The 116,215-nt window shown below is 35.9% G+C and overlaps 4 protein-coding genes and 1 long non-coding RNA gene across 32 annotated transcripts in view; 2 read left to right on the top strand and 3 right to left on the bottom strand.

The window, feature by feature from the left end:
• Window positions 1–10,770: 10,770 nt before the first annotated feature.
• On the top strand, window positions 10,771–18,190 carry SHD (Chaperone protein htpG family protein). Its single transcript, XM_006851849.4, has 15 exons — window positions 10,771–10,870; window positions 11,441–11,567; window positions 11,940–12,093; window positions 12,316–12,396; window positions 12,543–12,654; window positions 12,767–12,893; window positions 13,021–13,159; window positions 14,301–14,418; window positions 14,591–14,793; window positions 14,943–15,155; window positions 15,365–15,530; window positions 15,636–15,768; window positions 15,856–16,006; window positions 16,412–16,816; window positions 17,642–18,190. The coding sequence occupies exons 1-15, from the start codon at window positions 10,804–10,806 to the stop codon at window positions 17,900–17,902; spliced, it is 2,457 nt and encodes an 818-aa protein (XP_006851911.2). The 5' UTR covers window positions 10,771–10,803; the 3' UTR covers window positions 17,903–18,190.
• Window positions 18,191–24,362: 6,172 nt separating this feature from the next.
• LOC110006506 (S-adenosyl-L-methionine-dependent methyltransferases superfamily protein) lies at window positions 24,363–58,291 on the top strand. 26 transcript variants are annotated; one of them, XM_088845862.1, is made up of 9 exons: window positions 24,363–24,828; window positions 26,293–26,488; window positions 27,082–27,164; window positions 27,327–27,387; window positions 27,854–27,994; window positions 53,782–53,906; window positions 56,641–57,205; window positions 57,288–57,396; window positions 57,514–58,291. In XM_088845862.1, exons 1-6 carry the CDS (start codon window positions 24,741–24,743, stop codon window positions 53,825–53,827), a joined length of 615 nt encoding a protein of 204 aa, XP_088701988.1. In that variant the 5' UTR covers window positions 24,363–24,740; the 3' UTR covers window positions 53,828–53,906; window positions 56,641–57,205; window positions 57,288–57,396; window positions 57,514–58,291. The 26 variants fall into 26 exon arrangements, with proteins under 26 accessions (XP_088701988.1, XP_088701987.1, XP_088702001.1 ...); XM_088845861.1 differs by having other exon boundaries at window positions 57,482–58,291; XM_088845877.1 differs by lacking the exon at window positions 27,854–27,994 and adding an exon at window positions 27,995–28,037 and having other exon boundaries at window positions 24,409–24,828; window positions 53,774–53,906; window positions 56,641–56,716; window positions 57,482–58,291.
• A 10,137-nt stretch (window positions 58,292–68,428) lies between these two features.
• On the bottom strand, window positions 68,429–70,774 carry LOC18441625 (thaumatin-like protein 1). 3 transcript variants are annotated; one of them, XM_006851851.4, is made up of 3 exons: window positions 70,354–70,774; window positions 69,501–70,179; window positions 68,429–69,209 (listed from the first exon to the last, which is right to left on the bottom strand). In XM_006851851.4, exons 1-3 carry the CDS (start codon window positions 70,403–70,405, stop codon window positions 68,981–68,983), a joined length of 960 nt encoding a protein of 319 aa, XP_006851913.2. In that variant the 5' UTR covers window positions 70,406–70,774; the 3' UTR covers window positions 68,429–68,980. The 3 variants fall into 3 exon arrangements, with proteins under 3 accessions (XP_006851913.2, XP_011626082.2, XP_088701977.1); XM_011627780.3 differs by having other exon boundaries at window positions 69,501–70,170; XM_088845851.1 differs by lacking the exon at window positions 68,429–69,209 and having other exon boundaries at window positions 69,497–70,179.
• A 12,462-nt stretch (window positions 70,775–83,236) lies between these two features.
• LOC148780645 (uncharacterized) lies at window positions 83,237–84,538 on the bottom strand. The gene is made up of 2 exons (XR_016041712.1): window positions 84,202–84,538; window positions 83,237–83,757 (listed from the first exon to the last, which is right to left on the bottom strand). It is a non-coding gene; the product is annotated as an uncharacterized LOC148780645 (long non-coding RNA).
• Window positions 84,539–115,074: 30,536 nt separating this feature from the next.
• LOC18441626 (thaumatin-like protein 1) overlaps window positions 115,075–116,215 on the bottom strand; it is a 4,042-nt gene continuing 2,901 nt past the window's right edge. Inside the window, exon 3 of the mRNA XM_006851852.4 lies at window positions 115,075–115,910. Within this exon, the coding sequence (XP_006851914.2) occupies window positions 115,733–115,910 (178 nt within the window). The 3' untranslated portion in view covers window positions 115,075–115,732. The remainder of the gene's footprint in view (window positions 115,911–116,215) is intronic.

Below are 116,215 nucleotides of genomic sequence, written 5' to 3'. Positions count from 1 at the left end.
TATATATACAGTCATACATGGATGCAGAGGAGAAGCATTTATATGTACCTCTACACGTAATTTATATAGGTTTCCGTTCAATCTTTATTAGACAGTTGGAAGTATGAAAAGTTATACAAAGAAACATGCGGTCCAGTGCCGGGGGCGTGAGAGAGGTCTTGAGGGGCCTTGAGAAAGGAATGGTGGTGAAAGAGCTGAGACTCAATAAGCAGACGCAAAAAAAAATGACAGAGCAAAACAATTTGAGTCCAAGTAAAATTTTTCACAACGTTGATTTTGCCATAAAATTGATGGGTTTTTTAATTATTGTCCCAAAACCTCAACGTATCCAAATGCATCCAGGCCTTTGGTAAGATTATATTCATTCATCATCCAAAAGAACAGCAGATTTGGATACATCCAAACTAGCCCTAAGATATAATTCATGGTCCAGCTATTAATAATGACATCAAGAATATTAAAGGAAGCATAGATGCTGCTCACATCTGAGATCCTATCAACTAGAAAGAAGGTTATAAGAAATCACTACCACACCTTTGGTTTTAACTTGTGATAAGTTTTCAGGCCAGTTAAAAAAATGTTCATCCATATAACAAAAAGGAGATATAAGGACAACAATCAAAACTAAGAGGAAGACAATTATGCCTAGATGCTTTATGGTCTCACTGACGGTATCACCCTTAATAGAGAAGAATGACAGATAAGACTCGTGTGGCCGACCCCAATTAATTGGAAAAAAGCTTTGACGATGATGATGAATTATGCCTACATGCATCAACAAAGCCCGTTCAAGCAAATAATAATAATTCATACTAGATGAATTAAGATTGTAACAAAAAAATCACTCTATGATGCTAGTAATGCTTGACATATCCCAAATTATCCTCGACGAGTATAATGATCGCCCGACACATGGTTTGCAGTGCCCTCTCTCAATATATTACTGTCAGCCATTGAGTGCCCTTGAAAATCTCCAATGAGGATTCAATATCTTCATACCCCGTTGTCGAGGGGTTCGATGTTATATTTCTCAAGAATCCAATCAATCATACATGTCTCAACTCAAATAAAATTGTACAAAGTGCATAATATAATGACTAATTTGCACATAGTATTCATATGATGACAAATTTTTCAATATGGAGAAGTTGATGTTTAAGAATGCCAAATACATGTTGAATGGATTTAGAATGCATTTAGAATTTCAAATAGTTGAGCAACCCTTTCACATCTTATGCATGTCCATGTGTAATTTCTTTTAGATGATGATGAACTCCATGATATGGTGTAGTGAAGTTTGATGTATTTGCATACCCTCACATCTACTAATCAGTATTTACCTCATGATCCGAAAAAATCTAGGTCTTTTGAAGTTGGATAGGCTTTTAAACCATTATTTTCTATCCTCAAGTACTTAGCGATAATTCTTCCACCATTAGATGAGATTTGAATAGTGAGACATTCTTCACTAATAAAATCAAACTCATCCCTTCCCAACCATCTACTGTCAATATAATGGGGGAGTTGAGCTTGATTTTTCATTCAAAGATTTTTCTTTTTAAATGCCCATACACTACTAGATGCAGAGCATCCTCCGAACCATCTAGCATTAGAGATGTACAGAAACCTTCTTGAGAGATAAGATTTGAGATTCTTCTTCAATCGGGGTTCGAGAGCAAGACACAACAATCTAGAACACCCCTTTGCCATTTTTGAGTGTGGGCAACTAAGACTTATGCGTCGTCCGATGTCATAGTATGTGTATCTTTCCTTTCATGAGTCCTTGTAAACCTAGATCAAGGGTGTTGTTTGTCTTAATATGAAGATTGAATATAAAAGAAACGAGTGACTTGAGGTGCCAAACAAAATAAAATAAAAGGAGCTCCCACTTTATATCCTCAAGGGCCCATTTGTGTCTCATTCATGCTCTGCACTTGCCTTTTTCATGATACACTTTTGATGCATTCATCCTATTTCTCTCTCTGAAAACTTATGAAATCAAAGTCTAGCTTATACTCCAATCACCCATTTTCCCTACAAATTCATCACCCATTTTCCCTACAAATTCATCACCCATTTCCTCTCTCTACACTGTGTAACTATATATGATATCCCAGCTTCTTTGACAACATGATCAACCCTATTCTCTAGATGTTTGTCACCCACTCAACAACTTTCGTTTTCTCTCTATTGAGACCTATACTTTTGCAAAAACATAGATGGATTGGAAGAAACCAATAATAACCACATTTTCAAAGACTCATTTGCCAAGATTAAAGAATAAAAAAAGGTGAAAGTGGAGATTGAAGAAGGACGAGTTCTACAAATTAGTGGAGAGAAAACAAAATAAATAAAGGACAAGAATGACAAGTGGCACATGGTAGAGAAGAGGCAAATCCCAAACTGATTTAGGTGGCTTGCAGATACAAAGGTTGATTAGGTGAGAATGGTGTTTTCACTATGATGTGCCTAAACAAGAGGTGAGGAAGCCAGAAAATAAGGCTAATGAAATTTGGAGGGTTTTTATGATGTTTCGTGCTTACGCTTTCAAGTTTTGTATTTGATGTGTTAAATTGATTTATTTTGGTGATTATTTTTGTACAAATGTTATTTTCAAATTTGGAAAAAATATATAAACAGGCCATTTATTCTTGCTACAAGGAAATCATAGTCATTCTTGTACGTCACACTTTAAATCGGGTGATAGTAAGAGTATCATTGATTAGACTCAAAGTTCAAAGAAAATTTCTCAAACTTTGTGATATAGCTTAAGCCAACCGATTTGTTATATAATGATTACAAGTAATTGTAACCTCCTTGTAACAAAGATAAATGGTCTCGTAGCATGCAATCCTTTATATTTGGGTCCTTAATATACATGTGATTTATCGTGGTTTTTGTATGATAATTCATGTATGGACTAGAGGTAGGTTACATAGGAGAGGGAATTGGGGGGTGGCAGAGTTTTGTGTGTGTGTACGAGAGAGAGCGGTGGGGTTTGATTTGTTTGAGAAGGGGCCACCAGTTGTTCCTGATTACCATGCATTTCTTGTAAAATTTGCTATGAAGCTCTGATCATCCATTTATATCCATAGATTCTATGTAAAAGAGGAGTTTGCTTTGAGAACATATTTCACCATAGTATAAGTTCTTAGGCTTGGTTGTAGCTTTGGTAAATCCCTTCACTTAAAATCTCATTAAACCATTTGCTAAACTCCTGTTATGATACATAATTATTAGCTTTGTTGGGTCACAGAAGATGCATTTAGTTGGTCCAAGATTCTATTTCTACGATATATTGTCACCTTTAATTGCCCATTGTGACATAAAACTTGCCCATCATTCAGATTGGACACAGTTTCTACGAGGCCATGTAGAAATGAGTCACCTCTTAAAATCTATTTTTGAGATGGATTTTTTAACCTAAATTTTAAGGACATGTAATCTCTAACATAGAGATCATGAATATGAAAAAAGAAATAAATTTTGAAAATTAAAAATAATACTTTTATTAAGAAAACTTTTGGACTGTAGTTTCGATCCAGCTCTCATGAAACAATTTTCCTTCAAATTTTTTGTGAAAGATCATCCTTATGGAAATATCAATGGGACTCCTTCAGCAAGCATTATTGATACTTCTGTGACTAACGAGTTTGATGAAATGATATAATAATATTCGACATCCAAATGCAACAACAAACCAAATAAGGCTACTAAATGAGACAAAGAGATGATGTCAAATACATAACAAAACAAGGCCCTAAACAATCAAATTAAATAACACCTGACCTTGTTTCGATGCTAAAAAACCCTCAATTCAACCATCTCACCCTCAAGATCGATGGACATGAGAAAAATAAATTTCAAGTCTTAGAAATAGTGCATATTGTAATGTGTTATCTAGACAATCAATTTTCAAGGTTTTCAAGAATTATAGATCTGCACGATGTACAATACTTTTTAATCTTTAAATTTTATAATGAAAAACGGAAATAAATTTTCAGGTCATCACGAAGATTTCTAATACTGAAACAATATGCATAGGCACTATTTAAAAGTATGCCTTACTTTGATTGTTTAGGAATTTTTTTGTATTGTAATTTCACCTTGGGAAACATGATTTAAAATGTTCATTTACAAAAAACAATCACTAATAATAGGGTTTCTCACTATAAACAAAAAACCAATGGATATTAAATTTTTTTAATGCAATGATATTAGTGAGGAGCTTCAAGACACACGAGAGAGAGAAGAGAGAATTTGCCCAACTTTAGTTCAATGTAGATCTGGGTATGTTAAAATGTGAAAGACTTATCTTAATTATGGACAAAACATCCCACTTATAAATGTATAAGATAGAAGATAGATACAAATAACTCTCAAACCCATGATTGAAGCGATGAGATAACAACAAAATAGCTATAATAATAACAAGATTGAATGGGTCTTCTAACTTTGAATTTGAATTCGGAATCGTCAATACTCCCCCTCAAGCTGATGCGTAAAGACACGTAACGCCCATCTTGGACAACAACAAGTGGAACTGTGCACATCCAAGGGGCTTAGTAAAGATATTTGCAAGTTGAAATCGTGATGGCACATAAGAAGTGGAGATGAGGCCAGATTGTATCTTTTCCCGAATAAGATGAGTCCAATTCTATGTGTTTGGTATGTTCATGGAAGACAGGATTGGCCGCAATGTAGAGAGCAGCATGGATATCACAATGGAGATGCGTAGGCCAAGAGTGAGAAACTCCAGGATCAGTAAGGAGAAACCATGTCAATTCGTAAGAAGAGGTGGCCATGGACTGATACTTAGCCTCATTCGAACTGCGTGCCACAATGTTTTCTTTCTTAGTGTGCCAAGATATTGGACTTGCATCTAAAAAAACAATATACCCAGTAGTAGAACAACGAGTCAAGGGACAACTTGCTCAATTTGAGTCAGAGTGGCCGTGATTGTTAAGTCACTTGCAGTTAGAAAAAAATAATAATTTTTATGGAATATCACATCCCTGCTAGTAAAAATTTTCTTAGAGCTAAGATCATACACCCGGTAACCTCGTTGTCCATATGGATAACCAACAAAAATGCAACGTTTTGCCCGAGGGTCAAACTTGTGTCTTTGAATGTCATTGTTATGGGCAGCACATACATCAAAAAACGCGAAGGTGGTCATATTTTGGCTTGCATCGAAGGAGCATTTCATGCAGAGTTTTTCCACAAAGAACACGAGTAGGCATTCGGTTTATTAAGTATGCAGTTGTTAAAACACATTCTCCCCAAAAAGCAATTAGTAAATTAGCTTGGAAATGCAATGCGCGTGCTACCTCCAAAAGGTGGCAGTGCTTGCATTCCGCAACGCCATTTTGTTGTGGGGTGTGCACACAAGTTCGTTGATGGAATATGCCTTGTTCATGAAAAAGAGTTTGCATGGAATTAGATAGGAATTTAGTGCCATTGCCTGTTCTAACTTGTTTGACAGGACAATGGAACTGAGTTCTTACCATGGCAAGAAAGTTTCTCATAAAAGAATACTAGAGAAGTCATCCACAATGGTAAGAAAATAATGACCACCTGAGTGTGAAGGAGTTGGATAACCTCCCCAAATGTTACAATGAATAAGTTCAAAAGGAGAAGAGTATTTATTCAAACTAGAAGTAAATGGGAAACGAGTCTGTTTAGCCAAAATACATACATTACAAGATGCAACAGAACATGGAAAATTATCTAAATGAGATGAAGGTAAACTAGCCAAAACATGTCGGGATGGATGTCCAAGTCTTTGATGCCAAAGTTCAGAGTTTGAACCACAATGTGCAGGAAGAACAACTTATTTATTTCTCGGTGGCTGAACATAGTTATACAATCCATCTCTCATCTCACCCAATCCAATTCGCTTCTTCATTTTCAGGTCCTAAAAGACACAAAATGTTGGAAAAAAAATGACAACACAATTCAATGAATGAGTTAACTTACTGATGGAAAGAAGATTAAAATCGAAAGATGGTATACAAAGAACGCCATCTAACGTAATAGTGGAAGAAAGAATGGACTTTTCAGTATGAGTAACAGACATGCTAGTACCATTTGGAAGACATACAGGTTTAACATTTGAACTTTCAGTAGCATGAGAAAGCAAGGATAAGTAGGGTGTAAAGTGGTTGGAAGCACCTGAATCAATGACCCAAGAAGTAGGTGGAGAGTGGACTGAAGAGTTACAGTGTTGTATACCTGCAAAGTTTGCTGCAAAGAATTATCCATCAATGTTCAAGAGTGACAATAATTGCTGATATTGACTGGTGGTGAGCCGTGGAAGTGGAGTTACAACCTCACTTGAAGAAGGAGCAGAATCAGTGGAAAGTGTTGTAACAATAGCTGCTTTTTGGATGCCATGCTGGGTACGCATGCAATTCAAAACATTTACTACAATCATGACCTATTCCACCACAGTGACCACATGTAGATTTTTGTTTTCCACGACCAGATGTTCGTGGGTTTTTAGGTGGACGAGCACACAAGGCTGTTAAAGCAGCATCTTCTCATATAGAAGCACTAGTAACTTGGAGATTTCTTTGCCTTTCTTCTTGTTGGACCAAAGAATAAACCTTATTGATGTTTAGTATGGGTTTAATGGTCAGAATCTAGGTCTTTAGAGTTCCAAAAGTCTCATTTAGCCCCATGAGAAATTTATGTACACGTTCAAATTGTTGATGGGCTTGCACTTCTTTCTTTGCTCCACATGAACAAGATGGCATCTTCGTATAAGAAGCCCATTCATCCCATAATGTCTTTAAGGACGTGTAGTAAGCACATACTGACAATTGATCGTGTCGAAATGTGGTTATAGACCTTTTCAATTTATAGATTCTCATACCATTTTCTTGAGAGAACATATCTTCAAGATCTAACCACACCTCACGGGCATAATTAATGCAACTCATGTTGTTGCATTGTCAATGGAAACATTGTTGAGCAGCCATGAAATCATCATGTTGCTACAACGTTTCCAAGTCATAACTATGGAAGGTGGAGAATTTGGTTTCTTCAAACTTCGATCAACAAAACATCTATTATTCTTGGCTGCAAGTGCCACTTTAATAGCACGATTCCAAGTAGGATAGTTATCACTAGTAAGTCATTGAGAGACTAAGACCATACGTAGATTATCCGAAGGATGCAGGTAGTATGGTGAGGAATAATCAATGGCAAAACTTCCTTCAATCATGTCAATTGTCAAGCCAGAGGTGGAGTCATTATCTTGTTGATTATTATTGGGGCTATCGGACGTCATGAGAGAAGCTCGAGCCTTTTCCGCTGCTGAAATTTGGTTTGTTACTCTTTCTCTCTCTAACTTTATGCTCCAAACTGTGCAGGGTTTGGAAGCACAAAAGCTTTTTGTTTTTGAAAGACGTGGGGTGTTTGCAAAGGCAAGCAAATAGGACAAAGTTGCAGCTAGATGCCAAGGTGCTAGTGATTTTAGTAGGGAGAGAAAGAACTCTGCAGAAGCAAGCTAGAGAGAGATAATATCTTCCATCACCTTCCAATCGACAATGTATCAATGGAAAAAAATGAGGTATTTTCCCTCACTGCCAAAACCACAAGAACCAGCCAAACTCTCTCTTGCATAAGCAAGACGAATCACAACTGATGCGATTATATTGTTGATGAACTTTTAATCTAAAAAAAATGCTATCATATCAAATATGCGCCTATACCATGTTAAAATATGGAGGACTTATCTTCATTATAGACAAAACGTCTCACTTATAAATGTACAAGATAGAAGATAGATACAAATAACTTTCAAACCCATGATTGAAGGGATGAGATAACAACAAAATATTTATAACAATAATAAGATTGAATGAGTCTGTTAACTTTGAATTTGAATTCGAAATCGTCAATAGGGTATGTTTAGGTATGGAGGGGGTGGGGAAGTGAGTGGGGGAATGGGCGACAGAGGAAGAGAGTGAGTTTTCGAGAAAGGGATACCCCAAGCAAGAAAAAGATGAAGAAAAGAAACATGATTGAGAGTGTTTTATGTGGGGATTTCATATCTTCATGATTCAAAGGCGAGTGTGAATATCCATTATTCGAATAGGGCCCTCATTAATCAAACAATTCTGTTACCTTTCAAATTCCTCTCAAAATCTTTCTTGACTGGCCAGGAGCTTCGAGATTCGACCCTGAAAAATATTAACTTCAGCTTTCATGATCCAAAGTTAAGTTTTGTTTACATGACTTTAGCCCTTTAAGACACTAAGTCAACAAAACTTGATTTGAGCCCATGAAGGTCTGAAGTCACATTAAGAAAACGTTTGAAACTTCGTTATGTTGTTACTTCAGACTTTGAAAGTCTGACTTATGAGTATTTTGGAAAAAAAAAAAAAGAGAAAAAAGAAATATTAACATAAATACAAAAAGTTGAAAGAAAGTAAGTTCACGAGACAAGATCATGAGTATCTCTAGATTATTAAATACAATCTCTTTCCAAGAAGTGAATCATGGCACTTGATATTGGGAGGCATTAATGTAGAGTCTTAGAGCACTGGTTTCTTGATGCATTTTACTTCAAGAAAGGAAAACTATTATCACGTAATACATTAAAAAACTACCAACGATTTAAAAAAAAAGTACGAGCTCATCATCCCCATTGAATTACCCAAAAATAAACAAACTACCTAATTCATTCATTGTTGAGGGCCCCCCAAATTATTGATTTAGGTTGTAATCATTTCTTTAAATAATTTTGGGCTCTTAAAGTTGCATATCTTATTGTCCGCAAATGGATGGTTTAGAGATATTGAGCGGGAGCATTGCCCAACAAAATGGACGATCTATGAGGGTTCTCTAATGTTGTCAGTTGGAGGGCAATCGGGCATAGTCGACCTATGGATCTGATAGGAAGGTTCGGATCTAGCTTAGGTCCTATCTGGTTGGATCGGGTCGGGCCCGGCCTGACTATATTAGTATAGATTACAAATAAACAAGGGCAAGCTTTCTATGCTTCCCCTCCAGCATAGAAGTTCTATCCTCCTCTTTATCCAACCGTCCATTCTGAATGGAGGGTTAATATTGCCCCAATCACAATGTCATGTCTCTACACTATTTTATTTTTAATTTTTTTTATAAACTATTTTGACACCAAATTTTGAACGTCTATTCCTCTATTAAACTCGTACTAGCGAAAAATGTAAAAAAAAATATTTTCAATAAAATAAAAAGGCCAAAATGCCTTTGAAATTTTCAAGGGGTATTTTGGTTATTATATTTTATCAAAAAAATATTTTTAATATTTTTTATAGGTGTGCCTCAATGAGACGAAGACACGTACCAAATTTCATATTCATACAATTTGTATAAAAAAACTAAAAATAAAATACTTTGAAACGTCAGATCTAAGATCAAACGATGAATGACTCCCTTGATCAAAATTAGACGGCGGATGGTAGGAGAGGATAGAACTTCTATGGACTGCAAGGGAAGCATATAAACATTTCCTTATAAATAATACTAAATATATTGTTTGAATTATGTAAATTAACTTTTTATATTTTTTATTTATAAACTTGGATCTGATCCAATCACGTAGATCGGGTCTTAATCTTATCCTTTGAACTTGATCCCCATTCCCACCCTAATTGAAAAAATTTACCATAAGAATGGAAACTATGATGAATAGTTTAGGGTCAGGTGGTGCTACTACCACGGCCTCAACCCCATAGCGCCTTCTTTTGCTAATTGTCAACCATCAGTCAACGGAAACAGACGGTGGATGGAGTCTTAAAGCACTAGACTACCATGTAGGCCTGTTCATTAGACTTCCTTAAACTTCAGACTAATTTAGAGGGAATAATATGTGAGAGCTACGGTAATGAGTGCAAAAAACTAAAGGCCATTTCGTTTTCAGTAATCGTCACGCAAAATCCATAGTCCATAGTACTTTCCAGAAACTTTCAAAACCAACAGACTTATGATCGCTTCGCCACGTCAAGGGGAAAAACGAAACCAATAAGACCGTGCCAACTGTCACAGATAACGAATGAGATCTCGTGTTGCCTGCTGGGCCATTTAAAGCCGTCCGATATCGCCTCACTGATGTGGACCGCGTTCCTACCGTGAGATTTCTCGACTAGGCCGGCCAATCCCGACCCAACCATTTTAAGAAAATGACCATACTACCCGCATAATTTTCTAAATGACCAGAGCACCTTCGATCCTCACACAATTACCAAAAAGAAAAGTTTATATAAAGTTGCAACTTTAAAATGTAAAACTACAAATGTATCTCAAAAACCAATAGGGAAATACTATTTTAGTTCTGAAAAATTATTTAATTGAGCATACCAACTTCAAGCTGTATGACTATGAAAGAAAAAATAATTTTAAATCTTAAAAATAGTGCATCTTACTACCCATCTATTTTTAAAATTTTCATATGTTTAAAATTTTATAATTAAATATAAAAATAAATTTGAAATAATCTTAAAAATATTTTACATAAAAATTATATATTATAATCAAATATAAATTGGATCGTTTAAAGTTACAACCTCATAGCAATCACAACGTTGCCCATATACCTCATAGACTCGAATGACTCACACTCGGTCACTCTTACCACAAAAGAAACGAAGACCATGGGATGTTTATGTCATTTCAGTATATGATCTGGTTTTAGGCAGAATGTAAAATGGGTAAAGTAGAATTCGTTCCTAAATATAGCGGGGGATAATATATAAGGGAGAAGTGCTCGTAATTCCTTTTAATTCCGATCCTTGTTTGCAAAAGAAAGTGAAGATGAGAAAGGGGGCGATGACCAGTGCCATCTTTCTAGTATTTCTTCTTGCTCTTCTTCCATATCAAGGTAATCTTCTTCTCCCTGAAATGCTAAATGAATTTACTGATTTATATACATTGCTCATTTGATCGAGCTATGTTTAGTGTGAAATGAATCATCTGAATCATCCTCACTGTGTCCATTTTCTTCTGATACTGGTTTCATGGAGCTCTGTTTTGGATGAAATGATCACTAATTCACTGTTATTTGTTTTGGATGAAATGATCACTTACTCACTCTTATTGCTCTCTTGATCGATCTCGCCTTAGTGTGATACTGTGAAATGAGGGAACTTGCTTGATTTTTTTTTGTGCCACTGTTTTGATCGAGCGCGGTATAGGATGAGACAAGCAATTTCTGTTTTTTTTTTTTTTTCACATTCTTAATCTAGTACTGGTTTGATCAACTTCTGAGCAAGATGAATGAGCGCTAATTGTGGTGTTCTCTTCAGCTATTAATGCTTTGATCTAGTTCGGTGTAGGATAAATTTTTCCCTCAGTGATTGAAGTAGAAGAATTTGCATTTGAGTTCACTGGTTGAAGGATCAGATGGCTTGAGCTTTGTGTTGTTTTTCTATGTGGAAATGGCGTGTTTCAGGTCGACATTTGCAAGCAAATGCTGAGGAAAATAATGGTGCAGAAGGCCTTGTGGATCCACCAAAAGTAGAGGAAAAGATTGGTGCCATACCTGATGCCTTATCAACTGATTCAGATGTTGCTAAGAGGTTATTTTTTTGTCCTCTTTTACCCTTTTCAAATTTGTGTGTTTGGATCCATCAATATTACACTCACTTTACGAGTTCCTTCATCTTTGGATGTGCTTGATAATGGAGTTATTTACTTTTTTTATCTGTTATAGTGAAGCTCTACAATTTGTGTGTTTGGATCCATCAATATTACACTCACTTTACGAGTTCCTTCATCTTTGGATGTGCTTGATAATGGAGTTATTTACTTTTTTTATCTGTTATAGTGAAGCTCTACGATAATCTGTTCAATTCATTGTTTTATAATCGATGTCAAATTTCCTTTTGTTTTTCTTTGGTGCTTTTATACTGTGGAAGAAGAGTGAGAAAGTGATTTTTCTTTGGTTTCAGGGAGGCGGAGTCCATGTCACGAAAATCTCTACGCGGTAATGCAGAGAAGTTCGAGTTCCAGGCCGAAGTTTCCAGGCTTATGGACATTATCATTAACTCTCTCTATAGTAACAAGGATATTTTCCTTAGGGAGCTCATCTCCAATGCTTCAGATGTAAATCTCCCTCTCTTTCTCTCTCTCTCTCTCTCTCACACACACACGCACACGCACACACGCACACGCACACGCACACATACATATATTCTGTTCTGTGTGTGCAGTAGTAGTGGTGGTAGTAGTAAACAGTATCATGGGGACCTTTTTTTATTGAAATAGTTGTATCAGGCTAACTTGAGCAATCTCTAATTCGTCATGTTTTCCATTGTTGATTTCTAGGCATTGGACAAGATCAGGTTCCTTTCCCTCACTGATAAGGAGATTTTGGGTGAAGGTGACAACACCAAGCTTGAAATCCTGGTCAGTATGATACTATTAATTCCTTAAATGTGATATCTGATCATATACTGTTGCACACTTAATTCAATAAATCTCGTGTACTGAATCTTGCCCTGGTTATATTCTGTTTGTCTTAGCTTTTGTTTTTTCCCATGGTATTTTTGCAGATCAAGTTGGATAAGGAGAAAAAAGTGTTGTCTATTCGAGACCGAGGTATTGGTATGACCAAAGAGGATCTCATAAAGAACCTTGGCACCATAGCAAAGTCAGGAACTTCAGGTCAGTCTTTTGGGTAGTACCTAAACTCTTATGTTCTCTCCATTGATAATGATAGGAAGACAAATATAGTGGAGAAGAAGGTAGGCCTAAAGTTGTTTTTCTCTTGATACAGCTTTTGTTGAGAAAATGCAAACTGGAGGTGATCTGAACTTGATTGGGCAATTTGGAGTTGGGTTTTACTCTGTGTATTTGGTAGCTGACTATGTCGAAGTCATTAGCAAGCACAATGATGATAAACAGTAAGTTGGAACCTTTGAGTCCAGCGCTTTTCTTTTGTTAACCAGTGACTGTTTGTATATTCCTGGAGCTAAAGCTTCTTGAATTTCCAATGCTGGGTGTCTAAGGTTTTATCATTTGTTGAATTAGATACATTTGGGAGTCAAAAGCAGATGGATTGTTTGCTGTTACGGAGGATACAGAGAATGAACCACTTGGCAGGGGCACAGAGATCAGGCTGCATCTCAGAGAAGAAGCTGGCGAGTATTTGCAAGAGGACAAACTTAAAGTGAGTACTTACATGATTTTGTTCTTGGCAGTTATGCTCCCTTCTTTAATGTCAGGGTCTGTTAGTAGTTGTATAGAGCTTTATTAAGTTGAATCTATTGAAAATTGTTTTAGCTATCTCTTGATAATAGGGATGGTTTGAATGTTGTGCTTTGCATTGATGAAATATATGTTTTCCTAAATCTTCTGCTGTGATGAATCATGATTATCCGAGTTGATACTTTCTGCTTTCACAACTATTCTTATTGCTTAATGTTTCTAGGGAAATTCTCTTCATTGGGATTTTTGGGTATTTATGAACTAGTACAAAAGGAGAAAACAAGAAAAAATTTTAAGAATTCAAATATTAGTTCTGTAAAATATTGAATGCTTGTAGATGAGATGCTATGCATGTCTAAAACTGCTTCAAAGCAAATGCTTGAGTGTACTATCTGTCAATTTCCATGAGATTAACGGACCAGCTGTATGGATTAAGGTGTGGAAAGGAAGTAAAAGTCCTTTTTCTGGTTTTATGCATTCACCAGTAATTCATGATTGTTGAATATTTTACAACTCTGCAAATAAAATAGAGGGACAATGTACTTTTTCAAATATTATTTTGATAAAATAATTAATGCTTGAAGGAAAATGTTCTGAATCATTGTTAAGTCTAAAATGCTTTCAAGTAAACTTAACAATGATTAATAAATTATTGTTAAGGCTAAAATTCTTCCAAGTACAGTTACCTGTTGATCCTTGACTTTGAAAGGACTAAAAGGAATGAAAAGGGACTAATAATCTATTATACGCATTTCACATATTTCTTAGTGCTTCAAATGTCTCTGTTTTATATTTGTTCTAGTCCAAGCTGTTTTAAGTCCTCAGAGTCTTAGTCCGAGTAAGAAACAATAGAAAAAGGTCTAAATGTTTTTTTTAATAAAGAAAAGGTCTAAATGTTGAAGAAGCCCAATTTTTTTAATGATATATACTGTTGAAATATTCTGTTTGGATCTTATTATCTGATTCTATGGCATTCCTTGAGCCCAGGCCCAACGTGTGATGTTTGTCAGAGTCCTTACCAGTTAATGAAAAAAAAAAAGGTTTTTCATTAGTCAAAATGTTTTCAGAGTTCTTTTGATTATAAATAATCCCTCTGATGACAGGATCTTGTGAAAAGATATTCGGAGTTCATCAATTTTCCAATATATCTTTGGGCAAGCAAAGAGGTAGATGTTGAGGTCCCGGCAGATGACGATGAATCTAGTGATGAGGAGGAAACAAGTAGGTTTTAATTATTATTTCCTGTTTTCTGTAGTATGAACAGTTGTTTTGTTTCTATCTGTGTGCATATTGCCTGTATATTATTTGCTACAACCATAGTAATATTTACTGAAAACGGATGGTTTCATACATTGTCCCTTTTTTTTGTTGTGTGCGTGCTACTTGCCAACAGCTGACAGCACCAAAGAGAAAGAGGAGTCTGAGGAAGAGGAATCAGAAGAAGAAGAAGAAACTGAGAAGAAACCAAAAACAAAGACAGTGAAGGAGACAACCTATGAATGGGAGCTATTGAATGATGTCAAGGCCATTTGGCTCCGAAGTCCAAAGGAGGTCACTGATGAAGAATATTCAAAATTCTATCACTCTATTGCAAAGGCAAGTACTCATGATCATGATCTTTATTTCTATGCTGTGACCATAATTTTTTTTTTGATATACTGAAGGTCATTTGTTGGGCTTATTGAGATATACTGGAACTATTTAGAAAAACTTTTAAACTCCGATACCATTTGCTTTATTAACAGGATTTCAGTGATGAGAAGCCATTGGCATGGAGCCACTTCAATGCTGAAGGTGATGTTGAGTTCAAGGCAGTCTTGTTTGTACCACCTAAGGCCCCTCATGACCTTTATGAGGGTTACTACAACAACAAATCAAACCTCAAACTCTATGTGAGGAGGGTCTTCATCTCAGACGAATTTGAAGAACTTCTTCCCAAGTATCTCAACTTCTTGAAGGTAATGAGAGGAAAAATTTAGCGAAAGTATCTGGGCAGTACCTGGATCGTGGAACATGGAACACCTGCATAAATCATGCAGGTGGCCAATAATCTTGAAACATAGGATCTGTTAATTTCTTGAAATGACTTTTTAACCTCAGGTCATTTCACCTTTTTACCCTTGATTGGTGTAAAGTCATGATCAATATGCCTTCTTTTCATTCACAGGGTCTTGTTGATTCAGACACTCTACCCCTTAATGTGTCAAGAGAAATGCTTCAGCAGCATAGCAGTTTGAAGACAATCAAGAAAAAGCTCATCCGTAAGGCGCTTGATATGATTCGCCGCATTGCTGATGAGGATCCTGATGAGGCTGAGGACAAAGAGAAGACAGGTATTATGATTGCTTGATTATATCTAAACACCATCACTAAAATTGTTTTATTACAATTCGGGTTTCTCGTAATTATGAGTTAGATGGCCATTTTTATACATCCAGATGGCAAATTGGACACTGAGAAGAAAGGACAGTATGCTAAGTTCTGGAATGAGTTTGGAAAGTCTATAAAGCTTGGTATAATCGAGGATGCTACTAACCGGAATAGGCTTGCAAAGCTTCTAAGATTTGAGAGGTATAATGTGAATTTCCTTTGCATATTAATGTCATTTGTGCTTATTACATTCTTCCATGGCTAAAATGTGACCTCATATCCTTTCAGCACAAAATCAGGGGGTAAGCTCGCATCATTAGATCAATACATTTCAAGAATGAAGCCTGGACAGAAGGATATATTTTATATTACGGGATCTAGCAAGGAGCAGCTTGAGAAATCCCCATTCCTTGAGAGACTTACTAAAAAGAACTATGAGGTATAGGAAATCCCCTATGATATCTCATTCTAGCTGTGTAGGGCTGGGATAATATACTATTGTCCATAGTCCAATAGACAATAAAACTGTTAGTCCACTGGGTTATCACCAATCATTGGAATGATGGATGGTGATGAAGAAAGTGGGATCCGCCAGAACATCACTTTGGCAAAGATGTTTGTTGCACTCTGCTACTCTATCCTACAAGTTCATTAGATATTGATGCCCCTCTATTGTACCATTTCCCCCTAGGCAAGTGGATTGTAGTATACTTGCCCTAAATCTAACTCTCCGCTTGTGCATTAGACTAGCAAGGAGTGGAATGTGCGAGACATGTCTTATTCTCTCTCCATCTCATGTTAATCTTATTGCTTGCATCTCTCTGTCTCTCTCTCTCTCTTGCAGGTTATCTTCTTCACTGATCCAGTAGATGAGTACCTGATGCAATACTTGATGGATTACGAGGACAAGAAATTCCAAAACATATCAAAGGAAGGTCTTAAAATGGGGAAGGATTCAAAGATCAAGGAGACTAAGGAATCGTTCAAGGAGCTCACAAACTGGTGGAAGGATGTCCTCCCAAGTGACAATGTAGACTCTGTGAAGATAAGCAACCGTTTGGACAACACCCCGTGTGTTGTGGTGACTTCAAAATATGGGTGGAGTGCCAACATGGAAAGGATTATGCAGTCTCAGACTCTCTCTGATGCTAATAAGCAAGCTTACATGCGTGGGAAGAGAGTGCTCGAGATCAACTCTAGGCATCCCATCATTAAGGAGCTCAGAGAGAGAGTTGCTGTTGATCCTCAGGTACTTAATTTTGGATTAAAATGATTGTTTATCCTAAAGCCATGGGTACAAATGTTAATATTTTCTAGTTTGAGTTGGACATATCTTTTAAAATATGATAAATTTTTTGAAAACAGATGGAAATTTCCTTTAATTTCATGGGGAACTTTAGATGGATCTTGGAAAGATATACTCCATTGATATCATCACTTTCCTATGATAGATGGATAGTGATGGCGAGACTATGGTTCCTGCATTGCAGTGATGTCTTCTTTCAGGGTCTCGTTTCAGTGTGTGCAAACTCTCTATGATTGCCCACCTTTCGATGAGTGTGATGTTCCCAATGGACGCAGTTTTCCATGGTGCATTCATTTCTAATATAGTCTCCTTATTTATGATTTCTTTTTTGTTGTTTCTCAGGGATCCTGTAAATTTCTTGGGAAAAAGTTATTCTACTAAATGCAAACTTAAAAAGTTATGTAAAGTGAGAATTCAGTAAATTCAAATTCAGGAAAAACAGGATTGCGATAATTTTATTTTTATTTTTGTTCCATTTCTGGTCTCTTATTTTCTGGACTTCTCATTTGTCCTTTTTAATGTTTCATTAATTTTCATCTGAATATTTTCATGGAATTCATTTTTAATGAGAAACCAAAATTTTGAAAGCTAAATTTGTCTCTCTATTGTTCGAATCTTCTTATGAGGCTGTACAATGTCAGCCTTGAATGATGATAGTAGTTTTATTTATTTGGCTATTGTCAAAACTTGTCAATATTTTATGAGGCTGTAAAATGTCAGCCTTGAATGATGATTCTAGTTTTTAATTTATTTGAATTCGAAATGCAGGATGAAAATGTTAAAGAAACTGCAAAGCTCATGTACCAAACTGCTCTAATGGAGAGCGGTTTCATGCTCAGTGAACCTAAAGAATTTGCATCCAGCATTTATAATTCAGTGAAATCCAGCCTTAAAATCAGTCCTGATGCAACGGTCGAAGAGGAAGATGATGCAGAGGAGGAAATTGAGACTCCTGAGGCCAGTACCAAAGAGGCCAACCCTGAAGCCGAAGAGGCTCCGAAATCAGTATACTCAAAGGATGAGTTGTAAACTAATATTAGAGAGAGAGGGAAACCCATAAAGCAAAATGTGGTTTTGGGACCTTCTGTGATGAAATATTTTGATTAGATCCCTTATGAGAGCCCATGAAGGCTCTCACGTTTTACCGCCTCTTGGTTTTAGACATATTTGGCGTAGGTTTTTTCTATGTTTCCTGTAATCATAGTGAAGTTTTGGTGTTCCATCAATTTCGTACCTGATATATTCTGAATATTGCTTTTGCTGCATTTCTATATGATGTCATGAGAATGATAATGCAGGCTATGAATTTAGGCTTCAGGATGTGACTACAGTATGTTCATTCATGGAAGCCCATAAATAGGAAAGGAATCATATAAACCAATAAATTAGATAAATCATTTTTGTTGAAATTCAGTGCTTCCTGCCTAATCTAGTTTGAGTTTCTCATGGAGTTTTGGCATTCATATATGAGCTTTTGGTTGGCCTATGCATTAATGCAGAACTTGTAAATCGTATCCAGCATTAATGCATGGCTTTTGAAAACGATGAGTCCTGGGAATTGTACTCGATGAACACTTGGTGGTAGTGAAGGTCACGGGAAAATTCAAGTGGTATTGGTATATGGTTAAAGGTCGTAAACAATCAAAGTAAAGCGCACCTTCAAATACTGTTGAAAGACGTTGTTTCAGCTCCAAGAATCTTTATGATAGCCTGAAAATATATTTTTATCTTTAATTATGAAATTTCAAGCTTCAAAAATAATATACATATCTATGAATATTTGAAAATCTTGAAAATTGACGGTATAAATAATACGATATAAGGTGTATTATTTGCAAGATATGATTTTTTTTTTTTCTTTCTTTTTTTTGATGTCCAGGTCAAAATGATGAATTTGAGGGTTTCTCAGCATTGAAACAACTTCTACTACTGAATTTTTAAGATGTGTTTTAATTTAATTGTTTAGAGCATCAAAGCCCTCGAGGGATTTTCCATATCTTTTAAAAAACGTTGATTTCATCTTATACGATCATGAAATGAAATATCATACGCTGATTTTATCGAGACCATCAAATTCCAACTCCCATATGGCAACATCCTCTCTAAAACTTGAGATAAAACAATTCTCTAAAACACTTTGCAATTCCAATTTCCTTCTATTGATCTAGTGAAAAGTTGAAAACGAATGGTTCAAAATTTGCCTAATTTGGATCGAGAATTGCCAATCAGGTTTAGGAATTGACTTGGAAAGGTTTAGGAATTGACTTGGAAAGGGTAGAGATTGACTTGGTTCACCTTGACCCTCATAGTTTACTTTTTTATTGTTTTTTATTTTTTTAAAATTAAAATTATTATTTAATTCTATTTTGGGCTGATTCTCCTACCAGAGAATCTACGAGAATTGGTTACGTATGTTGACTCGGATCGGTAATTCTGATTCTAACTAAATTTTCAGAAGGCCGTTTCTGGATTGGATTCTAGAAGGCCGATTCCCTCGAATAATCTGGCTTTTGAAATATTGATGAAAACTTCCATGACTATTCCTTGCAACAATTTTGGTGCTTACATGACTTGAATTTAATGGGTCACTTTGTTTATCGCAACAAACTACTAAACTACAGTACCCCAAAAATCATCTTGGAGATGGATAGAGGATCTAAGGATTTTTTGAAGTTATATCTATACCATCTATTAGTTGGATACGGGATCTAAGGATTTTTGGAAGTTATATCTATATCATTTATTAGTTAGATAGTGTAGATTTGATATGTCTTTTAAGACTATAAAAAACTAACATGTTTTTTAATATAATATGAAATCAACATCGTAAAAATAAAATAGACTATATAGATTTTTTTTCTTCAATATAAATGTCCTTCTCAAAAGTCAAATGTTAGCACCCGACAATCGGGAAGCATCATTCCTCGACTCAATGTCTAAAGTTTTTAATGGGTATTGTACGGAGAAATGATGCTCACCAACCATCCATTATTAAAACCGGACAGTCGTGCAAGCTATTTATATCCAATCAAGATGTAAACATGGATTGGAGTATACTTTGCCTAAGTTGCTTTGGTTCCATGAGTTAAAGGTAAACCTCATTATATCACTGGAAAGTATATGATCTTAAATATAGCTCCTTGTAATGAACGATGGTGATGTAAAAGGCAGGTCATGTCAAACACTGGCTATGCCACACGCTCACTCTTTCTTACTCTCTGTCCCCATGATCATTTTTAATACTTGTGAAACAGAGATCAGAGAGTGGGCCTCTTGGATTGGATATGGAGTTGATGATCTTCCAATGAAGTACTTGGGTTTGCCTTTGGTAGATGATAGATTAAACTTAGCTGCTTGGGACTTCCTTATTTTAAGAGATTCTGCTTGGAAGATCAGATACATGTCACTTGGAGGTAGAATTACGCTTCTTAAGGCCACTCTGTCAAATCTTGTAGTTTATTATTTCTCCCTAATCAAAACTACAATGCTGGTTATCTCTAAATTGAAGAAGTTAATGAGTAACCTTTTTCGAAGTGTAATTCCAGAAAAGAGGAAGTTCAATCTTGTTAAGTGGTCAGAAGTTTGCTTGCCCAAACAGGATGGAGGCTTAGGGTTAAGACATTGCAATGAGGCTCTAAATGGCCTAGTGGTGGTGGAGGCTCGCAACATGGAATCTTCATTTATGGAAAAAGTGCTTTTCAATTAATAGGGTACAGATGAATAAGGTTTCTTGACTAAGGTAAAGCAAAAGGGGATCTCAATGGTATAGAGGGACATTCAAAAAGTCAAACCAAAGCTCTTGTCAAAAATAGAAAAAAAGGGTCAAACTAAGGTTCATCGCTCATGTGAAAATGCTTGTTGGAGATGGAAGTAAGGCTTAAGTTCTGGTCCACTAAGAGGGTAGGTGAACACATTGAAGATCTCATATCCTTCTAATAAGAGTTGCCTTGTCGAAGAGGTGGTATCAGGTGAGGGACACCAAGTCGTGTGGGATGTGTTAGGGATCCAACATCATGCTGCTCTGCAATTTGCAGATTGCTTCAATTACTTTAGGGCCATTTCTAGATAGAATCATTTGGGATTTAGATCCAGGGGGAAATTTCATGGTGAAGTTCCTATATGCAATTATGAGCCATGATAGATACTTCCATAATAGGGGGAGATCTTTAAAAGTATTGGGTTTTTGACTCCTCATCTAGTTAAAGTTTTTTTGTGGTTGGCAAGTAGAGATTGAACAATTTCCATTGAGAAACTGTAAGAAAGGGGGATGATCTTGGTTAATGGATGTATTCTTTGCAGAGTGTCAGCTGAAACCAATGACCACCTCTACATTCATTGTGAATAAGCCCCCAAGTTGTGGAGGTGGGTTCTTGAGAAGACAGTGCACCTGGGCATCAGCTGCTTACTCAAATTTCTTATAGGCCCTTCTTTAAATTTGGTGTATGACCCTTTGGAAAATCATTATGGCAGCTATAATAAAGCATATATGGAAAGATAGGAACTCTAGAATATTTGAGCAGAAATTTATAGATGAGGGATCTATCAAACAGGCTATTTTCAAAGATATTGAACATTGGGTGCAAACACAAGTTAGTTTCAAGAATGTCCCTACAGAACAATTTGAGTTGAGCTTCCATCAATTGTTATTCTTGAAAAAGCACAAAGTAAGGAGACTGGCATTATGGAGACCCCCATGGATGAAACAAAGCTCTGATGGAAGTGTTAGGAATAATGCATAACGGTGGGGTATGGAAGGGTTCTAAGAGATGACAAGGGTGACATTATTTAGACTTTTAAATGGAATGTTGCACCTTGCCAAGCAATCGAGGCAGAGCTCCTTAGCCTTAAGTTTGGTGTTCTTAAACCTGAGAACTTTATCAAACAGGCTGCGATTGAAGGAGATTGCTTAAATGTGATTAAATGGTGCAATATTCCTTCTTCTATCCCTTGGAAATTGGCTGGTGCAATGGCAGAGATTCACACACATCTTAGGGGGAGACTTGTTTTTTTCGTCCATGTCAATAGAGAAAGGAATCGTCCATGTCAATAGAAAAAGGAATTCTTTAGCAGATAAAACAACCAAATTGTAATTCCTTTCTGTCTTTTTTCTTCGTTCTTCTTTCTCTTGAGGCCTTCTCAGCCTCTCGTCGTAACTCAGATACTAAATATCAAGAGGTGTTTTGGGTTGTCCTCACATCCTCCAAAATAGAATTTGGGCCGGCTTGTGTGGAATCTATCCCCAAAGATTCCATTCATTGCAGAGGAGATTCCGATTAAATTGTGTCATAGGAAACAAAAAATACCATGCCTTTATTGCATGAAATTCAATTCATGAAAAAAGAAAATAAAATAAAATTTGTCCATGCATATATAGAGAAGTGTAAGAAGCCAAAGTGCACCGAACAACACATTTACTAAAGGACACAGTCTCTATGAGTCCTAAGACTCGTATTTATAAAAATATATATTTTCGATTGATTATGGACCTTTAAGGAATACATAATCCCTAACATGGAGATCATGAATATGTAAAAAATAAATTTCAAAAAGTGAAAATGGTAATTTTATGGAGAAAAATATTTAGACCATTGGATTTAATTTTAATTGGAGGGCAACCCTTTCGATGCCAAAAATACGTTTTCTGTACAACAATTTTTTTTACTAAGGTCGTTTGGGTACACTTAATCATAAAGAAATGGAAAGAGATTACATGATATTTATCAGAAAAATGAGAAAATCCATTACGAGCGGTGATACGTGAAAAATCTATTACGAGCGTAAGGTGTAATTTTGGGAAATCTTTGACGTGCGTTTTTGTTTATTCTTGATTAAAAAAATCTTCTACGCCTTCTCTCTTTATAATAACTAGGTGATCCCTCCTTTTTTAAGGTTGTCCCCTTATTTGAAGGCATAAGTTGTTTTATATAAAAAAAAAAAATCAGTAATCAATGACACAATCCTAATAAAAAATGTAATCCCTCCCTTTTTAACCTTGTTCTCTTAATCAATGATAAATTACACATTACAATCATAATAAAAATTTTCACACAACATAATCCTCATAAGAAATCACTAAAATCTCAATTGAAATAACATACCTCTTTAGTCTCTTCCGATACTTCAAAATTTTATACTGTAATTACTAAACCTTCTACTTTACTAATCAAACTTCTGCCCATTTTTTAACTCCTACCCTACCGATTTTGAATTTAGTATCATAAATTTATTGTTTATTTGAAATTATATAGAGAGACAATTTGAAAGACTTCTATAAAAAATAAAGCTTCATAATAAAATCATGTTATTCCAATCATATTGTTCCAATGATTTATCATGCTGAAACCAATGTCGTATTAGAAAACATGTGATTGCATATAAGTGTCAAAGGCACTCAAAATAAGTAGGAAATAGTGTCATGACTGTAAAATGGTACAAGTTATTATTAGAAAATCTTTTTGGAATGATGATAATGTTATTATTAAAAATCTTTTTGGAATGGTGTGATGATGATTTTAATTCAGTATTTTAGTGGAATTTTGTAACAAAAAAGAAGGAAATGATAATTTTGCATTTTAGTAGAATTTTGTGACAAAAAGGAAAGAAATCATAGTTTATAGGAACGTGCTCGTAAAATATTGGTAATGCATTTCCTATATTTCTTCCAGACATAACCAAACAATAACAATGTATTCTCAAGGTTGCATCTAAATACTACCCAATCAGTGACAATACATTACCTGCAATTGAATTTACACTGTTTGAGTAGTCTTTAAATGCAACATGGGAAATACATTGTTTCTGTTTGGCTATGTCGCGAAGAAATATGGGAAATGCATTACCAACCTTTTTTTTTTTTTTTTTCTTTTTTTTGGCTTTATACCCAAAATATGGTTGAGCATACAATCCCTATTAATATGTAGATTAAACTTTATCCCTATTAGTATGTACTTTAAACTTTATAATTGCAACAGGCATAAGAATTAGCCACACTTTTTGTATGCCTTTGCATCTTGACTTGGAATCGCATGTTTTCAAGATGTTAACACTTTGGAATAACATACTTTTATTATGATAAGCCATATTTTTTATGTTTTCTTTTCTTGTGCTAAAGCTTTTCGATCATGTCTCTCCAAAAAACTTTCATGGGTAAATTTTAAAAGAAAAAAAAAGTTTGGAGAAATTTGGCTAGCAAGATAGAAAGCTTTATGACTAAATGAGACGTATTGGAGGACAAATTATGTTGGGGCATTAGAGGAGATTGAAGAGGTAAATTAATTTTAAAAAGTTCTGAACAAAAAAATTCAAGCACACTGATTTGATGATTATCTGTGAGTGAACTCAAGTTTTTCAAATTTATTCGCAAATAATAGCAAAAAAAAATAAAAAAAATAAAGCCCAAAAAAAAAACAAACTGATGTTAGCAAATAACCCAAAAAAATAAATTTGAAATATCTAGAAATAAACTATAGGTAAATTTTTTTTTAGAAGCGGCCATGTTTTAGCTACTAATAGAAGAAGATGGGGTTTTAGCTCTTAGTCGAAAAAGATGGATTAGTGTATAATTTTTGAAATTTAAATATATATACGATTTTGTTTGAAAAAGAGCGCTTTTGGTTGCAAAAGATAAGCTACAGTGTTTTAGCTACTTTTAAAGATTTTTTTTTGTAGTTTAGTAGGAGGTGAATCACTGAATTTTTGGGTAAAAAGAGTCGCCCAAAAGATTTTTCGATTACCCGTGAAGGGATTAATAAATTTTTCTGTATTCTACAAATCCAAGTTGTTTGGACCTCACGAACACCTGGTAAGGTTGGTGATCCCATGTAATCGGCGCTCTGAGAGATTTTTTTCCTTGTAAAAACCAGTGATTATGGAGAGTGCTTCCTCCTCCTCTTCTTCTAAGGTGGCTTCTCTGCGTTGGGCCATTCTACGACGGGCTTTTCTCTCTGCTTCCACAAGTTCGTCTCACCTCTCCCATTTTTTCTTTTTCTTTTTGCTTGATAATATATTTCTTTCCTGAATCTTTCTATACTGAAAGTTTCTGCAATCTTTAAGGGGCTTTGCTCTGAAACTTTGTTTGGTTTGGGGTATTTTACATGTGAATCTGATGCAGTTTTTCGCTGATGTTTCAATTGGCTCATAAATCACTTCTGTGGCAAAATTATGATTTCAGAGATAATAAAAGAGGATATGGAAAGAAGTTATGATTTAAGTGATAATAGAAGAGGATTGGATTTGGGTGAGGATTCAAAATTATAGTACCCATGATACTCCTTGTGAAATTTAAGTTAGGGTGTGGTTTGTATAAGGTGTCAACCTTGAACAAGTAAGTTACACCTCTAAATCTTGACAAATGATGCAGTTCGTATATCAAAAACCCTTAGATAACCTAAACGTTTATTTTAATACCCTAATTCTGAAATTTAAAGCTCCAATAATTGTGCCCATCAATCATATCTATAAGCACTTAACAATTTTGAAAATAGGTAGTCTAGATAATTTGTTACAAGATGCACTACTTTTAAGACTTGAAATACTTTTTTTGTCATTTCTATACATCTCGAGGTTCCGATGATTAAGGGCAAGGTTTTTCAAAATCGGGACAACTTTTTGGAGTGGATTTTTGAAGTCCATCATATTTCTACACTATCAGGTTGACACCTTATATAAACTTTTTTCTTAAGTTAATCTTATTATTTTTGGTGCCATGATTACTATCTAAAAAAAGTTTGTTATACCTAAAATAATTAATTTGGAAGCCAGCATAGATCATTGAGCTTATTAGCGGTCAATGCACAAATGATATTGTCTTCTTGTGAATGATCTTTGTGTCAAAATTACAAGGTCACCTCTTCGTGCAGAACTCAAAAGCGATATTATATATTTAACTTGATGAAAGAAGGTTCAACATGCACAGTTTTAGCTAAGGCTCATTTAAGACATCGTGGAATAAATCAGGAATCCTTTGTATAAGCAGCTGTTTTACAACCATTTTAGACCACTATTATTGTGGACTCAACTGTAATCTATACTGTAAAGAATTTTATATTCCTGCTGCTTAGCTAATCTGAGCACTGACAGTAATCATCTGAGGTGTATTACGCAAATGAATAACTATTTACAGTTACCTGTGAACAACAACTAGCCATATGAGCTTTGAGCAATATATGCTATAATTTTATTTTGGTGCATTATAATCTTTTATTAAAAGGTAAATTATGCTCTCTGCCAGCCTTAATAGATTCTTCTTTCTTTTTGGAAAGTTTCCATTGTTCTAGAAACTTTGTTATGGTTGTCAACTATATTTTAGTTGCTGTTGGTTATTCTCAAATTAGATACAATGACTTATTCTTTTAAGAAGTTGTTCAAAGCTAGTTACCAGTATCTTATGAAATACTTTAAAGTATTGTGGTGTATTGCAGATTTTCCATCAGAAGAGAGAATAAAATGTGTTTCTAGGAGGGCTGAACGCGGATTTAACTTAATTTTTTCCCATATCCTTGAGGGCCATACCTTTTGTTCAAATAATTTGGTTAATCTGAAAGAGTTGGATGAAAAGAGAGATGCTTATGTGTGCTACCACTTACCTGGAGGCAGAACACCAAGACTTGTTCTAATGTAAGCTTGGATTTCTGTCGTATGTTTCTATTCATTTCTATATATGTACACATTTATGTTTCTGGTGATTTGATCCATCTAGATTGTATATATGTGCAAAATAAAAGGTCAGGTATACCACAATCTAATGGCTCATTGAAATTTCTGGCCCATTGTCATCACCATCAATGATATTGGATGGGGATGGAGACGGAATGAGACCTATCATTGGAGTCACGTCCTGTTGTTGGTGGGTCCCTCTGTCTCTACATCACGTACATCATTTCAATTGGTGGTCATGATTCCGTAGACTTATGGTTAGATTCTAGAATACTGTACCGAAACAAAAAATACACAGGAATAAGCAAACTTAATGTATTGGAGGGATTGTTTTGGAAGTATGATTTGGCTTAGTTTAATATCCATTGCAAAAGTGCGGTATCTAAAAGAAGATATCATCAAAATTTATTGATGAATATGATGAAGTGTTATTGTGTTTTATTTCTTTTATCTTCTATATTTGTCAACTCTCTAAAAGTGCAAATTATAGGTTAATTAAGCATCTATGTTTGGGTATGTTTTGATCGCTGACTAATTGAGGGATCTGTACACAGCCAAAGGCTACAGAAGTTTTTGGACTTGAAGAATGACTTTGAGGTTTGTAAGACAAATGAAGTTGACAACACTGGACTAGTTTGTAAGTTTTTGTGATGCTTTATGAGGTTCTACATTGACAAGATCCCTTGTAATTTTCTTCTTTTTGCCATGGTGCTTATTCTATTATTAGTTTCTTTTCATAGCCTACTATGAGTAAGTTATGCAATATTCAAACTACTTATGGATTTATTCATATTTTCAGGTATTTGGCCTTCAGAGGATGTCCTTACATATTTTTGTTTGACTCATAGTGGCATGTTCAGGTATCTAGAATGCCTCCAATATTGGTATCTTGTGGCAATTTTCTTTCTTTTATGGAAATTTTTGTTCCCAATTTTCTATAGCCTAATAGTATTTTTGAGCCAATGTTTTGAAACCAAACAAGAGGTTGAACCAGAGAAGGAACGTCTGGTTTTAATTTAATCCAGTTAGACTGCTCCATTGATAAATGAAAATATGGAGAAATATGATCAGATAGCGAGTTCATACTTCAACCTGGTTCAGCACAATTCGACATCTTTTGATCTGATTTATGCATTTAATTAGTTTTAAAGGTTGGGCGCGACACGTGTTAGACCAATTCTGGTCCATTCTGATTGAACTGGTTGGTCTAATCTGTGGATTTGAAGGCATTCATCTGAAATCATTGTAGCTGTAGGTTTTGTGAGATGGCACTTTATGATTATGAATACCCATGCATTTTATTTTATTTATTCTTAATTCAACTAGGAACAAAAGGATTTTAGAGCTTGGGTCAGGCTATGGATTAGCTGGATTAGCAATTGCAGCAAATTCAGACCCCCAAGAAGTTGTCATATCCGATGGAAATCCTCAAGTCGTTAATTGTATCCTGATGTTTGCTGTTGTCAGGTACAAATATATCAATACAATTTTCTTTTGAGCAAGTTGAGTGGTATGTTTCGAACTTCAGATGTAGTATTGCAATCATCAATACACTCACCAGTCTAGCCGAAGCCTGAATTCAAATATATCGATATAACCTTTGTTCTTGTATTCGTTTTCGTGTAGTAATGGTTGGGAGCTCATTTTCTGTCGACTAAGTAACAAGAAATACAAGCCCTTTGGGGTGCTTTCTTTTTTTGGTTTTCCTTTTGTTTTGTACTTTTTATTCATTATCTTAATGAAGCTCGCACTTTCTCAAAAAAAAAAAGTAACAAGAAATACTAGCTTATGCGTGAATGTTGAGGAATTTGTTGTTTCTATCTATGGACTCTGAACTACGATTTTCTGGCTTTCTTAGAGAACTACCTTGATTGTTACTTCTAAAATCTATCTTGTATAAGAATTAGCCTATTTATTCTGGAAATGACATGATACCCCTGTTCTGATACATGCATGCACATTTCTTCAGTTTTGCATGTTTTTGAGTTTCTTAAGTTAATTGCTTTAGCTCACAGTATATCTTGATGTTAATATTGGCATCATGTCTGTTATGCATGTATGAATAAACATGGTAATCAGATAATTGCTTCCTATTAAAGCAGGAACCCCTACATCAATTAAGCCTTCTCCATAAAGAACTCCAATGGATGTTGAAATGTGTGTTTCTGTCAAGTAGTATGTTTCTGTGACTGGAAGAAACTATCATAAATTAATCTATTTATGAGATGAAAACGGTCCCGTCATAGGTTGATTCCTGAGAAGAATAATACCCACTAATTCCCACAAATCTATGGAATGGACACATGTAAGACATGGGAAATGATCTTACAGATTTTTGGAATTAGATATGCTTGGCTTTCAATGTTGTTTTGAACATGAATTCTCCATTGATGAATATCATCAATCTGCGAAATCTGATCTACATAGAAGTGGGTGCTCAGTTGTTTGCAGTGGGCATTTAGCATCATGTGATCCTGTTATGATTTACCTTGAGATTGTGGGAATTGAAGATTTCTGCTCTAGATTGGCCAGCCTATACAGTTATGCAAATTTAGAAGAATATATGATGCTAAGTATTCATCTAGTAATTCTTTATTGCAAGTTTTCTAAAATGGCATCCCTGAATTATGCAGCCTAGATGCAGACGGCAACTGAATTTCAGTATTACCTTCCTTGAAAATATTGTTTGCTTCCCATTGAAGCTTAAACTAGCACTAGTATGAAAAGATATAGCCTTTACATTACCCAGCAAGCCTTAATATTTTCATTTTTTCTTTCCTAGCTGAGTTAGGCCGCAACCTCATATTAACAAAATGAAGCAATATGCATATGTATAAGGTTCAGATCACCCTGAGGTGAGGTAATGTTTGGGGCAATAGATTTGTGCAAGTAGTTGCACCCTCAATCTCCACCCTGTTTGTCCAGGCGGATCACCAAATTTATTGCAAAATAAATACTAACAGGGTTTTGAGTTTTGACTAATCATTGATTTATTGCCCCAAGCTTCCATCACTAGATGAGAATTGGCATACACAGTGATATAGGTAGCCATTTTGTGCATGCATCTAGAGAAACCCACTTCAAAGGTTCCCTAGGATCTTAAGATATCTTAAGTCTACTTCTAGTTATTTGTTGGGGGGTGGGATTCTTCTCTCTTGGCATGGTCATATATGTAGATCAAACTTCTATTGTCCTAATTGGATTTGTTCACCTAGAAATGGGCGCTCATCAACTAGCTAGTGTCCTTTGTTGGGGGCAACATGATTATGTGGAAGAGTATGAAATGGTCCGTGGAGGCAACAGGCTGTGAAGATATAAGGCAATCTCTTGTGCTGTGTGCAAAATGGTGGTGCTCAAGATCTTTGTGATGGATGGATATGAGAGTTGGGGTCCATCTTCATATGGACATGAGCTTTCATACTAAATTGTTATCCACAGTCTCAGACCTAGTATTGCATGAGAAATCCAAATATGCTTTGTAAAAGAAAAGTATTTTGTAAGAAAACCAGGGAAGAAGTACCAAACAGATCTATCTTATACGTGGAGTTCTGAATGTCAACATGCAGATATGCTTAGGAAAGGGAAATTTACTAATATGCACTTAAAACCACCCAGGTTCCCAACTTAAGTTGTATGTTTAAATCAATAAATATCTGTTTCAATCATGGGATGTTGAGATTTAGATGCCACTTTTGCTTCCAAATCGTGTTCTTCTAAATAATCCATATTTCCCCTCCCCCCCAAAAAAGGTATGTGAGTTGCCCACCTACCTCCATGCAACTGAGTTGCCCACACGTTAATTGTTTTCCTTTTTAAGTTTTTATTTCATATTTGTATGGGGAAGTTCAAATGCTCTCTTTCCACAGGGCATTTGAGATGCTTAGAGGTCTTGTTTTCGAATCTCTTAAATCTTTTTGTTGGGGTTCAACTCACTCTTTAGCAATTTAGGCAAGACTCATAATCATTTGGTGCCGCCTTAGCATATCTCTCTGTTTTGGTGTAATTTGATAGAAAGTAACCCAAACTAAGCATTAGGCTAGTCCAGAAATTTATGAACTATGGACTGGATAAAGAGGCGTCATCTTCCTGACAACAAGGGTAGAAATCAGAACTCTTGGACATAGCCAACAAACCCCTAAATGAAAGGGGCTGTAGAGGGAACCGAGCATTGGTGGTCCACCATTTGTAGAATCAGGATCATCAACCAAACAGGTAACACAAGACAAGCTGCCTATCATATATAAAGGCCATTTAAATGGCCTTAGAATGGGATGAAATTTGAAGGGTATCAAGGATAAAAGTGTAGACACCCGATTCCCTGCTGAGGGAGTCTCAGGAAACATAAGACCTAGATACCCTAAGCCATCCCAGAAAATTAGACCTTAGTATCACCAAGTACCTCAAACATCAACCCATACGCAATTTCGACACCTAGAACCATGGAAACTGGCACCCTGAAGCTTGAGCTTCATGGACCCTTCAAAAATCAGTCTTTTGGGCCCAAATTTGACTCCAAATGAAAGTAGAGGTCACAAGCTTACCAACTGCTCAAGAATCGCTCGGATATGATGTACAGTTTGAGATTTATGGCTCGTGGGAATTTGTTCACAAATATGATCATTTAGTCCCCAGCGAGGCCATGGGTAACGCTAGAGAGGGTGGCATCAACACCATTGGAATTGGGGGTTCCAACACCAGCATGACCACCAACAATGCCTAGGAGCACAAAGTTGGGGTCTCCAATGCCCAAGATGGAGGTGGCAACACTGTCAGCAACAATGTCCGAAATGATTGTCTGAACCACTGGCCTGAAGACCCACCAGAAAACAAGGCCCGAAGCATCATGAGCGTAGTGTTGGGGGTGCCAACGCCACCCCCAGTCAAACTCCTACATATTGAATAGTAATTCTGCAGCACAAATAATTGAATTTGAATGATTAAAACCTAAGGTTGGTGGTGCCAACGACAACAATTCAAGAAGCAACGTTGCAAAAAGTCTTCTCCATACACCTCATGAATGGTATTTTCATTAAATTAGAAGGACAATTATTGAAAATGAAATCACTATGGTGAGCGTTGGCGATGCCCATGTCAACGTTGGAGCTGGCAACACTGGAGATAGAAAAGAACAACAACTCTGCCAGTGCCAATGCCCACGTTGGAGGCAGCAGTGCCCAAGGGGGCATGGCGTTGGCAGTGGCAGTGCCAGCGTTGGCGGTAGTGATGCTCTCAATCAATGAACCCAACCAACACTTGACCACTAGAACAGTGTTTGCATTAATGAAAAAAGATGTTTTGAACACGTCTAAGTGATTCACCAACAGTGATGGCACTGTAGACGTGAGTTTCAAATGGTTAATGGTGCAATCGTAGCAGCATTGCTGGCGCCAACGCTAGCATTGCCACCGGTGGTGTTCGGAATCGACAACCCGGATTGACTCGAAACTTTGTGATACTGTTTAAGGACTATTTTTTTATAAATAGTGGCCTTGGGTTCTGAATTTGGGGAACCTTAGAGACTTCGAACCTCAGCTGAAACTTTGCCTCACTCGAGACTCAAATCCCTAAACCTCGAGACCTAAGTTTGAGCCCTAATCCCAACATCCTAAAACCTAAATTCCGACACTACCATACACCAATCCATCTGATACAAATATCTTCTACCTGATGGACTCCAAAGGATTGGAAAACTCAGTGTACCAAGCACAATTCTGAACCGGCCGTCTACTCCGGGTGCTAGGCTTGGGGGCTTGGCTTAAGGTTTGTTTTTGTTCCTTTTCCCATTTATTTTCAGTCTATTTCAAACTTATTTTCTCCAAATCTCTCCCCTTCTTATCGAAAAACTCTTTTCAAGTATTCTAGCGGATTCTCAATTTCTTCGCCCTTAAAGCCGGTTTTACCGGTTCTGTATGAGAGCAGCGACTAAATCCTCGTCCGGGTTATAATTCGACGAGACCCTTATCCTCTACTCTTTCTATTGACGAGTTTGCATGCGAATACGAGGCGGAGGTTGTATTTCCTCTATCGAAATTTTCATGTATAAACAGTCTGGCACCTGCCGTGGTGCTTGTCGAGCTCGTGGGGCATCGAAAACGCAAACATACTCCTTGGACCTTAGGCCCGAGGGTAGAATAAGGCGAGAATCTGCTTTTTCTTTATTTCGAGAGTTTTCTGGATCTCGAGGAGGTCAGAGTAGGCAAATTTGTCGGGGGCAACGCCGGAGTTGGCAACAACAACGATTGTCTTGAGAACAAGACGCTGCTGGCAATGCTAGAATTGCTGGCCCCCACACTAGTTCTTTTTCTCTTTGGTTTTCTAGGGAGCCTAGCATGGGATTGACATCCGGCCTTGTTAGCGGCAACAACGCAGAATTATCTCAGCACTGCTGTCACGAACGCCAGAACCACTGGGACCAGATTGCATCCTCTGGCCTTGATACTTACCTGTTCCTTCTTTCTAAGCTTTGTTTCTACCTTTTTATTGTTTCTGCTACATGGGGGTCACGTCATCTTGGGAAGGATCTCGGATTTAGCTAAGCTTTGCAATTTCGAAATTGAATCATGGGAAACTTCACCCAAGATCAATTCTCACAGAAAAATGGAAAATAAGACTTAACGTTAATCAGCCCAACAGGATTCTCTAGATACCCATTTGGGGTAGTCTATTGTAAAATGGCAAAACACCATTGAGAGGAGGATTCAGCTGAGCTTTACAATTAAGAAATTTTGTTAAGATGAATTCTCCAAGAAAATACAATGATGTAGTAAAAGTCCCACAGTTCACCGAACAGGATTCTTGAGACACCTGTTCGAGGTAATCTATGGTAATATGCTAAAACACCATTCAGAGGAGGATTCACCTGAGCGTTACAAAGATGAATTCTTCTCCAAGGAAAATACAATGAAGCAGTCTAGTCCCTTAGTTCACCGCAATGGGATTCCCGCGATACCCATTCCGGGCAGTCTATTGTAATATGGTAAAACACCATTGAGAAGAGGATTCAGCTGAGCTTTACAAAGAAAAATTCTCCAAGAAAAATGCAATGATGAAATCATGACCTTCAATTCACCCCAACGGGATTCTCATAATATCCGTTCGGCAGTCCATTATAATATAACAAGCACCATTGAAGAAGGGATTCATCTGAGCTTTACAGTTCAAGAAAAACTTTATTTAAGATGAATTCTCCAAGAAAAATTGGATGATATAATCGTAGTTCTGACTAACCAACGTGATCACTGCCATACCTGCTCGTGTCAACCAAAAATCAAGTATGGTGGATTTTTCATGGATGACAAATCCCATGTAAATGGAAATTTTGATGTCCATTACTGCATGACAAAAAATTGTTTAGTTGGCTCCATGGTTACACGAGCTAAAACTTTTAACTAAATTCGGTTTAAAAAATCTCCCTTTCTTCAGAATACTCCTTTTGCATTTCTTAATTTTCAGGTTATTGATTTTCGAGTCCTTAATTTTTCTTAATTTTCAATTTCTTAAATTAATGGACAATCCTGATTCGGATCCTTTCAAAATTAGGTGTTTGTTGTTTTAAAAAACTTTAATTTCTTTGGTTCAAATTGTAATCCGGCATCAACATCTGTTTTTTTTTTAAAAAATTCTCCTTGTTTTCAAGATTTTCCTAAAAATATTTTGGAAAACAAAAGAGTCGGATCCACGCTTGGTAATGATGATCAGAATGTGCCCTAAGATTGACTGGCTCCAAAGAGAACGTCGCTGGAAGAAAGGTTTCATGGATCGGAATACAAACTATTCCAGTCCCCCCCTAAAACTCGCAAATTTCCCTAAAAAATCCCTTAAATCTCCTAAACCAACCAATCTATAGGTCAATTCCCTTGAAAACACCCAGGGCACGAGGTAGTAATCTACTCAACCGGAATTCTCTGCCTTCTCATTTAGGGCCACTTTTCAATCTATGTTTTAAACACCAGGGGTTCTGTCTTCCTTGGAATCTGACACCCCCACCTTAGCCAACAAAATGGAGGTAGCGATCGCCCTGACCTATGGGCTAAGCTCACCTCCAGGTCCCAGAGACCACAGGCGCCACAGGCCGGCTGTTGTCAGATACTCAAATGATGTCTCTCTTTAAAAGTATTTTGTCCATCTTTGTATTTCTCTTGCTCTGTATCTCAAGTGTCCTTTTTTGCCACTCATCTCGTATCGCACTTGTGCAACATGAGCGACCAAGAGAGGCAACTGTAGACACCCGATCCTCGGCTGAGGGAGTCTCAAGGAACCGAAGACCTAGCACCATAGATTCCCTAAGCCATCTCACAAAATTAGAGCTTAGTTTCACCAAATACCTCAGAAATCAACCTATACACAATTTCGACACCTAGAACCATGGAAACTGGCACCCTGAAGCTCTAGCTTCATGGACCCTTCAAAAATCAGTCATTCGGGCCCAAATTTGACTCCAAATGAAAGTAGAGGTCGTAAGCTTTTCAACTGCTCAAGAATTGCTCTAATACAATGTACGGTTTGAGAGTTATGGCCCTTGGGAATTCATTCAGAAAAATGATCATTTAGTCCCCAGCGAGGCCACATGTAATGCTAGTGAGGGTGATGCCAACGCCACAGAAATTGGGGGCTCCAATGTCAGCGTGACCACCAGAAATCCCCAGGAGCACAGAGTTGGGGCCTCCAACGTTCAAGATGGAGGTGGCAACGCCGTCAGCAACAGTGTCTGAAATGTTTATCTGAACCACCGGCTTGATGACCTGTCGGGAAACGAGGCCCGAAGCGTCACGAGAGCGCAACGTTGGTGGTGCCAATGCCACCCCTAGTCGAACTCCTACATATTGAATAGTAATTCTGCAGCACAAATAATTGAGTTTGAATGATTAAAACCCAATGTTAATGATGCCAACGCCAGCATTGCAGGGAGCAACATTACAGAAAGTCTTCTCCATACACCTCAAGAACAATATTTTCATTAAATTGGAAGGACAATTATTGAAAATGAAATCATTACGTTGAGCGTTGGTAATGCCCATGCCAGCACTGGAGCTGGCAACGCTAGAGGCAGAAAAGAACGACAGCTCTGTTAGTGCCAACGCCCAAGTTGGAGGCAGCAATGCCTAAGGGGGCATGGCGTTGACAGTGGTAGTGAAATTGTCAATCAATGAATTCAAACAACACATGACCACCGGAACAGTGTTGGCATTAATGAAAAAAGACGTTTTGAATACATCTAAGTGATTCACCAACAGTAATGGCACGGTAGACGTGAGTTTGAAATGGTTATTGGGGCCATAGTGGAAGCGTTGCTGGTGCCAACGCTAGCGTTGCCACCAGTGGTTGCTGGGAATCAATAGCCCAAATTGACTCGAAACTTTGTGACAATGTTTAAAGACTATTTTTTTATTAATAGGGGTCCTGATCTCTGAATTTGAGGAAACCTTAGAGACTTTGAACCTCAGGCGAAACTCTGCCGCACTCGAGACTCAAATCCTTAAGCCCCGAGACCTAAGTCTGAGCCCTAATCCTAGCATCCTAAAACCTAAATTTCGATTCTACCATACACCAATCCATCTGATACAAATATCGTCTACCTGACGGGTCCAAAGGATTGGAAAAACTCGATGCACTAAGCACGATTCTGAACCGGTCACCGACTCCGGGTGCTGGGCCTGAGGGCGGGGCTTAAGGTTAGTTTTTGTTCCTTTTCCTGTTTATTTTCAGTCTATTTCAAACGTCTTTTCTCCAGATCTCCCCCTTCTTATCGAAAAACGTTTTTCAAGTATTCTAGCGGATTCTTAGTTTCTTTGCCCCTCAAGCCAGTTTTACCGGTAATTTGTACAAGAGGACTCCGACGATCGAATCCTCACCTGGGTTACAATTTGACGGGACCCCTATCATCTACCCTTTCTATTGACACGTTTGCACACGAAAATGAGGCGGAGATTGTATTTCCTCCATCGAAATTTTCACGTAAAAACAAAAAGTAACCCCTCCTCTAAAAGATTAAGGTATTTGGGTCACCAGACAACACCAAACTATCAATCTGACCATAGGGATTGATTCGGTCAAAACCTCTGTCTAAGGCAGTAAGAATAGGCCTCATAATGGGTGGAAGTCTAATTTCCTTGGGTCATCATCCAAAAATTTTCAGGGCTTTCCAACAGTATTTGACTTATTATGGAGGGCCCCAAAGCTAGCTTCATTGACACTTGGAAATTGGCTGCATATATGGTCAGAATTCCATATAAGAATAGTTCTTAGTTGTAATGACCCTTAGGCCTTGTTCTTTTGATTTCTCTCAAACCGCACGGTGAAATAAGCTGAAACTTGGAAGGAATGTTCCTCACTTACTTTTGGGCTAACCCAATCGAGCCCTCTTGCACACATGCGGATGTGCGCAGTGGAACCAAGATTTATGGGACACAAAATACACAAAAACAATGTGCGTGTGTGTGGATGAGTGGAAAACATATAACAAATTAAATAAAATAAAAATAACAACTTACTGGAATTGAGATTTATGTGGTTCACCTTTTCAGACTACGTCCACAGGAGACAGACAAATCCACTATTAAATAATGGTGGTCACATATTCCATCCTTATCTCTTAGAGAGAGAGAAATCAAAAGGCTATATAAAATGGCCTCATGTGGGGGGCTTTGTTGCTCTCTTGGTGGGTTTAAGCAAAGTCTCTTCTTATTGGTGGGAACCTCTCTATTGTGGAGGGACGAAAATACAATGATCCTTCTTTTGCAAAGAAGAAGAAGAAGAGAGAAAACCTCAAAGAAGGAAAACCTAGAGAGAGAAAACCCTCTAGAATAAATTAGAGAGCCAAAGAAAGCTTGTTTCTCGGAAGAACTTTGTAACCATTATTTTAATAGTGGATCTATCTCTTTCTCCCATGGATGTAGCCTTAAAAGGTGAACTACGTAAATCTCGGTACTAGTAAGTTATTTTTATTTTATTTGCTTTATTGCATGTTTTTTCAAGTGGATGGAGTTAAAAGGGCAAGGGGTAGGTCTAACAGGATGTGGATGGAAGTAGCTCAGAAAGATATTGGGACTTATGGCCTCATTGAGGGTATGGTCTTTAATAGAGCAGAATGTCGGACCAGGATTCATGTAGCCGACCCTAATTAATTGGGAAAAGGCTATGATGATGATGATGATTGTATGTTTTCCCACTCGTACACACATGCACATTATTTTGGTGTATTCTGTGTCCCATAAATTTGGGTTCTGCTGCGCACATCCGCATTCATGTGAGAGGGCTCGATTTGGTGAGCCCAATAAGTGGTATCAGATCACTTTTCCTTTGACTCTGATACGTCGCTTGGTATACCTATCACTGTTTGCTGGTTTGGCGAGCCTAGCTGTCGTAGGACAAGCAAGGAAGAAAAACCTCATATTTGGTTGATTTTATTTGACTGACGAACAGAGTGTTTTGGGGCATTTCACCAGTCAGAGACTGTCGGTGAGTGGCCATTGTGTAAAGGTCTTGACTGACGGATCGTCGGTCACCACCTTGATAATCAATGAATCACTTTGACCACCAGGGACTCACATTGATTGATGGTGGCATCCTGAAAGCTGGTGAGTGCTTGACTGCCGACGGATACTTGACGGTTGATGAATTGACAGACAATGGACCCTTGATAGTCGACGAATCCTTGACTGTCGATGAATCCTTGATCGACGGTGGGAGCTTGACAGTCGGTGAATCTCCTTGACCGTCGGTGAATAGAAGAGAGGAGTGTGGAAGACAGTGTGTAGATTAAAAATGGATTTCAGTACCGGGAGTAGGATGATATCGCTCAACAAGATTAATTGGATCATTTGGAAGCCAAAGATGGAAGATCTACTATGCTACAGGGACTTGTACACACCCATTGAAGGGGTAGAACACAAGCCCGAAGGTATGACAGACGATGAGTGGAAGAAGCTGGACCAAAAGGCTCTCGGAACTATCCGACAATGGTTGTAAGAAAAGGTGTTCCACCATATGACAACGGAGACATCCGTCAAGTCATTGTGGGATAAACTACATGACTTGTACGATAGAAAGATCGCAGGAAATAAGGCATACTTGATCCAAAAACTGTAGAACATGAAGTTCAAGGACGGGGGGTCTATTGCAGAGCATTTGAATGAGGTGCAAAACATTGTTAACCAACTCGCAACGATGAAATTGTTCTTGAAAGATGAGCTACTTGCTTTGTTTTTGCTTGATTCACTATCGAACAGTTGGGACACCCTAGTAGTCTCCGTGTGTAACTCAGCACCTGATGGGAGTGACCATGAGTCAGGTCACTACTAGCCTGTTGAATGAGGAGACAAGAAGAAGTCCTCTGACACATTAAACTCGCAAGCTCTAGTCACAAATCAAGGGAGGTCCAAAAATAGGGACGAAAACTGATCTAATTGATCTAAGGATAAAGCTAAATTGAAGTCGAGAAAGGGGGTCACATGTTTTCATAGTGGTAAGATTGGGCACATCAAAAAGAGAGCCGTAAGCTCAAGAAAGAGCAAAATGAGGACAATGCTAAGGATGACGGCAGGTGAACCACTGCAATGGCCACATATGGTGTGGTCGGAAATTGTGATGACGGGTGCATCCATAATGCATCGAGATCATGCAACTCTGATTGGGTTGTAGATACCGGAGCATCATTTCACGTTACCGCATTGACGCTATTTTCTTCTTACAGAACAGGAGACTTTGGCTCTGTAAAGATGGGGAACAATGATTCTTAAAAGATTGTGGGTAAAGGAGATGTACACATCAAGATTGATATTGGGATGAAGCTGGTGTTAAAAGATGTTAGACATGCACCAGATATCCGTCTAAGCCTCCTCTCAGGAGGGTGTTTAGATGATGAAGGATACCACTCAGTGTTTGGTTAGGGACATTGAAAGCTGACAAATGGATCTCTTGTTATAGCAAAGGGCGAGAAGTGTTGTTCACTTTATAGAATACAGGTGCAGGTCTATATGGCGCAGTTAATGCCGGTCATAGAAGAACCCTCACTAGACTTGTGGCACAAGCGACTAGGCCACATGAGTGAAAAAGGAATACAAATCTTAGCAAAGAAACAAATTCTTCCCAGTGTCAAGAGTGCATCTTTAACCCCATGTGACCACTGTTTGCTAGACAAACAATATGAAGTCTCTTTCTTTAGTAAGATCACTAAAGATACGAAAATACTAGATCTGGTGTATTCAAATGTGTGTGGTCCCATGGATGTCAAGTCGCTTAGTGGGGCATCATGCTTTGTTGCCTTTATCGATGATGTTTCAAGAAAGGTGTGGGTGTACTTAATGAAATTGGAAGATCACGTGTTTGAGATCTTTCAGAATTTTCATGCTAAGTTGGAAAGGGAGACATGCAAGCTACTAAAGTGTCTTAGATTAGACAATGGGGGGGAGCACACCTTGAATGCTTTCAAAAGCTACAGTGCCAAGTGTGGCATAAGGCACAAAAAAGACAATGCCCTATACCCCTAGCATAATGGTGTACTAGTGACAATGAATTGCACAATTATGGAAAGAGTTAGGAGCATGCTATCTGCCGCGAAGTTACCAAAGCCATATTGGGGTGATGGTGAAGCGATTCTCAAAGCATGCTACCTAATAAATAGATCCCCGTCATTTCCTCTTGATGATGAATTCCCATATAGATTTTGGATTGGAAAAGATATCTTTTATTCACACTTGAGGGTGTTTGGATGCAAGGCATTGGCGTACATGCCCAAGGAACAAAGATCCAAGTTGAATGAGAAAGCACTCCTAAGCATCTTCTTAGGCTACTCAGATGAAGAATTCAGCTAAAGGGTATGGGATCCTAAGAACAAGAAGATGATCAAGAATAGAGATGTGGTCTTTCAAGAAGACCTTACCATTGAAGACGTGAAGAAGCCAGAAAAGCCACGAATCTTCAATGATTAAGAACCGGTCACAGTTCCTCCTACCGTGGTGCATGAAGACGGAGGAGAAGTGCAACAAGAGGATGGGTCACAAGAGTTTGACATGCCAGCTCCGGGTGATGTGGAACAGGGGGAGCAGCCTGTTCAAGAAGTGTTTGATACAGTTGAACTGAGAAGGTCCTCTAGGGGACCTAACCCTCTACCATATACCCTGCATCTGCGTATACCTATACACTGAAGGGGGTTAACCAGAAAGCTATCAGGAAGCTCAAGTCGATGAACATAAAGAGGAGTGGGTTAAAGCTATGCAAATGGAGATGGAATCTTTGCATAAGAACCACACCTATGACTTGGTATAGTTGCCTAAAGGTAAGAAGCCACTGAAGAACAAGTGGGTCTTTAGGATAAAGACTGAAGAGAAAGCTCACAACCAAGGTACAAGGCTAGGTTGGTTGTGAAAGGTTTGAAGCAGAAAAAGGATATTGACTTTGATGAAATCTTTTCTCCCGTGGTGAAAATGTCATCATTTCATGTGGTATTAGGCCTGACTGCAATCTTGAATCTAGAGATAAAGTAGCTAGATGTCAAGACTGCCTTTCTCCATGGTGATTTGGAGGAAGAGATATATGGAGTAGGTAGAAGTATTCAAGATAAAAGGAAAGGTGCAAATGGTTTGCAAGCTGAAAAGGAGCCTATACAGGTGAAACAGGCCCCAAGGCATGTTTTTCATGGGTACAAGAGGATAGCCTCAGACCATTGTGTGTTCTTCATGTCGGTCTGGAAAGAAGAGTTGTGCAATGCCTTGGTCATGAACGATTTAGGGCCTACTCAACAGATATTGGGCATGAAGATCTCTCGTGACAGGAAGGCTGGGAAGCTATGGTTGTCACAAGAAAAGTACATTGAGAAAGTGCTCGAAAGGTTTAGTATGAATAAGGCAAAACTGTTGGTTCCCCACTTGGAAGGCATTTCAAGTTAAGTGTCAAGCAGAGCCATTCAAATGAGAATGGGAAGGAAGAAATGCAGAAAGTTCCCTACGCATTGGTTGTAGGAAGTTTAATATATGCCATGGTGTGCATGAGGCAAAATATTCTCACATAGGTGTAGTGAGCAGATTTATGCTAATCCTGGCAAGGAACATTGGGCAGCAGTCAAATGGATATTCAATCTGGGAATAACTGTTTACTATTGCAGGGGGAGCTGTTTCATGGCAGTCCAAACTGCAGAAGTGTGTGGCTCTATTGATCACCGAGGCAGAGTACATTGCAGCCACAGAAGCCTGCAAGGAGATGATATGGATGAAAAGATTCTTCCAAGAGCTGGGCTTGAAATAGGACACATATATCATCCATTGTGACAGTCAAAGCGTTATTCACTTGAGAAAGAATGCGAGCTTCCATTCTTGGACAAAGCACATTGATGTGCGTTATCATTGGATTCAGGATGTTCTAGAGAGGAAGTTACTGCAACTAGAGAAGATCCATACCCACAAGAATCTGCCAGATATGATGACCAAGACCTCAGCCAGTGATAAGAAAGAGTATGAAGACGCATGATTGGCAGGGGTGCCATTTGAGCACCTGGTTAATCTGCAACAGAGAACTTACCCCATGGGACAGAAGGGGGAGATTGTTGGGAGAGTCCATCTTATGTGATAGGACCTCCATGAAAATTTTTATTTGTAGAAGGGCACTTAGTTATATACAAGTGTTGACTTGTTGTTCAAGTCATAGGAAGTAGTTATCAAAATATAACTTAACGTGAGTTATAGGCTTCTCAAAAAGGAGATCCTCATGTGGGCCCCACATGAGATGAGATAAGATTAAATAAAGGTGGTCAAAGATTCCATCCTTATCTCTCTTAAAGAAAGAACAAATCAAAAAACTATATGAAAAGGCCTCACGTGGGGGGCTTTGTTACTCTTTTTGTGGGGTTTAAGCAAAGTCTCTTCTTATTGGTTGGATCCTCTCCATTGTAGAGAGAAGAAAATACAATGATCATTCATTTGCAGAGAAGTAGAACAGTGAGAGAGAAGCTTGTTAGAGAGAGAAAGGGAGAACCTTTTATATAGCCTTTTGATTTGTTTACTCTCTCTAAGAGAGATAAGAATAGAATCTTTGACCATCTTTATTTATGCGGGGCCTACATGAAGATTTCATTTTTTAAGTAGCCTACAACTCTTCATGTGAAGTTCTCTTTTGATAACTGCCTCTTATTGACTTGAACGACAAGTCAACCCTTGTATATAAGTATGTGTCCCTCTACAAATAGAAATTTCCATGGAGGTCTTCCCACATGGGACAAACGCTTCCAACACTTACTCCCCTACATACCTATATACGTATCAAAGGGGTTTAATTCACAAGATTGGAAGCAGAACCAAATATCACAAAGGGGTTTTGGCCTGTAGCCAGCTGCAATAGCCCCATGCCTTCCCTTTTCAATTTGTCCCAATGATTCAAAAAGCAGACTGCCCAGTGCCTAGGTCCGAAAGGCTTGGGCGCATCGCCCAGGCCTAGGCGGCCAATCTGGGCGGTTGATCCATGGGCGGCCGCCTAGGCAGTACGGAACTCGCCTAGGCCTCATCTAGGCGGGCACCCAGGGCCTGTGTCCCTCCCAAGGGCGGAAATTGATTTCGTTAGGGGCAATTTTGGCCTTTTTTTTTGTTTTAAGGGCAAAAAATTAGATTCATTTGAACCCTAAAACTTGTTGGAGCCAATTTTAGAGAGAGAAAGCCCGCAGAAATCTAGTTTTTGGTGAATTTTTTAGGATCGATAACAAAAATTGATCAAAACATCCCCATTGATATTAGATTTACTTTTTGATGTTTTGCAATGTTGTTAGGGGGTTTTTTAGAAGATTTTGAGTATTTAAAAGTATCTTTGAGGTGGAAGTTTGAAGATTGAGCAATCAAACTCAAAGTAAGTGATTTTTTTATATTGCTTTAGTAATTTGTATTATTTTTGAGATGTCTTTTTCGGGATCTAATAAGAGTGGTGATCCTGATTGGAAATATGGCTATAACCCAGATCCTAATGATTAAAATTGCATAAGATGCAAGTTTTGTGAAAAGGATACAAAAGGGGGCATAAACTCGTTCAAGAAACATCTTGCCAGCATCAGGGTCGATGTTGCCCTATGTAAAAAGACTCCTGATGTTGTTAAAGAGAAAATAAATAATTTTTTGAACATGGTGAAAATGAAAAAAGATGAGAGATTTGAGATTAGGTCTGGGGTTTGGGTCAATTTTGATGATGATGATAGTGATGAGGAAATGGAGGGATGTCAAAAGGTTGAGCAATCCATTATTAAGGAAAGGGGAAGGGAGTTGTAATTGCTTTTGGTTTTGGGACTAAGAAGCCTCGGGTTAGAGGCCCTATGGATAGTTTTTTACCTCGGTCTGACCATGAGGTTGCAGGAGAGAAAACCAAAAAGCAAACCACCATTGAAAATAGAATCAAGAAGGAAGAGAGAGATAGAGCTACGTATTATCTTGCTACATGGTTTTATGAGGCGGGCATTCCTTTCAATACCGCTCGCTTAAGCAGCTTCTATGCTGCGATAGAGGCAGTTGGCGAATTTGGCCTTGGGATAAAATCGCCAACCCCATATGAGCTTTCAGAGCTTTTTTTTAAAAGAGGCAGTGAGTGCCACAAAGGAAGCTGTAGAACTTAAGAAGGATGTATGGGCTCAGTATGGGGTTTCTATTATGATTGATGCTTGGAGTGATAGGAAGAGAAGAAGTCAGATGAATTTGCTTGTGAATTGTCCTGTAGAGACTGTCTTTTTGAGGTCTATTGATGCCTCTGATCATATCCATGATGGCCATTATAAATTTCAAGTGATAGAGAAGGGCATCAAGGAGGTTGGGGAGCATCTTGTTGTACAGGTTGTCACAGACAATGCTGCTCCTAATGTTGCTGCATCTAATTTGTTGCGGATAGCTTATCCTATAATCTTTTGGACACCATGTGCAGCACATTGTATAGACCTTATGCTTGAGGCTCTTGGCTGTTTAACCGAGATATCAGGTACAGTGAAGAAGGCCAAGTTAGTTACAAATTTCATTTATAGCCACCATCTCACGCTCAGCATGATGCGTACCTTTACAAAGAAGAAAGAGATTGTGAGGCCTGGGGTCACGAGATTTGCGACTTGGTACTTATGCCTAGATAGCATACATTCGAGGAAAGTGTAGTTGAGGCAAATGTTTAACTCAGATGCGTGGAGAGCATGCTAGTGGTCTAAGGATCAGGTTGGAAAGAAGGTGAGAGATATTATACTTTCTAAAGCTTTTTGGAGAGGGGTGAAGGGTGCTCGTAAGGTATTTTTTCCTCTTGTCAAAGTCCTTCACATGGTTGATAGTGACAAACCTTCTATGGGCTACATATATGATGCTATGGAGAAATGCAAAAGAGAGATAGCCCAAAATTTCAATGATGAAGAAACCCGCTACAAGCCTGTTTGGGAGATTATTGATGAGAAGTGGGATAGGCAATACATCGGCCATTGCATGCAGCTGGTTATTATTTGAACCCAACTTTTTTCTATATTGACAAGGATATATTGACAAGGATATACAAACAAATGACACAATTATGAATGTTTTTAATGAGCGTGTAGAGGTGGTAGTCCTTGATCCTGATATGCAGGATATTATATGCGCTGATGAGCTGATAAATAACAAGTGCTCATTAAAGTCTTTTGGAAGTTCAATAATATGAGGCAAAGGGCCAAAATTGATCCAGGTATTAATAATATTCTTAAGTTCATCAAGTTTAAGTAATCAAGTTATTCTTTTTTTTATTTATGATTTTATTCTATATCTTTGCAGCCCATTGGTGGAGCCAAGATGGGTTTAGTTCTCCAAATTTACAAAAGTTGGCCATTCGGATCTTAAACCTAACCACTTCTTCGTTGTGAGCGCAATTGGAGCACTTTTGAAGGGATAAGGCCGTGAGGGTAATTTGTATAATTTTATAAATAATACATGAACCATAGATATTAGATTTTAATTAGTTTCATTTGTTTTTGTTAGATTCATACAAAGAAAAGGAACATGCTTGAATCAAAGAGGCTCAATGACCTAGTCTATGTCAAGTACAATCGATTATTGAAGGACATGTTTGTTAATAGAAATAAGAGAGATCCCATCAGATCAAAAAATATGGAACATGCTATGGAGTGGTTAGTTGATGATGATGAGGTTGAGGGGCATCAAGGATTGACATGGGACATGGTCATGGATGCTTCAGAGACATCAGCTGACCCTCCTAGGGCCACTAGATCTTCTGCACAGAGAACAAGGATGGAGGAAGAGGAGGAAGAAGAGGCTGATTCAGAAGAGACGGAGGACGGGGATGACCAATAAGTCGAGGGTGACTCCGTCGACTCCGATGAATATGATGCCAATGCAGCTGACCCTAGATTTTCTGATGATGAATGAATGATGAATGTTGATTGTTGAATAATTAATAAACTTTGAAGTTTGAACTTTGATTGAAGTATTGTGTATTGAAGTATTGAAGATTCTTTTGAGTCTTCAAGTATTACTTTCATAGTTTCATAATTCAATTTTGTTTTCTTCCTCATGGTGGTGTACTGTAGTACTGGTGTGATACTATTTGATAACGTGGTTTGATAATTTGGTTGGTTGTAAATCTTAAGTTTTAATTGGATATGGAGTATGAACCGACTTATGGATTATGGTTATGTTTATGGAGTGTGTGCTAAATGCTAATATGTAGTATAATTTGAATTATGTATTGCAATACATATAACTGATATTGACATAACTACATTGCAGAATCCTTATTTGGATTCAATTGGGCCGCCCAGGTTCTGGGCGCCCGCCTAGGCGCTGGGCGGCCTGGACCCCCCAGGCCACCTAAGACCCACATAACGCTTTTTGAAACACTGATTTGTCCCAAACCATGAGGTGTTTTTAGCTGAAAATTGACAAAAGTAGCCTTCATTCAATCCCTCAGAAGCGCCCTTGGTAGCATTGGCCCCAATATTTGAGAGCAAAATGAAGTCCATTGGCAGGGAAAAATGGGGTTGCTGCAGGGCAAGTTTTGATCCATAAATCCATAAATATGAGTCATTGGATGAAATTTGTACCAAGTGATTTCTAACTCAAGTTCCCATTGATCCATGGAGCAAATTTGGCACAATAACCATAGAGATTGGGTGAAAATGAGGAAATTTGATGGTCTAAGCTGAGACATACGTTCCAAGGTAAAATAAGTGATATTTTGGCCTTAAACCTATAAGCTAATTTGCCATTTAACTGCTAAAATGGGCCGAAGCCCTAATATTACCCATTGCCTGTAAATGTCCCATCCCTTCGCCATTCGAGGGGTTACCCATGTGATTGAAAGTTTAGGAAGTGAGAGTTGGCAACTTGAGTGAGGGTTTTACCTTGAGTTTCTAATCTAGAGAGAGAGTTGTCCTGACCCAACATATCCTTGAGTAGAATGTGAACTTGGTCAAAATTTTTTTTGAGGAGGAAATCTCGAGTCCAAAAAGGGCTTAGGATTTCATATAAGAAAAGTGAATTTGAGCTTCCTCAAATCTTCAAGACAATTGGAGGCCAAGGAATGGAGCAAAGTCCCTTGCCTCAATTGTGCAAGGTAAACAAGAATCATAAGCCTTGTTGGTATGTTTATGTGTTTATTTGTCTTGTCTCAATTACTTATCAATATTTGTGGTCAATCGTAGGTGTCTCCTTTTGAAAACACAAGCAAATGTAGATCAACAGGGTGGTAAAAAAAAAACATTATGTCCTGAATCCATCATAATAATAAAATTTACCTTGGTTCCTTTGATTTTGTGTGTTTGCTAAGTCTTATTTAAGTTTGGAGTTCAAGCTATTCACAATTCCATTGTAAAGCACATATACACCCAAACACCAAAGACTGCATTACTCTCTCTCCCCAACCACCCCCTCAAAACCCCTCCTATCTTCAAATTTATGACAATACCTGTGTTTTAAAAACTTTTACATTATTATCATCATCGTCTGAACCTTATACCAACTATTTGGGGTCGGTTGCATGAATTGTATTTTTGCTATTCAATTCTATCAAGGGCCATACCCTCAGCCAGACTATAAGTTGTCATATCCACAATAGTTTTAAAAGTTTTCACATGTGCTCTTTTTTCCCCTGATTGCTTTGGTTTATGCTAATGTCACAACATGCGATAGCTTTAACGTGTCATCGCTAGCTGTGGTGAAGCTTTCGAGGCATTCTGATTTTGCTTGTAAAATTTGCAAGAGTATCAAATTTCCTAAATTTATTGTCTGAAGTGAGAATAAAATTTTGTCATCTCCACAATACAGTGTACACTGATAACAGTTCTATTGTCTCCAACATATGCTGAACATGGTGAGAATAGTATTGTATTATCTCCACAATACTTCCTCCAAGAGGGATGGTGGAGATGACCATTCGTCCACTTGACAACAAGGAACAGATGATTCCCACCTTCTGCTCATAATTACAGAACTGTAGATGACATAATACCATGCATATAGTCTATACTTTCTGCTTACTTAAAAGTAATGCCCTCCTTGAAGCGGAGGAAAAACACCCAATGCAAAACAAACTTTCCGAAACAATATATACTTATATAACAAATTAATAGATTGGTAAAACAAGCACTTATCTTGGGAAGATATGATGCATCTTCGCCATAATAAGCTCACCACCAAAACAAGCAAGATATAATAAGAGATTTATTTTCTTAAGTAGTCATACGGTAGTTAAAAATACAGATAAGAACCAAGTATGATTCAGTTGGCCGTTAAGGAAAAGAGGTGAAAAATGTAATAAGCCACTACTGAAAACCAGTATTGAAAAACTTAGTTGTTCGAAATTGGACATGCCCAAGTTATTCGGGCTCGGAAGGCTGCTTAGCCTGGAATGCCCGTAGTCACCCAGGACGGTATTGTTACTGAATTTTCCTGTGTTACTATAGCAACTTGGGCAAGTTGTTAAAAAATGACCGAGTTCCTGCAGATTCACTGAGTTTGTTACGACTCACCGAGTCCAACAAAAGTTGCCAATATGTACCTTTTCCTTTTTTGGACTCGATGAGTGCACTAGGGACTTGCCTAGCTGACTTTATCCGTGGACCAAATCTTGTTTGCATCAATACAAAAAATTGAGCTATAAAAAAAAGAAAATTTCCGAATTTTTAACAGATTCAAAAGCTCTTTTGGGATTTTGAGAATACCATGGCTTTTCATATTGCGTCGAGGTGGTTTGTTAAGATTCAAATTTTTAATATTTGGTGATAAGATCGTGCCTACAAAACAGTTACTTTTTCTTGACTGCACTTACCTTAGACGAATTCATACCTCAAGGCTACAAGAACCTACATTTAAATTAGGGCCTGTAATCAGTCTGCGCTAGGAATATCGACCGAGCATAATGTGAGAGATGGAACTTCTTTAACCAAGTTTGGGAGTGAAGATTCAACTGCACCATTCAGAACCTCATGCTGGGTATTTGGGCAGTGGAGTTGCACATGATCGGCGCACCTCTATACTTTCAACCACCTGATTGGACGGATAGGAGCACTATCCGACTGAGTGAGTGTAGAGTGAATGAGGCCCTCGCGAAGGTGAACACGGGGAATGCTGCGGTAAGAACACTATCTTCGAAGGGTTTTCGTAAATGCAATTGGATGTTATTGCTTTTCATCGTAATGAATTTACTTTCCCAGTTTTTACTAGGCTGAAGATTACAAGAATACTCTTAAGGCAAGGCTTATGAGGCGCAGCTCTTGGAGTTGAGAGAAGAAGTTCCATCATTAAGGGGCGAGAATCGAACCCCTAAGTTGGACAATGACAGCTTGACTTGCACATATGCATGCCACAAGTGGCATTAGAGATCATCAAGCCACCTGAGTGGATAGCGAGCATTGTAGAAGAATGTTAATTAATACATCTGCATGTGCTCCATAGGAGATTAAAAGCTGACATTCTCATCAGGTTAGGTGTTAGGTAAGTTATGTGAAAGTATGGAGGGCAAAAAATTTGCATTGAACTCTATTTTGATTATACAAACATTCATACTAGGATATCCTTGCATATTTGACAAAGTTTCGAGCACTGATTTTACTGCCAAGGAAAGACCAGCAGCTTAAATATTGTTTGTGATATATTTAGTACAAAAGGATCTCCCAATGCCGGAAGAAGCCCTCTTTGCATGCAAACACCTCAATGCATTTTGAGAAGCCTCTCTATTTTCAAAATGTGTACAAGCACCAATGAATCCATTGTACATTTAGGAATTCTCATACTCACACATCAGAGGAATTTTTGCAAATAAATCGGAATATGCCTAAATTGCTCGACTACACTTAGCAACATCACCATGAGAACATTTCATGGTGTAGCAATAATAAAGCCCGATGTAATCATGGTAGAAAAGAAAATGTGAGAGCTTCTGGGGAAAGGACTTCTTCCTCAGAGAGAGAGAGAGAGAGAGCTAAAATCTGTGAGTGAACTACATGGACTTAAATAGCCTCGTACCTCTGTTGACAAAGTCCAATAATGACTAAAGAATGATCCATTGATTCATTCACTTCTTGTCGTAGACAAGTGAAGCTTTATGGCTAGCTTTGACCAAATTTAATAAATATTTAAGTTGACACTGATTTGAATGTACCTTTGATCTATGGATAGTTTAATGTGAGTTTTCTTTTCATCTGTGCAGTCACATAACTTATCTTAATAGATTTCCTGCTGAGAATATCTTTTGGAGTACATTTAGATGTGCTTGTAGATGTTCTTTGACAACTCTCACTATTCACTTCAAGGTGGCTTGCTGATGTATGTTGCCTACTTGGTGGTCTAGATGTACACCAAAATCAAAAGTTACATACCAAGTCAAAAGTTATGTACACCAAGTCGAAAGTCGTATACCGAGTCATGTTAGATGTACACTAAAGTCAAAAGTTGTATACCAAGTCAAAAGTTGTTTATATCCCTATGATATTGGGATTACAACCATATAAACGTTCTATATATATCTCCTCTCAAAGTAATGAAAAATACACACATTTAACATGGTATTAGAGCACCATTGACGATCCCCATAATTTTATGCTCTTTCTCTCTCCTATGTTTTGTAGAGGCCAGGCTTGGCTTTAGTTTGTTGAATCTCAAGGAAAGCAAGGCTCACTTACTGCTCATTGGAGGATTCTTGCTACCCCCACCTGTAGCTATTGTTTTGCAAAAGGAAGAACTTCTTTTGCCTCACGTAGCAATCTCAATACTCTGTTGCTTCCTTAAATTATGTACACCTTGCTTTTTTTCCTTTTTTTTTTTTTTTTTTTTTTTTCATATTTTGTGTCTACTAAAGTTTGCCACCTCTCTTCGTCGGCACCATGAATAATGATGATCAAACAAAGTCCAACACCAATGACTTATCTCAAGGCATTGAGGTTGTTATTGATGCTTCTAGTCCGTTCTGTTTGCATCATTCGGATAATCCAGGAACTGCTTTAGTTTCCCAGCATTTGAATGATGACATTATCAAACATGGAATTGCACCATGAGCACTGCTCTTAGTGTCAAAAATAAATTTTTTTTTATTGATGGTTTTGTGGCAGTTCCATCTCTCACCTCTGCTACCTTTTTCAACCTGAAGTGATGCAACGACATGGTTAAGTCATGGCTTCTCAACTCGCTTTCCTGTAACATTTTGATAGTGTCATTTATGCCTCAACTACCCAAGAAATTCAGGCTGATTTGATTGAACGTTTGGCTCAAAGCAATGCTCCTCGGATATACCAACTTTGTCTGGATATTGCTCTGTGTTCAAGATTCCATATCTGTGGCAGCATATTTCTCAAAACTCAAAGCGTTCTTGGATGAACTCTCGTCTTATATGACTCTACCACCTTGTTCTTGTGGTTCTTCCAAAGCCTTGCAAGAGTACGAGCAACATGAGCAACTCGTCCAATTTCTTATGAGTCTTCAAGACTCCTACAACCATATCCAAGGGCAACGTCTTCTTATGAACCCCTCCCTTTTGTGAACAAAGCCTATGGACTCTTGCTTTAGGAAGAAAAACAATGCATTGTTGCGGCCCCTCCTAACCCTGTTGATTTGCTGCACTCGCTACAACCACTGAGGTCTCTAACCCCTCACGACAGCCTGCACGTCAAGGATATATACAACTTTTGACTTTGGTTTACATCTAAAATGACGTGGTGTACAACTTTTGACTTGATGTACATAACTTTTGATTTGGTATACAACTTTTGATTTTGGTGTATATCTAACACTCCCCCTCAAGTTGGAGTGTGAACATCAAAAACACCCAACCTGCAGATCAGAGCATAAATCCCTCACGACAGCCTGCACATCATTGTAGGTTTTAGTTTTAAATCTAGGCTATCTTTGTAGCTTTAAGGCATGAATTCACCTAGGGGAACTGCACTCAACACACACTTGGCTGTAACCATTTGTGGACATGATCTGGGGTTACCAGATATTCCAAAGTTCAATGTATAGTGAATATCCTCAATGCATTGACAAGTGTCTCTTTTATACAGTCCTAGAGGAACCTTGTTCAATGTGTGAACCTCCCATAAGAATGAAGCATGCTATAGGCAATACTTTTTAACACTCTAGTCTTTTTGTTTTTTTTTAATAGTAACATGCTTGGTTTTTTCGTCTATAATTCTATAGGGCATCCTGTAAACTAGCACCACAGTATATCATCTTCAGTGGTTGTGACTCAACTTTAGGATGATACACATGGTTGGTTACATTCTTCCAATATCTTTCTGTCTGGTTTCTATAATGATGTATTAGTTCTTTTGTTTTAGAACTCGGACTGGCTCCAGGAATTACGTCGAGCGAGAGAAATGAGAGGAGGAGAGGAAGATACATGCGATATGGATATTCTATATCCATCTATATTGCTATATTGAATTGGAGATGCATCAATGATAGAATCATTAATCATTTCTGATTGAATCAAATACTGCTTCGATAGAAATGCAAGAAGAGGGATAAAGATAAGAAAAAAGAAATAGGAGTAGACACTTTTCTTATATAGGATAGTATCTAATGGATGGGTCCAAGAGGAATGAAAGGGGTTAAATAGCTGGGGACCCGTGTAAGTCTTTCCTGAGCCAATTTAAAAAATTGAAAAGTACGAAGGATTAGAGTTAAAAGGGACAAATGAGCAAAATAGAGAAAATTAAGAAAAGAAACTTATGGTAGAAAGGATGAACAAAAATCTAATGGATCCAAATGATGATGCAAATCTTTCTAGATCTAGGGTGTTTTTGGAAGTACTCCATCCCTTTTGGGCGGATTGTACTGCCTGGAGAAAAGGCGGGCTTTTTTTTGTCCTCTTTGGGTGGATCTTTCTTCCTCTTCTTTTTTGTCTCTGGTGAATTGGCTAGCCTTATCTTGTTTTTTAGGTGGATTTGATGGCCTGGAGAAAGGTGTAAAGAGTTTTCTTTTCTTTTGGACAGATTGGACAGCCTGTAATTTTTTTTTCCTTTTGGGTGGATTGGATGGCCTCTAGAAAGGGTGGGAATAGTTTTATTTCCTTTGGTAGCAGATTTAATAGCCTGTTATCGTTTTTTTGGTTTGAGCGGTTGGATTTTCTTCCTTTCTGGATGAATTAGAAAGGGTGGGAAAAAGTTAACATCAGACTTGGCGAATCTCTCCCGAGAATGGGGACTCGGCTTTGTCCACAGATAAATTTATCTGAGTTCTGTATAGACTTGGGCCAATTTAGCAGGCCTCGGGGACTCGGATCCTGCTGGTCCAAGTGGACTTGGGTTTCAGTTTGGCTCTGGGGTTTGTTAAACACTAACTGATTCAAGTAATTATTTCCTGTTCTATTGAAATTTCTGAGTTTTCGCTGTTGATTTTATCATCTGGGATACAGATATCTACAGAGAACATGTAACATGCCTAAGACACATTATTGCAGCATAATTGGTTCAAATTTATTTAAAGAACTCCTTTATTTTAATATTTCTAGATGCATGTGTCTCTGAAATGTGTTTGATATACACCTAAAAGTGAGATATTTTTCAGCATAATCTGCATGCATAAGGCTTGGCATCTTTTCTTGATGACATATGATATGAATCTCCTCCATGCTCCATTTGCGTTGTCTTATCTGATTAGATGTCCAAATTCAGTTCTCTGATATTGTTGTTGGTTATTAAAATACATTGTGCTACCTTGTCGACATTATTTCATTAATATGGATTAGAGATCCAAATTGAAGACTGAATGAGTCTCTGTATTATTCTGGCTACCCAATATATCTTGGTTTCAAATACTTAACAATCAGATATTCAGAGAAACATTGATCACAATGCTGACTGCTTTGGTGAAACCAAAGTGAAGTCTATGGTATTACACTGGAGAGAGCATCAAGCCGTGGATAATGCAAATGATTTTGACATCATTATTGCAAGTGACTGGTACTTCCATCCCCTTTGGGAATCCCACCATATTTATTATGCATCTCCCAAATGGCTTTATTTTAAGGATAATTATAAAAAATATCCCCTATTTTTCAAAATATTTGAAATATACCCAAAATTTTAAAAATCTACATCCATACCTATTTTTTGACAGTTTATATCATTTTTACCGAAAATTCCCTTCATGGGTCTGTTAGGGCCATCAAGAGTCATTAGGTTCTGTTATAGTCCAAGGCCCTTCCACGCTATTCACCTTGAAGTGGTCCTAAAAGGACCATCATAGTTCTCGTAGGGCTGTGATGATCGTCACAATTGACAGTTCTAATAGAACCATGATGATCTCTTCAGCCCCCCAATTTCTCGATCCATTAATACTTTATCATTGTCTTTTACTTGAAGATGCATGAATGATCTCTCTCTAATGGATGCTGAGAGGAAATTTTTATTAAACATTTGATTTATGTTTCCTTTTTTTTAATTGATTTTGGGTTCTGTTGTGATCAGTGTGCGCAAAACCGGCTGATCTAATCGCTAGCCGACCGGTTAGATCGGAACTGGGCAGTGATTGGTTCCGGTTTTGGGCGGTTTGGTGATCAACCAATATTTTAAACTTTAAATAAAATACTACTTCATATTTATATCAAATACATTAGAATGGTTTATTGGTTAGCTTTGATGATTAAATTTTATATGAATCATGGTTCGGATCCCGCCGCCAGGGTTTTCTTTTAAGAATTCATTTCGTTGGTTCAAAAAAATTACTTGCCCATTGGAATCGAACTAGAATCCTCTCTTAAAGAAGTCCTTTACCCACTAACCAATACTTTTAAGAATTCATTTCGTTGGTGCCAATAAATTACTTGCCCATTGGAATCGAACTAGAATCCTCTCTTAAAGAAGTCCTTTATTCACTAACCACTATGCCATTTCTTACTAAGTTGATAAAAAAAGCGCCTATATTATATATAACTTAATTTTTTCTTCATTTTCTTTTAAAAAAAGAGTTGGTCATGTCGATTTTTTTAACACTATTTTAATATGCTTTACATTATGGTAAAGATTAAAACTTTTTTTGGTCATTGATACTCAATTTTATATTTTCTCATCTTTTTCAAAAAATTTTAAAAAACCTTAGGCACAAATAGATTCATTAAAATCCATTTTTTTCATTAATTTTCAGCTTCATTGGAGTACGTTTTGTTTTAATCACATTCTTGATATGCTTTTTATATTTAGTAGATTTATTTTGTATATTTTTTATTGCTTTCAACACTTTTTTTATCGTTCGAAACTTGCTTGGTTAGAGCGGTTGAATCAGCCGGTTTACCGGTTAGGCCGGTTAAATCGCTTCTGGGCCCATGTCCGGTTAACTGTTCCGGTTCGATATTGCAATCACTGGTTGTGATATAACAGGAGAAAGATCTCTGTTAAAAGATATATGTTTACTAATATTATGGGGTTTTCATGTGGAAGTTGATGATAAGTTTTGTTATTAATTTTTATTTTATTTATATTCTTTCGTTTCTAGTATATGTATGAACAAGAAAAGGTTTCCTTTTTTTTTTTTATTTTTTTATTTTATAGTTTTTTTTGGGTTTGGAAATGTTTTATTTGTGTCCAAGGGCCCAATTGGGGCTACGCGGGCTAAAGGGATCTCACAGTTCTAGTAGAACCGTGATGGCCCATCACAGTTCTATTGGGAACGTGATGATCATCACGGTCCTAGTAGAGCCATGATGGATAGGTCCGTTGAAGGGAAGTTTTGGTAAAATAATATAAATCATCAAAAAATGGATATGCATGTAGATTTTTGAAAGTTTTGGTATATTGCGAATTTCTTGAAAAATAGGACTTCTTTTAACAGTTGTCCTTATTTTAATGATTTGCTTGGTTTCATGAAAGGGAGGAATAAAGACATTGTGATTGATAACTCTCTTAGACTTCTGTAAATAACAATCAAATTGCATAGCTCTCCTGAGTCCTATCGCATTGTTTTTATCTTCTCCACAAGTATTTCAAGTCAGTTTGAAGATGCAGTTTTTCATTTTGTCAATAGTTTATGTGAGAGTCTAGTGGCTGGAACTACTCATATGGCTGTGGCCTTGTCATGAGAATGAAGTGTGTTACCAGTCCCAATATATCTTTTACTAAAATGATTATCATTTACTTCTTGAGTAGTACTTGTGTGTTTCTACATTACAATCCTAATGCATTAGAATCCAATACGCTAACACACTAGACATGTGTGTCAACATATAAGACATGCCTATGGACATGGGAAGTCGATGTCTATTTGGATTTGCGGATGTATTCTATGTTGACACTGAATGTGCATGTCCATTTTGTAAGACACTCAAACCGGATTGGATGTCTGCCCTAAGGGGTCCACGTGTCAATTTCAATATAATTTTTTATTGAAAAATCCCAAATATTTTTTCTATATAAATTGATATAGAAACACCTTTTGTGCATTATAGCCTTAAAGATCTTTTACTCTATAGCCTTAAGAGAATTGGTTTTCCCCTGCAACAATGGAAACATAGTGGAATTATTTTCTCTTTCTGCCAATGAAACTTATCATTCACTCATCTTCATCTTTATGTAATGAATTAACCTGATGCTTGAGGTGGGTCCCTCAGCTCCAAAATGAAGCAAGTAAAGACTTCTCTTTCCTTTTTAAGCATTTGCCATATTTCCCCATTCTCACTCTTTTGGGTCTCTTTCTTTGCAGCACTTTCTTCAAGGAGTTCCATGCAGATTTAGCATTCTTAGTTAAATCGTTGTTAAAACAGTCTGATACTTCTGAGGTGATTTTCTTTAGCCCCAAAAGAGGCAACTCTTTGAACATGTTCTTAGAGAGAGTCAGGGAGGTAGGCTTACATTTCACTGTTATTGAGAACTATGACAACAATGTTTGGGACATTCATCAGAGGCTTCTGAATTTGGGTGATTGCTCTTGGCCGAATTATGAGATGGATCACTGCTACCCATTATTAATTAAAATTACAGCTGGGACCTAAGCTTTTGCATTGGTTACTTTTTTGGGCCGAATCTTAGTGGATCTCCTCTGTTGAATTATTGTGGAGTTACATTGAACAGAACTTAAATGAAGCTTGTCTTGGATGGATGTGCTTCCATCTTGTCAACTTTAACGCACATTGTGTTGGTGGTTTACTGAATGGTAAAACTGTGTAAACTATTTTTACTCAATGGAATACACAGCTTTCTTGAAGTTCACAGGTTTATTGCAACTCATATCCAACGAAGAGGTTACGCATGACTTACGGAATTGCATGGTATTGGTCCATAACATGCTTGTGGGTAGCCTCTTGAATTGCTATTAGATGATTATCACTGCCGATTTATTTTTTGTTGCAGCACTAGCTTGAAAATCAACACAAACTTCTCCGAGCCAGATCTATATGGAACAAAATGGATTTCAGGATATCATTTCATATTCTGTAATTCAGTTTGTATCAAGGGAATGGTAAATATCCAAGTAGAATAGCTTTTCTGATGCAAATTAGATGGGCATGCCATATTTATGAGGCTCAATTCCTTTGTTTTTTCAGCACCAAATTAGTTACAGTTGTTGGTATGGCAGAATGCAAGAAGTGTGGCTCTTCCAACAATGGAACTATACATATGGCGGCCAACCTAGCCACACGAATGATTGTGTGTGTGAATGGGCGTTTATTTTGGAATGATGGCTTTTTCCCTTTTTCTCACCGTTTGAATGTCAAAAGTCGAAATTGTTATACCATGATACAATAATGGGTACTGGTGTTTACCCATGACCAAACAGAAGAAATGCAAAGTTCGATGAATTTAGCAAGCTGTCTGTCACGACCACTCACCTCATACGCAAGGGAAGTGCACAGATTATCCACGAGGTTTGTTGATTCCCACTGGTTTGACCTGGATGGGGGTGCAGGGTCCCGGTCCTGTTCATTCTTTTTGAACTGTGCTTGAAAGTCTCAAGCATTATCGAAGGGGGATATATTCTTAATTGCTGCTGGTTTTGGTATCATTCAGAAAAAGTAGCGCAGGCTTGGGTATCATTCAAAAGTATAGTTCTGGTCGGATTAAAATGCGTCATACTCAATACTGGACAATGCATAGGGACAGAGAACAATAAGTGGCAGCGTTAATTGGGGCACTTGAAAAAGGAAGGATTACGAATTGAAGTTACGCTATGCAGGTGCATTTAGGACGCGAAGAGGAATCTATGCTATGCAACACACACTTGTTTGTTTACTATTTTTGACACGACATACTGGAGACAACGCTCTAACCTAAGACAAATTTTTTCTAGCCTATCTAGTCGAATTGTCAATATAGAAGTTCTTAATTCAAGTGGATTCTCATTAGCTTCCTCTAAATGATACTTGGATATTTCTGGCATTGTTTGGCTTTTTCGAAACTTATATATATGTTATATAGATATGGGGCAAAATTATTTTTATTTTTAATTAATTTATAAGGGTGATATTTAAATTTTAATTTTTGGGTCTTTTAAGATTTGTTGAATTTCTAGGGTTGTTTTAAATTTTTAGGATTTTTAGAGTTGTTTAAAAAAGTACTTAAAAGAGTGTTTGTGAAATATTTTATATTATAAGGGGTAAAATTATTAGAGAAATGACACTATAAGACACTCCCACACCTATGTGAGTAGGACCATAAAGGATCACTATTAAATTCGGTATAGATTTTTAGAAAAGTTATAACATAGATATGGGACTTGATTTTTTCAGATATGTGTTTCAAATTTGATGGTGATTATTTGGGGTCCTACCTTTAAAAAACTTGAAACCCCTAAAAATAAATCTTAGAATTTAAATTTAAATATACATCATTAGAAATTAAATAAATACTATAATTTTTCGGTAGAAAAGTACTTAAGAGTGCTTGTGGAATATTTTGTTTTATAAAGGATAAAATTATCATTAGAAATGCTTTGATTAAGTTAAAAAAGGGAAAATTAGATATATATCTGTTATAGTTTTCATTTTTCCTAATGGTTTCCGTTATTAGCATCGTGTCCATTTTTTTCATGTCAAAACGGAAATTTTAAAAAAAGATTAAGTTATCCGGTTGTTGAACAATTGAATTTAAAGTATTTTTTGTTGTTCAACAATTGAAAATACAGCAATTTCGATTATTGAAGAACCGAAAATTTAAGGTTGTTGAAGAATCGAAAAATGTTTTCTCTCTCTTCTCGCATATTTTCTCTACCTCTTTGAAGTCATAGTTATCTGATAAAATCAAATGGGAACAACTAGTTTGAGCCATTAAATTTAGGATAAATCTTAGAGATTATGAGATTAGAAGATTAGGAGAAATCTTGTAGGGTATTATCTCTTTACCTCTTTGAAGTCATGGCTATCTTAGAAAATCAGGGGGAACACCTAGTTTGAGCCCCTAAATTTAGGAGAAATCTGATGGATTACGAACTTATAAAAAAAAAGTGGGTAAAAGGCAGAGAAAGAGAGAGGATACATAGACCCACAAGAGAGAGAATTTTGGTTGTTGAAGAAATGAAAAATTTAAATTTTTGGTTATTCAAAAACCGAAATTGGCCAGTTATTATTTTGAATTCGGTTGTTCAACAACCAAAAAAGGGTGAAGTTTTTTTTTAAAGTTTTTGTTTTGACATGAAAGAAAACAGACACGGTGGTAATAACATAAATTATTCGGTAGAATCGTAATAACGAAAACTATAACGGATATTTATTTAATTTTTCCTAAAAATTTTGAATCATTTTATTCATTGTATTGGTATTTAATATCTTTGCATAATTAAGTAATGGCTAAACATCTGTTGTTTTTCCATAAAATTAAAAAATACCCAAAATTATCCAAAACTTCATGCATACCCATTTTCTCACACTTTATATGTTTTCTTATCAAAATACCTATAATATTTACAGTTCTAATGCTCCCTACTTCACCCAGTGCTTTCTTGTTCTCTCTCACCTCAAAAGAAGCACCACGCTGGTGCTTCCTGGATGGATTGTGCATTGAGAAGCATCACAGCCATGTTGCATCACAAGACTAACACTACGTAATACTTAAAACACCACCACAGTGCTTCCTGGGAGAGAGAGAGAGAGAGAGAGAGAGAGAGAGAGAGAGGGTTAAGTCGGGAGTATCACGGTTCTAATAGAGGCGCATGGGGCCCTTGAGTGATCATTCATTTACAAAACAAGCGTAAAACACAATGACTTTAAAACCCTATCTTGGGTGTGAAAAGAAGAAACCATGAGTTTTTTTTTTTTTTGGGGTAAGTGAAACCCTCAGTTTCTTTCAAATAGATCATTGTCAATGGCTTGTTTTGTCGGTGAGTGTGCTATTTCCATCAATCTTTTGCATCACATATGCTCACAGACGTGTTCATCTTTTGTGGCACCTAGGAATTTGGATGAAGGCATTTGGGGAACTTGCCCAGCAGTCTTAAGGTGAAACCTGAAAATTTGTGCCATACATTAGAAGCGTATGTTGGTATTAGGTTTATTCTTATTGGATGAAGTTTCCATGAGGCCTAGGTTCTTTGAAAACCAAATAAAGCCTCACTTCAAATCTTCTTGGAAAGCACTTTCGGCCACAAAAATCTCTACGATGGGTCTAAAATTAATTTCTAACACTGACAATAAAATTTGAAACTAAAAAAATTCTTACATGTCTTGTGGATCTTTGAACACTTATTTTTAGGACGAAATTGACGGTTTTGTATTTTTAGTATTTGAAATCCTAAATTATTTTTACAATCATAGTGCTCAAGTCGAGATGATCGATGTAAACGTTTTCCAATACCTGAATTTGTTTTAAAATCATAATGCTCAAGTCGAGATGATCGATGTAAAAGTTTTCCAATAGTTGAATTACAATTTTTTATGGTGAAGAAGTGAAGCTTTACTTATTTTAATAGAGCTGCAGCCTTACCTATCAAACCATTTTCCTAATCTTAAGGCCCAGACTAGACTGCATGTAATGACCCATAACTGTACATTTAATTTTTTTACTTCATAGTTTTTTGTGTGGAGTTTGCGCCTTTGGTAAATTGTGTCCTTATGTTTCCTTCTGGACTTCATTATTTTTCGCTCTCCCAAGTTTGACTTTCGATTGATAACTGTCCCCTCTTGTTGCTGCAGAGCTTCTTGCATTGAAAAGGATTAGAATCGCAATCAAACTAGATTGAAGAAAATGGTTTCCAACTCTTTTTGACACGGTTAGCTGAGATTTCATTGAGGAAATGAAAAGAGGGGGTTTTCAACTCCAACTTTGAAACTTGTGCACCTAGAAGAGTCCCAAGAATATGTTATCTCTTTCAGTGGATACTCCTTAGTGATCAGAAACAGTTCTACATGGCAAATATACTTAAAAAGACAATGGTAGAGGACAACATCCACTTTAGGCACATGGGAGACTGTGACATGGCACATGCACTGGACACCCATCACCATCATACCCATCAATTAAGCCTAGAAAAATGGCAGTTAAATTTAGACCAGCCTTAATTGGACTTAACTAGATTGTACATATATATACTTCTCTTTAGTAACGAAAAAATTTATATAAAGTTGTAACCTTAAAATATAGAATTAAGTTGCACATCAAAAATCCATCATTAAAGGTTTTTTTTTAATGTTGAAAAACCCTCTAATAGATCATCTCAACATTGACATATATAATTATGAAAAGAAAAAAAGATTTTGAGTTGTAGAAATTGTGTATTTTGCAACATTATTTGAACCGTCTATTTTCAAGATTTTCAGGTGTTTATAGATCTACTTGATTTGAACTATTTTTGGAGTTTGAGATTTTATAATTAGCGATGAAAATAGATTCTCAAGCCATCCTAAGAATTTTTTACACCAAATCTATATTTATGATAAAATTTGGAGGTGCACCTTAATTTGATTGTTTAAGGTTGAAACCTTAACAAACCACACCCTTTTAGTAATGAATTTGAAGGCTATTTCTTGTTCTGTATACACCAGGGTACTGGTTTAGTTTCAAACAATGTTTGAGAAACTTGAATGAGGTTCTGACTCGCCAGACATCTAATTCCAACTCTACCGATCCGATTCAAGTGTTTCAAAAATTGTACCAGGCTATATTTAACAAAAAAATTTAAAAACCTTGAAAACCAAGAGAACCCCTGGAATCGCCGACCTCCAATCCAATCTAACTTAGGTGGACATGTGATTTTTAATTACTTGTTTCAGAGGAGTTTTAAATAGTTTGGTGTTGAAAACGGAAGGTTGTTCCTCTTAATGTCCATCAAAAGGGCAGTTTTGAGGAACTTGGTTGCATCCTGTTTGAAATCAAATGGGTAGTACTACTTGGATTTTCTTGAATTTTAGTTTCCAGAGGCCGTAAACAATTAAAGTAAGGTGCACCTTTAAATAGTGCCGAAATATGTTCTTTTAGTAACATAAATCTTTGTGATGGTTTGAAAAGTTATTTTCATCTCTAATTACAAAATTGAAAGATACAAAAATAGTGTAAATCAAACATATCTATGAACACTTGAAAATCTTAAAAATTGATACAAGATGCATTATTTCTAAAACTTGAAATTTATTTGTGCTCATGTCCATGCATCTTGAGGTCGAGATGACCGCGTTGAGGGTTTTTCACCATCGAAACATCATCTTCTACTAAATTTTTGAGGTGACCCTTAATTTAATTTTTTTAAGGCCTCACCCTTATATAAACCTTTTTGTTAGTAAAAAGAAAAAAATTGGGAAGGGAAAATGGCCTCCCCGTATCTTGTGGACGGTGGAGAGGTGCACAAGCACCCTTTTAATGGCCCAAATTAAGCATGGCACGTCCAACAACCTCACAAAAAGAGTTTCATACATTATTTTTTATATTATTGAAGATGATATTAATCTGAAATTTGGATTTATTTAATTTAAGATGATATTAATCTGAAATTTGGATTATAATGTAGTTTTATATGGAGAATTAAATTAAAATAATAAAGAAATATTTTGAATAAAAAGTTAAACAAAATACCCCTAAATCGTTTTAAGGGTTCAATATATTTTTATTGCTAGATGAAAATAAAAACATATGTTAAATTTTAGATAAATATTATTTTTAAATGAAAATAAAAATAAAATATAAATTTTTTTTGGGCCATTGGTCTATGCTAAATTCAATTTGAGCTATTGAAACTTTCAGGGTCCACATCATCTATATGCTTCCCATCCGTAAAAATCAATTATGTGATGATAAACCTTGGACATCAAAACTTAGTGTGTCAACGGAGCAATTATGAGATTTCAATGGAAACAAAGATGTGAAAAAGGGATTTGGGTTTTGGTGTGTCGGCATACCCCATTGAAAATGAAATCTCCTCCAAAAATTCACATTAGAAAGGTCCTTTAGATCAATATTGTAGACTCGCTATGCGTCGTATTCGATTCGGTGATAAAAATGAATCAATTCGGTGCTTCAGCTAATTCGGAAGATAACTTCATACTTTGGTTTTTTAATTTAATATAAATAAATTAGATATTTATATATATAATATATAAAAATAATGAAAAAATTAAAAATAAATTTTTTTAAAAAAATATTTTTTTTATATGGATATTTCTATGCTTCAGTCAAATCGGCTTGAAGCAGATCCGAATATGACCAAAGCAACCTGAAGTGACCCGAATATGCCCGAAGCAGTAAGACCAAGCTTCGCTCCAGTCTAGGTCTGTTTACGATGCAAATTGGAGAGATCTTCACAAGAAGATCCCTCAGATCCGTATCACAAACTGATTTTTTAAAAGAGTGATAGAGAGTGGGACAATCAAATTCTGATCCGAGTTCAGATCTACTCAAAAGTGAGCAGATCTGCTCTTAGATCAGTGGCATAGCCAGCATTGATCCGAAATATAAAATACAATATTAAAACTAATTTAATTCTAATAAAATAAACAAAAGTGAAAAGAAACACATGAAAGAGTAAAAATATATCTGATCGGGCCAGTTGGCCCGGGGCTCTCAAGGCTTCGAGGCCTCGTCCGTATCAGTACTGACTGAGTTTATATCGTGCGCCATCTTTGTTTTTCTTCACGTTTTGACCAGGCCTTGGCTTGGTTGAATGGATCTCTTAATCTAAGGGGCAGCACGTGGCTTAAAGCTAAGGTTTTCCTAGGTCTACATTTTTCTCAGGTCTCACCATCTCTAAGTTTTCTCTGGGCACACTGGCTAATAAAGTTTCAAAAGTCTAATATAAAATCATCCCAAAATGACCTCTTTACAAGATTAAAATCACTTGGAATAGGTAACAAACCATAACCAGAAGATTTCTTAGCCTGGACTACCGTTTTGGTGGTCCAAGGTTTGGGCGACATGGGTAGTATCGCCTAGACCAAAATGGTCCAGGTTCATTGAACCTGGCAAAAAATGATTCAGCATGCAGAACTTTCCAATATGGGGTAGTCTGATCTGGGCGACATTAGCAGTGTCGCCAGACCAAATATGCTAAAAATTGGCAGATTCTAGTTTGGGGTGATTTTGGGGTTGTCGGGATGCTACCTACCAAAAATCAGCCAATTTAGGTCAGTCTAGGCTGGGTGACATTGTTGATCGTCTAGACCAAAATTTTCCAAAATCGCTAAATTCCCCTTTTGGGGGGATCTATGGGCTCTTATGATGCTGCTTACCAAAATTTGGGTCAAAAAGAGATATTTTGTTATTGTTAATGATTGTTTTACTAAAACAGGGTATTCTGCAGGATTCTAGATCACATGGTAGGCAGTATAGACTATGGTGGTCTATGGTCTAGGTGTTTACTGGGATAATGTAGTCCTAAGGGTTCAAGAATATTACAGAATTTATCAGTTTTAAAAATAGGGTTTCTACAAGACCTAAAATACAAAGGATTTGGCCTCTTCGGCTGTAGCGGAGCAAATTTAACAACACTGCTTTATATATATAGAATTTCATTGATAGACCACCATAAATCTCTAAAAGACAAAAATTACACTTTGAACTTAAAAAGCAAATTTTATTTTTAAGACTGTTATTTTAATTCAGGATTGTATACTACGAGACCATTTATCTTTGTTATAAGGAGGTCACAATTGCTATTAGTCATTAGTTGTCAAATTGGATAGCTTGGAGTGTGTCTCAAAGTTGAGAAATATTTGTTTTAATACTTTGAATCTAATAAATGATGCAGTCACAACCACTCGATTTAAATCTGACGGGCAAGAGTGGTTGTCACGTCCTTGAATTAAAAAAAAATGACTACTTCATGTAATTACCGAAAAATGGAAAAGCAAAAAGACGCCCAAAGCTAATGACTGCTTCAGGCTGGAGTCGCCTGACTTTTCCAACGAGTTGTTTTCCAACGTGGAGCTTGAGGTGAGGAGCACCCTCTCTTTGAGGAGAAACGCAGTGATAAATTCGAGGCTCTTAAGGTGGAGAATAGGTTGTTGGGATACAGAAGAAGGCGATAGAGGACATTCGGGCCGAGGTGATTGCCAGGAGACATGGCAGTTTTGGCCACAAAATGGATTCCAGTGAGCGACCAGCGGGTTTAGAGATAAGTGGAAGAGAGAGCTGTATGGTAATTGAAACACCAGGTAGCTCTTTTATTTTGAAAAACATTAACCCTCCTGTCCAGTATTTGTGTTATCGGACAAGAGGAGAACTTGGAAAAAGAAAAAAAAAACATCGCCGGAGGTACTCGTAATTTCAGACAAATGTGAGCCTATTTGATAATTAAACCCCCCTCTAATAATATTCGTACGTAAAATTCTCTAAAGTAAACAAAAGAACAAAATAAGGGAAAAAAAGAAGAAGAAGACAAGCTAAGCTGGGTCATCGGCCCATTGTGAGTACTACATGTTAAAGTGATTTAAAAAGTATTCCATATCCTAAATCCACGTTAATCTCAACATTTTTCATATATATATATATATATATATATATATATATATATATATATTTTTTTTTTTTTCCTGTAAAGGTACACCTCATCTAGGATGTTCCAAGTAAGCTATATTTTAAAACTCAAAATTGATAGGGCGGATCGTTCACCTATAAATACATGTTGGATCCGTGGTTTGGTGATATGAATTGGATCTGGATAAGTCTGAATTTGTGATCTATAAAAATGTTAAAAATAAAAAAAACTAAAATAAAAACTAAAATAGGGGTATAGGGAAAGAATTTAAAGAGGACCTAAAAAACATTAAATAAGCAAAAAAACAAAAAAATATATATATAAGAGCGGGTTCTAGGGTAGAATCGGGTAGGGACCCATGTCATTGTGAAACCGGTTTGGTCGTAGCCGATTGCCGTATAGATGGACAATTCATATTAGGAATCACAGGTTTTTAGAACAACGCATGCAAGTAATTTCGATTGTTGGTTGAGAACTTAGGACGTATACAAAGAGTATTTACTTTTGGGAAAGCTTTTTATGTAAAACCCATCCACATATATAATATATGCCATCTTTGATCTCAGTCATCAGATTTGAGTAGGTGGCTCAGATAGCTTGAATCACAATGTCAAAAATTAGCTCTTAATTGTCATACCTTGATTGGACAACTCATATTTTTTTTGTTTTAATTTTTACTATATATATCATTTTGAAGTAAAATTTGGGATATGCACAGATCTAATAGAGGCACACATGATAAAAATAAAAATAAATAATTTATGGTGATAAATAATTACCAGAATACCCTTAAAATTTTCAAAGGTATTTTTGTCATTTATATTTATAGGAAATATTTGTTTTTTATTTTTTTTGGGGTTCACCTAGGTTTATGAGATGATGCTCAAAATTTCATCCAAAATGTGTTCTATAAAAGAAATAAAAAATGAAATAGTATTTGACATGACATTGCGACATGAACAATCATGGCCGTTGAGTTTGAATCAAACGGCTAAAAAGTGGGGCCATATATAATTTATATGTCATTGGGGTTACACAAAATTTTCCCATTTAATTTTAGGTTACACAAAGTTTTTTCATTTAATTTTAATACAAAGAGATCGCAAGCACTCTTTATCCATGGATGTCAAAAAGAATTTTTTTCAACTTTTCGCCATCTAATTTGAAATCCTATGACATGAGTAATTGTGACCTCTATAACAAAAATAAATAGTTTCATCATGCACAATCCCAATTTTATTTTATAATGGACGTGGTTAACATGCGGCCAACCTACATAAAATACGGGTTTGGAAATAAACAAATTTCTATTTATAATTTGATCTTAATTTTTATAATATATATAATATTTAACATAAAGATCATGAATATGAAAAAAAAAAAAAAAAAAAAATTTAAAAACTAAAAATAATAATTATAAAAAAAAAAGATGTTAAAAAATTTAATTATAATAAAAAAACATTAGGACCATTAGTTACAATTGTTTTGTTTTTCTGATGGACCACCTATTACATCTGGACGGCATATTGTAGAAATGCGGCCCAGCCCGCATGAAGCAATTGTTCTTTTATTATCCGGGCAGGGTTCCAATAAACAAGAAGTACTTTCGATGGATTACTGGCTGGCAGAGAGGTTATTATTCCGGTTGAAATTCATAACTGCATTCCGACATTTCGCCGCAATCGTGGCTGCAAAGATCGAAACAAACACTTTCTTTAATCCTTCCTGAACAAACTTTAATCGTTCCTGAGCAAACTTCTCACCTTTCGAAGATTACAGTATGAAGAATGCATTATTTCCTTTGAAAAATAAAGGTCGCCATCACAACAAGAAATAATGGCAATAGCAATCAATTATCACCATACCCGAGGACCCCATATTATGACATTGCCATGTGACTACAATATACTAATACTTTTTGGGCTTCAATAAAGCCACAATGCAAGACACTCATTTATCATGGATCCATGAAATTTTCACCTATCAAACTAGAAATTTTCAAGGCAATGACCCACTTACTAGTTAATCACCATGATACCACTAAAGCTCCAAAAGATAGAGCATAAGCCCTGTTTGTTAAAGAGTAAAAAATAGGAGACAATGACCTATTTTTTTCACTATGATACCACATTTTGTCTTGTTTGGGAATTGGGAAATGCGTGAAAATCCAGACCGCATTTTTATGTTACTCTCCATTTTTGGGTAAAATTATAGCTGCTGATTTCTCAAAAAAAAAAAAAAAATGAAAAACTCGTGTATTTTTCCATTCTTGGAGAAAACTGGAGCTGCTAATTTCTCAGGAAAATGGAGACACAACTCCCTCATCCCTCTTTCACAACAGGTTTTCATTATCTCATAGATTCTTAAGAAAAACAGCTTTCTCAGTTACCAAACACACCCTAAAGCTTGATCTTCCGGTGAAATGTGGAGATGAGGATCGACAAAGAGAGACCAAGAATCCCATGGACGCAAATGACCCTATCGCCATACTTTTCCATGGTCCATTGGATTATGATATTGTTATTGGTGAGAGAAAAAAGAGCACGCTTAAAATGGAGATAAAGTAAAAAGATAGGAATCCCAAAAAGCAAAAGGGAAGTTGAGCAGAGGAGCCAGGCTTTTTATTATCATACAATATAATCATCGTTATGAATAGGGTTTCGCATGCTTCCCATTTTCCCCTGTTTGGTAGGTGAGTTAGAAATCTCTACCCCCCTCCTCCTACTCACTCTTTTACTATATTTCTCATAATACATCACATTTAACTTACCATCTCTTTAGAGAGAAAAAGAGAGATGAATTTAACTCTAAGTCTCCAATCCCTTTCATGAATCCAATCAGATCCATCAACACCGTCCACACAGAGCAGATCAATCCATTGCAAGTCAATTTATCACCATTATCATCATCATCACCACCGTTCATGGCTTGAATGGAGGGTTTAGAGTTGAGTTTGTGACGCCTTTGTCGTTACACAGCCGAAAGCATGCTATGAATTAACTCATCGATTGTTATCTTCAATCCCTCTTTCTCTCTCTCTCTCTCTCTCTCTCTTAACATAAATGGGAAAATATTCGAGGTGGAGAATTGAGATAAGATGGAGTCGCTTTTACTCGATTGGGACTCTCTCTCCAACTTTCTCTCTCTAAAACTACAAGAGTTGGAGGAAGATAGAGAGAGAAACAATAATTGAGAAAGTATGGAGAAATGCAGGGTAACCCCAGAATAGTGTGGTGGGCGCGGGAGCACCAGAGGTGGACATGCTTTCGATCCAAGACTCGTCGCCTAGCATGACGCCTGCTTCTCCACCTCCTGTTACCGTTACCGTTCCTGTGTCTGTTTCTGTCGACTGTGGCGAGGGGTCCTTTGAGGCCTTCTGACTGAAAAAACCACCATTTTTTTCACATCAGATGCCAAATGGCGTCATAAGAGAGAGAGAGGGGATAATTACTTTAGAGAGAGAAAGAGAAGAATGGCATAAGAGAGAGAAAGAGAAGGTAATTTGCGGGGCATATGGAAATGAGAGAGCGAAAGAGAGAATAACTTATGGAGCATAATAATAACACTTGGAGCATGAGAGACAGTATTAAAAAGAACTGGAGAGAGAGAGAGAGAGAGTATGGAAAAGAACTGGAGAGAGACGGAAGGAGAAGAGAAGGTAGGTGGGTCACCTGGAAGTAGTGGGACAGAAGGTAATAGTGTAGTCCCCGCCGGTGCAGGTAAAGGTGCTGGTCGCATCATCATAGGCATAGCTGTACGACCTCGGACAGGCCGTCTTGAACAACTCCGAGTAATAAGACGGCTTGCACGTATCCGGCGTCGCAAACATGCCGCTGCAGCAAAACTCCGGCCGGCGAAACGCCTCGCACGCGCTCTTGCACGCCACATTCCCCTCCTCACTCGCCACCCTCAGCTCCGCAGGGCACCGCTCGTTGAGATCCGCCAGGCAACCGGTGGCCGCGCAGGCAGAACCGCCAGAATTGCCCTCGACGATCATCGGCAAATTGTAGCCGTCCACGAGACTCACGTCGTAGAAATCTTGGGTCTCCACGCCGAGAGTGAACTCGGCTAAAGTTGCGGGAGGGGCAGCGCCAGCACCATTGCATTCTATTTGGTTGGAGCCGCAGTCGCCAGTTGCACAGGAGCCTCTGCCAGATGAGTCGAAGGTGCAGCCTGTGCGGCCCCAGAAGCGGCCCGACCAGCCTGCGGGCGGTTGCAGGGTTTGGAATTGCCCTTTCTGCAGTTCAAAGCCAGTGGTCGACAGTTTCGCACTCCCGGCGTTGGAGAGGATGCCGGGCCACACAGTGTAGTCGCAGTTGTTTATGATGGTGAATGTGGAGCCTGCTGCTCCTGCATAGAATCAGTTACAGAAGGACCCAAATCCTCAACAGATTTAAAAAGAAATTCAAAGCAAAATGACTACAATCAAGAAACCCCATTTCATCATAGTTAAAAAAGAACAATCTCTTCTCTTCATTATCAGCATCCTTTGAAAAATGCAGAAAGGAAGGGCTCATTTCTTACCTCCAAGGAATGAAACCACGGCCATAAGGAAAGCAACCAGAAAGTGGTCCATTCCTCTAACTCTTTCTCTCTCTTATTTCTCAACCCCACAGCAGTATTACATATCTATTTGCTGAGGTATAAGAAAAGGGATCTGCGCATTGCCCTCTCAGCCGATATCTGGGGATTTAGAAAGAGAGATAGAGAGAGAGAGTGAGTGAGGGGGAGGAGAGCTTCGGCTTACTCCTCAAAGGTGAAGAAGTGAGGGACGAGAGAAGATGAAGGAGGAGGTGGGAATAAAGAGCAGTGGTCCCTCATATAATCCTGATCGCTTTAGAGACGTCCACCTTACTCTCGATATATCCCCATCTCTATTTAATAATCACATAATATATTCTCCAAATCATGGAACGAAACTCATTCCATTTGTTCAATTACAGTTACAGAGAAGAGTGAATGCCACCCCTTTATATGCCTGTCCACATACCATTTCTCTCTTTCACTGCTACGCAAAAACTCCAAACTGGCCCTCGTTGTGGCCCTGACGTACCAACCAATGCAAAAGGAAAACCCATAAAGATATTATACTCTGCGCGACTATGATATGCCTTTACTCCCTTGGCAAAAACCCTATCTAGAATTAATTTTAGGGCCTTAAGTTATGGGATTGCAACCTTTTCAATCCATAAATTAACCACAACTTTTTTTTTTAATTATACCCTCCATGCATGTAGAAAAAATTAATGTCTCGAGATTGAACAGAGACTGTCCAATTTTTAGATGGTGAGATTTGAGTATTAGAACGCTTAAATTTTAAGTATCTTATAATTCTTAAGCTATTTCCAAATTTTCTCGAAAAAATCCTCTCAAGTTGGACTTCTAACCAATATGGTAGAAATAAACTATGTTCCCCCGTGTATATGTCCAAACGAAAGTAAATTATATTTGAATGATAAGGGATATGCAATGTGTCAACCTTATACAAAAAATTTATAAAATGTGTCAAACTTATTCTATTGAAGTACTGGTGCACCTAGAAAACTCATTAGAAAAGAGTGTTCCGATGTTGAAAACCCATTTCAAAATGTATAGATACAAAAAAGAGAAGGAACAAGTTTATATAGTGCAGAGGTTCTAACCAATCAAATTAGAGTCCACCACAAAACTTTAGATTGTTTTGATGCGCAAATATCTTCAAATTGATCATCTTGACATCAAGATGCATAGACACGAGTAATGCTTCTTGTAATGCATTTTTGAACCGTCAAATTTCAAGATTTTATAGATCTACTCGATCTACACTATTTTTTAAGCTTGTAATTTTATTATTAGAGATGAAAATATATTTTAACGCTATCACAAAGACATCCACTATTGAAACCACATTTCTCGACACTATTTGAAGGTGTGATTTATTTTGACTGTTTAGAGCCTCAGCTCTATACAAACTGCACCCAAAACAGAATATTTCAAGATATTTCAAATCATAAAATAATGTATCTTGTAACGCATTATTTTGACTGTTTATTTTTCAAAATTTTAAATAGTATATAGATTTGTTTGATTTTTGTTATTTGGGAGTTTAAAATTTCATAATTATGGGTAGCAATATATTTGTATGCCATCGTAAAGCTTTTCAACACCGAAACTGAATTTTCAATATAGTTTTGAGGTGCGCCATATAAAATATACACCTTATACAAATTAATCATCCGGTATTTTCAGGTGGATACCAAATCTTATATTGAAAAATTTCTCATCTCCATGCTATGAAAGAGTAAACTGACAAGGAGCTCCCGCGGGAGCATTTTATGCCTGTCAGGCTCGAAGCCACCCCTTGAACCTTACTTTACTCCTTTTAAAAGCATCATTAAATAATACTATTATCAATCATTTAACTTATTCAGAAAAGCGATTTGCCACCGGTGTTGGAAACAACGGCCGATTTCAACCGGAACCGGCATGTTGGAACGGAACCAGACCTTTACGGTTTCGATTAAGTCCCGGTTTTGGTGTTCTATTAAGCATATCTACGAACCGAAAAATTTTTCGGCGCAAAACCAGCCAAATCTACACGAACCGGCCGTTTATTAAGGTAACCGAATGGTTTTTACCTAACTGGATCGGTTTTTAGAAAACACGTACAAATAACGTTAGAATGTTGAAATAACGCCGTTATTTAGTGGTACGCCGTTATTTGTATTAGTAACCGTTATTTTATGCAGAACCCTTATTTTTTGTTGGATTCCTTTTTTATTCGATTTTTGTTACTTTTTTAGTGTTTTTCAGGAATTTTCAGTAAATTATTGATTGAAGTTGCTGATATATTGGTAAAAAAATGAAGGATTTCAACGGGAAACATACCGCAATTTGAATTTTTGGGCCATTACTTTCGTGTTCTTTGTGTTTTGAAAAAAATCCACCATGGTGCATATTGTGGCCTCGTTTTGGATTTTTATCGATAAAATTCTATGGCTTTTGTTGATAATAGAGTTAGTCTATATATTCTACTCCCAATTTCATTTAAAATTAGAGATTTGGACCTCGATTTAGAGTGATTAGGGTATCTACTCAGTTTTTCAAAATTGATTTCAAAAAATCCGCGATACTTACATTTCGTGGACAATGGATTTTTATCGATCAAAATCCATGAATTTTGTAGACAATGGAGTTAGTCAGTGGATTTTACTATTAATTTCATTGAAAATCTAAGATTTGGAGCCTGATTAGGGCAGCGACTTAGTTTTTTAGAACTGAGTTGAAAAAATCTGCCATAGTCCATATTGTTGATTCGTGTTTGGTTTTTTATCAATCAAAATCTAGGGCTTTTGTAGATCATGGAGTTAATCAAAAGATTCAAGTCCTAATTTCATTGAAAATCCGAGTATTGGTGCTCGATTTTAAAATATTAGGGCATTGATTCAATTTTTCTGAACTGAGCATAAAAACACCCGCCAACTGCTCGATTTTGTACTCGATTTGATGATCGATTTTGACAGTTGAGATCACATGTATGAATTTCATGTGACTTTTCATTTAGTTTTTTTTTTAATATGATTTTTGAATTGCTTGAATATTTTGTTTTACCACTTTATTTTGCTAAAAAATAATTATACAAGAAAGTACTTTTAAATTTAAAATAAAACACTCAAAATGCATTGCTTGTATACGTGATATGTTCATTGATTTGGTTATTCTTAGAAATTTATTCTTGGAGTGTATTTTTTTGTTTCACTATGAGATATTTTTGGAGGTATAAGTGTATTAGTTTTTGTCATTTTGATCAGCATATTTCGTTGATGGTTTGGTGGAATCTGATATTGTTTGTATGGGTTTTAATCTATTTTTAAGAATTATAGTTTATATTGGTTTCAATGGATCTCAACAACTCAGAAATCAACACTTTTTAGAAACAAAATGCGAGATTAATATTTTTAGGAAATAGTGCTCACGTGTTTGTTATATGGATTTTTATTTTATTGATATGCGGGTTTCATAACTAGTAGAAAGGTTTTTTTGGTTAAAAATTAAAAATCATTTAGGTTTAGCTTATTGTCGGTGGCTGGATTATAAGGTTATTTTGTATAAAAAATGTTGGGTATTTTAGTTTTGGTTTTAGAAGATTTTTTTGGAACAGCTTAAAGCTCATATTTTTAACAACTTAGAAGGTTGATTGCAGATTTTCAACAAGTTGTTTCAAATTTTTTTTTTTTAAGATAAATGTAGGCAATAAGATATACACTTGGTCTATTTTATTTTATTTTATTTTTTTTTTTAAAAAAAATTTAACAACTCCCAATATATGTCCAGTTAACTATTCCGATTCGTAACCGCTCCCAATGCATGCACGGTTAGTTTTTCCGATTTGATTTTGTGAACACTGTTTGCCACTAACTTCAGCAATTAACAAACAGTAAATTCTCTTAAAACTTGGGAATAATAAATTAAAAATTGATTAATATTTATTTCTTACAAAACTAAAAATATTTCCCCGTACCGGTGAGGTCGGCGCCGATCTTTTGTGGCATCCGCCACGTGTTACGTAGCATGTGACTCGTAGCCACCCCCGAGACACGTGCGGCGAATGGCGTGGGATTTCGTCTTGTGGCACCATCGACGGTTAGCGATGCGTGATCCAGTTGGACGCCGCCAGGTTGTTGGCGACCGCCCACGAGGAAGGCGTGACGAAATTATCCTTATCTAGTCATAAACCAGTCCTCGGCCGACTGGTGCCTACGCCACACGGTATGGCTCAGTGCCGGACTAGGGTGGGCATGGACGAGAGCGCCATGAGAGGGTCGTTTCAGTTAGAACCAGACTTGCCTGTTTTTTTCGTTCTTATTTTCATATTCTACTAAGTAATTTACTTAGGGACCCTAAAATTTTAGGGAAAAATACAAGAATTCTGTGGTTGTAGATGGAAATTACAAAGAAAGTTATTCGATCCATTTTTTTTTAAATTTTTTTTTTAAAATTGTCTCTCAATGAACTTGGATTTTGATTTTTCTTTTTTTTTGTTTTTTTGTATTTCTTTTTTATAGTAGAGCAGTGGGATAAGGTATGTAGTCCTAAAAATAAAGGGGGATTAGGAATCAGAAAAATTAAATTTGTAAGTCAATCCCATGTGTTTAAATGGTGGTGGAGGAGTTTTCTTTTTAACAACCATTTGCGATGCAAAATTCTTGTTACAAAACATGGACTAGATAGGCATGGCATGGTATGTTGATCGGCAATGGTAGAGGGAATAATGTTTCCCTTAGCTGGAGGTCTATTGCTCTGTATAAAGTTCAAACAATTTTGAATCGGCTTGCCCAAAGAATACTTGTTATAGGTGTTATGCATTGTCCAATCAATAAATGGATGGTGATTAAGGGAATGGAAAAAATAGATATGGTATATTATATGATTATTTAGTTTTGGGTGTAAAGAGGTCACAGTCACTGTAACTATTGAGTTTAAAATCCAATTGATGACAATGTGATATTGCATTTTATTTTTAGATTTTGTATCTAAATAATAAGACTTCCTTAATCATCCAGTTTCAAAGATAACGGTCAATAATATATTTGTATTAAAAGTAAATAGTCCCATTATATAGATTTTTAAAAAATTAATACGCATATCATGTTGTCATCATACGTGCATATATCCATTAATTCCGTATTGATGACACTAAAGATGTGGTTACTATTTATAGTATGAAAATATTCTCATATATAACCGCATGAAAGAATTATCAAAGGTCCCAAAGACAGCCGTATCGCTTTTTCTCTCTATTCTCGCGCGTTTCTAAGCATCGTTTTCCATCATTTGTTGCCGTATAGAAGTCTGTGTTGAAATGGCAAAGCGAAACGTACTATCACCAGTGTATTATAATGGACCGTAACTCGGACTTTGCAGGCATTTACTCATGAAGAGCACCACGTAGCATTTGGCATGGTTAACGACGGAGACATTTAACTCCATGCTGCAAACCACGTAGCAGTTGTCATTTCACGGCTCAGAATCTTGATTTGCAAGCTCCTAACTGATCTTTCCATGATTCACCAAAAAAAACAGAACAAAAAGGAAAAGATTTTATCTAACAATTTTCATGAAATCATCTTAATAGTTTTGGTAAACTTTCGATCTTCTTTGTTGATTCGGGACAGAAGAATAAGGCTATTATAGAAGGAAAATTGTTTTGAGAGTCAGTGGACTCATAAAAAACCAGGCCCATTATAGAAAGTATTGTAAAAACTAGGTTGAACTGGCCACCGACTGGTTTTTAAGCCACTTTGGAAGTGTCAGAGTGGCTGGCTAGTTTTCTATAATATTTCATAAGAATTGAAAGAAAAAAAACGAACGCTAAGAACCTGTGGGGACCGGGGCAAAATCGGCCGGTCTTAGATCAGATTAGTACCTCACGAGTTTCAAGCCTACTTGAGCGGTTCTGAGCCAACTCGGTAATTTTCAAGAAACATATCGTTTTTCGGAATCCCTTTTGGGGGACGAAGGCAGCTAAGAGAGCACTTCAAGAGGTGAAAGAGCAAATTACCGAGCCTCGATTGTGCTATTCCCGGACTTTGATAAAATCTTTGAGGTCAAGTGTGATGCATATCATATGGGAACTGGTGGAAGGGCACCCATTGGTATTTTGCACGTTTGTTTTGCGTGAAAATATATTTTAAAAAATATTTTCACGTGAATGAATTTTTTTGTGTAGTTAGGTGTGAGAATATTTTCACACTAATTAAACCCAGTACATCTTTTTCACACCAATTGACAGTTTCACTTGTTAGTCGAGAACTAAGCAACTATATACACACCTTATAACAATGAAGTGCTTTAGAGATGGATGTTAGATAGACAAGGGACCACATGATAATAGGTGAGTCGGCTGACCCACCAAAACCCTGTCCTTATTTAATTGGTGATCGAGTTTAATCACGAGGCTTTGTAATTAAGTTTGCATACAATAGTTAAATGACATTAATGACCACAAGATCACCATTTGATATTGCTTACACTCTAAACCATATTTTGGATTTAGTTCATTTGCCCATTGAAGATGCAAATGCATATGCTGAACATGTGTAAAAAATTGCTTGAAAAGGTGGGTGGAGCCATTAAAGACCGACATCATCTAAATATTTTTTAATGAGGAGATAAAATGTTTTTATTTATAAGAAAAGGCTGGCTTCCTAAGGTATTTACCATAAGTTTTAAGGCCAAGAAGATTGGGCCATGCAAAATGTTGAAAAGGTGGGGAATATGTTCTTATTACATTGATCTACCCAAGGACACCATGAGTCAAAATCTTCAATATAGGTAAGTACGAGTGTATTAAGGTTATGAAGTTCGAGGAAATGCAACTCACTTATTTTGATTCTTGAAGGATGGCGGTTGGTGGAATAAAACATTATGCATCAGAAATCTCCATAATGGTTCAAAATCAATTTCAAACATTAAAGATAAAATTTGAAGCTAAAAAAATGATTGAAATCTTGCGGATATATGAACACTTATTTTAGGACAATGATAGTGTAGATAATGTGGTACAATATATGTTATTTTTAGGGTCTGAAATCGTAAACTTTATTTTGCAACCATAATAGTCAAGGCTGAGATGACAGATTTGAAGATTTTCTTATGCCAAAACTGCAATTTTTGATGAGTGTAGAGATGAAGCTTTACTTAATTTGATAGAGTTGCAGTGCCGTCAAAGATCAACCTTCTGTACTCGATTGATACCAATGGAGCAAGATCAACCTTCTGTACTCGATTGATAGCAATGGAACAAGATGCTTTTGCAAATAGTTTCAGATGGTATCACACGTTTTTCTGTGTCCTCACTATTAGACATGATTTTTTAGATAATCTCTGTGCATTTTTCCAACAAAATAATTGAATTTCTTCAAAGCTACAAATATGGCAGGTGCAAGGCCAACCGTGTACAACCGACCGGTGGCAATGATTCAAGTGTCTCAATTGAACTTCGCGAGTGCCTGAAAAAATCATTGTTCGACAGGCCCCCCCGGTTGAGCTGGAACCTGCTCGATTATTCGGAACCGGCAACTGGCCGGTTAGGGTGGTCAACTGGCTTGACCACCTTAATTTAAAAAATAAAAATAAAATATAAAAATCCAAAAAAAGATGTAATTTGTTTCTAATATGTTTCTAATGTTTTCTAGTGTTTTGCAAAAGATTGGGAAGTATTTTGGCAATAAATGCTTATTTTTATTGTTTTTCATCTTTTTTGGATTATTTCAAAAATAAGCTCGAGAACAAATTGATTTTCCATAATCTATTTTTCACTATTTTTTTAATCTCGTTTGTATGTATTTTGTTAAATTATACCTTAAACATACTTTTCATATTTTTAAAATTTTTTATTTTTGATTTTTAATTTTTTTTAGAGTTTTAAACGCTTTTTAGCCTGGTCAGCTCCGATACCAGGATTGATTCCCAGCCCATGGCCGGGTTTCGAGCCTGTTCGAGGACAGTCCAAGTTTTGGACGGTTATATTGACTTGTTTTAAAACTTTAAAAAAAAACTTTATTCCTTGAAAAATCATGTAGAGATTCTTCATTGGATCCAAAATTTTAAATCCATAAAATCCTCCTAATAATTATGTTCCAAGGGACTATGTGGACAATAAGCGCCTGCGATAGCATAATATGCATGCTCTTTTGGAATTATTAGATGTATATCATATTTTTTTCAATGCATTTGATAATATAGTTTTTGACCTTTTGATTTTCAAATTCATTAGCTCTGATATTTTGATGCAATTGGTGTTTTCAAAAACATTAAATTGGATCACATCATTGACCATCCAAGTTCTTTATGGAACAGTGAGTTGGTTCCATAAACACTCAGCTACTTCTGTCAAAGAACCAAGTTATTTTTTAATAAATAGAAAATAATTATTTTGTTTTGGGGAAGCTTTCTATGCTTCTCTTATAGCATAGAAGTTCTATCTTCCCTCTTATCCAACCATCCATTTTGAATGGAGGGCTAAGATTGCCCCAATCATAATGTCATGTCTCTATACTATTTTTTTTTTAATTTTTTTCTATAAACTATTTTGGCACCAAATTTTGGACGTCCAGTCCTCTATTAAACTCGCACTAGCAAAAAATATATAAAAAATATTTTTAATAAAATAAAATGACCAAAATACCCCTAAAATTTTCAAGGGGTATTTAGGTCATTATATTTTGTCAAAAAATTATTTTAAATATTTTTTATAGGTGCGCCCCAATGAGAAGATGGCACGTACCAAATTTTATATTCATATAATTTGTATAAAACAAACTAAAAATAAAATACTTGACGTCGGATCTAAGATCAAAGGGTGAGTGGCGCTCTTGATCAAAATTGGACAGCTGGATGGTAGGGGGAGGATAGATATTCGATGTTGTAGGGGAAGCAATTAAACCTTTACCTTTTATTTTTAGTTTTAGAAAAGGGTGCAGTTTCTATAAGGTTGCAACGTTAAACAATCCAATTAAGGCGCACCTTAAATTTTTATTATAACATGTAATTTTGTTATAAAAACTACTCAGTATTATCTTAAAATCTATTTTCATACCTAATTAAAAATTTTGAAATTTCAAAAATAGTTAAAATCAAGTAGATCTATAAATATATGAAAATTTTGAAAATAGACGGTCTAGATAATGTGTTGCAATGCACTATTTTCGGGACTCAAAAACTTTTTTTTTCATATTCATGCATCTCGATGTCGAGATGATCGATTAGAGGGTTTTTTCAACATTAAAACAATATGTGATTTTACATTTTAAGGTTGCAACCTTATATAAACTTTTCTTTTTAGAAAATGCATGATGCCTTTTTCCCAATTTCTCTCTCAGTTTTCTCTGATTTCTCTCAAATGTGCCGCATTTTTGTCGTTTTAGACTGATCTACAATATCCCCGAACAAATTTTCAGGATCAAGACTAAATTGCATCAAAATCACAAGATAGAAATTTGTAGGGTTTTTTCTTTTTTCAATATAGATCTGCCTTTTTTATAATTTTCTCTCATTTTTCATCAAGTTTCTCTCAAATTTGTCACATTTTGATTGGCTCTTATTTCTCAAAATTTGGGGATTCCCCCTTTTCAGTCTCGATCTTGCTTTTCTGATCATTCTCTTTCATTTTTCACCTATTTTCTCACGAATTTGTTTCATTATGATTATCTATCATTAATCAATATGATCCATAATAAATTAGATTTCTTAGTCCAAATCTTTTACTGTCTTTTTTAATATAGATGTATGACAATCATCTAAATGATTGTAAATCATTTTACGATCATTTAACGGATAGTCAAGATTTCCATTTATAGTAATTAAAAGGTTGTCAAAATCGATTTTTAGTTTTTAAAGCATAAATTTAAAATTTAGACAGCTTTTCAATGCTCAAAATTTAAACATTTTTTTAAAATGATCATAAAAACAACATATTTTTCATATTCAAGTGATTTACAATCAATTCACTAGATTTAAACATATTTCAATACATATTCTTTAACTAGAGAAGAAAAAAAAAGAAAATCTGTGATATAGAAAAGATATTTTCATTTAAATTCTTTTCACTTTTGTTATAATTTTTATTTTAATTTTCTACCGGTTCGGCCTATCGGCCATTCTAGATCGTAGGCGAATTGGACCGGTCCATCCGGATCAAAATTATCCAGCCGCTGAACAAGTTGCCGGTTGATCCATTTTTGTAAACCCTAAATGCGACTAATGAAATAGTAAAGCAATTGTGCTGAGGCTGTAGCCATGATAAAGAGATCGATCTTTCAAGAAGACAATGACAACTCACATTGTTGCCACTTACGTCATTGGTAGTGAGTTCTTGAGCGTTCCAAAAGTTGCTGGTTTTAAAAATCGGTGACCTAATCCAAACAAGGAAATTATCGTTATCGATCTCATTCAGCAGATTCGGATCGCCGATAAAACCTACTAGTTCGTTGTTTCAACCGAAAATCAGATCGATCATCACCGATTCTTGATCTGGGTCAGATTAGTGTTTGGGATGGCCAGTTCACCAGACCAATCTAGCTTTCAAAACACTAGTTCAATGCATTAGCCATTAGGGAATAGTGAATAATGCGGGACGTATTAGATTCACAAAGATGAAAATCTTCTTGCACTCTGCTTGTCCAAATGGACACGAATGAAACCAATGTTTTAAAACCTAGATCGGTGGACAGATCATTCACCCACATATGTGTATAGATTGTTGGATCGATGATTCGAATTGGGTTTAGATTGGCTTGAACTGAGGATCCAGGAAATATTAAAAATAAATATAGTTTATAGGGTGGAGGAGACCAAAAACAATATTAGATAAGTTTAAAAAAAAGAAAAAAAAAATGTAAAAAGGGGTTTTACAAGGGAACATGATTGGGAGCATCTCGGAGCCAATTCTGTCCTTATTGATTTCCATCTGAACTAGTGATCCGAATCGAAAATTGCTAGGTTTTAAAATACTACGTGTAATAACTCAAGTCTCGTAAGTGATGCAGATACATAAAATGGTCACTTAATTATAAAGTGTCACATTAATTAGGTTATATTCTCGAAATATCTAAATTTCCTATGTTAAATTTATATTTTCTTTAAAAAGAAAATGGAATCACCTGCGTTTATGCATAAGTATCCCATCCATATCATATGCATAGGTAAAAGCGCGCACAAGCACCCTTTCAATGGCTGAAATTCACGAGACAATATCTAACTGCCAAAAATAGATCTCATATTTTATTTTTAGGTTTATTTTTATAGATATAACTAACTAAAAGTGCTTAAAAAATATTTTAGATAGAGAAATGACCTAAATACTCTTACGTTTATTTTGATCAATATTTTTATTTAACATATTTTAATTATTTTCATTCAATTTTACATATAAAAATAAGCTCAAGCCCAAGTTTCAAGTTAATATAGGTTTTTAAAAACCATTATGTTCACACTGTGAGGCGCAATACCAACCCTTTGCATAACACTTATTCCGCCTTGGGGAAGGAAATTAAAAGAAAGTTTGCAACTTATACCAAGCCTTCGGTACCTGAAAATATATTATCTATGAAATATATTACTGTCATAATATAGTCCGCGTGTAATGTATTACTTGAAAATAAATTGTTGTTGTTTGGGTAGTATATGGATGCAATATGAGAAATACATTGCTACTGTTTGGTTATATCTAGAAGAAATCTGGGAAATGCATTACTATCTTTGTTTTGTACTGCTTGAATTGATTTGACTGACTCAATCTAATCTCCAAAGCTTAAAAGATATCGACTTAGCATAATGATTCATAAGTTATTTATTTTATTATAATCAGCAAAAGGATTTTTCATGGAGCAAGCCTAAGGAATTCTAAAGGCCAATTCCCACAAAAAAAAAGAAAAAAAAAAGAAGTTTACATTAAAATTGCATTTCATATTCTTGAAATTTGTAGGATGGACTTGCCTTTGCAAGAATGGACCCGCCTTTGAAAGAAATAGAACTACAAATGGCTTGAACGAAAAAAATAGAAGATATTTCAAGCGGAGCTTCCATTAAAACTGCAAAATATCTTCTTGGAATATATAAGAATGGACCCGTCTTGCAAGAATGGACATGCCTTTACAGGAATGGACCGCCTTTTAAACGGATTTCAAATGGCTTTCGTTGATAAATGCATACAGGTCCACAGGGAATAGATTACCCGTCACTCCCTGTAATTCATTTTTCGTCCATTTCGGCAGAAAATGGATTTCATGATATTTTGAGCCATTCGCTGTAATTCGTTTCATTCATACTCATATCTTGCGTGCCTAAACAGTGAAAATCAGCTATTTCATGTCAATCCATTTCCCCATAATGCATTATCACGTACCCAAACGGCCCCTTAGGAGTGTAAGTTTTGAATTTGAGAGGGAGAGAGGTGGTAATAGCTGAGTTGGCTGCTCCCTCAGGACCACAAGGTCCAAAGTTCGATTTTCGAACCCTGCCTTCCCCACATTCTTTTGACTCACATATCGTCCCGATAAAAGCTGTTTGACCCCTCTTCCTGATCCCAAAAAAAAGAAAAAAAAAAAGTGATAGAACCTTTGATATGAAAGAAGTCCATTGGGGACTTTAGGCAATAGACATGAGTGGAGCCCCAGTTGATGCTACTGGTAAATCTCCAATTTTAATGAATCAAAATAAAAAAGTTGATATATAATACCCCACAATTGATACATTTATCCAATAATGAAGAACTAGGCAGCATAGCCCCCCTAATTATTCAAATAATTGACTCAAGTCTTTGGAAATTTTTTGGAGGTTTGATTTTGATGGCAATTCCCATCCATTTGGTTTTTTACTATCCACCGTCTTACTTAAATTATTACAAATAGATTTTTGAATAATGATATTATTTGCTCAAAAAGTTTGGCCAATGTTCCACCTCTCTTGGTTAAGACATTCTTACACCTTTTACTTTTTAACACTTGGTTCAAGTGGTCTAAAACTAGAATATTATATCTATAGCCCTGAGGACTTTTTTGTTTTGGTAGTTCAGTCGAAGGAATCAAACTTGAGATGTATCATTGCTTGACATCAATGGCTAACCACTTAAATCAAAGCCCAATTCCAATCTATATACATAAGGACTGAAGTGAATCAAAACTTTAATGAGGATTTTGTTGCCTTTAGACTAGGGTAAAAAGAAGTTCCACCTCGAGTGATAATTCCACACCTCTTTGCTTTTTTCTTTTTTCCTCACTGCTGCATGAATGAGTGTGAATAGGACCCCATAGGAGTTAGTCTTTTGAGGAATTGCTGCTATCTTTACACTTTGATTTGATCAAAGATAATATCGGTTCCCTTTTTCAGAATCAAGGATAGTTGCTGGTAAGAATTTTTCCGAAGGATGCGGTTATCGAGAGGCTTGCCCTTTAGGATAGAAAGTAAAGTCAGACATCATAATCCAACTGGAAAATGCAATTCTAGTGCTGAAATCTCTATTATTTTGAAAATCTATTTCAGTTCTGATTATGGGATTTGAATATGAAGTTCCAATATATATTACAGATCTAACAAATCTATGAACACTTGATTGATAGTTCGGATGATGTGTTTAGGGATGCGATAGTTTCACGGTAAAAACCATTTTTTTTTTTTTTTTTTTTCAAATTCATAATTGACAAGGTTGAGATTATCAATTTAAAAGTTTTCTAGCACCAGAACTCTAATTTTCCATTAGATTTATGAGGTGTGGCTTTATGCAAGGACCCATTCTAACATTTACCTTTTCCAGATTGGACCATTATGTCCGTGTTTAACTTTCATCCTGTCACTGATAATTACTCAAAAGAAATGATAGTGAGGATCACTTACTCAAAAGAAATGTCCCAGTGGGCCCGATCACATGCAATCTCCACTATCCATTGCCAGGACTGAATGGTGGATGCCCCCTAAAGTCCACTTTTGACCATCTACCATTGGTAAATGGACTACTTTCCCTTTAACAAAAAGTGCTCTTAAATTAATGGTTCACAAGAGAGGAGACACCCATAAAAAGAAAAATATACAATAAGAACATCTACTTTCAAAGCTATAAATATTGTTGGCGAAATTGGATGGCTTGAAGTGTGCCTTTGAACTCAAGTTAAAAAGATATTTCCCAAACTTTGTACCAAACCCTAGTCACTCCGATTTATATCCGACAACCAACATAATTGTGTCCTTCATTTACCAAATATAAACAGCTTCATAATGTATATCCAAAAAAAAAAAAGGGAAAAAAATAGAAAAAATCATAAACCTAGGCCCCACCTTTAACTCTTATCATGGGGTGGTATCAAAGAGTTGAACATTCATTATCACAAAGAGTGAGGAGCTAAAGGAATCCAATAAAGGTTTGGGTGTCTATGCTTGTACATTGAATGGAACAGAAAGGGATTCTATGGTACTCTTTTTCATAAAAAAGAGGGAGAGAGAATAATTATATCTCTTCCTCAGACCTTTACACCTCAACCCACCCACAAAAACGTATTGATGCTCATGCAGTCCTACTCATTGTTCTACGTGGACCAATGCTTTTTTGTCCTTCCACGTAAGATGATGGCCTTATCTCCACCGTCCACTTTGCTTGTTTTTCTATTCATTAAGAAAACTAAGTTCGTGAATTGAATTAACACACATGTCAATAGAGTATCATATGTTTGACTCATACTTAATGTTTCGGGTCAGACTTGGATGTGTTTTTGGACGAAAGTTTGGTATCTAGGCTAAGACTGTATATTGTAAGATCGTTTGTCTTTAGTACTAGGTCACAATCACTCGTAGTTGTTTGATATGAAATTAGACGGCTAGAGGTATTCATAAATTTCAAAAGAATTCATTTTAAACTTTTTGTTTAGTTAGTCACATCCTTCTTATCGGTCAATTTCATATCTTACAGCTAAGAGTATTTTTTACCTTCTGTTGTAGAGAAAAATGGTCATATTGTTTACTTTTCCTTCTGGACACAGTCGAGAACAATATGAGACCCTAAAGTATGTTTCATGTAGGCTCTGATGTTTGTCGGAATATAATGCTCCATTTGTGTGATGGTGGAGTTGCTATTCATTTCCGTCGTCCGTCATCAGAAATGGACGATGGAAACCATCTATAAGACATAATAGTAAACTAGATGCTGTGATCTGCGATGGAGATCAACTATTGTTTCTTTGACAACTTGTAAGGAACTTTACAACACAATAACAATTGTTCTCCACCTTTTATGAGTGAGAATGGACGGTGGATAGCCCTTTATGTATGATATATAATACGCATGACGTTAATAGTGCACTTAAAATACAAAATAAAATAAGATGAACATGGTGTGCCATATGAAATGGTATGGTATGCTGTGGCCTTCGGTTCAATGGTGTTACATCTGGTCTGCATTAGCCAGTTTAGAGAGCAAATCTTGAAGTTTCTCCCTCTTTATCTTACCAACTAAGTTAGGCCCAAAAGGAATTCATAAAGGAAATCATATCTTTAAGATCGTCGATGTTCTCCACCTCACAGTATCTCTTTCTACTCTTTGCCCCCACATCCATATTTTTGTTTGGGGTCTATTGATTTTGTTTCATAAAAAAATCAGAAAGTAACTTTTCTTTGTTTATTTAAAGCTTCTTTTTTTTACTTTTTCTTTTGAATTTTTTTTTTTTTAGATTGTTTTTTAAAAACACTCTCTAATGCCTACAAATGAAAATGAGTAGCTTTTTCCCTACATAAAAAATTGACCAGCACTTACCTATTATGTCTGTTGTGGTGATCAAAATAGGTAAGTGGTGGTGCCAAACCCCTACCGTCCAAGAAAAAAGGACGGTGGCATGCCTTTAAGGCAAAATACTATTTATTTTTGCCTGTAGGTGTTGTGTAGTGCTGTCTCTATATAGATATATTTATTTACTTATTTATTTTGAGGCTCTGGGGCATTTGTGGCCATTCATTTTAAAAGACAATGAGAGTAAGGCGTACATGGGTTCCTCCTCATAACCGTTGGCCCCACCTCCCCAACTTTATCACAAATGTATCTAACATGGGTGGTAAAGTTTAAGGAAAACTATCTCCGTACTCTTTATTTTTAGGTTTCATTTATTGATAAACTGAATGTTTCAAAAATTTATTCTAACCTCTTGGCCATTTTAAACCTATTTTTTAACCTAAACAAATATGAGAAGGACATACTCTTTTTAAACCCAATCCCTTTCTCTCTCTTCACTTATATACCTCAAACTTCTCTCTTTCTCTCTATTCATGTATCTCTCACTTCTCTCTCATCCCATGTTTTTCCAAACACCTCACTCTCTCCTCCCGATAACCTCTCATTTCCATGAAGCCCTTCTCTCTCTTTAGAAGTTTGAGAAGATGGCTTGTAGAAAATATATGTCTTTTTAGATTTGTTTGGCCTAAAAAAACAAATTTAAATTAATTCAGGGGTTAGAAAAAATAAACTCTACAATTTTTATGCCCCAAGATATCTTTTAAAACTTTGAGTTTATTGTGAAATAAAACTTAAAAATATGGGGTATGGAGATATTTTTTCAAAGTTTAACCTTTTATAGAACTTGATATGCTTTCTTTTACAATTCATTTTAAGATGAGAGCACCCAAACAAATTTTATGATGAATATCACATTAGTAACAAACAAAAGGTTAGTTTTTTAAAAAAAAAAAAAAGGTTAGTCATAGTACTTTTGTGGTTTATTTATGAATTTATAGTTTTTGATTGCTCACTATTGGCCACACATTTTACATGCCTTCCCATATGTAGACAACAATATGGTGGATCTATGTGAGACCATGTGCATATTAACCATTCCCACTTTTTTATTATACCTTTTTGGATTAAGACATGGATGCATGTAAGGAAAGAGGGTACGTCAAAAGAGAAGAAAAGAAATTTGGAGATAAGGTTTTAAGACTATGTGATGGTTTCTCTTTTTTCCTCTTCTTTATCAAAGTTGCCCCAACAATTAGGTTTAGGGTTTATTTTTTACCCGAAATGTTTCAGCTTTTGGATTTTGGTTAGGCTTAATTAGACTATTTGCAGATTAATCAAGTGGATGCTAAAGTAATGATGATGCATCTCTTTTTATCTCCTTATCAAGCCGCCTTCTTTGATGGGGCTTTTTCCCAACAATGCTAACATGGAGTTCTTTTGTCCTTTTTCGCATTTACGGTTTGGGCTTGGAATTTAGACATTGGGCTGGAATAAAGATTAGGGCAAGCTTTCTACGTTTCTCCTACAACATAAAATTTATATATTTCCCTTTATTCAACCGTACATTTTGAATGGAGGGTTAAGATTGTCCCAATCACAATGTCATGTCTCTACATTATTTTATTTTTAATTTATCTAAACTATTTTGACACTAAATTTTGGACATCCAATCTTCTATTAAACTCGCACTAACGAAAAATATAAAAAAAATATTTTCAATAAAATAAAATGACTAAAATACCCATGAAATTTTTAAGGGGTATTTTGGTCATTATATTTTATCAAAAAATTATTTTTAATATTGTTCATAGGTGCGCCACAATGAGAAGATGACACATACCAAATTTCACATTTATAAAATGTTTATAAAAAAAACTAAAAATAAAATACTTTGAGTCGTCGAATCTAAGATCAAATGGTGAGTGCCTCTCTTGATCAAAATTTGACGGTTGTACGGTAGGGGGAGCATAGTTCTTCTATAATGTAGGGGAAGTATAGAAACCTTTCCCTAAAGATTAAGTGTTGTTGATAGGATGCCTAAATTAAAAAGAAAAAAAGAAAAAGAAAAAAAAAGGGATGCTTGAATTTTTTTTACTTGACAAATAATGTTCGAACGTGCCTGGAGGCATTCTCATCAGAAAAAATTTCTGCGTAAAGTATAATTTTGGCACGTTATGAGGGCATCCACATGAGAGAGAGGTTCTCATCATCATGATCATCAGAGCTTTTTTCTATCTATTTGGGGCCGGCTACATGAATCTTAGTCTGCCATTTTGCTCGATCAGGGGCCATGCCCTCAATGAGGTCATAAATCTTCATATCTTTTCTCACTACTTTCAACCATGTGCTTTCCACTTGAACCAACTCGAACCTCTTAATAGGCATTGTACTGGATCTGCATTGCATTGGCTAACCTATCTATGTCTACTTTATCCATTTCGACTTCTATCCCTTCTTGTCTTGTCATTCTTCCATCTTAACATCTTCATCTCAGCTACACTCATCTTATGGGTATGTTGTTTCTTGATCGTCGAACTATAGTTATTGATTTCGAATCGTTTCTGGAATCGAAATCACGAAATCGGGTGTATCAGAAGTTTCAGAATATAGGAATCGTTATCCGTACGATTCGGATTTGAGAAAAATGATTCTCATTATTTCGGATTCGCGATTCAAAAAATTAGGAATCGTGTTTCCTATTTGCAAGAATCGATGTCCCTTCATGTTGAAATCGCGTTTCATACCTATATGGAATCACACATGACCCTACTTATTTCGGTGGTTGCTAGAATCGTGAATCCTAAAAATATGGAATCGTGATTCTTAAAAATAAGGAATCGTGATTTCTAAAATTCTAAAATTGTTGTCCCCATCAACTTGGAATCAACATTTTCGCCATTCCGAAATCGGGATTCTCCCCATATTGGAATCGAGATTCTCCCCTTTACTAGAATTGCGAATCAATTCCCTCCGCTATATGAGAAAAGTATTCAGAAAATATATAAATTTATCCATTGCTACAAGAGCAAATTTTGATTTGTATATACTCAATCCAAGACTCCAAGTACTAATGTCAACCTTTATGATATTATTGTGGATAATCCCATACAATAGACTCGTTCTACCGATAACCCTAATATGCCTACAAGGTCTGGAGCTAGTCTATGGTATACAAGGAGTGAGAACAATGTCAAATTCTATTTATCTCATTTCTTTGAATTATAAAATAAGTACATGACATAGTAATCATTCTTTGTTAAATGTAGTTTTGAGTCTTTTAACTTTTGAAAATTGAGTTATTCAATTTTTAGTCCATTTCTCTGATATTTAATAATTAATTTAACCTAAAACACCACACATGGCACTTTGCTCATATCCTTATTATCTTCTTCTTTACTTAAATAAAAGCATTTTTATCGTCTTTTTCAACTTGAAGAAATGATGGTGTTGATCATATATTAAACATTATTATATTAGTAGTTTAGTACCCACACCATTGACCAAATATTATTAAATTTGAAGTAACATATTTTTTAGTATTATTTATTCTTGGTAAGAGTTCTTAAAAAGTAACATGGCATGAAGGATGGAAATTAGTAAATAAGAAAATAAAAAATTTAACATATTACTTATATTTTAAAATTTGATTTTATTGCCGTGTACAACAACTTCAAATTTTCTCACACTCTCATACATGTCGCGCTCACTCATGATTGAGCACATATCGAAGGGTTTCTGCTCTCCCTATGCTCGCATAGTACTCATATTTTAACTTTTGATTTTATTGCTATATGCAACAACTTCAAATTCTCTCGCGCTCTCATCTTACTTCCTGACAACATGGATTCAAAATTCGTTAATACTTTGAATCAACGTTTAGCATAAGTAGAATCACATTGTTGTGTAGCAAGGAATCACGATATCTGTGATATAGAAACTTGATTCTAAACAATATGAATTCGCAGTTCTAAAAAATTTGGAATCAATGTTTTTCACAAGCAAAATCGCATTCTTGTGTAGCTAAGAATCATAAAGTCCTCGATATGGAATCTTGATTCCGGCAATCCAGGAATCGAAGTTCCTAAACTAGGTGGAATCGTGTTCTACAAAAATGGAAACGTGATTCCTTTCTTTTAGAATAGACTTTCGTCCAGGGAAATGTCGAATCGAGGAATCGATACTCTCATAGGCGATTTAGGTAACTATATGTCGAACATTCTGACCCATAAAGCAAAGCTGATCTCATAACTGTCTTATAGAACTTTTCCTTCATGCTCATTGGTAATGCGATGATCATATAAAACTCCAATTGCACATCTCCATAACTCCCACCCAAAAGATAAGAGAGAGAGAGAGGTGTTCTATAGGACGAATATAGACTGTACCTTAGGGAGATTCTCTCCTGCTACCACAGAATGAGGAAAAAATATAGCAGTTCTTTTCTGGCTATTATTGAAAAGCCAATAGAGTATAGAAACTTGCCTGGACCAAGGGACTTTGGTTGGAAACTTGCCCCTGGCCAAAGCGATTTACTCAACCAAGTCATGCACAGTGCTAAAAAGCCTTTAAATAAATTGAAAATTGAAAATATTTTCTAAAAGTAAAAATATATTACAAGGAAAATAAAAGGAAAAAGTAATATTTAGGATTTCAATTAAAAATTTTAAAAAATTAGAAAAGTGGATTTTGGAAAACCATATTTATAGTTGGGGTCATTTTGAAAATTATCAAAAAGAAAATATAGAAATAAGGATTCATGACAAAAAACACGCACCTATCTTTTTCCAAATATATCTAAATTGTGTAAGAAAAAAAATGAACAACATAGCATTATTTTTTCCAAACTTTTCGAAATTTTTCAATTTTTTGGATACTCACACAACTCGGTGGGAGGCGATTCATGTTACAGTGGTAGTCATTACGTGGTAGCATATTTTATGCAAGTACGGTTCCAAAATTGACAAGCACAAACAAGTTGTGTTAATGTTAGTTGCTTAGTTGTTTATGGTTATCATTGAAGGATAAGGTTTCCATTTCATGTGTCCGCCGACTCATCTATTCGACTGAGTTCTCTCTCCAAAATCTATTTTAGAGATGATTTTAGAATAGAAAGTTTAAAGATGGAGATATCAACAATAATGGATAGGAATGAAAAAAATAAAAACGAAAAATAGAAAGATTTTTAAAAATAAGAAATTGAGATGTTATTGTTATAGTTTTGACATTGATTTTAAAATATAGTGGGACCACCATTTTGTGACATCAGTCTACAAGGTGGATGTCTAATGTGTTAGGGGATGCTATTGTAGAAGTGCATCCCCTGATACACAAAGTAATTTTCCATTATTGAATAGGGAATAATTTCCATACAAGTAAGAGCTATATTTTGATATGAATTCTAACAGACAAAAGTGATTGTAACCTCTTTGTATTAAATGTCAAGTATGACCTACGTTGTTGGTATAATATGCCATGTACGATTCATACAACTTACGCCTGATAAATATGAATCATGCTTCCAATACAGCCCCGGTCAAGTGTGACCTCTACTATATGTGGCTCTTGCCTCTGTTACTTAGGTTTATTAAGACTCATGTTAAGATTAGCCAAAGCCCCAGATGGTTCATGTCTACATGCTTCGTGGTATGAACACCATCCAACATTCCTTGTCAGCATCCAGGAGAGAAAATAAGCAATCTAGGAGAAAGAACAGCATGGACCATAAAACTAAATGTATGGAACTATGTTACTCATCGTCTAATTAGGCACCTTAACATTCCCCATATGAGTAAAAGTGAATACTCCCAACTGTGGGAAGCCTCAGAGGGAAACTTCAGTGACCTACAGTCAGAGGTCTCAAAGGGTACATCCTATATTTATTCAATGACTTTCTATTGTTGGAGGTCCCAGAGGATATGTCTGATATTATTCAGCGAGTCTCTACTGTTGGAAGTCTCGAAGGACAATTTTAATATTAAAAAAAAAAAAATGGTTTGTATAAGTTGTCAATCTTAAACAATCAAAATAAGGCGCATCTCTAAATCTTGGTAAAAGATATAGTTTACGTGCCATCAACCCTTTCGATGACCTGTAAATCTATTTTTAGACCAAATTTTAAAATTTAAAGGTTGAAAAGTGATACAGGCCGAGCATATCCAAAAAACACTAAAAAATTATGAAGATGGATGGTCTAAATAATTATATGTTCTAAGATGCACAATTTTTAAGACTCGAAATCTTTTTTTTTTTTTTTTTCAAAAATAACCATATATCTCGAGGCTAAGATGATAATTTGTAAGGTTTTTCAGTGTAGGAACAACCTTGTAGGATGAATTTTTGAGGTGCACCTTATTTCTATGGCATACAGTTCATGCAACCTTAAATAACATGAAGTGCTGCTATCTTCAAGATTGTGACATAGTATCAAGAAGAGCTTCCAAAAAGGTTCGAGAATAAAAAATATACTTCAAAGTAATTGCTTGATTACCGGGCGAGCACAAACTTCACTTGTATGTAACTATTTGGATCACCATACGAAGGATAATATGTTAAAGGGATTGTATACAATGAGACCATTTATTTTTGATACAAGGTGGTCACAATTACTTATAACCATCCGATGTGAAGTTTAATAGCTTGGATGTATCACGAAGTTCGAAAAAATTTCTTTTGAAGTTTGAGCTTGGTCAATAGAATAATTACAACCATCCAATTTCACATGGAATGGTCAAGATTAATGTCTCATTTTGTACCAAAAGTAAATAGTCTCATTCTATACTTTTCCGATGCAAAAATATACTTCTATGCAACCATTCATTGTCACATTGTGAGTTTTCTTTGAAAACAACAAGTTCCACTATCCTATAACCATCCTCCCCTCCCACTATGAATGTGATCCAGTAGTGGCAAGAGGATGGTCTAGGGTGCCGGGGTCATGGTGGTAGCATCCCCACACCCTAGTCACCATGTTGTGGTTTCGATTCTTATTGACATTACTTCATTAACATCTTCAAAAAGCTAACTCTTAAACTATTTGAAGAAACGAATAGGGGCCATCTTCCCTATTGAATAATCCCAAAAAAAGAGGGAGGTCTACAGTGTTTATCATTGTATAACAGCTGCCAGGAAGGCTTAACAATGGTTCCCTTGAAAACAAGATGATGACAAGCCATAACAAGGAGATGAAGGCTGGGAGGAGGAGATTAACGTTTTCCTTCTTTTTCGTAAAGCACTACACTTCCTATTCTTGTTGTAATAGATTAGACACAGGCATCACGTGGGAAGCATATAAAAAATGGATGTAAATTAATGGTTGTTTAAGAGTGCCCTGGTGTTGGGTATATGTGGTCATTAAAGGCCTTTTTGATATAATGAAACTTGAACTCAGTGGGAGTATGACCCTATGTGGACTATAATAAGCAAATTATATTTGCTGATACCGGACTGGGCTTGATGTGCTGGGCTAGCCGGTTGGAAAAAAACCCATGTTATATGGGCATAGATATTAAACCAATAAAGGTCATAACAGGTCATCTCTTGATGAGGCCGGATTATACTCAGATGAATGAGTCAAGGGACTGTGTGGCCTGTGTGTGCTGGTGGCCCTCAGAGACATGGGTTAAAGCCTCATCTGCGTACCATCACAGAACATGTACGTATGATAGCCATATTGAAAAAGCGAACCACCTTTGAGGGTGAAGCATATACATGTACAAGAAATTATCCCTAAGCACCACAGAGTCATAGTTGCATCAGGTCTAGGTGACATTGGTTCATTTCTAAGGGAGAACTTGAAATTTATTTACTGAGATTATATCCCCTTGTCTATTGGCTGACTTTGACAACCCAATCATGAGCCTCTGCGATAGACAGTTGGTCATGGGAACTGCTGGGTCAGTTTGAGAAAGCAAGTGTGGGCCGTAGTCTACAGTAGAAGGTAGAGTGCTTTAGAATTGAATTATTCATAGATCATATGGATCCAATTATCATCAACAACATTTAATTATATTTGTTTTAGTGTTATTTGATTTTTAAAATTATTATTTGATTTTTTTTAATATCTGGATATTTTATTTATGAAATTTGGATTTATAAATACAAAGATATTGAATTTACAATGTTTTAAATATTCATGTGGATTTTAATTTACAAATCATTAATTAATTTTAAAAATATTTTATTTGTACATGGGGGGCCTATTAGTATACATGGGCCCACTATACCATCTTGGTGGGGCCCATGGAGTTGGCACATAGGGTGGCACGCCCCACCCTTGTCTCACTTTCTATTTTGTTGATTTAAACTTAATGACTTGAAGGAAAAGATATTGTATTTTAGAAAATTTGATTTCATGGAATGTTTAAATTATGAAAAGTATCAAGAGGCTTGTGCACGACAATAAGAAAGCACAATATTATTATTGATTTTTTTGTTTAATTTAATTAATGAAAAATTAGTTTAAAAAATGGAGGATAAAAGTTTTAACACATTCCATCTGATTTTGATGGCTAACATATATAATAGATAACTCATATCTCTCATCCCACAAGTTACATAAAATCAATGGTGCACATTCAATCTTACTTAAGAGGCAAACCATATGGAAACCTTAAGAGACCCTAACCCCCTTCTATATAAAAGGGTGCCGTCTCCCATATCTTAAACATCTAATCTCTTCTCTCTCTCTCTTTTTTTCTCACTCTCTCTCTCATTGCTTTAGATGGGCACGCCCCAAGCAGATGTTGTCTCTCTCTCTTTGGTTCATTAAGAGGGGCACGCCCTAGTAAAGAGGGTCTCTCTCTCCCATGCTTGAAGAGAGGCACACCCCACTCATTGTGATTATCTCTGCCATTTCTCGCATGACCTAAAGGGTTAAGGGTTTAGTAATGAGATGATATCTCTCTCAACTAAGTTATCAATGGTAAGCTTTAATTGGAGATTTGATCTTTGTGTTATAAGTTCTTGTTCTATTGGAGGGTTTGACCTATTTGCTTTCCCATGTTTGAGATTGAAGGTTGACTATTGATTATGTGCCATTGGAAAGCGGTGACGCAGTGTGGGATGTAATAAGCTTGATTGGGGTAATCTCTGGCATTCACTTTATTGTTTCTTGCCATATTTATTTTTTATGTCTTTTGTTATTCCCAAGCATAGTATTATATATATATTTTTATTATTATTAAAGAAAGATTGGTTTTAATGGCATCTTTTTATATTCTAGATTTATTCCCTTTATTTCTTTCTAGGTCAATTATAATAAAGGACTACTTGTAAGTAGTTTAACTAGAAAAAAAAACAAAAAAAAAGGCGAATAATTTTTTTAAAATATATATATATATACATACACCGGCTAGATCACATGAGTCTAACTTTCTCCGGAGAATGCAAAACAATTATGTCTCTTATTTTTTAGTTATTATTATTAAATTTTGGGAAAGTTAGTTAAAGTGTTTATAGAATTATTTGCTTTACCAAGGTTAAAAGTATCATTAAAAATTTTATTTTAATTAATACTTCCTATTCAATAAGGATTTCTTGATTTCTAGTTAAGGTCTTTTATAAATAGGGGCACTATTTGTTTTTTTTTATTGAGAGTTGAGTTTTGAGATGTTACTTTTGGTTTAACTGGTGTAGATCTAAGAAGTCTGAATTGTAGGATTCCTATTTAATTTTTTATTAATAGATTATATGATTTTCTGGTTTGCAAAATTCTTTTTACATTAGCTGGTATTGGAGCAGGCCCATTCCCTGTTGTGTGTGTAAGCTCTAAACTTGATGGGTTGATTTTTGCCAAATAAAATACGAGAAATAAAAAATGAAACACATACCACAAGAACACAAAGATTTACGTAGTTCACCTCAAGAGGGCTATATCTATGGGCACGGCAAACTGAAATCCATTATACTAATAAAAGTTACATCAAAGATTTTGGAACATAGAGTTACTTCTCTAAACCTCGATAAATTCCAAGCCGAACAAACCTTTTTAAACCACTCTCCATTCCTTCTCTTTACTTCTGGCAATTATTCTTCTAACAACCATTATTGACGACACTAGATAGAGATACGAGAGCAACAAGAAAGTGACTTTCTCTTTAACTAAAAAGGGAAACAATCCAAAATCTCCATGGGAGCCGCTTCTCTAGAAGAAACAATCATCTCAATATTCAAAGTCTACAAGAGGTACCGTCACAATGTTTTCAATCTATAAGAAGCTACAGGAGGTACCATCGCAATGTTTTTCTCCATTTGAGGCTCTCTTTTCTTTAAAAGGAAATCTTGTATCTTATGCACAAGAAGTCCATGCCTCCCTCTCTCTCTAAAGGAACCACCATTATCCCATTTGATAACCCAAACATAAGAGATATATTCATATGATGACACAAATTATCTGCACCACTACTCCCCCATATGATGACACAAATTATCTGCTCTTTCATCCCATATACATAAGATTAATAGTCCTTACTGAATAGGAAACTTTATATAGATTTTACATATATGTCAAAACCATGAGATACATCCAAGAGTCCTAATCGTTTTTGGATTTCTATTTTTTATTTTTGGAGTTTTATTTCATTTAGGAAATTTATCAAATATCAATATCAATTTTATACGATATGGGATTTTATTATGTGGGTGATTTTAAATAGCACCAAATCCAACATTCCTCAAGTACCTAAGGGTATGCTACAAGGTTGCGCTACAACTAGCAGAAGAGGTTGAGTTTGTGGTTGCAATAGTGAGAAAGTAACATGGGAAGAACTCAATGATCTCAAGAGGAAATCAAGAAACTAGCATATAAGATACGTTAAAAACGTTTGAATGGAAAGAGGTTCGAGGAGATGGTGTACAGGTGTAGCCAACCCACTCTGAACAATGGTTGGTTGTTCATGACATTGGTGGATTTGAGTCCAATCATAGTTGGTGAGTCAGATTCGGTGGATATTGAAAGAAAGACTAATGTGATCTTGTCGGGGAATATATATTTTTTATTTTTCTTCTTTTCACTCATTTTCTTTTCTTTTGGCAAAGATCACTTACAAGTAGTCTTGTTACAATAATTCTTACTTCAAAGAAAATAAAACTAACAAATCCAAGATCTTAAAAACCTTTATGCCAATAAATAATATTTTTTTTAAAAAGAAAATATCTTCAATTCTTATGCTTGGGAATCTAAAACCAATATAATTAAATATAGCAAGAAATGAAAAAACAAAAAAAAACGTGTCGAAAATTACATCAACCTGGCTTATCACACCTCACACGGAGTCACCAACATCCACGGGATCAATGGTTTAGCTTCAATCTCAAACAGGGAAAGCAAATTTCGGCTAAACTGAGTATTCACGTTTGAATCTCTACAAATTCTAACCCTCAAAATTTTATTGGCTTATTCCTAATTTCCCAACCCTTGGTATTTTTAAAGCATGAGAGAGAAAGTGGGAGACTTAGGGTTGGGGCGTGCCCCTTTAGAGGCTTAGGAGAGAGCAAGTGGGAGACCTAAGGGCGGGGCGTGCCCCTCTAAAGCTTAGGAGAGAGAGCGTTAAAGAGAGAAAGTTGGAGAGAGAGAGAGGGACCCAGAGGAAAGAGAGTGGGGTGTGCCCCTATTGGAGAGGAGAGAGATAGTTGTGGGAGAGAGGAAAATGTAGAGAATGGGAAGAGTGTGCAACCCTATTTATAGAGAAAAATTAGGTTTAAGGTTTCTTATAGTTTGTCTCTTTCTTGAGATTGAATATAGACCGTTGATCAATGTGTTTTGTGGGGTGAGAGATTTGAGCCATCCATTCCATAGATGGGCCATCAACATTATGGAAGGTGCTTGGACCATTATCCCCCTTTTCTTAAACCATTTTCCCATCAATATATTTAAATAAATTGAATCTTATTTAAATATTATTCATTTCATAAAATACCATATTCTTTCCCATACTATTCAAAGATATGTCAAGTCAAGATATGCTTTCAATATTTAGGATAAGATACGATTAATCTTTTCCATATCTAATATTAGATCACATGCCACAAGATACCTCTCCTAAATTTGAATAACTTGACAACAAAGCAAATAACCAAGAGGTGGGGCGCGCCACCCATGCATGCCACTCATCAAGGGATAACCCAGAACCCTTCTCGGTTTGTTCTCTATGCCCAGATACATTGAGTTTTCCAACCGACTGGCCTAGATCGTCAAGCACAATCCGGTATCAGCAAATATTATTTGCTTAGTATGGTCCACAAGGGATCATACTCCCATTGAGTTCATGTTCTACTATATTATTTCAGTTTACAAGCACTCATAAAGCTTTAAAAGGCCACATAAACCCAACATCTTCCACTTGACCTTTGAAGGCTTTACATTCTCTCGTTCTCACTTTCTCTCATTCCCATCTCTCTTTCCCAATTACAATATCTCTCAAGCATTTTTACTTATTCTCTCAATACATTAATCTTAGCTTTCGACATCAATCCTTTCACAAAAAGATTTATAGAGGCAACACATTTTTTTCTTTGCTGCTCGGATCTCTTCTCAAAAGTGGTCGTAGCTCATCTTTCACATCGTATCGTGAATCATGGATCTATTATCGCAGAAGACCATCACGTTTCCTCATCGTATAAGGTCGTATGTTCATGGGCTCAAAAGAGTTCTTCAAATAAGCAGCTCCCTTTTGTAGCCATACAATCAGCACCACACATTTAGGTTCCATGGGTGAACAACATTATAGTTTGTTATTCTATCTGGCATGTCAAATACTAGCACGTGCTCCCATTGAAATATTTAGTTTATATGGATCTCGATCTTTCTCAATTTCACCTCATTCCTCTAGTGATAAAAAAATAGTTTTATATTCTTGGAGTTCTTATAGAATCGTGGCTCCTTTGACATGCATATCGCGACCATGTTGTCGCAGAAAATTCTTACTGCCTCACATAGTACGAGGTGAAAGTCATGTCGATTAAGAAATTTCTTAATCTATATAGCCTCATCGATCACCAAACAGCATACCACGTACTCTGCCTCCATGGTGGACAATTTTGTCATATCTTGTTTCTTTGATTTCCAAGAAACTGCAACCCCTTCATGCATGAATACATATCCAATGTAGACTTCGCATCATTTGGATCTGTGAGATAGCTTGCACCTTTATATCTGAATATCCAAGCAGCTAAAAAAACGTAGGACTGTAGCAACTCCTACTCAATTATTGCACATACAACATATACATTCTCAACATTTTTATGCATATATCATGAGGTAGCATATTGAGTCTCATGCAATATGTAATTCAATACCCGTTGGTTTAACAATATGCAAAAACGTTCATGAACCACAAAGGTTCAACCACACTAGACATTTTGGTAATAAATTCATACAAACTAAGTTATCTAATCAACACAATATGTGTCAAAGAAGCCTAGCATGATGTCATTCCTACAACATTCTCTATAGTTCAAAGTCTTATGTAATCGAAGATTCTAGATAACAAGAAGCATGAATCAAGGCATATAGGTATTTAAAAAAAGAAACAGTGCATGATAGTTTTCTCCTACTTTTATAAATACCTTCAAGATACAATGTTTTTCCTTTTAGTAAAAAAAATTGACTTGGTATATATATATATATATATATGCATTCACAAGTAATAGTTATATAATAGTATGACAATTTAAAATGATTTTCATAAAGACTTAATGGACCTTGCAAGACAATGTGGTTTTCTCAAAACCACATTCATAGACTTAGGCTTTTTTTAAATCATCCAATTTAATTTTAAAATACATGCTTAGCCTTCATAAATCATTTTACCGCATTCACTTTTAATTTCCTATGAAGTCAAGTTCATGGCCATAAACCAAATCATATACACCATCTTATAATTTTATCCAAAATAAAGCATGACTAAATAATGTTTATTAATGCCTTTAGAAAATACTTCATTTTTTACAATTATGGAGAATTAGCAAGAGATCATCATCACATCCAACACATCATATTATAGAGATTATTCAGAGGATGGTTACTAAAACCGAGTTCCAACATAACACTCTATTTGTGCTTACATATTGAGTGAGTCACACTCATCTCCCGTGTTTTATCTTTAGGGCTCAAAGCCCTTGATCAAATCACATCTCCATATGTACACTACTTTAAGTAGTTCATACTCAAGCATAAGGAGGCACAAAAACACAAGGTATTCTAAACCGGTTCTTTCAAATTTGTCAGCACTTATCACTTAATGTCCATACACTCCATACATATTCATAAAACAATTAGCCAAAATATAACCAAAGCATATTAAACAAAGTTATTAAATCATCTAGCCCTATATGACCTTACCATGTAATATGGGATAGCTTTCATACCTCAAAACCATGTAGTGTGGTACATGGGCTTTTTTGATTAATTGTCAAACAAAGTTTGACAAGCTTTTGTAATCTTGGAAGTGCACGCAACTGATGGAGAATATATTGATCATCTGTTTCATATGTCATGAAGTGTCCATCTCTTCGGCACTTGGATTCTCCTGTCTTACACAATAAGAAAATCTCTTCTTCATCCCACTATTTCAATGTCACAATTTAGATTATCCCACTGATCTTTAGCGTTTCTATACTACCACCAAGTCCCTCTATATATCCCTTCATTTCGAAGAAACCAATATGCTTTTATAGGTATTGCGTTTCTTCTTCTTTCTGCTATTTTCAGATGGAATACTCTTCACATAGAGTGTCATATCTTGCCACTCTAAAGTTTTATTATAATAAATCATACTCGTAGCATACTAAAAACATTTTTAAATGACCCATAAAAAAAGTCTTCATAATTAGGAATCCAAAGATGTGTTTTAACATACGACATCTTTTTAATTTACTGCAAAATAGAACTTGAGATTCCATAATAAAAATATGATATTTCTCAACTCATAAAGAGTTAATCTTCGAATCCTTTTGAGTATTGAAATAGACTAAAAAAATATAAAATAGTGCTTAGTTCCATCCCTAAATCATACCATTTAGTGAGTATTCATTTTAGCGACATTTGCATCACAATACAATTTTTTTAGTTGAAAATCAGGTTGAGCATCTATCAATAAAAAATATGTTTCTCTTAATCCTCAAAGAATTTCTTCTTGAAATATTTTGTGTTGAAAACTAGACTCAAAATAAATTATAATATCATAGTGTGAATCCCAAATAATAATTTTCTTCAGAGAAATAAATAAGTGACATTCACATCACAAAATAAATCATACTGTAGAATTTCAGGATGAACACTATCTAGTAAAATTGCATTTTATCTCTATCATTATGGAGTTTCCATTGCAAACCAATTTTGTTTGAAAGTAGACACATAATAGTAACACATATATTTCCACAAGCTTTATATCACTTTGTTAAGTAGACTTGATAAATATAGTTATTCATGTCTTCAATGAAGGATATATTAAATTGTAAAAAATTCAGGATGACCTCTCTTCAATCCAAAATTTTTATTCCTCTCTTCCCATATATATTTCTCTCTTAAATAAATTTTATTACAATCTAGACTCGGAATGGAAGTCTAAAAACTTAGTGTGAGCCATAAAACATTATGTTAAGAATAAAAATAAAATCTTGACTTCCAAATTATAGAAATAATTTCCTTTGTAGAAAACTTTCAATAAATCGATCATATCTTTCCAACCACAAAGAATTTCTTTATGAAACTTTTTTGTTTGAAAGTATACTCAATTTTATGAGTCATAGTAAAATTTTAACAAGAAATAAAATCATATCATTGGTGAAAAAAATCACAAAACTTAATAGACAGTTCCTGGATTTTGTAAGGTTAGAACTGATATCCTTCATTGATGAGTCCAAAACTTTCAATTCTCTTGAGATCTGCAACTGAAATTTTGTAGGTAGATCATACTCTCAAAGACACAATATTACTACAGTATGCAATAGAAAAATACATCATTATCTTCTTCATATCACTGCTCCAAAATAGCCCAGAATACCCATTATGCAGAGCGCCTTTTCGGTGTTTAAAGATTCAAATAATTCTTAACTGTGGATGTATTACTTGACCACAATGGTAATTAGCTTTCATGTATCTCGTTCCCAAGCTTGATTTAGACTTAGTAAAGAGAAAAAGATAACTAATGACATCAAGTATCAATAGCTCTGATACCAATGAAAGAAAGACTAATACGATATGCCGGAGAATTTTGTTTTATTATTTTTCTTCTTTTCACCCCTTTTCTTTTCTTTTGGCAAAGATCACTTACAAGTAGTCTTATTACAATAATTATTGCTTTAAAGGAAATAAAACTAACAAATCCAATATCTTAAAAACCTTGATGCTATTAAACCAATTTTCTTTAAACAAAACAAATGTCCACAATTCTTATGATTTTGAATATAAAACCAATATAATTAAATACAACAAGAAAATCAAAAAAGTGCCAGAGATTACCTCAACCGAGTTTATTACACCCCATGCTGTGTCACCAACATCTAATAGTGTGGGATCAACGGTTTAGCTTCAATATCAAACCGAGAAAGCAAATTTCAGCCAAACTGAGTATTCACTCTTAAATTTCTACAAACTCTAAACTCCAAAATTTTCTTGGCTTATCCATAATTTTCCTACCCTTAATATTTTTAAAGCATGAGAGAGAAAGTGGGAGACTTAGGGTTGGGGCATGCCCCTCTAGAGGCTTAGGAGAGAGAAAGTGGGAGACCTAGGGTAGGGGCGTGCCCCTCTAGAGGCTTAAGAAAGAAAGGGTTAAAGAGAGAAAGTTGGAGAGAGAGAGACCCAGAGGAGAGAGAGTGGGGCGTGTCCCTATGGGAGAGAGAGGAGAGAGAGAGTTGTGGGAGACATAAAAATGTAGAGAATAGGGAGAGGGTGCACCCTTATTTATAGAGAAAAATTAAGTTTAGGATAGGTTTATCATAGTTTGCTTCTTTCTTGAGATTGAATGTGGACTGTTAATCAATGTGACTTGTGGGGTGAGAGATCTGAGCCATCTTCTATAGATGGGCCATCAACATTATAGAAGGTGCTTAGACCATTATCCTCATTTCCTTAAACCATTTTCCAATCAATATATTTAAATAAATTGAATCTTATTTAAATATTATTCATTTCATAAAATAACATATTCTTTCCCATACTATTAAAAGATATATCAAATCAAGATATGCTTTCAATATTTAGGATAAGGTGTGGTCAATCTTTTCCATATCTAATATTAGATCACATGCCACAAGATACATTTCCTAAATTTGAATAACTTGACAAACAAGCAAACAACCAAGAGGTGGGGCGTGCCACCCATGTGTGGCACGTGTGGGCGCCACCCACATGGTACACTGTGGGCCCATGTGCACTATAGGCCCCCATGATATTTACCAAATTAATTTCTAAAATATTATTTGAATTTTGTACTTTTGTAAAATCAATAACTTTATTTTTATAAGTCAAAAAATTATAAATAAAATATCAAAAGACTCATAAAAATTCAAATAATAATTTTAAAATAATTTCTATAATTAAACAAACATAATTAAATTAATGTGATGGAAAATGAATCCATATAGTTTGGGAATTGAATTAACAATCATGAGGCACTCCACCTTCAACTGTAGACTACGAACCACACTTGCTTTATCAGACCGACCCAGTGTTTCCCATGACCCACAGTCCAAGCAAGGGCTCGTTAGCGGGTCACCTAAGTCTGGCCGATGAGCCAAGAGGTCATAATCCCAGTCTGTGGATTTTAGTTCCTCCCCTAGAGACGAGTCAATATCACTAAGACCTTATGCGACCACAACTCTATGGCACAAAGGAGTATCCCGCGCACATGCATACGCTTCACCCTAAAATGTGGATATCTAGCTTTCCCTAACGATCTATCAATATGCATGTCGTGCGATGGATCTTGGATGAGGTTTTGGCTCCCGTATCTGTAGGCCCACCATCATAAACAAGGGTCACACAGTCTCTCGGCTCATTCATCTAGGCATAAGCTCCGACCTGATTAAGGGATAACCCAGAACCAGTCTTGGTTTGTTCTCTATACCCAGATACCTTGGGTTTTCCAACTAACTGGCCTAGATTGTCAAGCACAGTCCAGTATCAGCAAACATCGTTTGCTTAGTATGGTCCACGAGGGACTACACTCCCATTAAGTTCATGTTCCACTATATTATTTCATTTTACAAGCACTCATTAGGCCTTTAAAGGCACATAAATCCAACATCCTCACCTGAAATCTACAGTAGGTAATGTTGTTGCTAGCAAGGACAATTTGGTTTGTGATCTTGCGGAGTCCAATGATATAGAATCTGTATTTTCATTGAGTTATTTCAAAATCAACAAGTTGCAGATAATGATTTACCACCAATCTTTGGTACATGCTCAAATGAATAAGAACTCATGGAAGATCCAATCTTTGATACGGTTCAAGCTGAAGATGAAGAGGGTTTCGGAAGAGGATCTAGCTGGTTAAGACATGTTAAAGATGCATAATACATGCTTTAAATAGTGAATTAAAGCACTACATGCTGGTTTCTTTAAAGATGAAATGGTGTATTTTGGTTATTCTTATCGGAAAGTGAAGATGCCACATGAGTCTTAGATGTTAATGCCCTAAACAATCTGTTAACAAGCCATAAATTGGATTCCATGGACTCTCAAATTCTCGTGAATCTCTCTGATAATGAATTTTCCAATAGATGATCCCTACCAAGTGGGTGACAATATTTTCCTTGATACTAGGCTAGGAAGAAAGCATTGCCAGTCGGAGAATGTGGCAGAGTAGCTCACAGAGATTTTGACTGTCATGTCGAAGCGAAATGAAATCATGAGAAGCTGACATGGTGGAATACATGAGGAGGGAGTGACAAAAGTGCAAGCGGGGCCATAACGGAGGAAAGCAAATGGTGAAGGGAAGGGACCTATTACTACTACTAAATATTACAAGAATGCGGTTTCTATAAGGCCGGAAAAAAATAAAAAAAAGGTGAAGCCTCACCTTAAAACCTTGCCAGCAAAATATCTAGGGCATGGGAAATCATACGAGGGCTCTAAAATCTATTTCCACCACCGATACTGAAATTTGTACCTCTACAAATGATATAGATCTTATGGATATGTGAACACTTGAAATAAACATTATAGATAATACATTATAATATACACTATTTTTAGGGATAGAAATCCAAATCTTTCTTCGCATCTATAGTGGTTAAGGTCGAGATGACCGATTTGAAGGTTTTGTGATGTCGAAACTACAAATTTTGGTGAGATTTCACATGTGGCTAGTTTTTTTTCTGAAGGACTAGGCCCTATTTGAACCTTTTCCATATTACAATGGTGTAGTTGTAACTAGAGTTAGAAAGACCAATTCGGGCGGACAACTTGGCCCAAGTCCAAGTCCTAGTCCGAGAGACTCGGCCCGAGTTGGGCCAAGATCTGGCCCGCCCAAAAAGTGTTAAAAATAAAAATGCAAAAACGATACCTAAAAATAGAAAAAATATGTAATCATCATCGTCAAAATATTTTCTCAACTAATTGGGGTCAGTTACACGAATCCCGGTTCACAATTCTGCTCTATTAAATGTCATACCTTCGATGAAGTCAAAGCCCCCATATCTATAGGAAAAATATGTTTAAAATAAAATTAAACAAAACACATCTAAATGAGGTTAAAAAAGCAATGAAAAATGGATTTTGAAAAGAATCAATTTGTGATGGGGGTATTTTAGAAATAATCTAAAAAGAATGGCAAATATAAAAAAAACTAAGTATTCATGGCCAAAATACTTTCCAATCTTTGCCAAAATTATCGAAAACATAAAACAACATATCACAAATAAATTTCTTATTTTTTGGGATATTTTTATTAATTTTTATAAGATCACCGAGTGAGACCAACCAACTCAATATACTCGAGCGAGTCTGACTTGGCTCGCCCAAGTAGTCAAACATTGGTTGTAACTAGGTATGGAAATTTTTCAAGCAGACAATGGCAATGATTAGATCATCGATTTGGGAGGAACGTATATGCAACCCCATGTACAAGTTTGTTTGCATCATACAAGTCAAGAGACTTTGGAATGGTTCACATTGGTAGTAGTAATAATACTTAAAAGGGTATATTGAGGGTAGGAGACGTATGCCATGGAAACCTTTGGTGCAATGTTGATGCTCAAAGATGTAAAGCGCATAGATCTCTTAATGAATTTAATCTCCACAAGGAAGTTGGTTGACGAGGGTTATCACATGGCCTTTTGGTAAGGTGAGTTTCCTAGTTTTTTTTGGAAAAAAGACCTAATATTGACATATCTTTTAAGGCAAAACTATTTACTGATAGATGGGACAAACAATGAGTGGATTTTCCTTTTAGATCCATGTGTAAACAGTTTGGTACCCATCGTGTAACCTATTAAGCTTAGATCCACAAAAAAACACTTAAAAAATAGCTGCAAAGGGAGTAGATGTGGGAGAAGAAGGATTTCCAAAGGTGCCCGAGGCTGGAAAAGCCAAAGCGGCCAAACGTGCACCATTAACTGCTTAGCCCCAGCGGGGCTAAGTTTGCCGCTGAGGTAGTCGAGTGGTACATATTGTTTCCTCACAGCCCCGTAAGCCTTCTGAGAAGCTTACCTTGTGTTCTGGTAGTCATGTCCTTCACATCTTAGAGCGTATGGACTGTTAATCTGTAAAGAGGTGATGCTCGAAATCAGGATGCTAGCTTTCTTTGCTCAAAAGTGAGAAAGCCAGAGGCTCCTGATCAATGTTCAAAACCATGTCTCGGTGACGGGATTTGGCCCATGCCTTGAGCTGAGTAACTCGGCCCAAGTCGGGCTAGATCTAGGCAAGCCAAAAAAGGTTAAAAATAAAAAATTATAAAAGCAACCCAAAAAATAGGAAAATATATTTCACTTAAAAATAAAACACATCTAAATGAGGTAAAAAAAAAAAAAAAAAGTGAAAAAAATGGATTTAAAAAAAAATCAAATGGTGTTATTTTAGAAATAATAGAAAAAAAAAAGAGAATTTAAAAATAAGTATTCATGACCAAAATACTTTCCAATCTTTACCAAAATAATAAAAAATATATATTACAAATAATTTTTTTATTTTTTAGATTTAAAGCAGTGAAAAAAATGGATTTTAAAAAAATCAATGAGGTTATTTTAGAAATCATAGAAAAAGAAGAGAAAATTTTAAAATAAGTATTCATGTCCAAAAGACTTTCCAATGTTTACCAAAATGATAAAAAATATATTACAAATAAATTTTTTATATTATATATATAGGGAGATGATCTTGTCAACCCACTGGCTGACAGCTACAGTATCAGCCAACGGTCCAGATTCAATTTGGATCCGATCCAATGGTTACGACCTCATTTTGTATTTCAATTTTCAGTTTTTTTTATACAAATCCAAATCATTCAAAATTTTAAGTATCTACTTGTCAAAAATAGGAGAATATAATAAAAATAATAATTCGTAAAATATAAACTGATCAAAATACCTCCGAAACTTTTTTAGAGTATTTTAGTCAATTTTTGTTTTGCGAATTAATTTTTTATGTTTTAATTAGGTGCGTTCTGATGAGAAGAATGATCGTCTAAAATTTCAAGTGATTTGGATTTGTAGAATAAAAAATAAAATACGAAATGAGGTCGTGACTGTAAGATCGGCCCATATTGAATCTAGACCATTGGCTGAAACTGTAGCAATTTGCCTGTGGGTTGACAAAATCATTTCTCATATATATATATGAGAAATAATCCTATAGAACCCTCTCTCACCCATGTGTGTAGGACCCCAAAAGATGACCATTAAATTTGATACCAATTTATATAAAAGTCAAATCACACGTTCATATAATAAATTTTTTAGAGATCCGTGCCAATTTTAATGGTGATCTTTTGAGATAATCCAGCATTGTTCTTGAGCTTATCGTCTTCATCCCAAAGGTATTTTAGTTACTTCTTTGGAGTGGAGAGCGTTATGCTCCGGCTCTACCGAGAGTGAGAGAGAGAGAGAGGCGAAATGAGCCGGCACTACCGTACGTTGCATTTAAACAAGTTGTACCCCTAAATAAGCGAAGTTTGGCGTCCGGGTCACATAATTATTTGATTCGGTATAAGAAGACCATGCCAATGGGTCGTTTTCTCTGCTGCATAATTTGAGAAAGTTTGAAAAACAGGGGGTCATTGTGGTAGTGCCCACATACTTCAATTCCTTCTATTCCCACTAATACCTTTAAAAACCATGAGCCATTTTGAAAAATGACAAGAAGCATATATTTCTCACTAAATTACCAAAAAAATATATAATCGAATATGTTCAATTGCGAAGGAAGAATAAAAAATAGACCCACAGTACCATAGGTGTTGACATAAAGCGAGCAGAGGCTGCTACTGCTGCAAAAAACATAAGAAATGTAGGCATCTTGAAAAAGTGGCTCAGTGAACAGATGAAGGGTCATTCAATCACCTTTTTATTCTTAATTTCATTGAACAAGGTTATAGAATATCAAGACCAAGAGATGTGCATGTTCATCACGGTAGATTACATGTACCTATTAGGATCTTCAATTGCTGAAAAAGTGAGACAACATCAATATCAATGACGCACACTCTGACGAATACAAGTTAAATTGTTCTCTGGCTTAGGAAAGATAAATACAAGCTAAATTTTGACATAAGTTTTCAATAAAACTCAGGAATGGCAGGAGTGGAAGGAATGCTGATAGTTTGGAAGGGGAGGTCAGGTACGGGGTTGAGAATGCGTCGGATCAGGTCTAGATCCACAAGAATCCAGATTTAGATAACAAGAAGTATATATAGGATCCGGATCTAGATTTAGATATGGATTTAGAATATTTGGATCTAGATCCAAATTCAAAAGTATACATGGGATCCGGATTCTGGATCTGGACCTGACCAGACCTAAAAAAAATTATTTTATATCTATAAAATAATATATAATAAAAGTACTATATAATATATATGTACATATAAACATAATATTTTAATAAAGAAAAATTACGCATATATCCGTTATATTTTGCGTTATAGTTTCTGTTATTACATGTATATCCATTTTTTACCTTTCATAACGTAAATTTTAAAACAATACAAATTTACTCTTTTTCTGATGTTGGACAACCAAATTGAAGGGTTTTTCAGATGTTCAACATCTGAAAATAGCCCGAAATTTTGAAGTTCAAATTCTCATTTTCGGTTGTCTGAAAATAACCTGAAACCTTCTGAAATTTCGCAGTCACATTTTCATATGTTCAACATTCGAAAATGTGACTGCGACATTCTAGAATTCTATAATGTTTCTGGAATCTTGCAGTCATATTTTCTGATGTTGAACATCCGAAAATGTCATCAGATGTTGAACATCCGAAAATGTCATCAGATGTTGAACATCCATAAATGGGAATGTGAACGTTAAACTTTCAGGCTATTTTCGGACGTTGAACATCCGAAAAATCCTTCAATTCGGTTGTTCAAAACCCGAAAAAGGGTAAAGTCATCTTTTTTTTTAAAATTGTGTTATAAAAGTAAAAAACGAACAAACATGTGGTAATATAAACTTTTTGGTATATCTGTAATAACGTAAAGTATAACGGATATGTATGTAATTTTTACTTTTAATAATCGGGTCGGATTTAGATTGGATCCATATATACCCGGATCTGATCCGAACGACTATTTAGATCCAAATTTTGGATCCGAAACCTACCCGTCGGATCCAAATTTTAGATCCATACCCAAATCCAAATAGGGCGCGAAATTTGAGTTTCGGATCCAAACCGGGTAAATTCTTAACCCTAGGGAGGTATATAATGTGTTATTCTAGCCTTGTTGAGTTCACAATGAGCCGGGTAGCCCGGTCCTAGAAAAACAGGGCTTCAAATTGTTGCACGAAAGCCTTGCTAGGGCCAATCCCGACTTGGTTTGGTCCGGCAGTGGCCTCCAGTTTTTCTTGTTTAATTTTTTGAATTTTTCTTCATTTGTCTTAGATAGGCCCGACCTCTCCCTTTGGGCCAACCCTATGGGGTCAAGGGCCGGGCCAGCCCAGGGCCGCCCATTTGCCTCCCGTACTTCTTGTTGAGGGCACTGCTAAAGAGGAAGAGGCCCCGACGCTGCCCCAACACCCACAACTCATCAATCATTTGCACCAGCCGACTATTGTGGAGGAGGATTCATGAAACGGTGTGAGATCGGCAAAAGAAAACACAGACTGCCCATAGATGCTCAAGCAATTATTTTACAAGATTAGGGATGTGCTTAGTTTAATAAATATCGACTTAATACATTCTTGTAGGGGGACCAGTATGGAAGAAAGTCGCCCTCGCCAAAGATTGTGGGGCTAAAAATGATAGCTTCCGTGTCAAGGTTTTTATTTGACTCCTGTTTTTTTTTTTTTTGGTGGTGGTTGAATAGGTTTTTATTCCACTCTTCTTTTCAATTTGTTTTGGGTCTAGCATGTAAATAAACTTACTTTACCTGAAAAGATGATAAATACTTGTGTACATCAATTTTTTCATTGACGATCGAGGCTCAAAAACTCAGCTTAGGCTCGGAAATCAGGCTTTCACTAACTGAGTAACTTGGGCAAGTTCGAGTCATAATAATAATAATAATAAGGGATTGTATACAATGAGACCATTTACCTTTGATATTAGGAGGTCACAATTACTTAAAGCAATCCTATGTAAAATCAGATAGTTTGGGTGTGTCACAAAGTTACACAAAAATTCTTTTGAAGTTTGAGTTTGGTCAATGAAATAAATACAATCATTCAATTTCACATCCAATGGTCAAGAAAATTGTGACTACCTTGTATCAAAGATAAATGGTCTCATTGTATATTTTTTTTAATAATAATAATAATAATAATAATAATAATAATAATAATAATAATAATAATAATAATAATAATAATAATAATAATGATGATAATGATGATAATAATAATAACGATAATAATATGTTAAAAGTAAAAGACAACATAAATATTAGGTGGTATTCTACATGATATTTTTCCAATTAGTGGAAGAGAATTTTATTGTCCCGTGGACATAGGCCATTTGCCGAACTATGTAAATATTTGTGATTCACTTCTTTAATTCTCTACGCTATTTTTCATTCTTTTTATTTTTTCCAAACCTTTGTTTTTTATCCTCTACAAAAGAGATTATTCAAAGAGACAAGAAATATCATGAACAAAATGATAAAGATATTGTAAAAGCAAAGAAAATATCAATCATACATTGTAGGATATTTGGGCAAGCTTTCTATGCTTCTCCTACAGCATAGAAGTTCTATCCTCCCCCTTATCTACCCGTTCATTCTGAATGGAGGGTTTAGTAATATAATTAATTATATATATAATAATTATCATTATATACATTATAATATATTAAAATAGGACAATATAATATCATATAGCGTTATAATAACAATTATAAAATTATATTATAATATAAATTAAATATAATTATATTATTTATAATTATTGTGACGATATATAATTATTATAACTAATTATAGTTTCAATCTCCCAAAAATGCCAATTAAACCTATTATGGCAGAATTCAATTTCCACATATTAGGCTTAAAATGTGGAATTCATTCTCCATGCAAAAATTCGACTTCCGACAATTATATGGAACAAAACCAGCAATTAGACAAGTCAAGTATAAGTTAAATTTTGATGAAAGTTCTTTAAGAAACTTAAGAAGAAGTAGAAAGCATCGCTATGAAAAGCTTAAAGAGGAAGAGGCCCAAGCACTGGTCGAGGGCCTATAACTCAGTACTAACCGTGTATAATGGAGAAAGATTCGAGCAACGTTGTCAATGTTCCAAAAGACATTGGAGCAACGTTGTGAGATGGACAAATGAAAGCAGGGACTGCTTAGAGATGCTCAAGCAATTTTTCTCAATAGATAAGATTAGGCATATGCTTAATTCAATGAATGTCAACTTGTACGCTCGTGCAGGGAGACCAATATGAAAGCAAGAAGCCTTTGCAAAAAGATTGTGGGGCTGTTAAAAAAATGATAGCCTTCATGTCATAATTTTTATTCGACTTCTTTTCAATTTTTGCTGCAGTTCTAGCATTTAATAAACTCTTTTTCTTTCTTTTTTTTTTATCTTTTTGTCTTTTTTTTTTTTTTGTGTAAAAGATGACAAATACTTGTGCACTTCAATTTTATTATACAATGAAAAACAAGTTTCAATAAATTTGATTAGTGCCCCACGCTAGACTCACCTGAGTAGTGTACAAAGGATAAAAAAGTGCTAAAAATAATGATTAAAAATATTAACAATTAAAAAAAAAATAGAAAATAAAATCAACAATAAATAGCATAAAATGGAAATAAAAAATAAAATATGGATAAAAAAAAAGTGAGTAACAGATATTTCAAAAAGGATATGGTTTGTATAAGGCTGAGGCCCTAAACAATCAAAATAAGGCGCACATTCAAATAGTACTGAAAGATGTTGTTTCAGTACTGGAAATTTTTATAATGGCTTGAAAAATTATTTTCATCTCTAATTATAAAATTTAAAGCTTCAAAAATAGTGTAGATCGAGCAGATCTATGAACACTTGAAAATCTTAAAAATTGACGGTAAAAAATTACATTATAATATTCACTATTTTCAGGACTTCAAATTTATTTTTTCTCATATCCATACATCCTGAGGTCAAGGTGATCGATTTGAGGATTTTTGGGCATTGAAAGAACCTTTTCTAGTTAATTTTTGAGGCATGCCTTATTTTGATTGTTTAAGCCTCACCCTTACATACACTTTTGCCTTTAAAAAAAACTCCAAAACTCCAAAAAGTAAAAATAATAAGACATGGGACAAGAAAAACTCGCAAATCATCATAACAAATCCAAATTATATATGGAATATTTATAAATTATTTCACAATCTAATATAACGTTTACATTTTCTATTTTTAAATAACCTAGGACAACTCAGCACAAGAGGCCGAGTAGAGTTTTCCTATTTCGAAGGAATACTGATAATTTAAAGGCACAACAAATATCAAGAAAAAACTGATAAAGATATCTCAAAAAGCAAAGTAAATATCAGTGATCAAATTGATAGAGATAATGCAAAAAGCAAAGAAAATATCAATGATTCATTGAAAGATATTTTGACTAATAAAGCTCAAGTCAAAATCACTCTCATTTATTGAGGCTTACGTGATGGGCTTCTTAAACACAAGGAAAATATCGTTTTAGTGGACCGCACGCTGTGCCAAAGTAGGTGGCCGCCCTCTGTGCCCATGTGCATGGATCAGCATTGTAAAGTTTAAATGAATCCATCCAAACAAAACCTTATGCATTGGCGTAGTCATTTGTGTTTTCTAGTCTGCCACCGACTAAAAAAGAAATGCAATTTTTTTTTTTTTTTGCACATGCCTCCTCAAGCATGGGATCGTATTTATATTATAACAAAACCTAAGTTTTAAGATATATTACTTAATTAACAATCATATGGATTGATTGATCTACGTAACGCATGCTCATCCACTGATTTGCACAACCCAATTTTCTAATGGAAAAGAGGTATTTAAAAAATGGTCAACTTTAAATTGTAGCATGTAAGGTGCACCTCAATTTTTGATGTGGAAAAATACTTTGTTGATCAGAATTATGGGCATATAAAAAATATATTTTAAATCCAAAAAAATAGTCCCTCTAGTAGCACATTATTTAGACTATTCATTTTCAAGAAAATTAAGTCCTTCTTGATCAGCTCCATCCACACCACTTTTAGAGCTGTAAATTTCATAATTAGAAGTAAAAAGAGATTTTTAGGCCATCATAAATGCTTTCAGCACGAGAATTACGTATTTTCATAAGGAAAAGGTTTATATACTTACTCTACTAGACAAACCTTATATACTCCCCCCAATCGTCCAATTTAAATCAAGTGAGCCACTGACCGTTTGATCAAGATCCGACGCTTCTGAGTATTTAATTTTTTAAAAAAAATTTATAAAAAATTATATAAATATTAAATTTGGTACGTGCCATCATCTCAATGAGGTACACCTAAAAAAATAAGTTTGATAAAATACAATGACAATAATACCAATAAAACATTTAGAGGTATTATAGTCACTTTATTTTATTAAGAATATTTTTTTTACATTTTTTACAAGTGCGAGTTTAGGAGAGGAGTGGACACTCAAATTTAATGTCAAAATAGGAGAGGAGTGAACGTCTACAATTTGATGTTAAAATGTTTTGTACAGAAAAAAAAAAAAAAGTGTTGAGGCATGACATTGTGATTGGCATGATAGAATGAAGTATATAAATTTATAAAGAAAACTTGCCCTTTTGTAAAACATAGAAGTATATAAATTTTATAAAGAAAACTTGCCCTTTTGTAAAACTGCACCTTACTTTGATTGTTAAGGTACTACAAAATTTGATGTTAAAATGTTTTGTAGAGAAAAAAAAAAAAAAAAATGTTGGGGCATGACATTGTGACTGGCGTGATAGAGGGAAGTATATAAATTTTATAAAGAAAACTTGCCCTTTCGTAAAACTTAGAAGTATATAAATTTTATAAAGAAACTTGCCCTTTCGTAAAACTGCGCCTTACTTTGATTGTTAAGGTACTACAAACTACACTCACTTCTAGTTCTACCATTTTTACTGTATTCCACCGAACTGTTTGTCACAATGGGCGTAAACAATGCCGTTATAGGATATTGATCGCTATAACGCTTGCTCATCCACTAATTTCCAAAAACCCAAATTAATTGTGATAATGGGTACAAATAATGCGTTACTCCCCTAAAAGTCTAGTGGCCACTTGCTTACGTGTTTAATTTAGAACTTATATATAGCGATAAAAATTGCAACGTAATAAGATTCCTATCTGTTTTAGGAATCACACCACTCACCTATCACAAGAAGGGAGAGAAAATGAAAAAAAGATAGAAAAATAAAGAAATTCAACTCCTTTGGCATTAATAGGCATGCATACGTGTGCATGGAGATTAAATAATTGGTAAACATTCATAAACTAAAACCAATCTCAAGCACCAAATTATGTCTCTAATTTTCTTGGACCCATCGCCACAGCGAAAGCATGATAAATCCCCCTAACAAATCATACCCAAAAGCCGGCCAAAAAGAATCAAACCCTCCAACTCATCCTACCGTCACCTATAAAACCAACAACCAACCTTGGTCCCTACATAATGCGCACAGTTTTCATTTAATATTGAGACCCAAGTTAGTCATGGGTGTTGTCTATGTGGGCCAAACCTATATGCTAAATATGGCCCCCCACCCCTAAATGTATATCATGGGTTGGAGAGCTCTATAGGCTATATGTGTTTTAAAGCTCAACTTGGGCCGAGTACCCGACCCGGTCCTGAGCCATGCTTCTCGGCCGAGTTTTCGATCACGTTGCTATATTATTAAGAGGAAACGTATATATATAGACTATATCAGTGTTCGAAAGCTCGACTCAGGCGAGTAATCTGCCCAGTCCTGAGCCGAGCTACTCGGCCGAGTTATCGAATGCGTCGCTACTTTGTAAAGAGGAGAGCATAGAGGTTGATAGTATCGCCTCTAAATATATAGAAGCTCTCAAGATAGCCACCATAGAGAGAGGCCCAGGGTCAAGGCAATCAAAGTAGCCATATGCGTTGTTTGCTTTGGGGTGGCCTTGCTATAGTCTTGTGGATTGCCGGTAAAGATCATTGTGTCATTGATGAGAGGGGGGAGCACAGCTTCTGGATGGTCACCTCCACCTTGAGACTTTTGACTGCAAAAAAGGGAACATAGAGAATTTTACAAAAGGGAATATCAAAAGTCAAAATCCTTACCTAAGGAAACCCAACATGGAGGTTATCAAAAAATTGAGAAAGCCTTACATACAATGCACGCATGATAAAAGCGAAGAGTCTTTTTCAATTTTCCTTGCTAAAGGAACACGCACACGCAACCTGGATCGCCCCTTTGGAAACCGGTTCGGATCGACCGGCCACCGGCGAATAATATTTTTTAAAAAATTATTTGAAAAATTTGAAAAACACTAAAAAATAAAGTGAGACCAATTCTATAATAAAA

This window comes from Amborella trichopoda, chromosome 9 (assembly GCF_054954075.1).
Source record: "Amborella trichopoda isolate Santa Cruz 75 chromosome 9, AtrichopodaSantaCruz75HAP2 v2.0, whole genome shotgun sequence".
In the NCBI taxonomy this organism is placed as follows: domain Eukaryota; kingdom Viridiplantae; phylum Streptophyta; class Magnoliopsida; order Amborellales; family Amborellaceae; genus Amborella; species Amborella trichopoda.
Note: the sequence above shows the minus strand (reverse complement) of the source record. Positions and strands in the feature narration are given on the sequence as shown.

Coding starts and splice junctions, on each gene's coding strand:
- SHD (XM_006851849.4), top strand. CDS start 10,804: ATGAGAAAGGGGGCGATGACCAGTGCCATCTTTCTAGTATTTCTTCTT. Junction 10,871..11,440: donor TGCTCTTCTTCCATATCAAG/GTAATCTTCTTC, acceptor GGCGTGTTTCAG/GTCGACATTTGCAAGCAAAT. Junction 15,156..15,364: donor AGTATCTCAACTTCTTGAAG/GTAATGAGAGGA, acceptor TTTCATTCACAG/GGTCTTGTTGATTCAGACAC.
- LOC110006506 (XM_088845854.1), top strand. CDS start 24,741: ATGGAGAGTGCTTCCTCCTCCTCTTCTTCTAAGGTGGCTTCTCTGCGT. Junction 27,970..53,773: donor AAATCCTCAAGTCGTTAATT/GTATCCTGATGT, acceptor CTTAACAATCAG/ATATTCAGAGAAACATTGAT. Junction 53,907..56,640: donor ATCATTATTGCAAGTGACTG/GTACTTCCATCC, acceptor CTTTCTTTGCAG/CACTTTCTTCAAGGAGTTCC.
- LOC18441625 (XM_006851851.4), bottom strand. CDS start 70,405: ATGGACCACTTTCTGGTTGCTTTCCTTATGGCCGTGGTTTCATTCCTT. Junction 70,180..70,353: donor CGTGGTTTCATTCCTTGGAG/GTAAGAAATGAG, acceptor GATTCTATGCAG/GAGCAGCAGGCTCCACATTC. Junction 69,210..69,500: donor TTCTGTCCCACTACTTCCAG/GTGACCCACCTA, acceptor TGGTTTTTTCAG/TCAGAAGGCCTCAAAGGACC.